Source organism: Diadema antillarum, unplaced genomic scaffold, assembly GCF_040938485.1.
Source record: "Diadema antillarum isolate AM-2024a unplaced genomic scaffold, OU_Dant_1.0 seq00000462_RagTag, whole genome shotgun sequence".
Lineage (NCBI taxonomy): Eukaryota > Metazoa > Echinodermata > Echinoidea > Diadematoida > Diadematidae > Diadema > Diadema antillarum.
Window position 1 is genome coordinate 84,970 of NW_027271433.1, and position 144,179 is coordinate 229,148.

At 38.1% G+C, this 144,179-nt stretch overlaps 4 protein-coding genes across 5 annotated transcripts in view; 3 read left to right on the plus strand and 1 right to left on the minus strand.

The window, feature by feature from the left end:
* Positions 1–47,147: 47,147 nt before the first annotated feature.
* LOC139733143 (F-box only protein 6-like) lies at positions 47,148–53,479 on the minus strand. 2 transcript variants are annotated; one of them, XM_071643985.1, is made up of 6 exons: positions 53,306–53,479; positions 52,927–53,161; positions 51,871–52,304; positions 51,034–51,286; positions 50,367–50,586; positions 47,148–47,837 (listed from the first exon to the last, which is right to left on the minus strand). In XM_071643985.1, the coding sequence occupies exons 3-6, from the start codon at positions 52,241–52,243 to the stop codon at positions 47,679–47,681; spliced, it is 1,005 nt and encodes a 334-aa protein (XP_071500086.1). In that variant the 5' UTR covers positions 52,244–52,304; positions 52,927–53,161; positions 53,306–53,479; the 3' UTR covers positions 47,148–47,678. The 2 variants fall into 2 exon arrangements, with proteins under 2 accessions (XP_071500086.1, XP_071500085.1); XM_071643984.1 differs by lacking the exon at positions 53,306–53,479 and having other exon boundaries at positions 52,927–53,286.
* Positions 53,480–60,383: 6,904 nt separating this feature from the next.
* Positions 60,384–100,892, plus strand: LOC139733170 (ubiquitin conjugation factor E4 B-like). The gene is made up of 27 exons (XM_071644012.1): positions 60,384–60,522; positions 63,239–63,413; positions 64,359–64,557; positions 65,264–65,351; positions 66,715–66,853; positions 67,938–68,057; positions 68,644–68,756; positions 70,142–70,245; positions 71,630–71,744; positions 72,419–72,502; positions 73,586–73,642; positions 74,320–74,436; positions 75,689–75,778; positions 78,068–78,181; positions 80,015–80,210; positions 82,402–82,634; positions 83,765–83,892; positions 85,384–85,476; positions 86,229–86,346; positions 87,404–87,521; positions 88,482–88,608; positions 90,330–90,477; positions 95,765–95,899; positions 96,497–96,688; positions 98,330–98,504; positions 99,520–99,666; positions 100,837–100,892. The coding sequence occupies exons 1-27, from the start codon at positions 60,499–60,501 to the stop codon at positions 100,890–100,892; spliced, it is 3,405 nt and encodes a 1,134-aa protein (XP_071500113.1). The 5' UTR covers positions 60,384–60,498.
* Positions 100,893–110,607: 9,715 nt separating this feature from the next.
* On the plus strand, positions 110,608–117,951 carry LOC139733171 (growth hormone secretagogue receptor type 1-like). The gene is made up of 6 exons (XM_071644013.1): positions 110,608–110,941; positions 112,365–112,533; positions 113,297–113,423; positions 115,392–115,611; positions 116,977–117,141; positions 117,746–117,951. The coding sequence occupies exons 1-6, from the start codon at positions 110,608–110,610 to the stop codon at positions 117,949–117,951; spliced, it is 1,221 nt and encodes a 406-aa protein (XP_071500114.1).
* A 7,894-nt stretch (positions 117,952–125,845) lies between these two features.
* LOC139733172 (adenosine receptor A3-like) overlaps positions 125,846–144,179 on the plus strand; it is a 19,666-nt gene continuing 1,332 nt past the window's right edge. The window contains exons 1-6 of the mRNA XM_071644014.1: positions 125,846–126,159; positions 130,192–130,448; positions 131,994–132,162; positions 137,914–138,040; positions 141,960–142,169; positions 143,650–143,812. Of these exons, the coding sequence (XP_071500115.1) occupies positions 125,846–126,159; positions 130,192–130,448; positions 131,994–132,162; positions 137,914–138,040; positions 141,960–142,169; positions 143,650–143,812 (1,240 nt within the window). The remainder of the gene's footprint in view (positions 126,160–130,191; positions 130,449–131,993; positions 132,163–137,913; positions 138,041–141,959; positions 142,170–143,649; positions 143,813–144,179) is intronic.

Below are 144,179 nucleotides of genomic sequence, written 5' to 3' on the forward strand. Positions count from 1 at the left end.
TATATATATATATATATAATATATGGATACATATTGAAACAAAGAAAGGAAAAATTGATCAGAAATAAATGATGAATAGTGAAAACTCTGAGCAGAGAAAATTGGTTTCTATCGAATTGAGATGGAAACCATATATATACATATATTACTATATATATATATATATATATATATATATATATATGTGTGTGTGTGTGTGTGTGTGTGTGTGTCTTTTTATATGTTGATTGAATGAAAGCAGAAACATTAATAGAAGACATCGATGAAATTTCGAAAACCGGACAACCCATTCAAAAGTTACGAATCTTCAAACTTTCTGTACAGCCATTGCTTTACAAGAAGACTACTGTATAATTTTCCTTGTCACATATGCAAATTATACGAAAAAGTAAGAAAGAGAATTCACCATAATTGCTTTTTTTTTCAATATAATGACATAGCACAGGGTTAACCTCTTTGAGAAGACAGCGGTAGGGGTTGGGAAAAACATTGTCCTAAACAAAGTATTAGTAAGAAGGGGAAGGAATGTGTGCTTTTATATCGCTGTCCATGTGTGACACCACGAATGGTTGTACTCTCTTATCTAGCGATTGCGGTACCGAAACTTTTGCAAAATCCACCTTTTGATTTAATTGTCCAAATTTCTTCAAACTTCACAGATAAGTTTTCTTCCTTTTTCCATTTAACTAAATGCACATAATTGTATTTGGGTTTTATTCTCCTTACGTAAAAATGCAGATTTTCCTAGTGACAAATTACTAGGACACCTATGTATAACAATTATCATGGAAATATATCATCATTTAAGGTATGCAGTTTTCTCTGACCTTAATAGCCAATATGAATATTTTCCTTTATTTATAGATTGCGAGAAACCGATCATGACTGGTCCGAACTTGGAAGCTTCCTATTGCACTAAGAAAGGAAGTGACAAGGCACCTATGTCCGTAGACCAATTGACACCCAAATGCCAAGACAATGTTGATGGCGCTGTGCAGGCTGCAGGAGTGCCATCTAACAGGAATTTCCCCGTTGGAGAAACGAAGATCACTGTTAAATGCACAGATAAGGCTGGCAACGAAGTGTCAAAACATTTGACAATCATTGTGAAAGGTGAGACATTGTCAGACTTTAAGATTGTAGATACCGAAAGTCTTAGAGACAGAATGATATGAAAGACTTTCATTTTTCTTTTTTAAATTGATGTCGGCGATGGGTAAATATAATTATGCGATACCGGCATGTTCTTATTTCCTATGAACGTGATAGTTTGGGAGATATCAGCCGTCGCTTTTAACGAAATAAGAGAATAGGTTTGCAAAAGTTTTGAAGGCGCTACTTATCTGTATTATATAAAAATATGCTCAACTGCCATATCAAGTTAATTATCAGTAGAACGAGTGAAACTGAATACCAAAAAGTAAAACGAATAATGATAATAAAGAGAGTCTAAAGAGCAAAATTTTCCAGATATAAAGCATTCAATAAAAATTTCCCTGAAAAATTGCATCAAAAGTAAAGGAAGCTGTTGAATTTTTAAGTAGTCAATATCTATATTGAAGAGTGGCATCAGTCTTAAGCACAAGTGTTGGCGAGATGAGGTGACGATGTCACTCCTTTACAAATCTGATATTGGTATTATACTGAACAAACCATTCTAAACAGTAGCTACTTCTCGGTACAAAGCAACCTTAATTCCCTTTACGTCATGGAACGAGAATTCAGTTACTGTAACTAATATTTGGAGTAGAGTTTAAGATGCTTAAAAAGTAAAGCAAGATAGACGCGAAGTACACAAACACAGACACATAAAGAAACCCGAGACATCTTTCTTGTAATTGAAAAACGAGGAAATGTAAGTAAACGTTGTATGAATGACAGGAAGAGACTATCTACATATTGGACAGAGAAAATGGGTAATGAAGAGGAAACTAATGATGGGTCAAACCCAAGACACGTGAGGCATGAGATGTACAGTGTAAGCTCACCAATAATATAAGTAGTATAAAGAGGAGTTGTAGGAAACTATAAACGATTGTGGTAAAAACGAGACATGAAATTAAGGCTTACAAAATCACAAGTCATTTTGAAAGAATAATAATAATCATAGTAAGAATAATGATAGTAGTAATAATAATAATAGTAATGATAATAATACGGAATGATATTGCGGTAAATGAACTCTGTAGATAAAAATGGGAGGGGTAATATTAGAAAGATAAATTTTCCAGTGTAAGTTTCATGATGATGATCGCGCAGTTTTTGATTGAGAGTTAAAAGAAGTAAAACCTCTCTCTCTCTCTTTCTCTCTCTCTCTCTCTATATATATATATATATACCATATATATATATACATATTGAAACAAAAATAGGGAAAACTGATCAGCAATAGATGATGAATAGTGAAAACTCTGAGCAGAGAAAATGGGTTTCTATCGAATTGAGATGGAAACCATATATATATACATATATTACTCTCTCTCTCTCTCTCTCTCTCTCTCTCTCTCTATATATATATATATATATATATATATATATATATATGTGTGTGTGTGTGTGTGTGTGTGTGTGTTTGTATATGTTGATTGAATGAAAGCAGAAATTAATAGAGAACATCGGTGAAATTTCGAAAATTGGACAATCCATTCAAGAGTTACGAATCTTCAAACTTTCTGTACAGCCATTGCTTTACAAGAAGACTACTGTATAATTTTCCCTGTCACACATGCAAATTATGCGAAAAAGTAAGAAAGAGAATTCACATAATTGTTTTTTTTTATAAATATAATGACATAGCTCATGGTTAACCTCTTTGAGAAGACAGCGGTGGGATTGGGAAAAACATTGTCCTAAACAAAGTATTAGTAAGAAGGGGAAGGAATGTGTGCTTTTATATCGCTGTCCATGTGTGACACCACGAATGGTTGTACTCTTCTTATCTAGCGATTGCGGTACCGAAACTTTTGCAAAATCCACATTTTGATTTAATTGTCCAAATTTCCTCAAACTTCACAGATAAGTTTTCTTCCTTTTTCCATTTAACTAAATGCACATAATTGTATTTGGGTTTTATTCTCCTTAAGTAAAAATGCAGATTTTCCTAGTGACAAATTACTAGGAGACCTATGTATAACAATTATCATGGAAATATATCATCATTTAAGGTATGCAGTTTTCTCTGACCTTAATAGCCAATATGAATATTTTCCTTTATTTATAGATTGCGAGAAACCGATCATGACTGGTCCGAACTTGGAAGCTTCCTATTGCACTAAGAAAGGAAGTGACAAGGCACCTCTGTCCGTAGACCAATTGACACCCAAATGCCAAGACAATGTTGATGGCGCTGTGCAGGCTGCAGGAGTGCCATCTAACAGGAATTTCCCCGTTGGAGAAACGAAGATCACTGTTAAATGCACAGATAAGGCTGGCAACGAAGTATCAAAAAAATTGACAATCATTGTGAAAGGTGAGACATTGTCAAACTTTAAGATAGTAGATACCGAAAGTCTTAGAAATAGAATAATATGAAAGAATTTCATTTTTCTTTTTTGAATGGAAGTCGGCGATGTGTAAATATGAGTATGCGATAGCGGTATGTTCTTATTTCCTATGAACGTGATAGGTTTGGGAGATATCAGCCGTCGCTTTTTACGAAATAAGAGAATAGGTTTGCAAAAGTTTGGAAGGCGCTACTTATAAAAGCATGCTCAACTGCCATATCAAGTTAATTTACAGTAGAACGAGTGAAATTGAATACAGAAAACGTAAAACGAATAATGATAATAAAGAGATTCTAAAGAGCAACTTTTTCCAGATATAAAGCATTCAATAATACTTTTCTTTACAAATTGCATCAAAAGTAAAGGAAGCTGCTGAATTTTCAAGTAGTCAATATCTAAAATGAAGAGTGGCATCAGTCTTAAGCACAAGTGTTGGCGAGGTTAGGTGACGATGTCACTCCTTTACATACGAGTATTTGATATTGGTATTGTACTGAACAAAACCGTTCTAAACAGTAGCTACTTCTCGGTATAATGCAACCTTAATTCCCTTTACGGAATGGGACGAGAATTCAGTTACTGTAACTAATATTTGGAGTAGAATTTAAGATGCTTAAAAAAGTAAAGGAAGATAGACGCAAAGTACACAAACACAGACACATAAAGAAACCCGAGACATCTTTCTTGTAATTGAAAAACGAGGAAAGGTAAGTAAGAGTTGTATGAATGACAGGAAGAGCCTATCTTCATATTGGACAGAGAAATGGGTAATGAAGAGGAAACTAATGATGGGTCAAACCCAAGACACGTGAGGCATGAGATGTACAGTGTAAGCTCACCAATAATATAAGTAGTATAAAGAGGAGTTGTAGGAAACGATAAACGATTGTGGTAAAAAAGGAGACTTGAAACTAAAGCTTACAAAAGTACAAGTCATTTTGAAATAATAATACTAACGATAATAATAATGATGATAATAATAATAATAATGATAATAATACGGATATATATTGCGCTAAACCCACTATGTAGAGTACTTAAAGCGCAAACATACTATTATTACCCCGGTGTGCTGGCCACATTATTGCCCGCCTGCACTGACAGTGCTCACTCTCCACTCCCTGGGGAGCATTCCGGCCAGTCGCCATTTTATAGGCGTGCACATACTGATAAACTTAACATTCTCATCCTACCGGGAAGAGAATGTGAAAAAAAGTGATCGCTTGAAAATCTATAAACAATGCCTAATAGATTCAGTTCAGATTATCAACGGAAACACTTTTTGAAAGTTATTTAGATTATATCGACAGAAACATTATTGCAAAGGATGATTTCATTGTTTTCTGAACCACGTGAGGAAATAATGTTCTTTTGATACAACAATTTGGCCTCGAACATTGAATATCGTAAGTGACGCTTAATTTGAAACTGATAAGACGGTTTGTGAATAAAGCTACTCATAACAACTAATCAATAATTGAATACCTCTCAAGTACATGTTCAATTTCTCTTTTTTGTTAGACATTTCCCTGACTTGTCAATGATAGCCAAAGTTACTCCAAAATATGATATACAATATTCTATCATACAATGATGTAAATAACTCAATAACTGCTGCCTTCTTTCACTATTACCTTATACACCTAAAGCAAGAACAAGACCGAATCTATGATTTCATGAATTTCGAGTAGATTGTCAACTTGAATATATGACAATGACAAATTTTATTCATTTTCATCACATTCCTACCTATGAATACATACGTACTGATGCACACATTTTACACTTAATCTTTGATATCCACAAACGATTATGAAATGAACGATTCAAAGACAGTTTTAGCTTGAGATAAAAATGGAATGGGTAAATATTAGAAGGATAAATTTTCCAGTGTAAGTTTCATGATGATGATCGCGCAGTTTTTGATTGAGAGTTAAAGGGAGTTAAAGGGATAGTACAGTTTTGGTCGAGATGAGAATTAGGCTTTTAAAATCTTGCAAGATACCAAGAAAACACTTATGATATTGTACAGAGCCTACCATTTTAAGAGGATTTCAAAGTTTATTTGATGAAAATCGGATGTGGAATAACTGAAACATCCAAAAACAAAGTAAAACATAGCGATTGTTACAAAGTGTGGGTCCCACACTTTACTAGACTCGTTCTTTTTTGGATATCTCAGCCATTTCAAAACCAATTTTTATCAAATAAACGTTGAATTCCTCATAAAATTCCATGCTCTTTCATATTTCAAATGAGATTTTTCATTATCTCAGCTAAAAATGTTAGAAACCTGAAATTAGGTCTCAACCAGAACTGTACGTTCCCTTTAAACCTATATATATATATATATATATATATATATATATATATATATATTTATGTATGTATACATATTGAAACAAAGAAAGGAAAAACTGACCAGAAATGAATGATGAATAGTGAAAACTTTGAGCAGAGAAAATGAGTTTATATCGAATTCAGATGGAAACCATATACATATATATATATATATATATATATATATATATATATATCTATATATGTATATATACATATATGTGTGTGTGTGTGTGTGTTTGTATATGTTGATTGAGTGAAAGCAGAAACATTAATAGAGCACATCGGTGAAGTTTCGAAAAATCGGACAATCCATTCAAAAGTTACGAATCTTCAAACTTTCTGTACAGCCATTGATGGATAAGAAGACTACTGTATGATTTTTCCTGTCACACATGCAAATTATACGAAAAAGTACGAGAGAGAATTCACCATCATTGTTATTTTTTTATATAATGACATAGCACATGGTTAACCTCTTTTAGAAGACAGCGGTGGAGGTTGGGAAAAACATTGTACTAAACAAGGTATTAGTAAGAAGGGGAAGGAATGTGTACTTTTGCATCGCTGTCCATGTGTGACACCACGAATGGTTGTACTCTTCTTATCTAGTGATTGCGGTACCGAAACTTTTGCAAAATCCACCTTTTGATTTAATTGTCCAAATTTCCTCAACCTTCACAGGTAAGTTCTCCTTGTTTTTCCATTTCACTAAATGTACATAATTATATTTGGGTTTCATTCTCTTTTAAGTAAAAATGCAGATTTTCCTAGTGACAAATTACTAGGAGACCTACAATATATATAACAATTGTCATGGAAATATGTCATCATTTAAGGTATGCAGTTTTCTCTGGACTTAATAGCCAATATGAATATTTTCCTTTATTTATAGATTGCGAGAAACCGATCATGACTGGTCCGAACTTGGAAGCTTCCTATTGCACTAAGAAAGGAAGTGACAAGGCACCTCTGTCCGCAGACCAATTGACACCCAAATGCCAAGACAATGTTGATGGCGCTGTGCAGGCTACAGGAGTGCCATCTAACAGGAATTTCCCCATTGGAGAAACGAAGATCACTGTTAAATGCACAGATAAGGCTGGCAACGAAGTGTCAAAACAATTGACAATCATTGTGAAAGGTGAGACATTGTCAGACTTTAAGATTGTAGATACCGAAAGTCTTAGAAATAGAATAATATGAAAGAATTTCATTTTTCTTTTTTAAATGGAAGTCGGCAATGGGTAAATTTGATAATGCGGCACCGGCATATTCTTATTTCTTATGAACGTGATAGGTTTAGGAGATATCAGCCTTTTGGAAGTTTGGAAGTTTTAAAATTTGGAAGGCGTTACTTATCTGTTATATAAAAACATGGTCAACTGCCATATCAAGTTAATTTTCAGTAGAACGAGTGAAATTGAATACAAAAAAGTAAAACGAATAATGATAATAAAAGAAATTCTAAAGAGCAACTTTTCACCAATATAAGCTCTCCAATATATCAGTAGTATAAAGAGGAGTTGTACGGGAAACGATAAATGATTGTGGCAAAAACGAGACTTGAAATTAAGGCTTACAAAAGTACAAATCATTTTGAAATAATAATAACAATAATAATACGGATTTATATTGCGCTAAACCCACTCTGTAGAGTGCTCAAAGCGAAAACATACTATTATTACCTCGGTGTCTGGATGCATTATTGCCCGCCATCACTGACAGTGCTCACTCTCCACTCCCTGGAGAACATTACAGCCAGTCGCCATTTTACAGGCGCTCACATACTGATAAACTTAACATTCTCATCCTACCGGGTACCCATTGATACTCCTGGGTGGAGAGGAGCAGTGTGGATAAAGTGCCTTGCTGTAGGGCAAACATGTCGAGCTTCGCACAAAATAATGCACAAATTACTTTATTTTTATTTAAAGGTAAATGTATTCAATCTTAGGGCTTCTTCTGAAATTACTATCAAGAGAATTCTAACATTTCTTACCAGGAAAACACACAGTCTTGGCTAAAATAGTCATTGGTAAAGGCAAGGGAAATTCATTGGATTGCCGGGTTGGATATGACTGGACAGTTTCGTTTTTTTGTCGAGCCCACGTCGAGATTAAGGGATTGTCTGCGCCGTCTGTCCGTCCGTCGTCCGTCCGTAACACTACAAAAACTTGAATAACTCTCTACTGAGGACTTCAATTCTAATCAAACTTTGAGGGAAGAGTGGTTAAACAAAGTTACACATTTTACCAAACATGAAGGCACCTCAAGGTCAAAGGTCACAGGAAGAGGTCAATGAAGTTTAGGGCCCAATGTTAAGTTTTTTCGGCGCGTTTCAATTATGGCTCATAACTTTTGATGTATATGTCCGTTTGTGACTTTAACTTGATTGCTAGATGTCCCTTGGGGAGTTGAAAGTCACCACAAGGTCAAAGGTCACAGACAGGGGTCAACGAACTTTTAAGGCCCAATGTTAAATTTTTACGGTGCATTTTGATTATGACTCATAACTTTTGATGTATATGTTAATTTGAGACTAAACTTGGATGGTAGATGTCCCTTGGGGAGTTGAAGGTCACCAGAAGGTCAAAGGTCATAGGTTGGTCAATGAACTTCCGGGAGTTACGAAAACATTAGTTTCTTCTACGCGAATGGGCGATACACAATTTGGCACTTGCCTTGTAATGAACATAGAGTCGAATACAAGAGGGAGAGAATTATTGTGAAGTTTGTATATAAATTGTCCCAAGTGCAATCGATACAAATTGTTAATCTTTAGATGTTATCATAGAATAAAACATCAGTATGGCATCTCCATGATTCACAACAAATAATACGAGGAGCAAAATAATGATATTCTTTCCAAGTAAGAGTTTCACCGTATATGTGTTTCCACAGGCGAGTATGCCATAATCTAAATATGGTAACAAGAAAGTAGAGTATAACGTGAAAAGAGCATTTCTGGGAAGACAAAATGTAACTTTATTTATAACGCCTGTACTTGAATTTATTGCTCATTTATACAAGTACAATAACTTTATAAGTCATTTATCACTTATTACTTAAACATATCTTAAAATGATCATTATCTCCGACATAAATGTGGTATTTTCATTGAGTGAAAAGATGAACAAAGTGCAACCTAGAAAGTTAGCGACATCATCAAAGATGAGAGAATGTGAAAAAAGGTGATTGCTTGAAAATCTATAAACAATGCCTAATAGATTCAGTTCAGAGTATCAACGAAAACACTTTTTGAAAGATTATCAACAGCAACATTATTGCAAAGGATGATTTCATTGTTTTCTGAACTACGTGAGGAAATAATGTTCTTTTGATAGAAAATTGTGACCTCGAACATTGAATATCGTAAGTGACTCTTAATTTGAAGCTGATTAGACGGTTTATGTATAAAGCTGCTCATAACAACTAATTAATCATTGATTACCTCTCAAGTACATATTCAATTTCTCTTTTTGTTAGACATTTCCCTGACTTGTCAAAGATATCCAAAGTTACTCCAAAATATGCTATACAATATTCTATCATACGATGATGTAGAGAAGTCAATAATTGCTACCCTATTTCACTATTACCTTATACACGTAAAGCAAGAACAAGACCGAACTTATGATTTCATGAATTTCGAGTAGATTGTCACCTTGAATATACGACGATGACAAATTTTATTCATTTTCATCAAATTCTTGCCCATGAATACATAAGTATACTGATGCAGAAATTATAAACTTAATCTGTGATATCTACAAACGATTATGAAATGAACGATTCGAAGACATTTGCAGCTGAAGATAAAAATGGAATGGGTAAATAGAAGCGATAACTGCAAAGCAAACCTGCAAATGAATGTATTTTTGATTTCTTTGATTTCATTGTATTTGTTCAAATACATTTGAATGTTCATGATAACTCAAGAAGGCAATGAAAAACAAACTCTGAACAATGATACAATTTTGCAAATTTAAAGAGAAATACCGAAAAAAAAGTTGTTGGAAATGAAGGGCAAGGCTGTAGGTTGCATATCCTCGTAAACAAATGTAGATGCAAAAATGGTAAAACAAGGCAAAAAAAGGTGAAATTAGTAAAATAAGACACGGACGAAGTGCACACATACAGACACATAAACAAATACGTGACAACTTTCTTGTAATTGAAGAACAGGGAAATTGTGGACAGAGAAAAGTGTAGAAATTGAATGATATGAAAGAATTTCACAAGTTTTTTTTTTTATGTAAGTCGTCGATGGGTAAATAATTATGATCATGCGATAGCGGCATGTTCTTTTTTCCTATGAACGTGATACGTTTGGGAGATATCAACCGTCGCTTTTTACGAAGTAGATAATACCATCGCTAAAATTTGGAAGGCGCTGCTCTTCTGTAATGTATAAAAGCATTCTCAACTTCGATATCAAATAAATTTTCAGTAGAACAAGTAAAAATGAACACAACAAAAGTAATACTTATAATGATAATAAAGAGATTTGAAGAGCTCCTTCTCAACAGATACAATGCATTTAATAATAATTTCCTTGAAAAGAGAGAGAGAAAGAGGAAAAATGATTTTATTTGTTTTAATAGGCAATGTCAAATGTTCGTACATGTGCTGTCTTCATCATCAAATAAAAATGATTTTATTTTTTCAATTAAATTCAATTCAAAATGATTTTATTTCCATATAAAGTAATACAAAGTAATATACATGACGCTCACATGAGTACATAATATCAAAAGGAACCTTGAATCACGTAAGTTTCAACAAAACATGAATACAATTATTATAATGCTATAAACTCTGGTTTGGATAGATAAAAAATTTAATAACAAATAAACAATTTGTTATAATAGGCAATGTAAAATGTTCGTACATGTATATAAAATTAACAAACTATTCAACTCTGACATTTGTACTTTTTCTAATTGGCCTGACATTTTATACTTGCTCCATGCAGTCCCTCAATCTAACTTTGAAGCATACAGCTCCTCAGAGTACTGCTTTTGAGCAGCTAAAATTTCTCTGAGATCAGAACTTAGCTAACTACTTTTCATTATTCATAACAAATTTTTCTTATATTGTTCCTTTGCCCCAATCTTTTTCTCTTTTCTCGTATCCAGCGACTCCATAATCCTCACAATGTGCCCTTTTTTTTCATCTATTTCAAACAATTTCTCCTAACCCTTTCAGCCTCATACATTATGCCTTCATTTCTATTTAGGCCTACAGTGAAAATTAAATAGTGACTGTTATCAAAAGAAATATCAGAATTATTGTAGCTTTAGAGTAAATAAAGTATGATTAAAACCCGTGATAGTAAACCGCTGTTTCCTTAATCTCAGTTATTTTTCAAATAGGAAAAAATCGTAACGTTTGGAAATGCTTTTTTTTGCCGGTAAAGATTGCTTCTGAAGATGTATTGATGTTCAACTACTTATAAACGCTTTATAACTGGATTGATTTTGCTCGACTTTCACAGATCGATTCCTTTCGTATTTTGTACTACCGCGTCATTATCATATTCAGTAATGTTTTATTCATCATTTGTGTTTGTGTGTGTATATATAATCTATACATATATATACATATATGTGCGTGTGTTTTAACGTGTCATGCCACTGAGAGAGCATAATGGGCAAATATCGATTTGATACAACTTATTTTCCATAATAATCGTAAATTGATGTACAAACATTTAAACAAAAGGAATAATGAAAATAAGTATCTCTGCCAGAAAAAAAAAAATCAAATCACGCTTAACGATGGAGATTTTTTTTTTTCAGAACTGGCGGAGGTCTGCGCTCTCAGAGTGCTTCTGTAGTTTGTTTGTTTGTCCGTCCATGTGCGAAATAAATAGAAAAACATGTGCAAGGTTTTGGATGAAACTTGCAGGAAAGGTTGAGAGTGACACAAGGATAACATGATTGAATTTTGGTAGTGATCCGGAAATTTCGATATCTTGCCAGGTAGGGTCAATGAACTTGGGAGTTCAGGCTGCGCATTTTTGAGGTTTTCATACGCACACTAAAGTGCGTGTTCAGCTGAGTGTTTAAGACGTAACAATTAGGAAATCGGGCGATTTTTCAGCATGCATACGTATGGTGGAAATAACTGATATCTATGGAATAGCAAGATCATCGGTGGAAAGTACCTGCTTGGCTGAGGTCTGCGCTCTCAGATTACTTTCCTAGTTTTAACTTGCTCTTGAATGAGACCAGACTTAGGGATTGTTATATGTTAAAAGACATAAGGAATTCCAAAATACTGGACCAGCGTACTCTAATATTCTTTCATGAATTGGGTAATTAGCGGAGGCAAACGATGAGAAGAAGAGATATTAAAATGATTGTCCTTTGGAGTAATAATGAGTAACTTTTTCCTGCATATGGTCTCTTTCCACAGATTGCGAAAAATGCACGTTTGCCGATACACCTGCTAGTTTGGCCTTTTCTACTGACCCCACAAAGAGTTTCAGAACAATCACCATGGACCAAGAAGACATTCCCACAGCCACAGACAACAGTGGACACGTTGACGTTGTATGCAGGGTGGGCAAGGACAGCATGACGAATGGAGGCGAAATAAAGATCTACATACCCAAGGGCGAATGTCACGTGTCTGTTGACCTAACATGTGTTGGGACGGACAAGGCCGGACTGACTTGTACCAAAAGCATCACTATTAAAGTATCAGGTTTGATATCAGAATTACTTTTACTCAGCACCGAAATCCAAATAAGCTATAATCTCATACGTATGTCTATTTCATATAATTTCGAATGTGCAATGTTTTAGAAGAAGCTAAGAAACAGCGATCATTAAATTTTCGTAATCGATAGGGTTTCATAATTATTTCCCTTGGTGGAACATGAGTGTCATAATTATTTCAAATGGTAGCCTCTTCAGTGTAGTCATTGTAATTCTCCCAGAGGACCCTCCTTTTGTGTATGTAGATGTGGAGACTAACACGAGAGAAAATGAGATATGTCTTTCCGTTCTGGTCCGTTCCGTACCAGCTCCAGCCAGTATGGATGGCTGATTATATAATAAGGTGGAGTATAATTATTATACAGTCATGGGATGAAGAGGATGTGTGGCAAAGGAAGTGAGATAAACGGGTGGTTGTGTTTGATATGAGAGGTAATGGAGCACGGTAGTGGCTAAAAGAAAAAAAAAAGACCAGAGCAGTGATGGTGAAATGGGGTCAGTCTGATGAAGCCTACAGACAGTAGGCGAAAGCTCACGCAAGGTAAATAGTTTTCTTTGGTTGTGTACAAAAAGAAATATCGCCTTAATTAGACACAATATCCGCCAATATCCTTACCCTAGCATTGCCATGCGCCCTTGTACAACTGATGTGCTAAGATGGACATTGTGGGGAGCACAGCTTGGATGACAACGACCTGACAGGATTCGAACCATGAATCTGCGCGTTTTCGAGTTCAGAGTATCAACCGATGTTTTTTTGTTTTTTTTTTAGAGTAGGACATATTAGTCTGTTTGCTCAAAGACCAAAACATATTTTACAAATCTCCTTACATCGCACTACCAATTTTTGTACTACGTAATGTAATGTAATGTAATGTAATGTAATGATATATACATATCGACCAGGAGCAGACGTATACTCTTGTGTGTATGTTCTGCTTCAGAAACGGATTTTTAATCTAACATCACATCGCATCCTGGTCGCTGATGAAGAATGCGATGACTAACCTGTTTGGTGTCTTGTTCTAAAACATGCGCTTTCCTCGCCAGGATAAAAACGTTTTAATGCCATTTTAGGTTTTAATCTCATATATACATATCGTCTGGATTGTCCTTTAAAACAGATACTGAGCCTCCACGAGCCACTGAAGTCAACAACGTCGATGCCCCAACCATCCCGGGCCGGCCTTACGCCCTCCTTGACTTAAAGCCGCCAGTCTGTCTGGATAACATGTTGGAACCCTACGACGCTACGTGCAAATACCCCCTGCAAGGACCCTTCGGCATCGGCTTCTGCCTCATCCCATGCAACTGTACAGATCTATGTGGACATACAACAGACACTCACTTCAACGTGACAGTCACCTGTGAGTGTACCCAGATCGGTCTATGACAATTCGTCATGCGGTTCCATGACATTTTCTCTTCTGCAGGCTAAGCCAAAGATAAATTCTGCCCACAGACATAATAACCTTAACCCAAATCCTAATCCTAATCCTCGCGTCAAACTATAAGACCCCAAAATCAGTGCATAGTACAAAACAGCAACCCTAAGGGTGGGATTTCACGGAGCACGCGAACGATTTGCGAATGACGCGAATGGCAAAATCCAGCATTCGCATTTTAGTCTGCAAAAGATCGCCAAACAAACGTGAGGGTTCGGAAGCGTCGTCAATTGTTCGCGAATGTCGTTTTTACTTCGGCGATAATTTCAAAAAAGTTTGAAATTTTTTGCGAACCTTTTCCGCACACTTAGTCGGGATTTGCTCGTGAATTGTTCTCGAAAGTGTCTTTAAAGCTTCGTCATATGCGCAAGACCTTCGCAAGACACGCGCGATGTTCGCAAAATGTTCGTGAAACCCCAAACAGACTCCGAAACTTTGGAGAATGTCTCGCGTATGTTACGCGAAATCTGCGAAGTTTTTCCGATCATTTTACGACGTAATCGCGAACTGTTCGCGTACCTTTTGAGACATTCTCGCGAACGTTTAGCGCACGTGTGAGGGATGTATGCCCTGTACGTTTTCTACAAATAAAAATCGTAGTATACATCTAAACATCAAACAATTAAATATTAACAACTATAGTAACGAAAGAAATTAAAGACTAGCAAAGAGAAAGAATATTTGATATACAAAAAAAAAATCGCAGAATACACTTAAAATCAATCTTAAGTATGTAAATTTCATTTGAACTATAGAGATTATGTGTTGGAGGAACTGCAAAAAAAAGAAGAACAAATGCTTTACTAGTGGAGATACGTCCTAGGGGGAAAAAAATGTAGGCAAACACACGATAGAGAAATGAGAGAAAAAGAAAGGAGAAATACAGGAAAAAAAAATCAACTCAAGAAAGCTTTTTGAGTTGATTTGTTTCTTGCTTCCACCTCTCCTTGCTACATTTTCTCCCATGATTATTGAAAATGTTTCGTTGTTCGCATTTCCGTCGCGTGTTCTTCGTGTACGTAACATGCTGTACTTTAGCAATGATACACACGACAATCGCACATACGTCGTGGGAACTTCGCACAAATTGCGCAAGAATAGTTTTCGGCTTCATTGTCGGAAAACATTCGGAGAAAAACTTTTCCGAATGTTGGATTTTGTCATTCGCGTCCTTCGCAAATCGTTCGCGTGCTCCGTGAAATCCCACCTGAACTCGAAGTCATTCGAGAAAATGAACAGACCGGAGCAATATTTACGCAGGCACAAATGGCGTAACCTACTATGTATGTAGACCATGTGTGTACATGGGAATTCTTTTGCAATTAATGCATTAATGAGACTCTTATTTAACGTCATCCTTCGTTTGTAATATATTATGTTTGTTAACCTTTCACTTCAAGTAACGGGAAACGCAAATGAACTTATAGCTATTTAAATTTTCATTGACCCTCCCCCACCCCGAAAACCCAAACAACAATCAAAACACTGATTTGATCAATCATCCCAAAATATGAGACTTCCATACTGCTTGTAAGCACAGTAACTGCTTCGTATCCCAGAGGCTATTCTATAGTTTTGCTTGGCAGATCTAGCATAGGGGGAAGACACACCATGGACGCATAAAAGGAGCCTCTATGGGAACGGGGCACATTGAGAGTTTGTATAATATCCAATAATATTTCACAACAGAAAATCTAACATATGCTTCTACGTAGACTTCAGAATAATCCTAATCCTCATGCCTAACATTGGTTTACCCCATCATAACTCAACGAAACTTCACTTTTTGTGGCTTGTTTTTGTATTATTAAAATCATGTGTTTTTTAATCGATTGTTTAGTTCAAGTGGGAACCTACGGTAGGCATAGCTTATTTATGAGTCAGAAAAATATTTAGATACAAGGATGAATTTGAATTCTCTTGAGAATAGTTAATATCTTGTCGTAGATACGACAGGGGGGGGGGGACAAAGAATTTAAGACATTAGGCCTATTATGATGCCATAGAGTTTTTGGCTCAGGGGATTCTGGGATTTCCAAGAAAACGCTGATGGTATAAAGCAACTGCTGTCGCACTAGGTGAGAATGAACTGCAGAGTTTGCAGTGAAAACAAAAATTACTATCATTGAAATTGTAAGAAAAACGATGCTATATATATTTTTTTTTTTTTGCATAAGCACAGCAGTTTGAATATACGAGTTTTATTGATTTATAAATTTGTATTCAATCTCTTTTTATTTCACCAATAAGGGATTCAAGGCGGCAGAAAAGAGGAATTTGTGAATAATGGAACAATATATTCCTGAATAAAGATAATTAAAAAAAAAAAAGATTTCGTGTAGCTGAGCAACAATTCCCTCAAATGATGCTGCAGCATACATTATCACAGCATTGAAGGAAATGATAACAGCAGTAATGACATGCCTTTTTCTTTAATCAATGTAAAGTTCCCATTTCTTTCTTTTTACGGATGTGTAAAAAATGCAATTGTGATTCCAAATTAAATTCATAGCCGATTGTAATGCTGAAGAATTAAGTGGACCTTACTTCAATAAGAGCCTACCCGCCAATGCTTACAACGTATTAACAATCTACTGCACACAAACCATTAAGAAACATATTTTGCTCGTCTGTTTTCGCAATCCAAGCGGTAAAACACTTATACTATAGCGTTTTAACTTCTTATGTATACATGTATACCGAAGTATCATGACCTATTGCAGCGAATGGTTTCGGAATATTTATAAATCCAGTCAAGTGTTCTTTGTGAAAGTGGTCAGTAATTTCATCTAATTGAGCTATAGCCCAATCGGTAAAATATTCCTTCTCAATCCAAGTTCAAACCTCAATTCATTTGAATCAAGAAAAAAAGTACGTTCGTTTATAAACAGTTCCCCATTTTTTTCATACGCTGTGCAATGTACTAGTCTATTAGTCTTTTTAAAGATTGGAACTACTTTCACTTTTCTCAGGAAGTTTGGACAAATCCCTATATACCACTATATAGAGAGAGTAAGGTTATGCATTTATGATAAAGGTTTGCTTATTCGTTTAATATAGCCCAATCGGTAAAATATTCCTTCTCAATCCAAGTTCAAAACTCAATTCATTTGAATCAAGAAAAAAAGTACGTTCGTTTATGAACAACCCCCCATTTTTTCATACGTTGTGCAATGTACTAGTCTATTAGTCTTTTTAAAGATTGGAACTACTTTCACTTTTCTCAGGAAGTTTGGACATATCCCTATATATACCACTATAAAGAGAGAGTAAGGTTATGCATTTATGATAAAGGTTTGCTTATTCGCTTAAACATCGATTTTTTTTCTACTATCAGCTATTTTCAACATTTCATCCTCATCCGTTTGCGTGAAAAAAAAAGTTTTAACGAAAATATCGGGGAAGAAATCCAAAAAGGTTTTCAGAATGTTTGGAATATCAATTTTTTATTGGGCTATCATATCAACATGGGGATTGAAAACAAAAGCCGATGAAAGTATTTGCAATTTTACCACTTTAGTGTTCTCTCGTACTATTTGATGACCCATTATGATGTTAAATTTTCTCATTTCCTAATTCTACTAAGATATTCGTCAGAATTATCAATAGAAACACAATTTCGGTTAATACTTGGATGTTTTTATAAAATCCGAGAAGGTGACATCCCTGTAGCGATGCAACGACAACTACCCCATTTTCAAAAATCTAATCATCCATTTTACTGTAATCAGTATAACTAAAAACATGGAACGAATTGCACGTTTAGACGTCTCGTAAACTAAAAATACTATAGTTCGGGCCAGTACATTATACTTGTCCACAATGGTATTAATGGTTAAGTACACATACTGGTTCATGATAATTGTATGTGCTATCATGTGTCAGGACACTTATACTGGTCCATGATATCATATTTTCTGGGTCTACATATTGATTTATGCTCCGTGCTCGTCGTTTGTGTCTATCCAATAGTTATGTATAGGCCTACATGACTATATCCCATACAGGACTACCCTTAGCCACTCACGGGAACTTCTGTAACTGAAGGAATTTAATGACGGCCTACCTCTTGAGACATCTCGTACTATAAAAAAGGGCTGTTTTACTGGTCCATCTATTATGGTATCATGGGTCTGCATATCGATTTGTGATCCCTGCTCGTCGTTTGTTGCTATCCGATAGGAAAGTATATGACTTTATCTCGTAAAGGACTAGCTGTAGTAAGTAACTAGTAACTCGATTCTACAACTGAAGGAATAATGTCCCAGCACGTATTTCCTGTCAACAGTCCAAGACCGACCGAAGTGCAACTTGCCGGATCTATTTGACAACACCGCACAGATTGTGTGGTACCAGGAGAGGTTTGGTGACAAGCTCTATGCGGGCAGCTGGTTGGTTATCGACTGTGAACCAGGCTTTGAGATGGCTGCCGATTCACAATCCCTGATTACCTGCCAGTCTAAAGGGACTGGAGTGGCGTGGGACAGAAGCCCACCTACCTGTGGTAAGGAGTAGTTTCCCTTCCCACTCCCTTCTTGGTTTTGTTTTGTTTTTTGTTTTTTTCTCTTTTTTTGGGGGGGGGGGGTGTTTCACGAAGAATTTAAGTCGAACTTAAATTTGAAGTTCAACTTAAAATAAAATTACAGAAGGCTGTGTGTGACTTCAATAATATCCTAACTTTCATATAAGAGTAACAATTTTGAAACTGTTTCATCCAAACACTAATAAGCAAAATGATTTAAGTAAGGGATAAAGGGTTTTTCTGTCAATTTTGATAACAATTTGAGGTGAATTCTGAAAACATCAGATAAGACTGAAATAAGAAACCAGTGGCATACCATAATTTTTTAGCCGATCCTAAGTTTGACTTATTCTTCGTGAAACACCCCCCTGACTTTGGGAAAATATCTTCAGATTATGCAAGTAGATAATGTGTAATGGAAACCCATATCTCCAGCAACTCATTCTTTCTTTCAAGTCTCTGCGCATCCAAGGGTGTCGGAGAAACTATGTGTTTCGGGTTATTTTGCCGTACGTCTTTAATCTTTCTTTTTTATTATAATCGCTATTGCCTAAGTCAAGGCTATGATTAGGCTTTTTTAAACCCGTAGTTCACACTTGAAGGGTTTATTGTGCATTCTTTTTTTTTACTCCTTTTTTTCTTCCTCAAACCTTAGAGGATCGTTGTCTCTGTTCCATTATAGTCCTGTCTATTTGGTTACCTCTTTGTCATGCTATTATAGTTCTGCATCCTGTCGTGTCGTCAAGTCCGTTTTTCTTTTTCTATAAGTAGTCCTGTTGCTGTCCCAGTCTTGTCTCAGTTTGTTTGTTGATGTTTTGTGTGTAACTGTTTGTCCGTTTGTCTCTCAGCAGGCTTCCAAATCTTCTATACTGCTTAGTTGCTGTTTTCAATCAATCTTTGCGTATCGATTTTTTTTTATCCAAGATGGGCCCACACTGAACAAGCTTTGTCTTTTCAGTGGGTCCCTCCGTTTCTGTTTGTTTTCACACAATGCATATTGACAATTATTTCACTTTCGTTACTTCAGCGATGTCCCCATCGCGAAAATCTAAAGCTCCCTAGTTATCCAAAAGATTTGTTTAGGCATCTTGAATCTTGAAATGATAATCCCTGTAGCAGCTCGTCGAAGCTAAACTGGGATGGGCTGTGCGATGACGACGTTGGCCGACGGTGCTTGAAGTGCTATTATGCAGATGTAACTATTTACAATAAAATGTCATGTGCGTGCAAATAAAAATCAGGCTGCCAGGCTTACAGCATTTTGGACCCTACGGGAGGCTGCAACCTTCTGATAATTGGTAGGGCAGCCTTCTGGAAGGTGTCAACAGTAGGTGCAGTGACAGCGTTGCTTGGTAGGTGGTTCCAGATCCATACAGAACGTGGATAGAAGGAATATTTGTATGGGTCAATTGAGGCATCTGGTATCATGTATTTGAGCTGGTGGTCATGTCTGCCAATGTAAGGGGCTGGAAAGATGGAGGGCGGAAGTGATATGTTGACAAGGTTGTAGTGGACTTTGTAGAACATGGTGCATTGTGCTGTGAGGCGTCGTGTGTGCAGTGTGTCCCATCCCAGTTTGGATACAAGGGATGTAGAGGAAGTACCCCATCTGTTATCCTGGTGGACGAAGCGAGCAGCTGCTTTTTGGACTCCTTCAAGGCCTTGTACAGTGTTGGTGTGGTATGGATTCCATGTCAGGCAATGTCAGGGGATCTTCTGGTAAAGGGCATGCGGGATTTTGCCAGGACATGGAACGTGATTAGGTGTGGGGTTAAATCCCTGTTATAAGTCAAAGGTTTATGAAAGTTGCTGATAAATGACATTTTTCAGCTGTTAAGTCTTCATCACGGAATGTTAGTTGGAGTTCATAGTGATGTGGTACAGTATGACAGGTAAAAATGTTTATGCAGTTTCTAACACATGAAGTGGCAAAGGTAAAAGGTCAAAGTACAGATCAAAGGTCATCGTATTACTAAAAAAATGTCATTCCACTTATTAATTCAGATAAGAATTTTGTCATATTGTGATATAGGTTGGTGGACAGGAAAGACTATGAATTGGCGATTATTTTTACAAATTTTGAGGGTTGATAATGACGAGAGGTAGCCAATAATAGGGCATATATCTCACTTCGACTGCACGTGTGCGGCAGAAAACACTTACGATAATGGTAGGAATATCATTCCCATACGAGTGATCTCAACTGGTTTCCCGCAATGTCTGGAAGCTGTTTGTTACGAAGGTGTAAGGGAGACCCCCCCCCCCCCCCCCAAAAAAAAAAAAAAAAAAAAAAAAAAAAAAAAGTGATGAAGAAGAATAAGCTTTTTCCTCACGACACATCAAAATGAATTGACATATTCGTATCGTCATTCTTGACTTTCAATGCAGTGCCGAGTGTCGATCCACCAAAAGTTTCGTGCCCAAAGAACTTCGAGGTAGTTCACTACAACAGCAGCTTCCCTTCATACTGCTACCATTTTGTGAAAGTTGGAGACACGCGTGATAAGGTTGCTGAAGAATGCAAACAGAGGGGTGGACACCTGGCCGATATCGATTCGTACCGCGAGCACATATCGGTCATCTGGTGGATGGGTAGCGCACACAATGCGCCCCAGCAGATGGCATGGATTTCCGCGAAGAGGAGCGGACCACCCGCCAACGGCGCAGTTTCGCTGGTCAACTCAAAGGGCGACTCGCAGCAACTCACGCTCTGGTGCCCGGATGCGCCGTCCCTCGGCAACGCACACGAGGATTGTACCATCACATCTTGGATGGGCTGGAACGACGTTAAGTGCAGTAACAAGCATGTTGGGCTCTGCGAAGCCGACCCCGTGGCGTAAACACATTATCACGCGGTGGTTTATTACCCAATGTTTACACAATGTTAGCCACATCTTCTATAATGTAACCCTTTTTTTCCCATAAAACATGAGGAAACAATTATTACAAAAAAAAAACCCCACAACAACAACAAAAAGGAGAGTTAAGTCCCAAAAGTGTCTAACTTGAAAAACATTGCACAATGTTAACGAATCTCGAGATTTAAAGGAATAACTGATCTGAATACGCCCAAATGACTATGGATTTGCCTCCACAACTTTGCGTTGTGGCCTTTAAGAAAAGTCTTGCTCTTTTCAGAAAATACAGTCCTAAGTGGTACTCTGAGATCTTTATAGTTATTCTATTTTTGAATTAAAGAGCTTGGATCATTCTTATTCAGATTATTTCTGCAAGCACTTCCGCTATCAATAACCTTCATGTAGAGACCTGGACGAATAAGGATATTTCATTTCTTTCCCTGATGGGTTCTTAAATATTATAACAAGAATGTTCTTTTTATGGTAAGTAACTATGATTATTTCTTTAGAAGACAAAGATACCTTTTTAAGGTTAAGTTAATTTTCTCGCGAGACAGCTTAGTATTATGGTAACTATGATTATTTCTTAACAAGACAAAGATATACCTTTTTTAGGTTAACTTAATTTTCTCTACCTGGCGACACAGCTTACTATTCAATTCATTATCAGTTTTACTATATTGCCTAAACTCCTTGTTCAACTCGATCACGTAAAAAGGTTGATATTGGAGAAACTACACTATGCGTTAATGCATATCAAATATCAGTATACAGTTGTACATTGTTTTGAATGATATATATATTCTTTTTAGTCACGAAACGTCATGCCTTTGTCGTTTCGGACATTTAAGATATCCTTGAGAAGCCGAGATAAGAAAAAAAAATTGACGCCACACTTTGGACAACTTTGACAAATACAGTCAATAAAACGACGTTTCCAACAATTATAAATCAATAATTACCTGGAAACTGCATTGAATGATGAGTTCATAAATTGCTTATTTATTATCATGTGAAACACTTTTCACTTCACTAAAATCTCGCCTTCAAGTTCATGTCTTGCCAAGAAAAGAAAAGAATAGATGTATGTCAGACGCTTTCACTTTAATAGTGGAGGTGTCGTTGCGATGTGGATAAGAGCGCTAGCATTCTGACTGACATAAGCGTTGTATGATTCGTGGGTTCCATTTTCAGCCCATGCGAAGCCACACACGTTTGCCCTTCAGAAAGGCACATGTCCATATTGCCGCTCTCCACTCAGGAGTATAAATGGGTACCCGGTAGAATGAGAACGCTTATGTTGGATGATCAGCATCATGTGTGCGCCATGTCTGCGACAGGCTGGAATGCTCCCCAGGGAGTGGAGAGTGAGCACTGTCAGTGTGCTGGTTGGAAATTATGTATCCAGTGACCGGGGAAGTAATAGTCTGTAAAGCACATTGAGATACTTAACAAAGAAGAGTATGAAATTCGCTATATAAAAAGCAGCGAACAAACTTGCTATTATGATCGTTATAATAATTACCTGTGAAAAAAAACTGATATTGTAAGTTACTTTTCCTCTCTGTCTATGTAGTTTGTTTCAATAAAATATCTATCTTTCCTGCACAAACCCGCATTTATACGATGTTTATTTTGAGGAAGTAAATAAGCGAATATATACGGCGATACACACGACATAGAAAAACCTTTAATACATGATTATAGTAATTATGTAGGCCTTATACATACATACATATGCATGTATATCTAAACATATTTTGTGTAAATGTATATACTTTTTTAGGTTGAAGATTCGCTTACATTATGATATGACAATTCACTTTGATAAGCAATAACAAATGTAGACAAACGTTTATTATGTATACATGTACATGTGTATATAATAATGTTTGTAAACATACAGTATAGCCTGTATTTATAGTATATGTGTGGGAAGATATGTGTGTGTGTGTGTGTGTGTGTGTGTGTGTGTGTGTGTGTGTTAGCAACACATAGATAAGAGGAATCTGGAACTATTATTCCATCAACACGTGCAAAAGTCACTATCTTAAAAGCGACAAAAAACATAAAAGCATGTTCATGATTATCATACTATCCATGGTGCTGTGTATAGACTATAAGTATTTACTTTTACATTGCAAACTCCGTTTTTCCACGAGACCTTGCCAAATTGTGATAGCAGAGTTTTCCCGCTAAGTTTATTTTCTGTTCTTTATTTGGAGCAACAAATTCACCCTGCTCTTGGTTTCTACACTGATATGTTGGAATAATCAACTTTTAAACCCAATCAAATTCATTATCCGATTCTGTTCGTATGCATTATCAATATAAACCAAGAAAATTCTTTTCAAGCAATGAACCTTAAAATAAATTTCCTGCGAACACCAACATTACTTAATGTCCATTATCTCCTTTTTTTAAATTACTATTACCATTTAGGCCTATTTGGTATCTTTATATAAAATACAAATTACCATGAGATCATATTACATGATATAAAGAATGTGGTGATTCTAGGTGAATGTCACTGGTTGCTAGGGGAGGAAAAGGCAAACTTAATCACTGAGGCTCGAGGTCTTCCACCCCGACCGGTGCATGCCCCCGGAATCAATGTAAAACAATCACACACAATGTCAAATAATTCATTAATGTTACACAATAGAATCATGCACTTCAAGTACAAATAAATGAATTTCGCATTCAAAAGCGCAAATATATAAGTGCATTTTATTAGATTTTTACGGATTATACGGGCTTTCAGTCTACATGTTCCATGATAACCTCTGGAAGGCATTAAGCGTCACAATCACGACATTAGTCTATGTTTTATTCTAGTTGCTATGATGGTTGACCAGTTTATACCGTTAGCTTGATCATAGAATCATCGTATAATTCTTGTATAGGGCCTATGATATCATTATTACATATTGTATATCTGTACATCAATATTTATGTATACAAAATAGGAGACGTCATGTCAGTGGATACGCCCGGAAGCGGGAAGCAAAATTCAATGATTATTATCATTTTTATTTTCATTTTTATATAATGGACACATAAATTTATGAGATATTCTTAGTCCTTCTGGGTTACAAAAGAATATTGTAATTTTTCAATACCTAGGGTCTCTTGTGTCTGGGCATGGATTTCCACGTTTGTGCATTCAAATTAGTGCGGCAGGCTCTATAAGCACTAAAAAGCATTGTCAATTTCATTGTTTAAAAAGCAAGCGAATTTCACAATTGAGCATTCAATTTCGTAATGCACGTTAACTTATAGATAGGCAAGAGTGATTACATCCAGCTAGTCATTATTTATCTGACATTTCATCATCAATGATGATCAGCATTAAATTGTTCAACATCCCGAATGTTTTCGTTTGCTTAGCATGCCATGTAAACTTCAATATAAAATCACAATTTTATCATGTCATCTCATGCCTGTCTTTATCTCTAATTTGCATGTTTATTGTCACTGACATCATCATAAATTTTTGTTTACAATCTTCATAGGACATCTTTTGATCGTCACAGCTTTCTGATCTTCATTTTTATATAGTCATTTGCATCATTATGCGTGATCCATATGTAGGCGTTTTGAACATTCACAGTAAAGGCAGGGCTCGACACTAACGGTGGCCCGGTGGCCCGGGGCCACGAAAAACGCACGTAGGGCCACCAAAAATTTCAGAAATGAAGAATTTGGTGGCCCGATCGGGCGTCAAAAAAGATCGGATGTTTGCGTTTGGGCCACCAAAAATAAAAGTTAGTGTGGAGCCCTGGATAGGTAATGTGCTTTTTAATGGACTCAGTTGAGTTTGTGCGCATCCTAGCTGCGCAGGTGTCAGTGACGTAACAAAGAGCGTAGAAGCGCACGCACGAGTGATGAGCTGAGCTAGCTGAGCTGAGCTAGCTGAGCTGAGCAGCTGCTAGAAGATCGAGCTAGAGTGTGGTATGTGTACGTACGGATACCCGACAGCTCCCCACCGCGGCCGCGCCGGGCAGCCACGCTGGGCGGCCTCGCTCGGCTTGCGTGCCGACTCTATACGCGTTACAATCTGTACATACCACGCAAAGTTCAGAACACTGATTGACGGAATCGCGAAGCTTGGAAGTGGAACAGAGCTGTTTCCATTTTCAATCCATAGATCTGTTTTGTGACATGAAGTTCATTATCCGGTCATCAACATGGTAAAGTCGAGTGCTTAGGTACCAAGGGCCTATAGGCCCTAGTCGGGGTCTAAGGCTCCCTAGTCTATACAAATAGGTGTTAAAACAACAACAACAACAACAACAACAATAAAAACAACAACAACGAAACAAGCATATGACACACATTTCATCTTTAGGTCTAGCAGCTAAAACAATCTGAGTGTCTCTGTTAAAATCTAAATTAGATCTAAACTTGTCATTACTAGTAATACAAAATATTGGGTTTTTTGTATTTTTGGTTACAAAATACAAGGTCATGAAAGTGTTATCAAACAAGACTATTCATCACTTTCACCATTCATATATTATTTTTTTATTACCAAATCTGGTGTAACAAAAGGAGAATCAATTCTATTTTTTTCGGGGGGGGGGGGTGGGGGGCAAGGTACATCTCCATAGCTTACAACACGCACTTTACCAACCACTGCAACAACCAACACACACTCCAACACATGCAATCTACAATCAACGTCATTGTATTAAGATTTGTTTTTCATTTGGAGGACCGTCAGACTAATGTCAAAACTCCCATTTCCTTATATTTATTCTTCTTCTTCCATTATCACTTTTTGTACATAGTTACAACAAGTGGGTAAAACAAACAAACAAGCGTGCATATCAATAACATGGAGTTTTCCACGCTTGCATCCACAATATCAGTATGGCTGTGGAAGGGAAATGATAACAAAAACGCACATGGACCTTTCTTTCTGAATATTTTTCACCATATCACTGCAATGGTGACATGTTTTTTTTTTGTTTCTTTGTGTTTGTGTTTTTTTAAAGAAAATGGGGTTTCGAGTGAACCGCATGAGATCCATGCATCCTATAGCAGGGTCTTATCCCTGCATTGGTTCCTGACCAGATTTGGGGGTCTTCAATGATGATTTCTGTCGCCAGGAGGCTCTGCTAGCACTAAAACGAGCACATGAACCCCCATTTTTACAATTCTTCTGCATTAAGTAACCCTTCTTCTACAATTTGATAAAGTTTCGTAAATGGGTTTTGAATGTACAGCATGACATTCACGAACCCCACCTGTAATCAGGACACCCACGAGAGGTTTATAACCTGATTTTGGGGTTCGGTGAGGTGATTTCTCTCATCTGGGGATGCTGCCAGCACAAAAATTAGGACATGAACCCCCACTTTTAATTGTTTTTCTGGAATTAGTAAGCCTTCTTCTATAATTTGGCAAAGTTTCGTGAAAATGACATGGGTTTTGAAGGAATAGCTAGTATAAGTTTTATGTACCCACTTGTCAGGGTATCCCTGCATAGGCTCTTGACCAGATTGTGGGGACTTACGATGATATATGTCGCATGGGGGCGCTGCTAGCACAAAAACGAGCACATGAACCCCAACTTTCACTTATTTTTCTGGAATAAGTAAGTCTTCTTCTACAATTTAGTGAAGTTTCGTGAAATTGACATGGGTTTTGAATGTACAGCATGAGATTTATGAACCCACCCTGTCATTGCGACCCTTAACAGTTCCTGACCAGATTTTGGGGTCGTACTATAGTATATGTCGCATGGGGGCGCTGCTAGCACAAAAACGAGCACATGAACCCCCACTTTTGATTGTTTTTTCTGGTATTAGTGAGCCTTTTTCTACAATTTGGTCAATTTTCATGAATTTGACATGAGTTTTGAAAGTACAGCACAAGTTTTATGAACCCACCCTGTCAGGGCATCCCTGCATAGGTTCCTGACCAGATTTTGGGGACTTACGATGATATATGTCGCATAGGGGCGCTGCTAGCACAAAAACGAGCGCATGAACCCCCACTTTTGATTGTTTTTCTGGAATAAGTAAGCCTCTGTCTACAATTTGGTAAAGTTTCGTGAAATTGACATGGGTTTTGAATGTACAGCATAAGTTTTATGAACGTTGTCCTTTTGCTCACCTCTAACAGAAAACGTCGATGAGAAGGATTTAAGAGATTTCGGTGTTTTTTGCCACGTGAGGGCGCTGCTTGCTGAAGAATGAGAGTGTAAACCCTAACTTTAAAACCTTTTTCTCGTTTTGGGTACCCTTTTCTGCAATTCTTGCAAATTTGGAGAAAATAACGTGGATTTTGAAAGAATTATGGGGATTTACGTTTGTCATTGCAGATTTTGTTGCCAATCGTGGTCTTGATCATTTTTTGTAACGCTATCATTTTGGTACAGGACGGCAGATTAGTCATATTCTTCAAAGTCCCGTAGAAGAAAAACAAGCACATGAACCTATGGCTTTATTTACATACTTGGGCTTCGGATGGGTCAAAGTTACGGTACGGAAAGTTTCAAGAAAATTACATGGATTTCACTTTAACTGAGGAACGTCCTTATGCTCCTTTCATGAACTTGCTTAGCCATATCCGAACTTGAATACACGAAATGAGCTGGCGTCAGGTGGAGACGAAGTTGAAAAACCATTGCCGAAAATGTATGCGCATACACTGAACTAGAAGGCGCGATCGGTTGTCAAATTTGTCAATTTGAACAAGGGAAAAAGATTTGAATGACCGTATCCTGATGCCTGAGACAATTTGATATAGGCCTAAATGAGTGCTTCTGATATGAAATTGAATGACGAAAAAATGTAAATGGCCGAAAGAAAAACCCTACAATTTGTTTGTTTCACTGGGTACAGAGTTTCAAAATTTATCCTGTTTGGGATGAGGAATAAGAATGTTTTTGCATGTTTATATCAAATCAGAGTGAAAAAGGATGATGACATGGTTGTTGTTGTTATTTTAAAGATCGAAAGAAGAGAGAGAGAGAGAGAGAAATGGGGCCCTATACAAATAATTTGCCCCAGACAGCACTTATAACATAAAACAAACATTATAGATCTTAAAGAGATATAAACAAGAATATTAAATGCATACCAAGTCTCCTCGAGGGAGCTCATAACGTCTCCACGAGGGAGCTCATGTTGTCTCCACAAAGGAGCTCATAAAGTCTCCACGAGGGAGCTCATATTGTCTCCATAAAGGAGCTCATTACGTCTCCACGAGGGAGCTCATATGATATTGATGAATACCTCATATTCTTCAGACAAACTCAAATAACTACACAATACACGCGCGCGTGTACCGCACACTAACTTATCCACGTGCATACACTCAACCACATACACACACCTCCAACCACGCACAGACACACCCATATCATGGTTCAACCCAAAATAATGTACAGTATTTAAATAGAGCACACACACAATGATGTTTTTTACGAAATAGATAAAATTACTATAACTGTATCATTGTTTCGAAAGAGAGAAGAAAAAAAAATATATATACAGTGTTTATATCAAGGAGCTCTAAGGCGTTGATACAGAAAAATATTTGCATTTACAGAAAAATATTTGCAGTGTTTATATCAAGGAGCTCTAAGGCGTTGCCATGATGACATGGCAGCTTCCCCGTAAGAATGTCTTTTATATCCTATAGTTTTCTTAATCGACAAAACATGAGAAGTATTCTTGTGTGTAGAGCTCCACATCTGAACCAAATATATCAATTACAAAATGTTTACCTTTGCCACTATTCAACAGCCAAAATGTATCAGAGCCTCTGTCAAAATTTAAGTATACATGTAAGCTTTAACAATGTACCGTACATAAAATAAACACAAATATAATTTCTCATTAAACTGACTCGTCCAAAAGGTCCTTCCAAATTTCAATTTCCAATAACAACATTTTCTCTTATATCTATTCATCTCGTCTGAGGAGATTAAAAAAATACTGGCTTCCACAATCTCAATATCCAATCTTCTGAATTTGATAAATCTATGCGTGTGTATTATTTCCAAAACTTGAAGCATTAACAAATCCGACTTTGGAAGTTTATACCGTTAAATAAATGTCGACCTAGAACTTTTGTCGTCCCCCGAGAGGGCTGATCCTACATGCATTGATTTTGTGTGATGAGATACATGTAAGGGTCAAAACTCAACATGGCACTGAATATGCCACTTTTCACATGTATACTCGCAAACTCTATTTCAAATAAACTCTTTGCTGTGAAACTTCAAATTACTTTTTCATCCCGGCCTATACAAAAAAAAAAAAAAAAAAAAAAAAACCACCCAAATACAAAACACCAATATAATGTTTCAAATACACTATTATGTGTCCATTTCAAATACACTGTTTAGCGTCCATTTCAACATTCACTGCATATTGTCTATTTCACTGAAGACATGAGCATTAGCAAGACTCGTTCGACTGTCCATTTGATTTAACTGTTCCAACAATGTTATAGTGCATATGTCACTAAAATATAGGGAAAATCAGTTTATAGAATTTAAAAACTTCCGGTTTCCTTTCAGCATAGGGTAAATCAACACATTTTTTTTTTTCGAAATCGATTCCAATAGTTTTCAATTTTCACTCCTGGCAATGGGTCGAGACAGGTAGAAATTTCCCACAAATCGGCTAAATTCGCTCACGATTTGAACTCGTCGAATCTTGTACGTTTGCGAACACGACGTCCATATCGCGTTTTGTACTCTGTTGGTTGTTGACCTACAGGTTGGGTTGATGGATTGACATTATCATACGTTGGGTTAGTGTACCGGTTGGGCTTCTGGAGCAGAGGTAGGTCCTTCTCTCGCAATCTGGAGTGGTGGTCTAGGTGGAGAATGAGACCATCTCGACGAGGCAACATCAAAACGATGTTCAGGATCTGGCTCAAACACTCCCTCATACTCTACTGGAATGCGGTCGGCTTGAGTAGAAGAAAGTTGGCCATGAAAGTGAGTTTCATACAAGGAAAGGATGGCAGCTTTCCCCACCAGTGAAACATTGCCACTTCCATTCAAGGGTATTTGGTACTGATGCTTGTTCACAAGTGGTATCGTGTGTCCCGACATTTGGAATGTGGAAGTAGAGAGGGACGCTTCATTCTTGCAGAAGAAATCCATCCAAGAATAGCTGGGTGTGTGATGTTTCTGGAGACATTGCATTTGTGCTCACATGTCATGTTTCCCAGATGTATCATTGCAAAACTGTCCCAACAATGTCGATTGTCATCGACTTAATGAGGGGACTCCTTTGGAATTTTGGAACAGACTCCAAAAAGTCACAGCTGATGATCAATGTGTGTGTTCCGGAGTCTATTAAACAAGGCCACGACGTAGGTATTGTCCAGGACAACCGGGATGTGGAGTGGTTTTGGGTCAGGCTGGTTGTGTTGAATTTTGATATGGGCCTGGATGAGTAGGCTGGACTGATGATTGACCCTTATCACCAGCTATAGGAGGTTTCCCAGCTCATCAGCGAAGTTGACTTCACGACCGTATGCTTGTTGGCGTCAATCCTCCCCTGATAAATGACTAGGTGTCCAAGTGCTATGGAACTGGCATTGGGAGGAGTCATATCTCGAAAATGTCGAATCATCGGTGGTCCACTAGGTTGGTAGGCAGCTCGCCATGGGCTGGGACAGCGATGTTGACTGTCGCTGCCTGAGCGAGCGAGGACTTGGTGAATGTCGGTGGTATAGTCGGCTCGTAGACTGGAAGATTGAGATCTTTGTTCATGTGCACTATGCAAGTAGGCCTACTCTGCCTGTGATCTCGGTGGACGATGATGCCTGTAGTCTGGTGCATAGTGTTCTGGACTTGGTGACCTGTACCTACTGCTACTCTGTCGCACTGATGGTCTCTGGTCATAGTAGTGAGAGTGTCCACGGTGTTCATTCGGACTTCGTGATCTAGAGGGTCTATGTTGGCCACCTAGCTATATAGTTTGACACTGATTAGATAGAGAATGTCCTTGTTTCGACCGCTGAGATGGAAACAGTTGGGGCTTGTTGCACATGGTTCGCTCTTTCCACATCGCATGAACTGCAATTTTGAGGGCATCTGTCGTTGTTGTATCCCCTAATTCGTGAATATTTTTCTGTAAAGCTAGCTGGATCAAATCCTGCAGTGAAACGTCTCAAGGATTCCCCTTCCTTGTCATACTTTGGGAAGGCTTCCATAAGAATTCCATAAGGGTTTCATAAGAATTCTTCAACCATCGTTATTATCGTTGCTGCATACCTTGAGGGTGACGCGCTGGCCAATTTCCTCGCGATCACGCGGTCCACGGCCAAGATCTTGGGGGAGCTGAATAAGCTCCCCCCCCCCCCTCCCCCCCCCCCCCCCCAGCCTTGCTATAGGCATCAATCAAAATAGCCCAGTTTTAGAGTGAAGGGCCAGGACTGAATAAGAAGCCATTTACAATCGTATGGCACTTTGTATTCACTTTTAAAATGCATGGTCAGACTTTTTACATACTTCGCAGGCATTTATATCAGTGTGATAAAACATACAAAGGACTCCATGCCTCCCCACCTATGTTCGCAGGTCATAGTGCTCAAGAATGCGTGAGGGGTGGACTTGCAATACTCGGTTGAGCGCGAGACTTCTTGGTTTCATATTTGTTTTTGTTTTTGTTTTTCTTTTTCTTTTAGAGCCCTTTGGAGCTTGTATTGGCACCTTCTTAAAGAGGAAATCCAGTCCAATTATAAGTTAGTCTGATAAAACAGATATAGTAAAATTTTACGAGTTCAACAGTAAAGATTTGACTGAAATCGGATGAAAAATAAGGAAGTTATTATATTTTGAAGTTTTGATAATTTACTTCTCCAAAACAGTTCTTGTACAGTGGGTATGAATATGCAAATGAGTGAGCTAACCATGTCATACCCTCACAATTTTCCATTGATCATATACAAAAAAAAATGACGAAAATTCAATGTTTCTGTCATTGAAGTCTGAAACATGACATTATTCCTGGTTGAATAACTTCAAAATAGTGATCAGTTTAAATGAGGATTTGAGCCTCAAGCATAATTGCGTTTGAATGAAAAACTGGAAATTTCAAAATTTTGTTTACTAACTATAGGGTAAGTTGTGAGGGAATGACATGCTCACTTTGTCATCTGCATATTCCTAGTGACTGTTCAAGAACTGTTCCCCCCCCCCCCAAAAAAAAAAGAATAAATAAAAATCAAATATAGTGAAACTTCAAAATAATAATAATAATAATATGAAATATTTATTTAGCGCTTAATACAACATGTTTCTAAGCGCTTTACAATGCTAAACAACCAAACATACAAATCAGCTTAGAATAACAAATAATTTACTACAAATGCATACAGGGCCTACATAATCATTAATTCTGCTCTAAAAATAAATGAGTCTTAAGTTTCTTTTTGAAGATGTCAACGGAGGTGGAGGTCTGAATGTGAGTAGGGAGAGTGTTCCAAAGAAGGGGGGCACAAACGGAAAAAGCACGGTCACCATAACGATTGTGGGTGCGAGGGCCAAGTTTAAGTTGGGTTGCAGATGATGATCTTAGGTTACTGTGTGTATCCGGTCTGGGTTTCGATGAGATCAGGTCAGTTAGATATATAGGTGAACGGTTATGGATGATGTTGTAGGTGATGAGAAGAATCTTGAACTTGATTCGTTGTGGGATTAACAGCCAGTGGAGATTGCGGATGACAGGGGTGATGCGATCATACTTTCTAGTACAGGTGATGAGACGGGCAGCAGTGTTCTGTATATGCTGAAGTGGAGCGAGATGACATGCAGGTAAGTTGATGAGCAAACTGTTGCAATAATCCAGATGCGATGTTACAAGAGCATTAACAAGTCGTTCTGTGGAGCTCTGGTTGAGGTATTTCCGGATTGTCCTGATCCTGTAGATGCCAGAAGAAGCAGCCCGGCACACCTTGCGAATGTGCTCCTTTACATCCAAGGAGTTGTCCACGATAACGCCGAGATCTCTGGCAGATTTGGACGCATTTATGACAGCTCCATCGATGGTGAGGCTAACAGACTCAATTCTTTTCCGAAATTGTGACACAATGTGGACGACTTCTGTTTTGTTTTCGTTTAACATCATGTTGTTGCCATGAGCCCAAGCCTTCATGTCCCTCACACAGTCTTCCATAGATGAAAGACCGCCAGCTAGATGATTACGTTTTATGACAACATACAACTGGGTATCATCTGCATACAGCATGTGGCTTATATGTCTGTGAGCCGCGATGACCTCACTCAGAGGGCCAGTATACAAGACAAAGGCCAATGGACCCATTACAGAGCCTTGCGGAACCCCCCACAAGAGAGGGTGTTCGTCTGATTCTGCGCCGTTAATGATGACGGTTTGCTTCCGGTTTTCGAAATATGACTTCAGCCAGGTCAGAGCAGTTCCTTCAATGCCGTAATTGTGACTGAAGCGTTGGATCATTGTATCATGGCCAATTGTGTCGAATGCTGCCGAATAATCCAACAGAACCAAAACGACTTCATGTCCATTGTCTAAGGCTAGCAAAATGTCATTGAAGACCTTGAGGAGAGCAGTTTCTGTGGAGTGACCATGACGGTATGCCGACTGCAGAGGAGGTAGTAGCTCATGTTCTTGAAGGTATGCCCGTAGTTGACTTGCAGCAAGTCGTTCCAACACTTTCCCAAGAAACATCTGATTGGCAATTGGCCTATAATTTACGAAGTTGTCCACGTCCAGCTGAGGTTTTTTCAAGATTGGAGTAACATGTGAAGACTTGAATGAAGAAGGAAAAATCCCTGAAGACAATGACATATTCAAAAGTCTGGTGATGAATGAGATGAGCACGCCAAGACATTTCTTGATGAGCCAGGTGGGAGCAGGATCTAGTCTGCATGATTTAGATGGACTTTGATTAATAACATTCATGACATCATCCTCGGATACCGGATGGAATTCTGAGAAGGTAGCAAGAATGGTCTCTCGTTGGATGGATTCAATTTCATTTTGATGGCCATCTAACTTGTCCACTATTGTCTGGATCTTATTGTAGAAGAATAGTCCGAAATCGTTGGCCAACTGTTTGTCCGACTCATGACTTGGCAGACTCAGTCTAGATGATGGTGGAGATGTCAGTTTTTGCATCCACTGAAAGAGTCCTTTATTGTCAAGTTTCTCTATCTCACCTTGTAGGTAAGAAGACTTGGAGTGTGACAAGATTTCATTATACAATCGACACTTCTCGCGGTACAATTCCTTGTTGGCTGGCGTTTCAGACTTGACCCAACGGCGTTCAGCACGTCGTTTCTCACGTTTTGCTTTCTTGACGTCCTTATCATACCATGGAGCATTGGGTCTCAAAGACAGAAGTACAGTCTTTTCCGGGGCATGTTTATCGACAAGGTCACGCACAACTTGATTGTACTGTTGGGCAAGATCTGACGGGCTGACAACATCAGGAAGATCACCAATGGTAAGTCTAAGATCCTCAATGAATTGATCCACATCGATGTCCTTCAGCTTGCGACACTTGATCAATTTCTTAGATGAAGGGGGGCGTGCAAAATTTAGAGAGCAGACAACTGCGTCATGATCAGATGGCAGTCCAGAGAGACATGATGTACTAAGAATTGGATGTCCATCCCTCCGCGTGATGACCAGGTCAAGAGTGTGTCCTGCGAGATGCGTGGACACGGTGACATGTTGAACAAGTCCCGCCGAGTAGAGTATATCAGAGAAGGTCTTGGAATCTTTATTGCTGACGTTATCCACTTGAATGTTAAAATCCCCTATCAACAACGGCTGATGACAATGGACTAGAACAGATTCAAGCAGCACAGAAAATTCATGAACGAATCCTTCGAAGGTAAGTTTGTTCTTCACGGATGGTGGTGGACGGTAGATAGCACAAAGTCTGAAAGCTATAGATGGAGAGATGCGAATAGTGAGGTCCATGTGCTCAAATGTCGTGAAGACATGAGCATCGTTCAGAGTGATCTTCAGGCTGGTGCGGTGAATGACACATATACCTCCTCCACGTGAGTGCCTATGGACATGTTGGATGTGGTAGTTAGGTAGCGTGGTGGTAATGTCAGCGAGGATATGATCATCTCGGAAATCCCCTCTTAGCCATGACTCAGTTATAATCATTAAGTCTAAGTCACTATCCAGAATGAGGTCACAGAGCACAGTTGTTTTGTTGTTCATAGAACGTGCATTCCAATGGCCAATCCTAAAATTAGAAAGTTGGCCATGACGATGTATGGAATGATTCGAAGTGCGTTGAAGACGATGAGTGGAGAGTTCAGTTGGAATCTGAATAAGTGCTCTTCGACCAGGGTGACGTTGTGAAAACTTCCTGTGTTGAGACGTGATCACAGGAATAAGATGGCCGACGTGTCTCCCTCCTCCTCTTTTCCCGCGCTTTCTCCATCGCTTCCTCTTCCCGAACTTCCAGTATCGGGAACATGGCTGCAGATGTGAAGCTTGCCACTCATCATGCACAGTACATGGTTTACGCATGAGATTGAGTGACTGGATTCTATGGCAGACATCAGTCTCAAGTTGGCATTCATTGGTACTGTAGCAGGGGCATAAACCATGAAGGAAAACAGCTGAGTACTGAATGACTCTCAGACCCAAAGTCATGGTAGTGTGGTTCCATTGAAAGGGCTCCTTAGCAGGAACAATAGCCCGGCTATTCTCAAGTCCAAAGTGGGACTCAGTCGACCGCACGGCATGAAAGGTCCCCTGTGATGAATAGGTTGGGGAGCTCTGTGCTACATCCACATGCAATGTAATGGATATCTGACAGAAATTTGTCACCAAAATCAGCCACAAAATGCAGGAAACCTGCCAAGTTTCCATGTTTCCTACATGCACAGTTTTGGTCTCTGGAACATTATAAATCAGCTGGTACCAAACTTATGCACTAAAATCAACAATACTAGGTGAAATAAAGGGAATATAAGAGAGCCTGTGAGAGCAACCACCAGGCGCTGCACAGCACTCTCAATCCAATCATAACTTCCTTATTTTTCATCCAATTTCAATCAAATTTATACTGTTGAACTCATAATACTTCACTCTTTCTATCAGACTAACTTATACAATGTATTTGAACTGGATTTCCCCTTTAAGTCACCTCATTAATGATTATTTTCTAGAGCATGTGTATTGCAACACACATTGCACTTACATACGTATGTATTACTGTTCCCGTGTTCTCTAGTATGTAATTGTCTAAACTTGACCCTTGACTTTATCACAGGCTTTCAAGGTCAAAATCTGTGAATTTCATCACATGTATCCCAAATCTTAGCCATGGGTCATTCATCACATCATTGGAAATCACACTGTTTTATGTGGGTGGATCGTCTTACCCACTGAATTTTAGTATGATTTTAGAAGTTAAGTAATCTTGCTTTAAAAAAAAATGCACATGTATATTACATACCATAATTACACAAACTGACAGACTTCCCATAAATTATATTATCATCCTGTCACATAACGAGACAATTGCACTCATTCACACACATATATGTATATATATACATAATATACATATATAGTGTATACATAATATATGTATATTATACACATCCATCCCCCACACATTAACACACACACACACACACACACATTTATATATATATATATATATATATAGGCCTACATGTATGATATGCAGCATTACATTGAATCACAGCAACAACACAACAATTAAACATAACAAAATGGTCAAAAGTCAAACTAGTACAAATTTTTACTACATAAAAATAAAATGCAAATCTATTTGTATTGCATATTACATATAAATATACATGTACCATCAAAGAGCCATGAAGCTAAAATTTCTGTATAAATTGTCTGTACACATTTCATCTCAAAACCTGTAGGTACAATCTAGACATAATTGACACGGGGTGTACAGAAACTAGAACATCTGTGACATTCCTGCTAGATCTCTACGCTCATCCCACTCCGGTTCTCTGATAATTCCAAGATTCACTACAATATGGGGCACACGTGCCTTTGGCCATGCTGCTCCCACCTTATGGAATAACTTACCTTCAGCCGTAAAAAATTGTTCTTCATCAGACTCCTTTAAAAGCAGTCTAAAAACTCACTTGTTTAAAGTCTCAATTTGATTACTCATTTACATGTATTTGATATTTGTATGTCCTTTACATCTCCTTCACTTTCTCTTCCTTCAGCGCCTAGAGCACTCTGCAGAGTGGATTTGGCGCTATATAAATCATATCAATTATTATTATCATTATTATTATCATTATTATTATTATACCAGACACAGGCATTCAGCTATGGCTAACAACATAATTTTTACACTTCTCATTGATTGGTTGAGAAGTAAGAAGCATACGAAAACAATTCTTGATTAATGTGTAATAATAATAATTCAGGAAAATATGAGAAAAAAATGAGAAGTCTTGTACCTAAATCACCACAAATTATCTTTCCACTAAATATTCAGCATGAATGTTCCAATTTCTAAACCTACTACCAAAAGACACTAGAAATGTTGCTTTGGCGCATAACACATGGTCTCCCAATTGGTCTGGAGTATGTCTTGACGATGTAAGAAAACAGTTTCACATAATTGGCCAAAAAAAAAAGAAAGAATGAAATTACATGTTCATCATGAATGTGTTGAGTGTTTACTTTCCTTGAACTAGATTTCATTTGGATTGATGACTGAATTGTTTAAGACAGCAAATATTTCAGATTTTCAGCATTTTCACTTCACCTTTGACCTCATGGCCTACAATTCTTCAAAAATCACTATTGGTAACATCCATTTTCATGATACTTTGAACTATTTCCAAAATATGGGGAAAAACTGTGACATTCTAAAATTTCACTTGACCTTTGACCCAGTGGCCAAAATCTTCCCCAACAGAATCATTGTGTCGTAATGCCCTGTGCATACCTAGTTTGGTTAAGTCTAAGCATCAAGTAATCTCCAATGCAACATACTAAGTAGTAGAATTTCAGAATTTTAATCTGATCTCTGACCCCTGACCTTTGACCCTAAATTCCCAAGAGAATCATCATGAGCCAGTATCTGCATACATTGCATGTACACAGTTTCATGATGATACCTTGAGCCATTCAAGATAGGAGAAAAGAAGAGAAATTTTTAGCATTTTCACTTAACCTTTCACCTTTGAGCCAAAGGCCATAAACTTTTCCAGGAGAATCTTTATCATGTGATATGTGTACACTAAGTTTCAAGAAAATACCTTCAGGCATTGCATATATATGGGGGAAATCGGAAAACTTCAAGAATTTTACCTTGACCTTTGACCTTCAGCATGTGCGCCCAAAAGTTGATAGGCAAAACTTTGTCCACTCATACAATTACATACCGGTACATATATGCTAAATTCCTTAGGATACCTTAAATGGTTTTGATGTTACGCTGTCCCCAAAAGTTATTAACTTGACAGAAAGATGGACAGATGGCCAACCCAATAACAATGAATACCTCTGGGGACACTTTGTTGCAGAAGCATGAAAAAGAAAAAAAGAAAGAAAAAGAAACAAAGTGTAGTGGCTTACATCTTATCTGTTTCATACAGTGTTAAATGACAGAAGCTTTAAAAAAATCTTTGTGGAATAGATTAGCAAGAATTATCAAAAAATAATGTGTGGAGATAAATGTGAAAATTCTTTACACAATTCTTGATATTACAGATTGATTTCAGACATAAATTACGACATAAAAAAGAGCTTGCAAAACACCTATATTCAGTCATTCCACAAATTCCAGAGCCTTGAATCACCAGTCTAGCACTTGACGTTGTCCATGTGCATCAAACCACGATATAAACTAGAACTATCACTCATTGTGATTAATATACCCCCACCCATAGCTGAGGAAATTAGCTCAACCAGGACTTTTTTTTTACTTTTTAATGAAAGAAAAAATACGTGGCAAAGCACTGTCCAACAGAAAATAAATGTATTGCTCACTGTTAGTCAAATGTCCCACATCTCAAGTCAAGTGCTCAAAAACTGAGTGAGCAAGATAAATAAACTGACAATTTCTATGGTTTTTATTAAAAATTGTGTAACCATGGCAACACAATGTTGTATATTAAGAAAAAAATGAAGTTTGCACAACTATAATTTATATCATAGCTGTCACATGTGCCAAATTTCAAGCCAAATGCTAACAGGATGAGGGGCTTAGTCGAATTCACAATATTAGTGTATCATTTTCATTCAAAATATACTGTTACCATGGCAACACATTTTCCACACTGACAAGAGTTTTTGCACATCTAAGTAATGTAAAGGCAACATGTGCCAAATATGATGCCAAAATGCTCTAAACAGAGAGAGTTAGGATCTAATCGAAATGTTTGTATGATTTTTCATTCAAAATGTACTGTTACCATGGCAACACATTGTTCAACAATGATTAAATACAAAGTTTGCATATCTCTGTACTACAATGGTTGCATGTGCCAAATTTCAAGCCAAATGCTCAAAGACTGAGGGAGTTACCTGAATCCACAATATTTTTATATGATTTTCATTCAAACTATGCTGTTACCATGGCAACACAATGATCAACAATGACGAAAGGTTAAGTTTGCACATCTACGTACCATAGTGGTCAGGTGTGCCAAATTTCAAGCTAAATGCTCAAAGACTGAGGGAGTTGGCGGAATCCACTTGCTTTTTGGTAAAAAAAAATTTGTTACCATGGCAACGCATTGTTCAACGATAATGACAGATAAAGTTTGAACATCTATACGCTATAGTGGTCACATGAGCCAAATTTCAAGCCAAATGCTCAAAGACTGAGGGAGTTAACTGAATCCACAATATTTTTGCATGATTTTCATTCAAAATATACTGTTACCATGGCAACACATAGATAAACAATGACCAAAGACTATGTATGCTCATCTACGTACCAAAGTGGTCACATGTGTCAAATTTCAAGCTAAATGCTGAAAGTCTGAGGTAGTTACCTGAATCCACAATATCTTTGAATGCATTTTAGTGAAAAGCTGCTGTTACCATGGCAACCCATTGTTCACCACTGACGAAAGATTAAGTTTGCACATCTATATGCTATAGTGGTTGCGTGTGCCAAATTTCAAGCCAAATGCTCAAAAAGTGAGGGAGTTAACTGAATCCACAATATTTTTGTATGATTTTCATTCAGAATATGCCGTTACCACGGCAACGCATCCATCACCACTGACGAAAGATTACCTTTGCACATCTACGTACCACAGTGGTCATGTGTGCCAAATTTCTAGCTAAATGCTCGAAGACTAAAGGAAGTTAGCTGAATCCACAATATTTTTGTATGTTTTTGGTAAACAAAAGCTGTTACCATGGCAACGCATTGCTCACCACTCACGAAAGATTAAGTTTGCACATCTACATACAATAGTGGTCACATGTGCCAATTTTTACGCCAAATGCTTGAAAACTGAAGGAGTTAGGCTAATCCACACATTTTTGCATGATTGGTAAAAAAAAATACTGTTGCCATGGCAACAGATTCATTACCACACACATCAAATGTGTTTTGCACAAATATACATTACATTAATCGCATATCCCAAATTCAAACTGAATTGCTACAAAACTAAGAGAGTAGAGCAATCCACAACATTTTGTAAGATTTTTATGAAAATCTTCCGTTGCCATGGCAACGCATTATGAAATACTCATGAAAAAGGTCTCTTGCACATCTGCCTGTGATAGCGGTCACACATGCCAAATTTGAAGTTAATTGCTCTAAAAATGAGAAAGTTGTTCGATCCACAAGTTTTTATGAAAATATGCCGTTGCCATGGCAACGCATTATGGGATACTAATGAAAAAGGTGTCTTGCACATCTACCTTTGATAGCAGTCACACATGCCAAATTTGGGGTCAATTGCTCAAAAAATGAGAGAGTTCGATCCACAACATTTTGTTAGATTTTTTAAAAATTTGCCGTTGCCATGGCAACTCATTATGCAATACTAACGAAAAAGGTGTCTTGCACATCTCCCTTTGATAGCAGTCACACATGCTAAATTTGGGGATAATTGCTCAAAAAATGAGAGTAGTTTGATCCACAAGTTCTTACAAAAATATGCCGTTACCATGGCAACGCATTATGCGATACTAACGAAAAAGGTGTCTTGCGCATCTACCTTTGGTACCGGTCACACATGCCAAATTTGGGGGCAATTGCTCAAAAAATGAGAGAGGAGTTCGACCCACAAGATTTTGCAACGGACCGACCGCCCGACCGCCCGACCGCCCGACCGCCCGCCCGCCCGCCCGACCGCCCGACCGACCGCCCGACCGACCGACCGACCGGCCACCCGACCTCAGGGTGATTCCTATATACCCCCCCCCCCCCCCCTACACACTATGTGTGGGTGGGGGTATAACTAGGTACACACACACACACACACAGGCAAAAAAACAACAACCAAAAACAACTTTACACATTAAGAAACATCACACACTGTAAGTAAACATGCTAAAAAAAAATTGGTAGCTGTAAAATAAAATCAAATTCAGTCAAGGGAAAAAAAAAAAATTAAGCTTCTTGTGTACTTAAGCTCAACTGCCTGAAGTCTAAATTGAGTAAATGAAAATACATTCTGTTTAAACAATACATAAATGCAACCAGCCTTACAAGTTCTAAGTGATTCAGCTCAGAAGTGCAGTGTGTAATGAACACGGTTATAACAAAATTCTTGTTACAATAAAGTAAAATTCAGGTTCAGTAATTATCACCAAGAAATATCTGTCTATAGGAATAGATGCATACTTTACTGTTCAGCATAACAAACATTGAGAAGAAAAAGAAAACAGCCAGTCTCGAGGGTTTTGTTATTGTGGTCGTTCACTATACAATCACTTCCCTTCACAGGATCTCTTTCCTTATACCTCTTCCAGCCAGCATCGATATAAACAAACTGCTACATCAGAAACAAAAAGCTGTCAAACTTGGTGCATTTCTGTGTGTGCAAACTTCTGCATAATTCCCCTTGACAGCTACAATATTGCAATAAGTGAGACAATAATACACCTTTGATGATGTCAACTTTTTATTTTGTCCTCTTTCTTCTCCTTACTCTCTTTAAAAGAGACCTCCGGATGATTTTTAGACTTTTACATATGAACAACTATAAATTGGTTACACTGGGTGCAGAGTGTCAGAATTTGTAGTGATTGGAATGAGGAATAACAGTTTTCAAAATTTATAATGAATCACAATGAACAAGGATGATGACATGGCAGCCTCACAACAGGTGGCATGAATTGGGGCTGAAGGAAGTAGAACAAAAGAAGGCATGCATAAATCCTACACAGGTGAACTTGTTAAGCATGTGGTATTGTAATGAAATTACAAATAATACCACATTTCTGAAATATGTGAGGCTCCTATGTCATCATCTTCGTTCAGAAAAAATTGGTTTTAGGGTTTTCAGAGTATTGATTTCTCTGCTCAAGGACCACAATTCACAAATCTATATATGGAGCTGTTGATTTATGTACTACAGGCTGTGAAATTATGAAAATCATCTGGAATGCCCCTTTAATAATGTCCATCTCTTACTTTAAAAGAGAATTTCAAACCAGTCAAAAGTTTGTCTGAAAAGAAAGAGTCAGATTTTATCAATACTATAAAAATGAAACATTGATCACAAAAGTTTCACAAACTTTTAGCAAAATAATTCTGGAAGAGTTGATGTGGATATTCAAAGGTGTGAGCTGATGCTGTCATCACCCTACAAAGTTTCATTTGTAGTGTACAAAAAAAAAAGAGAAGAAAATCAAATTTTTCTACTTTGAAAGTGTAAAACATGATGTCATCCCTGGCTGAATAATTTCAAAACAGAGATCATAAAAGGCTTGAGGCATTTGTGGTCAACTAAAACAAACAAACAAACAAACAAACAAACAAACAAACAAACAAACAAAAACAGGACATTTCAAGATTTGTGTACAAACTAGATGGACAGCTGTAAGGAGATGTCATCAACTCACTCAATTGCACATTCATATCGTCTGTTTACCAACTGCTTTGTGAAAACATGCAAAACTTAAAAAAAAATTTATTCCTTAATCTTAATCAAAATTTCATTATTTTTTCATTGCTGGGGCGTGCAAAACGTTACTCTATAAAACGTCTATCTGCCTAGCTTTTAACTGGCTAGGAATATCCCTTTGACATGATGTTGGCCTAAGTTTCATGGATGACAACAATGAACTACAGTGAAACTTTGTTATAAAGAGGTGGAATAATACAAACACATCATTTAACGAGGCAATTTTTGAGATCCCAACTTTCTGTAATTCTTTGTTTTTGTATGCTGAGTATACATTGTACTGTGGCTCTTATGCACTATACAATCTGGACAAGATGTACAGCTTCTGTGGTACTGTAAAAGTGGATATTTTCGCGCGACTAATTTTTCGCGCTTGGCCGGGCAGGAAGAGTTTCGGGTGTTTTTAATTCCGTGGAATCAAGACATCATGTACAGGAACATCATATGGCAAGCAAAAATATTTGTGTGCTTTTATTTTCGCGCTAGTTTCTGGTTGCGCGAAATGCGCGAAAATTTCAACACCGCGAAAATTTCCACTTTTACAGTATTGCATAAAAAACATGTCAGGTTGTGCAGTTCTTTGCACATAACAATGTGTCACTTTCCAAATCCAGTACCGGTACACATTGAATGTAAACTTATACACTTGTAGATAATTATCAAATATCTTTGTAGCGCTCTACATACCCAGCATGTAGCATTGCACCATGTAACCTGCCATCTAATCTGCATACTGTAAAACAAGGAATGTTTGCGAGCATTTTAATGTCGCAAATTTGGCAAGAGCCAAGATTCATGAAATTACAATGCACATGAGAGTTCTTGTCTGCACTTACACACTGAATGCCAGTGGCAAGTCGCATAAATTTCATGCTGCGAAAAATGCCGTCGGCTCCAATTCGCAAAAATTTCATGCTGCTAAAATACTGTGTTTTAGTGCAGTACTAGCTGGAATGACAATGTCATGTCACAGGTGTCAATATAACTTGTGCACAAAAAAAAAATCTGAATCTTCGATGACCCCTAACATTCTCATGCACTCAGCTTAAAGGTGCATGGTCCCGGTGTTTTAGTCGAATGCGTACGCGGGGGCACGGCGCAAGTTTCCTATAGAGACCTACGCTATCCACTTCTCTTTGGCGCTTACGCTTTGGCCCACTTTCCCCGAGTCCGAAGAAATCCGATTCACTGTAGTCAGTGGTCCAATCATAGTTCGGCTCATGATTCGGCTGAGGGGGATGACAGCTTTAGCAAACTTCTTTGTGATGTCATAATAACAAGCACATATTCACGCATCCTGGCATTATTACTACAGATTGCATGATGCGCAAAGAAGACAACGAAGGCAACGTTACTTAGCAACACCTACGCACTTTACTTTTGATGACAGCTCAACTTCGGTAATCTTCGTATCAAAGCTAACAGTGATCGGCAGTTTTATCAACAGCGCCATCTACACTACCGGGACTATGCCCCTTTAACATGCCATGCTTTTTCATCACAATTTAGTAATCCATCTATTATGAACTTGTTGTTAAGTTAGTAAGCCAACTTATGAGTGACAGTGTGCCTTGCAAGTCCAACTGGAAGGCCAGGGTGACACAACAGGAATTTGGGGGGTTGGAAAACTGCTTTTCCTTGACAAGTAGTTCCCAGACACATGTGCCAATTGGCAAAGAAAACATTCCAATAGCCGAACAAAGCACCGCAAGGCTTAAACCAGTTTCAGGATGACTGCACGACACTACCAAAAGTAAGAAGAAAAAAAATGTCATTAGAACACATTGCTTCTGAACAATAAATCTGCCAATTCCATCCCCATCCAGCTAAAATATTGTTCAGTTATTGCAACACTAAAAGTTTGATGTGCAGGATACAAATTTTTCTCTTCCTTTCTTGTTTTCATTTCAAAAAGGAAATTACAGTGTTCAGAGGAATTTGCATCATAACCTTATTTTCTTTTCATAAATGTCTAGTGCTACAGTCAATACCTTCTCAAAACATTAGAAAATGTAAAATTCTACCACTTCCTCATTGTGACACTCAATTTCTAATGAAGCCTCTACCATATTGTTTGTTCTGTCTTTCTCATTATCACAACTATCAAAACTTGCTGGAACAGGGTGTGGAATAATCCTTTGAAATTTGTGCTTGGTCAAACTTTTATTTCTTTATCATTAGGGAGCTTTAGATTTGCGTCACTGACGTTTGAAACAACTGCATTGGCCACTCTCCTTTCCTCCTGCATCGTGTTGCAAAGGAGCTTTAGAGTATGTGAGAAAGCAACCTATAAAAAACAAAATAGCCCCTCCATATGATCAGTGCATCAAATAGCTCTCTGCCTCTTAAATTGAGTGGATGCAAAAATAAACCAGAATGGACAGTGAAAACTCAGACAACGCGAGGTATAAATAGATTGACTTGAATAAACGATTTTGCGCATGAGCAGAACAGGGTTTTTCCTCTGAACATCAACATCGCAAAATTCTAAAGCTCCCTGTTGCCTGACTATAAAGTCAGTATAAACACAGGATTGTTTACTTACCACCTTAGCTCTTTCATGAAGCAAGTTTTAAACCATGAAATCTATTCTCTTCGTCATATTGTCACATTAACAAATATTCTTTCCTCGACAAATGTCATGAACAATATAATGTGGTCTATTCCTATACAAGTAAAGAGAATTTTTCCTGCAATTAAAGGGATGGTATTGTTTTGGTTAAGACGGGGGATTCAGATCTTAACTCACTGCGAGAAAATTTGAAACTACTTAATATGAAATATTACAGATCCCACAATTCTAGGAGGTATTCGAGGTTTAGTTGAGGAAAATCAGCTTTGAAATAGCTGAGATATACCACCGTATATTAGAACTTCTTTGTTTCTGAATATCTCAGCCATTTCTACACCAGTTTTCATTAAATAAACTTTGAATTCCTCTTAGAGTTGTATGTTCTTTCATCTTTCATAAGAGTTTTTCCATTATCTCACAAAAAGTTGGAAACCTGAAAACCTGAATCCCCCTCTAAACCAAAACTATACCAGCATTTTAATGTCAAAGTCACTAGAAAGACAAAGTAATATCAGGTAAATTCTTTGATATTGGAATAAAAAGTCAGTTGGTATTTCAACAACATTAGCAACAATAATGATAATAATGATAATACAAATAAATAACAGTTATATAGCATTTCATTTGAGAGTCTCTAAGCCCATTGATACAGAACAAAAAGTTTAATTTAATGTACAGAATATAATTTGAGCATTGTGATATTTACGTAGCAAATATCTAAAAAAAAAGATTGATTGAAAAAGTTAAGAGCATTGGTTTAGAATAGTCTACACTTTGAGTGTTTTGAACATGAAAGGGGAGTTTGTTCAAAAGAATTAAAGTAATGACAGAAATGTTCCATCACCGTAATTGAACTAGTGTAAAGACCATAAATTCAGCAGAGAGAAGAGCAGAGAGACCAGGTTGAAGTAGAGGAGCAGAGAGAGAAATCCAGTCTTTGATGGGACATTGTTATTTTATACCCCATGTCTTATAAACCACAAGAATAGCTTTAAGGTGACACGTTGATGTATGGGGAGGCAATGGATGGATTGGAGCAGTGGAGCAATGTGGTCAGATCTTTTAGTACAATGTGTACTTAGGCTCACAAGCCCAGCATCTGTATTTCAAATTCCTTTTACAGTGGACTCCCCTTATAACGAAGTCCTTGGGACTGGCAGTTTTCTTTTGCTATATCGAAATTTCGTTATAACCGAACAAATAGACAATAAAAATACATAACGTGGATAATGCTACTGCCCAAATTTTTACTTCGTTATAACCGGAATTTCGTTACAACCATGCTCGTTATAACGGGAGTGCACTGTAGTGGTGCAATCTTTGAAGAAGGGAGATCAGTGAGAAGGGAATTACAATAATTGACAGCACACAAATGCTGAAATGAAATGACATGTTCAGTGAAAGACTGATCGAATGATTTGCAGAGAGTCCACGGACGCTAAATAGATGTACTGGCAAGTTGCCATCACCATCATACAAAACATGTTTTTCTCAGAGATGAACTCATACTCGGCATCATTTTACAACCTGCCAGGAAAAGATACTAAGTAGAGGAGACTGTATAAAACAGACGTTCCATGTATGTTAACGCCGAAGTTGATCCACTATATTTCATGATGTCTGCTCTTCTGGTTCAGTCGTCATGAACCGCACCTCTGCTCCTGCCATTTTGCTTCCATAGTGGCCCGCCCAGAACTGAGTATCCTGGCTGTAGTCCCAAAATTGTATGAAGCGTACACCTGGCCCATAATCTTTGAACCAGTGGCAAGTCTGTGGGGGTGATAAGACACTCATTGCAGTTTTGTGTGAACTGGAATACCAATAATCCCCAAAGAACACAAATTTTGCTTTGGAGTGTGAAAGGAACCTCATATGATGCACATGATTGAAGAAAAAGTTGTAGATAAAGGTGTTAAAATGTGAAGATATAGATGTTGGATGATGATGAATGCTCTCACGACTTTCTACATGTAGCTTTTAAAATCTTGAGGTGAAAGGGACGATACAGTTTTGGTGGAGATTAGGATTGGGCTTTTAACCTTCTGTAAGATATCAAGTAGCCATTTATGAAATATTACAGAGCATACCATTCTAAGAGGGATTCAAAGTTTACTTGATGAACATTAGTTTTGGAATGGCTGAGACATCCAAAAACAAAGTAAAACAAAGTGATCGTAATAAAAGTTGGGTCCCACCTTTTATTAGGATTGCTCTCTTTTAGATATCTCAGTGATATCAAAAATAATACTCATCAAATAAATGTTGAATTCCTTTTGGAATTACATGCTCTTTCCCATTTGAAGTTAGGTCTCACCCAAAACTACACAATCCCCCTAAATCTTGTGGTATTAGAGAGAAAAACAGTGTGACATAAATATTTAACTGCTTATTAGTGGGAGCATAACACATGGCCCATGCAAAAGTGGTTAATTCATTTGTATCTGTATCTCATATGGAACATGATGTTTAACACTGAAAGACTTGGAAAAGAATAACAGAACAGATAAACCAACCCCAAAATACAATCATAAAAATTAAACAAAGCCAGTCATGAATACATAGAAAAAAAAAAAAAGGAAATCAATCTGCAGTCTGTGGATATGCCTGTATTGTGTGCGCCGTGTGTGAGGAACAGATCAACAGAGTTATCACAACGCTAGCCTTCTATCTAACTTTGCATGACTTTAAAATTGGTGCAAGCATTAGCCACTTGCTTTCAAGATGCTTTCATAAATAACAATTTTGGAAAAACACATAATGTAGTATGTGAAAAAAAAAACTGAAGAGTAGTTCTACATTCAATCAATCAACATTCTACGGTCACAGCTACTCATAAAATTGGCAGCCTATAATGGTTCTTATAACAGTGTTGTGACCTACCATAACATGGAAAACAATATAAATAAAGTATATCGAAAATTTATCAAAATTTGATTTTTTTATGGAGGGTGTTGATTCCCTCACTTTTTTACTGATACATATAAGGGGATTTTCATTCCCCTGCTTTTTGAAAGAAACAAGTCCAAAGCTCTTTCTTGTGCTAGAAAAGTGAAAGTTATGTTCATTGTTCTTCTCCACACCATTATTGTTTTCCATATGTCACGTCAAGAACTGTAGTACTGTAGGTGGTTTCTTTCACGGTGGTTTTATTTGCGCACTTTTCGTGCTTTGAGGTTGAACCGCGAATTTAATATCACGCGAAAATGCTTTGAAAAGTCATGTGAAATTAACCACGCAAGGAAATGTTTTGATCTCGCCGCTTGTTACTATGCTATTGCGCACATGCACACGCGAACATTCCGCGCATTGAGTGTATTGATGGTCAACACATATCGTGCAATGTAGGTCATCTAGGCAACAATAGTTTTACAAGAATGTTATAAAGTACTCGAGAGATGGGATTTCAGGTAAGCCTATATTTAATTTGAATTTCTATTAAATAAATAAAAGAATAATTGGATTATAGTTTGGGTTTACATGTGCAAAATAAAACACTTTTTGCCGACTGTGAATTCACAGATTTTACCGACCGCGAATTTAAACACACACGAAAAAGTCGGCATTGATGGAATCTGTGAAAGTATCTTTACGCGAAAGAAACCACTTTTACAGTAATCTTTTTAATCCAGCAATGGTGGCACAAATACTTTACAAGTTCATAACTTTTGAACAGATAGTTCGATTTTCCTCAAACTTTCACTGGTGTCTTCTATTTATCTTTATTTGACTTTCATTCCTCTTTTGGTAACAACTTCCGCGAAATTTATATCTGTTATGCACCGACATCTCTAAGCAACTGCAGTCAGCTAAATAACAATAGTGCTTTGATGCCTTAGCGCAGTTCCGGTTAAGGTACTTTTGACTGAGTTAGAAACTTGTGCTCAATAAAATGTTGGGTTTTTTTTTTTTGGTGGTGGTGGTGGTGGGACAGGTATGTTTGTATTTTTTTTTTAGTATTAGTATTAGTTTGTGTTTATTCTTCAGGGGAAAGCTCGGCAAAAAATAAATATCAAAACAAAACAAAACAACATCAATAATTGTACACTTAGAGCAACTTGAATGTTAAATATTATTTGCTAGGTTCAATAGGATGCTTCTGCCTGTTGACTTGATTACTTTTTATATCCCAAAATAGCGGTGGAACAGCTGTTAAATGTATTTGGACGACTTTCATATTGACTTTCACACTATGTTAGTGCCTCTGCGAAACACAAACAATATTGCCTACTTAACTCTATCCTAGCTAGAGAGGAACCTTGTTTGAAAGAGGTTGGACATAACATATGTGTAACATCTAACCTGTTTCCATGATCTATCTGCCCACTGCTCTGTGCGTAGGGGACCAAAGGTGAAGCAGTCAACCTCGTTATCTGACTTGTCTTGTTCCACGAGTTCATCTCGTCTCTGCCTGCGTCGATGCCTTCTATCCTTCGGGGTAACCTCATGGACCTTAGGTCTGTCTCTCAGGAGCCTTACCTTGATCTCAAGCGTGTTGCCGCAGTCAAATCTGGCAGCATACCTGGATGGTTACAAACAGGGATGAGGAAAAAAGTGAAAACTGTGGCTGTCACAATTCATTTTTTTTTCCTTTCCCTACACTGCCTCCTAGATGGAGAAAAATATATACCGGTATACTCATATAAAAATCTTCAGCACATATGTTATGACTACACATACCTTAGAAAAAAGGTTGATCTCTATCCTAACATATACATATATGTAAACCCCCTTACAACAAGGTCATTTTGCAGGTCCCAACTTAAAAGTTTATTGGTTTTTGTACCTTAATGAAGTGAGAAATAAAATATGATATGGAAATTGCCATGGTTCTCAGGCCCTTGTTATAGCGAGGGTCTTCTTTAATTGACAGTTTGGACTTGTAAAAGGGCATAAAACCAACATCTAAGCCGGAGGTGAATGTGAAATCTTACATTACATCAAATTCATCCAAAATTTTATTTCTCACCATTCTGACACAAATATCGGAGGCTGAAGTTCATCCAACATCTTCTCGGTGAAACCCTCTGCCAGAAGGTCAATGACCTGCTCCCTGGCGCACTGGCCAAAGGATGTTGCAAAGCTCTTTGGGTCGCCATTACTAAGGCTCAGGAGCTCCTCTGGCATTGCACCAGATCCCGGACACTTGGTTTCAATGAGCCAATGATCTCCACCATCGCTCAACACTGTCCAACTTGCCATGTCTCTGTCATTTCCACTATCTGTGATGAAAATAAACATGAGTCACACAAAACCATTTCAGTCTACAAACTAAAAAGGTGTTGTTTATACAGTACACAGTGCACGAGTTGAAAATCTCTCGACTAGAGATAGTGCTTCGACACAGGTGATAGTCAACCCTCTTTTCAATTCTGCTTTTCAACAAATGTTTAGGTAAGTTGCTGCAATGTTCACTTCACCTGGATTTAGTCCATGAATTGTCTACATAATAAAGTTGAAGGCAAGAGACTATAAAGCAGAGGGGTGAAGATACGAGGTATGAGTTTTCATCAATGGTCTGCCCTCTGTACAAATATAATTTTTAAGATCGCAACTGCTGATTTACATTTTTAACAAACATGTCAGAAAAAGGTACCAGTGGGAATTGAACCTTTCATCTACTGCTTTCCAGGCAGTGGCACTACCACCAGGCTATCCCTAAGTACTGGTGGTGACACATTTGGAAATGTGCGATCAATGTTAGTAGATCACTCTTACAAAATGTCTAACACGGTAACCAATTAAAAACTGGGATGCGGAGGATCCTGTTAATTCTCTTCAATACCTAAAATTTGAAAAGTTTTACCTTGGCCACTGCAGTTTTTGATGAGGTTTCTCCCAAATGGCCGTTTGAAGTAAAATTCACGCCAGTCATCAGGTGGGTAGGGTGCCACGTACTCCACGACGTACGGGTCCAGATAAAGGCACTTCGTCTTCCAGAAGGTGGGCTCAGTGATGGCTTTACACCACACAGACGAGACTGTCAAGCATTCCATCAGGTCGCATTCGGGCACAAACAGCAGGATTCTCTGCAAGACCTCAAAGGGTAGGGCATCGATCCATCCTTCCATTGTCCCCTCTCGGTCAGTGTCCACTCCGTGACTCTTCACAGCCTCGTCCACTTGCGATCCCGCAGCACTGCCCTCCTGTCTCCCATCTTGATTCTTAGTCCGAAACATTTTACGGATTGCTGCACGCAACGCTGCCACTTTCTTTATTTTTCCCTGTCCAGCAACAGGCCTGTGCAGAGTAAGGAAGTAAGGAAGTATGATTTCACAAGTTGCAAATGGATCATCATGCTGCTATCGTGCTGTTATCTCCAAAACTCCATAATTAGATCAAAGTGCCAGCAAGTTTAGTGCCCTGGACGTCTAAACACAGCTTAAATTCATCTCCACATCATCTCCACACAACGTCTATGGATTTATTGGAAGGAGTTTGGGCTCTATGTGATGGGGGTTGTGCAGCTAGACTTTTCAGTGGAACATCCTATGCAGGAACAGGCCAAAGCCTTTGGACTGGCCCATAACTGTTGCCCTTCCCCCTTTTTGTGCACCATACAAAGGAATACATAAGGTGTCATCAGAATTTGGGCCCCCCACTTTTTTTAACCCGCAAGTACATGCGTGGCACAAAGATGAGTTGAAGACCTTTTTTTTTCTCTTTCTTATGCTTGTCTGCTGAAGAAACCCGGAAGTGGCTAGGAGAAAGATCAGCTGAACACTTTTTTTTTTTTGCTTGTCTATGAAACCCGGAAGTGCCCCCCTTCTTCCCCCCCCCCCCCCCCCCCCAATTTTGAAAAGTAGGTCCGCCGGCCCCGAGTGGTATATAATATAGTACAAAACTACAACCCTATACTTACCAGCTAAAAAAAGTCAAAAGTTCCTTTTCGAAACTTCTCTCCCCTGACGTGACGTGACCGGCCCCGGCCCGGCTGACTCCGAGCTGTGTGACTGTATAAGTGTATGTAGTGTGGACAGACGTCAAACGTTACGTCAACTTTTTGTCGTTGTAACTAAACGGTTGTGTAGGTTCACATTCACAAATTCCGCTTCCGTGGTTGTTCCGCTGGGCCAGGCCGTGTAACGTTAGATCCCCTACACATCATGACCATATATATAGACAGTAATTAACCAGTTACTCAACAGTCTAATCATTGTTTACAGGTTGCTAAATAAATGTAACGACGACGTACCGCGCCTGCTAGTATTAAATGCTAAATGATGATAGGGGACTTTCACCAGCGTCAGATCAGATTGGTGGTGCAGTAGCTCGATGACCGGCCTTCACTTTACCCGGACCCTCGCCCAGCTCCCTAGCCGCTAGCCAGCCCCCGGCTCCCGTGACTGTGATCGGAGGGATCGGGAGGGCGTGACGGATTGCCTGACTGAAGTAGCTGGGACTGCGTCCCGGCGCGGCTCTCCTTGCCCTTGAACACAGTTCGGGCTGGTCGCAATTAGGACTGTGTAAGGTTGAAAACTAACGGTGCTAACGTTACAGTGCCCTAGTTAAGTAGTATTACTAACATTATTAAATACTAAATATTGTACTCCTGCATTGGTCATGATACAGACAGTTTCAATTCTTTATCGTGTATTTCCGAATATATAGAAAAGAGACGTTGAGGGCACTCTTCACGGAATCCCCTCCTGATCCTACTCTCATGTTCACCGAATCTCATTCCTCCGGACATGCGTGGGGTTGGGGTGCATGCTCACAGCTTCAGAGCCCTCCCTCCCCCTCTCTCAGCCTTTCTCTTTTGCTTTGTTCTCTCTCCCCTTTGCCCTTCTCCTACAGCCCAGAGGATAGTCCATCATTCATATTTTGGAGTCGTCTGCTGTTTTTGTTGGTTTTATTCACAATGTACAGTCTCATAATAATTTTCCTTAGCAACCAACAGTTTCAGTTTCACTTTCAGTAAGTTTTATTTCTCCACTTGTAGGCCTATATGAAAGAAAAATAAGTATGACAATACCAAACATTATTCACAAGTCATGAAAATATAATCAATAATTCACATTTCAAGTATATAATCATGAGAAATAATACATATACCTCATGGCAAATCTTAAAATACAGGTGGAGGAGATGGTTATCAATAAGCAAATACTTTGACTTGGACAACGGCCTCTAAACTTTAAAAAACCAGTCCAAATATAAATTGTGGGAATAACAAAGAGTACAATATTACGACTTCAACAGTAAAATTTTGATTGAAATCGGATGAAAAATAAGGAAGTTATGACATTTTGAAGTTTTGCTAATTTTTGAGGAAACAGTTCTTGAACAGTCATTACGGATATGCAAATGGCAAAATGAGCATGTCATCTCCTCTCAACCTGCATGCATACAGTTTGTAGGCCCTACATAAAGTTTTGAAATTTGAGTCCAGTTTTTCATTCAAACGCAATTATGCCCGAGGCTAATATCCTGATATATCTAACTGATCACTATTCTGAAGTTATTCAGCCAGGAATAACATTTGTTCAGACTTCAGTGACAAAAAAAATGCATTTTCGCCATTTTTGGTACATGATCAATGGAAAATTGCGAGGTTATGACATGGTCAGCTCACTCATTTCGATATTCATATCCATGGACTGTACAAGAACTGTTTTGCAGAAATTAGCAAAAACTTCAAAATGTATTGTTATAATATTTTTATTTTTCATCTGATTTCAGTCAAAGTTTTACCGTTGAACTCATAAGATTTTACTCCTTTTTATCAGGAGACAAGAGAGGGGAAGGGAAGAAAAGCGATAGCAAAGCAGAAATCATTGTAGGTGACAAATAACTATTATTATTACTTTTTTTTAATCTTATTTTTTTCGGGGGGGGGGGCACTGCCGGGAATGTATAACTCTTGATCCGCGTGAGTCTTATCATAAACGTGGAATTCTATAGCTGCAAAATGAAGTCAAAATTATGCGTTTTTGCACAATGTATACCACAAAAAAGAAATATATATATATATATATATATATATATATATATATATATGTATAATTATATATATATATATATATAATTATATATATATACATATATATATAATTATATATATATATATTTTTTTTTGAAACAAGGAAGTTTGCGCTATATATAATGTGGGACTACACAGACGTTGATGATGACTCACAATATTATGCAGATATCTCAGCAGTGAATAAAAATAGATTTCTGATTTTTTTTTTTATTGGCTTCATAAAATATCAATTTACAAAACTGGGTAGAAATTTGGAAAACCATCAAAGAGAGTTTGATAAATATTATAGATTTTCAGATATTTACAAAAATTTTATTTTTCAATATGAAAATTTGTGTTTGGCGAAGAATATGAAATTGATATTTGAAATTCATCGAAAGAAATGTTTTCGTTAAAATGTTCAAGCTTTACTTTTTAAATGAGGTTTAACATTACATAAACACAAGAAATGTAATGTTTTTAAATAAAATATTTGTGTCGTCCAAAATCTAGGAATGCTGAAAATACCCTCAGCAGTTAACGGGATTGATTAAAACGGAGGAAATGAAAGGAGGTAGAATTTACTCCGACAGATCACGTAATGCCCTTGATAAACCAGCTGTTTGCTTCCTAAAATGGCCACTGTTGCGCTTCTAATCTTTGGTACCGTGGACCCTTTATACTAGGGTCCATGTGTTATATACAGGCTCCATACATGAGATTTGTGGACACCATAGAGTAACGCTGAGTTTGTGACTATGAAGCACATCGATCCGTTTCTGATCAGAATGTTTCTTAGTATAGTCAAGATACTATGCCAGTGTCTGATCAAGAGGTGCATGGTATATTAAATAAGCTATGAATTGTATCGATATTAGCCTCAATTCAATGTATATGTCTACACTGTCAAGTGACGGCAGTGTTTAATATTTACCCTTCAAAAGGGAGGTCAGTGGACTGCGGCATCCCTGAGGGACACCACTTGGCGATTTCCCAAAGGAAAAAAAAAATGAACTCCTCAGAAAACCGTTACCTCCTGGGATATAGCTATACTCCTAAGATTTGTTCATGTACCTTTTTCTTCGAGGCTGGGAGATTGTTATGACTCGCAATTCAAGACATGTTTCAAAACAAAGTTCAAGCAATCTAAAGTTTAATTCATCATGCTGATTTTAAGTCATTTAAACTGATCTCAGCCTTTACGTGTGTAGCTATATACTCTGCAGGTCCACCGGGAAAGTGAAGGTCAACTTCTAGGTACGTTGAAAAGTCTCGTTCCTGTAGATATTCTCCTTATAGATCCACACTCTATAAAAGTAAATAATAAGATTATCAAAACATGTCTAACATTCATAGTCTTTTGTACTCATAGTGTATCAATAACAAAGTAGACAACTTACTTCTCTCCAATCCTGAAATTGCGAGGGGAATTAAGAGGTATCTTCTCGAAGGCAGCTCAGATGTTTTACCGCTCAACAAAATGATTTAATGGCGTGATGTTTTCGTTGACACTATATACATCGAAACAAAATGTAGTCTATGTAAAAGAAGCCATAATCCAAATAAGGTGTATTTCGTAAATAGATTCACCCTTATCTGTTTTCATACCTAATTGATTTGTAATGGGTTCGTACTTCGTATGACTTGTATCGTCTATTCTTTTTCCAGATTTATTTTAGTATCTAAGTTGGTAAGAAAAGTGATGAGGTTTGGGCTGGTATGAAAAATCAACCATGTGTATTTCTTGAATTTTTCCCCTTTTTATCTTCTCTTCATTTTCTTTTTATTTCTTATTTGCGTTGCGTCCAAGTCTATATAGTCAGTTTCATCATTCCCCATAATAATGCAGTCATTTTTTGTTCTTCCCTTATTATGTTAGTTAGGTAACCTAATTCTTTGTTTTCTTTCATCTTCTCTCTCGTTTTCTACGAGTCTCTAATTTTGCTTCTATCATCTCGTCCTTAAGGGATTTCTAGTACTGATCAATGTGAATCAGTGGGAATATTAGTGCACTTTACTTGAATATGAGACCATTTTAAAGCAAACAATATTATTTTCACACAACAATAGATATAATGTACTCTTAAATGAATCCCACAAGGATTGCAACAATCATCCCCCAGCATTCCCGCTGATTCACACTGATCAGTTACTAGCCATCCCCTTTAAGTAACCTAATTCTTTGTTTCTTTCATCTTCTCTCTCGTTTTCTACGAGTCTCTAATTTTGCTTCGATCATCTCTTCCTTAATGTGTTTGTTCATGTTTAATTCTTTCACATTCCATTTTTATTCTAACGAACTGGTTATCATTTTCCCAATCTTTCCTTTTATTGTTCATATCTTTATCCTATCATTATCATGCCTTCTCTACGTTAACACAAGGATGGGGACGCTGTGGCATAGTGGATACGACTCCTGACTCCCAATTGGAGATGTTTTACCCACCAGCGCTCCCCGATCAGGAAGATCCGAATATTCGGTTGTGCATGAGCCTTTCTGGTTCCCTCCTCCCCAAACTTTCCGCCGTTAATGTCTTGAACGAATACTGACGTTACACAATTTGGAAACATGATTATAGAAACTCATCTACATCTTTCAGAGTATAAGGAACCATGCAATAATCACTGCTGGTGTGACATTATGCTGTTGAGCTGATGTGACGATATATGCGCGAGAAATCTGCTGTGACATTATGCATCATGAGATGCTTTGCGTGCATGTTGGATAATACGGATAGTCAACGCATAATATTTGCAGCAATTTAGAAGAAACGTATGGAGAGGGTATGATGATTTTGAGGTTGATGCAAGACATGCTTCTTGTGCAGGATGTTTGTCGGGGAAGGCGTTGGCATGGTAACCACAATTTTACCAAAACATTGTGGAGCGAACTACTTCCACAGTACGTATCTATTTCAAGTTTGGTATGTATAATGATCTAAGGTATAGTTATGCAAGACACTCTTTGTGTTTGTACCTGACAAGGCGTTGCCATGGCAACTGAATATTTTCTTGAAAATCTTGTGGAGTGAATTACTTCCACAATTGTGACGCAAATTGAAATCAAATTTAGTGGAAATTATGGCATTGTGGTATAAATTTGGGGACTTGATTTTTTGTGTTTGCCAGACAAATCGTTGCCATGGTAACCACAAGTTTACAAACACCTTGTAACATTTTGGGATCCCTACATAAACTTGGGATGTACAAGAAAGAGCACGGCTGATCAAACTCACAAGGTACTCACAAGGTACCACACACACAAACACACACACTGACACACACATACATACACACACACATACACACACACACACGCTCACACACACACACACACACACACACACACAAATAACCTTTTATCAAACCCTAGTTCAAGTTTTTTTCATAGGACTCTGGGCTCAACTGCTGAAGCGGGGTTATTAATCACCTTCATTGATAGTTCTGGTTAAAATAGATGTTTCGTTTCGTTTATTTCATTTTCAACAAAGAGTGACAATGTACAAACATATCACGAGAAAATAACATTAATATGGAAATAAAAATACATATTCTAAATACGTCAAAATATCATATAGGCCTACCCGATGAATTAAGGAAGAAATAAAAAAACGCGTATAATGATTAATTAGGCCTACTGTGTAATGTTGTGTGGAGAAAATGCTAAAAAACAGAGCTTGTAAAATATGCTTTTCCCTCAAAACCAATGTTAACAAAGTACGAAAATGTAACCGTGTATGGGTAGACACTAGACAGAAGTCAAAAGTGACTAAAACACATCGAACACTAACAGCAGAACTAAAACCTCACAAAGCCCTTCACAAGGTCTCCTTCTTGCAGCAAAGAATGGGGTTGGGAAGGAATCACAGTGAACTACTTCAAAACAGATCGTTTTGAAGTATTACACGACAAGAAATTGGAGATGAGAGGTAACACATTCTCTCAAAAGAAAAAAGACGAAACCCACTAAAAATTCAGAGAGAGCCAGAATGAACCCATTGCATAGCGTCAGAATTTTATACTTTAAACGAATTATATATGACAAATTAATAACAAAACAAATGATAGGTGTAGCCCTGGAGTGTTGAACCAATCATTCATTGATTAAAGGGGATGGCTAGTAACCGATCAGTGGGAATCAGTGGGAATGCTGAGGGATGATTGTTCCAATCCTTGTGGGATTCATTTAAGAGTACATTATATATCTACTGTTGTGTGAAAACTATTTGCTTCAGAACGGTCTCATATTCAAGTAATGTGCAGATTAATGCCCCGTCACTGACCAGGGACGCTAACCTGGAAACATTAAACTGCACATTACTTGAATATGAGACCATTCTGAAGCAAATAATTTTCACACAAGAATAGATATATAATGTACTCTTAAATGAATCCCACAAGGATTGGAACAATCATCCCTCAGCATTCCCACTGATTCCCACTGATCAGTTACTAGCCATCCCCTTTAATGTAAGCAACCGATGAATTATCGAATAACAATTTGATGTGATATAACCAGGGCCCCATTTCATAAAAAGTTGATATGATAGCAACTTTTGCTGGAATGGCAATTGTCATACTAACGACAAAAATCCAGCTTCCCGATTGGCTGTTGCCATTGGAAGTTGTCATTCCAGCAAGAGTTGCCATCGTAACATCTTTTATGAAATGGGGCCCAGATGTAATGATTAATTGTATACATACATATCATTTACGACAATATAGTGAATGATGGTCATTGACCTCGAGAAGCACAACTTTGGTTTCATTAACACATGTCACTTAAATTCATAAAAAAGACGAACAACACAAACACTGAGGAGGCAATAGAATGTAGGCACTGGGTCTATTCTTTTGGTAATCAAAGAAATGAGATTCCCACAAGTTTATAGCAGATTTGCCTACTAAAAAATCCCTTTTGGAAGACTTTTTACACTTTGATAATGCAAGTTCCACAAGACTTCGGTGAAGTAGGCCCTAGTATAGTTGTTGTCTTATCAAGAACCAGACTTTTTAGACTTTTACCCAGATCACAAACATTATCATTTTTTATGTTTGTTGTGTATTTTCCCTTTTGTTCGAAGTGCCAAGACTATCATTCATTAGTTATACTGTGAGTAAAATACTTCAATGAGTTTTTGCGCCTGAAAGCAAGAAAGACAAATTGCTTGTAATACTGAGTGTATGATACACGTCATTAAAACCAAAACAACAACAATTTACCTCTATGTCCGTAGAACTACCAGTACACTGTATGTACAATGTACCAGCTGTTATATGCCTGCATTGTTCGATTGCGCGTGCGCAAAGTAGGTCGTCCGGCTTCGTCTCACGAAAATAATAAAGATGGCTGAAAAGTGGTAACGTACGAAGGAATGAATGGAGTGATTCTTTAACATTTCATCGTTTCTGCTTGCTCTCTTCAAAGCATTCTCCAGTGCAAATCCTTTCCAAATTCTGCAATCTACAATGAGTGAACTCACGCCCGATGAGGTATGATGACTTGGTCCTTATTTCTCATAAACTTTTTGTTTACTTTTTGTGCCGTCATCATGGATTCATAGGTGACGGCGCTTTTTTGAAGGACCGAACAATAACGAAGTCCCACTGCTTAATAACCGCGTATGGTGAACAGCTCATAGTGAATGAGTATGAAGGATTCGTCGCTTTGTCTTGATCGGCTTGGTAATTGGCATGTGATAGTGTAATTACAGAATTTCTAGAGACTCCCACATTTTACGTCACCAGATTTTCGGTAATTTACCTAAATAGAGGTCTAAATCTTTTTTTAAAGGCCCACGCCCAGACAGTACACACGCACAACTCATTCACACTGTGCCTGTGGCACTGGAGCTTCACTAATCCTATGTTATGATGCTACAAATGTGCACTGAAGACTGTAAGAATGATGAGGCCTGCACTCTGCAGCCTGACAGTCTGAGCTGCGTCTGCATGCGTGCTGAGGCGAGTAGGCCGGAGCGGATATGTAAAAATCGGTGTTGTCAATCAAAATCATGCGTATTAGATCCTCTCCTGACCTTGTCAATGGGTCTCTGCCTGGTGGTGCTACATGTATTTACTATAATTTAGTGTACTTTTGCTTTCACACCACACTACAGCACTAGCGGCAGCGCTTGGGTCTCTAGTCATTGCTACACTACAGGCCTACATAATTGTAGTTGAGACACCCAAACATAATGAATTTACTTTTATGCTTTAGGACCTACTGTACTCTACATCCTCTATAAAACTAAAAGTGGATATTTTCGTGCAACTAATTTTTCGCGTTTGGGCGAGTAATAAAAGTTTTGCATGTTTTTAATTCCGCGGAATCAAGACATCACTCACAGGAACATATGGCAAGCAAAAATAATCTTGGATTTTTATTTGAGCGCTAGTTTCTGGTTATGCGGAATGTGTGAAAGTTTCAACGCCGTGAAAAATTTCCACTTTACAGTACTCTCTAGGCTACACCAGGGCTCACCACTGGACACTGCTTGTCAGGTTAATTACAATTGTAAATTTAGGGCCTAACCTCTTGCAGTTTTGACGGTACTGTCGGGGCATTCTCAACTTTGTACTTGCTCAAGTTTAGTGTTAATGCCACAACAAGCCCTAAAACTAAAGCCTACTAAAGTACAATGTACATGTGACCTAATTCTAGGATTTAAGGATTTATGCTTGTTGTGCAAATACATTGTATGTACTGTATGTGTAACATTGATAATTTACATGCATGTTAGTTTTTTAGCTGCACAAAGAAAATTATAGAGGATTTTTACCTGCACACTGTACACCCAGCACTTGACAAGCACAAGGTAACGCCAGCGGCGAACTGCATCAGACTGGAAGAAGAAGCATGCAGTATGGTGTTTGTTTGCTACAGTAGTGGCATACTGTAAAATGGTAAATGTTTGCATGCATTTTAATTTCGCGAATTTCACGAGCACCAAGATTTGCAAAATTAAAATGCACACAGAAGTTCTAGTCTACACTATATGCATTGAATGACAGTGGCAGTTTGCGAAATTTTTTTTGAAAAAGGCCATCGGCTCCAATTCGCAAAAATTTCATGCCGCGAATACAAATGTATAGCATGTTTTACAGTAGACCTGTGTTGAACACACCTGTGGTGAGCATCCTGTCCCAAATGAATATTTATGAGTATGATTCATTGCAGTGGTTTGTACAAAATGCAGTAGAACCAGGTTTATTTCAATGTTCATTTTTTTTTTTTTAATTCATTGCTGGAAGTTGGGGAATGACAGCTATACAAAACCTTGTGAATACAATGATGTACAGTAAGTGTAAACTTCTTCAAGAGTCATCAACCTTTATACTTATTGTGTTTTGATGAAATTGCAATTTGTGAATGTCCAAGTGTGTTTGTGTGTTAGATATTGTGGTGCTACTTGTATTGTTCTACACAATTAAATTGCACAAAGATCTTAGGATAGTATACTCTGTAGCTTTATTTCTGATCATTGTAAATTTGACCCAAATCAGTCATCCACAAGCATTAACATAGACATTGACTTTCATGTTATTGCTCAAAGCAACTTGCTGTACGCTAACAATTGTGGTGTACGCTGCCTACACTTGTGCATGATCTGAAGCTGAAGTTGGCCATCTACTCTGAACACTATGCAACGACTCTTTCAAGTAACTGGAGCAAAAAATGATGTTCAATGTACATGATGATTTCTAATCATTTAAGGGAAGTTGAATGAAGTCTGATGAGACATGCAGTTCCTACATTGCACAAGACGGCACAATCAGACACTCTCTGAATTGTCAGAGAGTGCGTGCACCGAAGACGTTGCCCCTCGTTTCGAGCTGTGTTAAATTGTACGATTTAGGGGAGTCACTTGGTTAGATTGATAAATGTATGATTTCATGTATAATTTCTCAATATGTTTATTGTAAACACAGGATTATTTGTGAAGTACTGTAATTTTTATCTATATACTGTACAGCTGTACATGTACTTTGTAAACTAAATGTACTTCAGCCTCTGGGCTGCCAATTTCAGGAACAATAAACCTCATCAATTAAAAAAAACACAGACACACTGACACCGACGCATGACCCAGGTCTTCAATGTAGATTTGTAGTGTCTTTCTACCTCAATCTTTCCATCTCTTTCTGCTTTGAAAATTGGAGATATTGAAAAATGTTAATAATTCAAATTCTCTTCATGTACATGTAGATCCGCCGCCGCCGTCTGGCGCGACTAGACAGAAACCCTGGGCTCAGCCCACTGACTTCACCGGGCCAAGAGTCCAGAACATCTAAATCAAGCACACCTGCCTCTCCCACTTCACCCAGTGGGAGTTTGAGCCCCAGCCACACTGCCAGGACTACACCGAGTAGAGATTTTTCAGGTGAGAAACACAATGCATGGCAAATAAGACTGTACAGGTAGATCTATTTGTCAATAATACACATGTAGTATGTACACCATGTACGGTTGTATCATGTGGCATGTTTGTGCTATGAGTACCATGTACAAAATTGGTTTGTAAAAGATTTTTTATTTAGGCTGGAAGAAGTGGCATGCCAAGTCAGCCAGATTCTTTCAGAAACATTTCATTGTTTTCTTTTCTGATTTCTAGTTGTCATTTAAAAGCAATACCACATTATTACAATGTATAACAAAAATTTCCTTAATGAAAATTCGGTGTTCGTGGAGTATCACAAATAATTAGATTATTCACTTTGGCATACACTACATGTATAAATATATTTTGTACAAGGTTACAATTTAAGATGATTGTTTGAATACTGCAATGCCATTCTTGAAATCTGATAAACTTACACAGGTGTGTAACAAACCTTGCTGTGAAGTAATCTTTTATCCACGGATGATTCATGGTTATTGATTGCATGATTGATACATTCAAGTGCATAATGGTATTATACACCATATTGCAATGTTTCTTTTGAAAGAACAAGCAAAATGTGATAGGCAGGCAAATAAGTGAACTAAAAAGTTGGAACCTGTCCCAAGTTTCTGGAAATATATACAGTACATACATGTATTGTATGCAATGGTCAGTAGAGACATACATACAACGTAGGAACTTGCTGTCAGGTACAGTGTAAGTGATATACAGTGTACGTACAGTAGGAGGGCACTGGGCATTTGCTCGTTTGCCAATTTGGGGAAGTTGTAAACAGACTATTTCACTTAAATCTCCTGTCATGCCCATAAGTGATGTACAATGTGCATTTCTGTGTATGTGTACAAGTGTACATGTGTGTGTGTGAGAGAGTGAGAGAACGGAAACAGCACTATGGCTGTACTCCTTTTTGAAATGCCTGCCCAGATTCTGCTGGTACGTCGTCCCGGGATCTAGGCAGGGCTACCTCAGCGGAAGGAGGAGAGCATGGCCCCACTGCCCACTGTCAGTCCCCAGTGACTGAAGAGCCCGGTATGCCCAGTCAGGCCAGTAGCGGTGTGGGAAGCTTGGACTCTGAGGCCCCGCAGAGCATGGAGGTGGACTTCCAGTCCACCTGTGACTCAGGGTAAGTGCATGGGATCAGTGGGAGTGTACATGTGTGTGTTTGTGTGTGTGTGTGTGTGTGTGTGTGTGTGTGTGTGTGTGTGTGTGTGTGTTTTATCCTATAGGGATTTTTGGTGTTGTTGTTGTTGGGTTTTTTTTTTTCTAAGAGATATCATTCATATATGTTTGCTTGTGCATGTGTATACAGTGGACTCCCCTTATAATGAAGTCCTTGGGAGTGGCAGTTTTCTTTCGTTATATCAAAATTTTGTTAAAACCGAACAATTTAACAATAAAAATACATAACACTGGATAACGTTGTGGCCAGAATTTCTACTTCCTTGTTACTGTACTGTGTTCGTTATAATGGGTGTGCACTGTATGTGTCAAATTTGTGTAGCACTTTGACCGAGGACATATCTTACTGAAAGAGAAATTCTGGTGACTCTGACTAGAGTTGGTGTGTCTGTGTGTATGTGTGTGTGTGTGTGTGTGTGTGTGTAATTGCGACCAGGGACAAACATATGTACTTAAAAAACAACAATTAGCTAACCTTAGTTAATCTTATTTTCACTCTTGGCCATAAATACCAAAATGCCTTCCCTGAGAGTAATTGAAAAGGCACAGTTTGACTCTGAATGGTATGAAATACAATATGTACATCAGTTGTTGTATCGATGTGAAACTGTATTTTCCTAAGACCTTTCAAAATGTTCTGACATCTGCAGATCACTGTCACAGATGGACGTTGATTCTGGAATTGAGACCACAGAAGTAGAAGAGGTTCCAGCCAACAAGAAAAAGTCACCTCCTCGCGTGAGTTTATGACACATTGTCATTAAGAATTAATGTCCATATTTGTTTATTAATTCATTTAATTATTCATAATATTTTTTTCTTCTTGTTCATTTTTTTTTTTTTGGGGGGGGGGGGGGTGGCAGAGTCCCAACTACATGTATATATTGGTGCCAGACTAGATTTATGTAGCATGATCTGGGTTTAAATCTGTGCATGCATCATAATTTCTCATTTCCATTGTAACTGAAGCACTTGAAAAGCCCACTCAAACATGTGAGTGGCATGCAATGGCTTTGGTCTTGTTTTAAGATACAATTGCATTTGTAGCCTACCACTTACTTCATAATTGATGGTCATCTCAGCATTATTAGTAACAATTTAGAATCCATCTTAGATAAAGGTCATGAGGGTGAGGTGCAGGGATACATAAGGTCTAATGCTGCAATTACCATTTCACAAAATACAAATATGTATTCAGGAATCAACATGTTGGGAAGCACTGTACACTGACTCTAAAACTTCAAACAAGTACAATGTATGAAGCGCATGCCTGACTTGTCATGCATTTCTGTCTAACTTTCATTGAAAAACATATGACTGCAGTGATATACTACCCAGTACAGTGACCTACTGCAGTTCCTACACTAGAAGTTCACAAGGGTATTTAAATGGGCATTTATGTTGCTCATTGCTGCGCTGCAAGTTAAGAATCCTCTCTCATATGACTCGATAAAGAGTAGGCAGACAAAAAAGTGGTGTCAGCTCTGAACACTCAACATATTCCCACATAAAATACATTGTATGTGATGCTCTTTCTTCGTTGGTGAGATATTCTTCCTCGTTTTGTCTTTCCTACACATCTGTGTCATGGCATTACCACAAATCAATACTCAGACCCGTCTTGACAAAAGGCTGCCTTTAAATGTTGCATGTTGACCAAACTATAGACAAAAGGCTGCCTTTAGATATTGTACACCAACCAAAATATTAACATGGAAAAGTGGATACTGGTGAATTGTCATTATCATTGAAAACCAGAGTAGGGCAAATGCTTTCCAATGTCTTTAAGAGATAACACTTGTTTTAGTTCGTAGTGCGTGACATGGATTATGATTAGTATTTAAAGAAGAAGAAAGAAGAAGAGTGTTTATAGGAGGGCAGTACTTTTAAAAGGAAATTGCAATGTTGTTTATGTTGTGCAACTTTGACCTTTTACACTGAATAGATGTGTGGAAGCACATTCAATCAATGATTCAGCATTAGATGATATACATTATGTGCAAACCAGTCAAGACCTAGTAATGTACATGTAGCAGTGATATTAAAGTAGCATGTAATTTAGTACACTCTCTTTCTGCTGAACTATGTTTGTTTGTTACAGCTGCTGCTATGTGGTGTTAGTGAGCACACCCTACTTACAGTTATATCCAAAGTTTTTCATGTGTCATGGAAGGAACAAGGTCCTAATGTCGTCTACCTCAAAGAACTCGCCACTGAATTCGCAGAGGATCCAAGCAAAGGTATGATCATATCTCTAATACACTACCCCTTTCATGCCTGAGGAAATTTCATGGGAGATTTCCTGGAAACTCGTGGGTGATGTTGTAGCTTGAAAGACATTGTGGGTAAACTCTCGGGTGAAAACCAAAGGTCAGCATACCAACAAACATCTTTCAGGTTGTTTTGTGGTTATGCCATAACATGTACTTGCACTGCAGATGAGCAGGCAAGAGAAATTCAACAGGGAGCTCATTCGCTAGTATGACAGAAATTTCTTGTGAGTGTTCCCAGTTTGATTCCCATCGCATCTCCCAGGTGATGACCCGAGTGATAAGCTAAAGGGTGTACTGTATAGGCTGTTATTTTTGCGTACAGATATTTTCGTGAATGAGAAAGTCACGGCTGTTTTCGTGAGATGTTGTTTTCGCGATTTGACACCAAGACTATTGTAAAGTGAACTATCGCCGTAGCATATGACATTTTTGCGTGTTGTTAAATTCATGGCCCAACCGTGATTTGTGAAATATGTGAAAATGTAAACCTCACAAAAGTAACAGCGTATGCAGTAGTGTTAACTCTGTAAAGAAAGTTGTTTCGAGTGATGAAATTGAACAAGGGATACGACCTACTGTTGTAGTGAGACTCGAGAAAGATTGAGAATGTACTGACCAGGAGGAGGTTAGTAAGTTAACATTGATGTACATATCAGGGTAGCTGCTGTGGTTGCATGACATGTTCATGTACTAAATATTCAAGGCATTAAATTTGTGGTACTTTCCACCTATAAGTAAGTTACTGTACCTTCAATCTGATGTGGTATTTCTGCATAGCATGTCTTCAAACAGATTATTTTCATGAGTGCAAGCAGTCTTAGAATTCTGTTTAAGGGCAAATTAATGACTGAAGGGACCACAAAGACTGAAAGATTAAAATTTGCTCTTTCCTCTTTTGCCATATTCCATGTGACTGATTGTTCCTGTTTGTGAGTTTATTTCTAACTTCATTTTGTACAGGGAACTTTACTTACTGCTGTTTTTTCCTCTCCCCACCATCAAGTTATTATACGTGTCATCTCTTACAATATCTCTTTGTCTGTTGCCAAAGTGTTTGGGAGTATGGAGGACCTGGTGTGCCTGATTCTCATGGAAATTTTATCACTGCATGCATCAAGTGGCAACCCATACTCCAATCTCTCTGGGTCTCAGCAACAAGGCACGTCAAGCGGTGCAAGGTAACAGTCAATGCCCTTTCGCTGTTTGGTGGTATGGTTACATTCTGTAAGAATGAGAATCATAGGACATCAGACAATAAAAAAAGGGAATTGCAGACAGGTGGTCTTTACACATAGGTCCAGCTTCATATAATGTCATAAGAAGGCAATAGGCTTATGATGTTGTGGTCTTTTTACCCAGATGGTCCCTCTTTGCAAGTTGGCTCTTAAATGTTAAATTAAATACTTCCTCGTCACTGCATTCGGCTTGATGCACTGTGTAACACACTAGATTAATTTCCTCCTTACTCAAGTTTAGCAGTGATGCATAATATACATGCTTACTCAGATGAAGCAATAGTCCCACAGGAAGGTCATTGTGTTATATTGGGGATTAATAAGATTGCATAACATCTATTCACTGAAGCTGAGTTCAAGGACACAGTCTATGCTGAAGAAAGCTCTCAAGTGGATGGAAGGATTAACTGATAAAGCCAAGGGAAGAGTGAGTTGAAGTCAATACCAAAAGGACAAGCCGATGTTTGGTACAACCGCTAATCTCACAGTTCCTTCTTTCCTCGCACAGCCCCTCCACGGTAGCGGCACCAGCAGCTGGCTCACAGCAGTCTAACAGCCAGCTGGAATCTGAGATGCTGGCCTACGTCGTGCAGTGCTTTCAACGAGTCACTGCTGAGGAGAGGTCATCGTCCGAGGTGTGTTCACATTTGTGACTCTTCACAAAAACCAACATCAAGTCGCCAGACGTGGATTTTTTTAGCTAAGAGCAGATTCGGAAAGAGTAAACTTTAAGCTTTGATATGATGTTTAACTGTCAAATAGACTCTCCTACTCTATCTAGCTATTCTATTAAAAGAAAACACACAAACTGGAAAAGTGGGTACTGAGAAAAGAGGCTCTGAAGTACAGGGTCTAACCAAGTGCTTTATAATCTTACTGAGCCATACTCTGTGCAGTGAATGCAATGCAAGGATCATCTATCTACGTGATAAAGTACATTTGGGAATCCATGATATGCATGCAGGGGCGGATTGTGGGATCAATATCTAAATGACTCACATCTTTGCAGCGCACGTAGTAGCTGGCTAGCTAGCTAGCATCACGTAAAAGCGGTGCTGGTGCGAAGCACATAAATCTGTGTTGCAATGGCGTGTGTGGTATGATGATAGGTGCATGATCAATGCAGTTCAGCTCAGTAGACAAAATGGCTGCTTCAAATAATGGAGGAAATTTGTAAACTACAGCAGAGGTTTAGGGATCATTTCAGGAGGTTTAGGTATCATTCAGGAAACTAAACCGATTTGATGATGATCTGGATAACGAAACCCTTTTTAGGCCTACCAGTCCTAGGTCTACCAGTCCTACGTAGACCACCTTCTCTTGAAGTTTTACAGCTACATGCTGGAGCTTGGAGACATGGTGAATTGCGTGTACGATGTTAACTACAGAGGCCTGTTACATTCATACACAGCCCTGTCGCCTGCTTCATGCGCTGCGTTGGCACGGCCGAGAACTAATGTTCCACGTTTCCAAGAAAGACCCTTGTTCTCAATTCATTCCTCTACTCATGTTTCTTTAAATAGTAAAATGCTTGTGGGGGGATATACAAATACAATATAAACAAATACAATCTTCTATTTTCTTTAAGGTCACAGATGAAACTGTGTGCCCTCAGTGATTTTTCAACAGTACCATGCCCCTTGTCTTCGTCTCAGGGTATAGGACTGTAGAAAATTCCATTCAACTTGTTTAAATGGACACAGAGAAATGTGGATCGCTAAAAAAAAGCGTGTCATGAGTCCGTTTCTTCAAAGTTCAGCACTTGGCTGCTCTTGGAACTGTGAACACAATGGACAAAACTTGGAGTGAAGGGATTCATGACATGCTCTACAAAGATCCTCATTTCTCTTTGACCACCGAGGCAAGTCAGACAATGTTTTCTGTAAGATGTAGGTAATAAATAACATATTTTATTCCTTGAAATGGCATTTAGATTGATTCTCTATTTTTAAAGTTATTGTTGCAAAAGGTCTGATTATAATGTTGTTGGGGGACTTTTGGTATCTGTGTTGCGTTTCAGATGTACCGCCAGCATCCGGCCCTACGGGAACTCCTTCAGGCGGCGCGTCACCAGTGTGTCTGCCACGCTGCTCTCATCTTAGAGGGTCTCTTCACACGACCCAGGTGAGTATCCCCAGAAGTGTCGGCCAGTTTGCCGCAAAACCGTGGCCAAGTCTAGTGTAAGCGCTGGATTTTCCAGGTGATTTTGTTTTCTTGAATTTCGCAAATAGACTTCCAGTTGTGAAAATGACAGTGCTCAAACATAATATTAACAAAATGAAAACAGAGATTTGCCCCTCACATGACACTTGCTATGGCAAGTTTAGTAATACTCTGGCATACTCAGTATTACATGTATGTGCATGCTACTAATGTTGCTGCTTTCACTCAATCCACACTGCTCTTTGGGTTTCGGTTTCCTTTAATGTTGGCAGCATTGAATGTGTTGTATTTCCAGATCATATCTCTCAAGTATTCTTCCAGAGACACTTAGTAGTGATTGGAGGTCATTTCATTTCATATTCATGGACCCTCTATAATGCTATTTGAAGATTGCAAGATGCTACTCATTCTCCACACAGCGCGCTACTCACTAGCTGGCAGAGCAAAGACAAATCATTATCCGCATTGTTGAATCGCTTAAATTGCATTTAACTGCTTGTATGCCTACACAGTGGTTACATTGGTCAAAAGCAAAAAACACTTTGGTCAAGAACAGAAAAACACTTAAATGTGTACAGGTTGGATTGTGCTTTATTGATTGTGTCCACATACCTTTTTTGTATGGCTTTCATCACCTGTAAATGCACAAAAATATCCTTTCCGTAAGACTTCATTTTTATATGAAAAGTCAGATGCTACAGCGCTTCTTGTTGCATCAAAGTAGTACATTGTAAATGCATTGTCTGAGTGCATGGGCAATATTGACCTTATCAATTTTCTGTGTTTCTGGCAAGTGAGTATAGCATCTACCTAAATTCTTGTAAATTTGCGATAGTTGATGACAAATGATATTTTAAAAGCATTCATGAATTGATTTTAGATTAAACTGCGATGCAGAATGGTTGTGGAAAAATTGGAAATGTTCCCTGAAGTTCTGTTGTTTTCTGCAAAATATTTGGATTATATTCCATTTCCTGGCAGTGTGGTTGAGTCTGCCCAGTAACACAAGTCATCTCAATTCTTTTTTCAAATTCAAATTCAAATGGATTTATTAGGATTTTTTTACATTGAATATATATAACAAATGAAATACAGTCATTTCTTTTTGTTAACAAGACAATAGAACATACAGTATGCTCATCCGAATATAAAACTGAGATACGTTTACAGATTGAAGAAAAGAATAAGAAAACATGTCAATTGGGAACCACCCAGGATAAAGTGAATCAAATGATATGACTGAATTATTCAACATGTATTGGGAGTGTGAATGCAGTAGACTGTTGTCAAATATGAGGCATATAGCTTGAAGATACAACAGCCTTGATTGGTCTTCTTTTCACAGCAATCAAACAGATCCCTCAGCCCTTCTTCCCATGATCAGAGAACTCAGCTTACCCCCAAGCTTTCTCCAGGATCTGGTCATCCAGAGTCGCCACAACCCAGCTGGTTTCAAAGCTGTGAGTAGCCAAACAGTTTTGATCGTGTCTAGGGCAATTAGCCCCTGGGCAATTACCCCCGGACCCTTCCCCTGGCCCTGATCCTAATCCTAATCCTGAACCTAATCCTAACCCTAACTCAAACTCCTAACCATAAACCTAACACTAACCCTAATCTTTATTCTAACCTTACCACTGACCAGTATTTAGCCGGGGGGTAATTCTCCTCTGAGGGTAATTGCCTGAATACGGTAGTGATCAAATCTAGTATAGTGCTGTATAGGGCATATATTTCACAAGTTTTTTATTTTCGCTAATTTGTGAGTAGAGTGCTATGCACAAACTTAACAACATGCAAAATTATCAACTCTAATCTCGACATGAATGTGATGGTACACTTTCATTTTTCTCTTCATTATCACGCTCCATTATTACGAATTTGACCACTCTCGAAATTGTCAAGAAGTCTTGACTCACGAAAAATCACTCACTAAAAAGATATGGCGTGCACAGTTGCCTCTGCATAATCAGATACCTCTGACAGTTTCTGTATTAAGTATCCCACATGATTGCTAAACACTAGTAATAGTAGTAGTAGTAGTAGTAGTAGTAGTAGTAGTGGTATTGCTGTTGTTGTTCTTGATGTTACTGCCAATGTTGATACATATTTTTGAATTTTCCCCCTTCAAATCCAGATATTTCTCCCAGTGATCATGGGTCTAGTGCAAAGCCTCCAACGATGCTCCTTATCAACGGATGACTTCAGGACTCCGCTGGTGGTGAGAGATTAGTGATACAAGTAATCATAGAAGTGATGGCAGTGATATTAAAAGGTAGTAATAAATGTATCACTGATAGCAGGACTAATAGGGATGGCGGCACTTTAATTTCAGTAATAGTAAAATGTGTAGTAGTAGTAGTAGTAGTAGTAGTAGTAGTAGTAGTAGTAGTAGTAGTAGTAGTAGTAGTAGTAGTAGAAGTAGTAGTAATAGTAGTAGTAGTAGTTGTAGTAGTAGTAGTAGTAGGGCTTATACTAGTAATGATGTAAAGAATACTAATAACAGTAAACATAGTTATTCAAGTGTAATAATAATAGCAACAGTGTAACTTTTTAGGAATTACACATTTATCTCATTGTCATTATTACTATTTTTATTCTGTTTATTATTAGTATTTGGTGTAGAAGTACTGGCAATAGCAATATTAACAGTAGTGGGTACAAACTGTTGCAGTAGAAGTGGTAGTATTTGCAGCAGTAGTAGAATTCATAGAAGTTGCATTGAGTGATGTAGTTGCATTTTTGATAGTAGTACTACTTTTGCTACTAGTGGTGATAAGAGAAATTAGTAGTAATGGTAATAATCACATTAATTGTAATAAAGATATAACTTACATAAGTCAAATCAACATTGTAGGAATAGCTGTAGTAGTTCCCAGTACTAATAGCAGCAATAGCAGAAACTAGTTAATGGTGCATTAGGAATTGTAGTAACAGTTGGTATGTTACACTCATTGTGGGTTTACCTTATCACAAGAGAGAATAGGAATGATTTTGGTTGTCTTTGTACTGCAAGAAGTGTGCAGTTTGAGATTAGAATGCCCGTAAGTTTAGTTATATCATTAGTGATTGTATTTATTTTGAGTTAAACCGGTAATAGAAATGGTAATACTAGTATATGTCAGCAAGTATTTTCAATTTTTTTTTTTTTTTACTCATGAAGCTGTAGCTGATAATATTAACGATGCTCATATAACCACAGGTCAAAATACCAATAGGTTTATCTGTTTCACATTCTGGTAACCTGCAGATTTCCAGATTCATTAAGATTATGTGATTTCTCTTTTACATCTTGTCCTGGCAGATTTTGAGTGAGCTCTGTAGGATTAAGGATGGCTCATCAAGACCTATATGCAATCTGGTGAGTGTCCTTTCAGGTCTTAAGTCTTCAGATGCACTTTTTAAAAGGAAAAAAAAAAGTACTTGAATTGATGTTATGTCGTCAAAATTGGATGTTCCAACCTAGTTAAAATATATGACAGGAAATGGAATGGTGCATACTGTAATAGTAGAAATTAAGTGGTATGGAATTTTTGTTTTCATTTCTTGCGACAAGAAACTAGTGCGAAATATGGCACATGAATTTCTTTGGGCATTACATGTAACACTGCTTTTAAGTTTTGATTCTGCAGAATTAAACATTATTTGTGCAAAATTTTCCTCTTTTACAGTACTTATAAGGGTACAATAACCTACATGATGTGCATGATTACTTCACAGTAACAATGCTCGTGCTGACTGATTTTAGATGTTTTCTCAGACCTGTCGTGTGCACTTTAAAGTGTATCTGTACACAGCAATTTACTTTTCTGACATTGTAGGTTATTGTACTGGTAATATCCCTATGAAATATAAGAGTGCAACGTTACTTACATACAGAGATATGGCAATATATAAAGAGACATCTCAAGCAATCTCTAAAAGGCCAAAAATTGCATGCCCCTTGATCTAAGAGTAGTCGTCTGGCGTTATCGACTGCATTCGATTGCGCAGTTCGATAATATTCTCTATCTCATTGCTGCCCCTACCCACCCCCAGCTTTCCAAGTCCCCTCTGTGGCTACCAGAGCAAGTCAGCAGTGCAGCGGGCCGGGAACTGGAACAACTCTCACTCCTAGGGGCTTGCCTCAGACTATCAGTCTTTGCTGAAGATGATGTGAGTATTACATGTTTTATGTATCAAAATCGATTATCTCTCTGCGAAAATCAAGAGCAAATTCATCTCACCTGTGTAGATGGTACTTTAAAGGGACTGTAGTACTGGTTGAGGTGGGGATTCAGGTTTATAACATTCCTAAGTGTGCTAATGAGAAACCTCGTATGGAATATGAAAGAGCGTGTAATTTTAAGAAGGATTCAACATTCATTTGATGAAAATTGGTTTCCATATGGCTGAGCTATCCCAAAAAGTGACAATAATAAAAGGCGACAGGCCACGCCTTTTATTAGGATCTCTTTGTTTCACCTTGTTTTGGGATATCTCCGCCATTTTAAAACCAATTTTCATCAAATAAACTTTTGATAATCCTTAGAATCGCATGCTCTTTGACATCTCATAGAGTGGTTTCTGAATATCTCGTACAACATTAAAAGCTAAATCCTCATCTCAACCAGAGCTGTACACTTAATAGATCTTAACTACATTTCAACTGAGATTTGAAGCCAATGACAGTGAGAGATTTTCCCTGGACTTTTTTTTTTTGTCAAGAATAGTTATGTGCACTTCATGTTGTTGCCTTGTGTAGTCATGTGTATATATGCTATAATTCTTGTAGTTGTTTTTGTTTTGTTTTGTTTAATCAGCAATGGAAAAAAAAAGATAACATGAGGAATATTGGGGTTTAAATAGAGAGCATCAGTTCTCCAAGTAAATATTGATGATTTTAGTGTACAAGTTATAAAAGACAATATTTGCTTGAGTATTGCAGTTTTGGAATATATCTCGCACCGCTTGCTTGATTTCAATTTGTAATATTTCATGACAGTTTGATATATAATATTTGATTAGATAGTTTCTGAAGACTTCAAGCCGCCTGACAGTTGAGGACAAAACCCATCTGTGAAAAAAAAAAAATATATATATATATTTGATGAAATTAGTTGTACCATGCCTGTTTCAGAAGCTTGAGATGAAGTGCAGTTTTGTATTCTAACCAATGTTCAATGCATTGTCTGCATTTACTTTTCCTCTCTTGGGAAGTTGCACTTCTAATTATATGCTTGTAAACAGCCAACAACTATAAAAGATAGAATAAGAACCCCCCCCAAAAAAGGAGACCAACACTCACTTCAATGTGGTATTTCATGATAGATGAATGGCATTCTTTAAAAAAAAAAATGTCAGGACATGTAGTGATATTGATCAGAGAAGAATTTTATCCACTTGTTTGATCATATTCCTACCTTAGCAAAGAGTTGCTGATAAATACTTTGGCGCGTCAGTAGAAAACCCGAGGCTAGCAATCGAGAATCTCCAGAGAATGCTGGATCAAGTCCAGGTGAGTTTATCACTGATCTGTCTGTCTGTGTGCGTGTCTATTGTCTGTCTTTTTCTCACTTTGTCTCTAGGCATGTTAACCCTGTAATTACTAGAGTTGTACTTTCCTGTAGAGTTACATGTATACACAGTGCACCCAGATCCTATAGCAGGACTCCACTCTGACCCATTTTTTTCTACTGGTCCAACCTTTTCCTGTCGGATCAGTAGATACAAAATTTTACTATACATTTTACTAGTGTGAACCTAAAATTTACTGGTCCTGTCTTTTTTTTTCTTTACGATTGGCCCCGACAATGTTATTTTCTTTTCACAGATCATGTTGCACCAATAAAATTGTTGCCATTCTTGAAAAGTTACTGGCCCAGCAGTGATTTTTACTGTCTGGGAATGCGGACCGGCGCCAGTGATAAACGTTTCATAGAGACAAAGAGATAATTATACCCCCGCCAAACGAAATTTGAAGGGGGTATATAGGAATCAGCGGACGGTCGGGCGGTCGGGCGGTCGGTCCGTTGCAAATCTTGCGTGCGAACTACTTCCTCAGTTTTCAACCGATTCCCATAAAACTCGGCACAGATGTGTGCCTTGGGTTGTAGATGTGCAAGACGTATTTTTTGACAGTACCCAAAAGTACGTTGCCATGGTAACGGCATATTATGGGCAAAAATGGGTACAAATATTGCGTCGCGAACTCCTCCCACAGTTTTTGATCAATTTTTATGAAATGAGGTACAGATGTTCATCTGAATATGTTAATGTGCAAGACACATATTTCCGCCGTGGCAAAAAGTGCGTTGCCATGGTAACGGCATGTTATTGGTAAAATATAGGGCAAAATGCTTCATGGCAAAACTGCTTCATCAGTGTTCTTCCAATTCTCATGGAATTCATATTGAATGTTTGTCTTAGGATATAGGTCAGCATGACACATTTCTTGACAGTGACAAAAAGTATGTTGCCATGGTAACAGCTCACATATTATGAGCCAAAATGATGGAAAATTTTGTGTTGCAAACTACTTCCTCAGTTTTTGCCCAATTTCCATGAAACTTGGTACAGATGTGTGCCTTTGGTTGTAGATGTGCAAGACGCATTTTTTGACAGTACCCGAAAGTACGTTGCCATGGTAACGGCATATTAATGGCAGAAGATCAAGGAAAGATCTTGCGGATTTAACTACTTCCTCAGTTTTTTGACCAAAGCTTATGAAATGTGGCACACACCTTGATCTTGGTGGGAAGATGTAGAAGACATATTTTTCGGACGTGTCGGAAGCTGCGTTGCCATGGTAACGGCATATAAATGGCAGAAGATCAAGGAAAGATCTTGCGGATTGAACTACTTCCTCTGTATTCGACTGAAGCTCATGAAATGTGGCACACACATTGGTCTTGGTGGGAAGATGTGCAAGACATATTTTTTGGACGTGTCGGAAGCTGCGTTGCCATGGTAACGGCATATCAATGGCGGAAGATTAAGGAAAGATCTTGTGGATTGAACTACTTCCTCAGTTTTTGACAAAAGCTTATGAAATGTGGCACACACAATAGTCTTGGTGGGAAGATGTGCAAGACATATTTTTCGGACGTGTCGGAAGCTGCGTTGCCATGGTAACGGCATTTAAATGGCAGAAGATCAAGGAAAGATCATTCCTTGGGTAAGACTGTCGTCACGGGGCGGGGGTATTAATCACCTTAAGTGATATTTCTAGTTGTTTCTGTCATTTTTAAAGTTTCTATAGTGTTGGGTAGTTTTATCGTTTAGGAGCTGCCCTATATGACAGTGTGATGGTGATATGTCTGCCACATATCCTGACTATCTTGCAGAATCCATAGTTGCACAATACTGTAGAACCAGAAATATTCGCAGCATGACATTTGTGCAGATTGGAACCGACAACTTTTGTTATGGCATGAAATCTTCGCTAATTGCCGTGACATTCAATGTATTGTGTAGGCGGGAACTTTTGTGTGCATTTTAATTTCGTGAGCCTTGGCTCCTTGCAAAATTCGCGAAAATTTGTGCACAATCAGGATTCAGAACAGGGGTGACTTCATCTGTATGAACAAAGTGAATTAGGTAAACAATCAGGTCTTCGAATTGTTGACTAAAAAAACTTTATATGCATTTTGTGTTTAAACTTTGTTTTAATGGGAAGTCGCCTGCATGTTCTAATAAATAAGAAGTATCATTTATAAATGCTCATTACTAATGTTTCTAAGGGCTAAGTGTCTCGTAATGAAGAAATGATGATAAATTGTGTTTTTTGTGACCATACTCTTTACAGGCACACCAGCATCATATAATTCACAGTGTGCTGGTGAATAGTGACACACGAGAGGCTATGATGTCATTCCTTGCCAGTGTGCTCTCCAGGAACAACAAGCGTGCCCAAATTCAGGCAAGTCCAGCTCACAGAGACTAGCTCTGTTCTGAACCATGGGGTTTGCTACTCAAAGAATTTAAATTGATTTTGAAAGTTAAAGTGAACAGTCGAAAGAAAATTACCGTTTGAAACAAATTTGCATGCTCTGTTTCTACTAGGATCTTGGAAAGGGCAAAATGTATGTAAGACTTTTCCTCATTGCCCAATGGGAAATGCAACAAAAGCAAAGAGAAAATTCATACGATGTCTGTGGAAATACAAGCACTTTGGATGAATTCAGGAAAATTTGGTGAAAGTTTTACAGACCAAACAATGGACTAATCTAACAGCAGGAGTAGATGTGTCACAGCTAAAACACAAATCATAAGTGCATTCATTGCTACTGAAGAAGAGGTTAAATTCCATTGAATTACGCTAATCATGATATTCTTCAACAGAAAAGGTGACACACAATGCTACTATAGAAGCCATCACTAGATAGGCATATTAAAGATTTTATAATGAAAGGCCCATCACATTTTTGAGTTTGAAAGCCTATCTTACAATGGTGAATGTAAATGAACAGCAAACCACCTGGCACGGCAGTGCGGCCCAATGCATGACTCACAGTAGCAAGGCCAAGCGAATGCTGACATTGACTTTTGCCAAAGTGTTTGGGGCAGGCAAGTGCATGGGAGACATGGAATTTTACCTTTTATTTGAAAGATTGTCGTTCTTGTTGATGTTTTTGAAGTAGATCATTCAAATGACACAGAGAAGCAAAGGGAATATGATTCAGACAAAACAGAATGACTTTAATTTACCAGTGTTGACAAACCGTGACATGAGTATATTGAATCAAGGAGTCAAATACAACAACATTTTGAGATTCAGTGAGTGGATAGGCATTGAATTGAATTGAATTGAAGTGACTCAGAGCCAATTAGTTGGTTTAGGGGAACCTTGTTGTAATGAGCTGCAAAGGACCTCTGATATTTTCTCGCTAGATCGGGTATCTTGTTATATCAGGGATGAAAACGTTAGAATATAAAAGGAAGAGGACCTGCAAAATTACCTTGCTATATCAGATATCTGGCAATAGCCAACTTGGTTATAATGAGGTTAGCTCAGTCGGTAGCGCATCTGCCTTACGATCTAAATGACTCTGGTTCGATTCCCTGGTCCCAATGAGAACTGTTGTGTGTAATCATACTGTCCCCTCCAGTAAGACGTAAAACATTCTGTCCCACGGATAGGACATAAATGGTGGCCCCGTGTGTGAATGAGTCACAACTCATGCACGTAAAATATCCGGCTTCATTTATTCATCGCAAGGAGCAGGGTGTTTAACCCGACGGAGTAGTCCCACTTTACATCCAACTGGACCCCATGGAAGACCAGCTATTGCAACTGAATTCTATGGGCTATACAGCCAACTTCTCAGATGGAGATAAACCAACCAAACAAACAAAAACAAACAGGGCCCTGTTTCATAAAGCTGTTTGTAAAAGTTACAAACAGCTTACGAGTGACTGATAATCAGTTCTGATGTGCTATACTTATCAGAATTTCAATAATTCAACACAAGAACTGATCACCAGTGGCTCGTAAGTTGTTCGTAACTTTACGAACAGCTTTACGAAACTTTACGAACAACTTAAGAACGACTGGTGATCAGTTCTTGTGCTGAATCATGGAAATTTTGATAAGTATAGCACATCAGAACTAATCACAAGTCGTTCTTAAGTTGTTCGTAACTTTACAAACAGCTTTATGAAGCAGAGCCCTCTGGTTTCATGGTAATTTGCATTGAATGTTAGAGGGACCACTGTATCATCTTGCCTCCCCGACCCTCCTTCTGCCCAACAGGTTGACGAGAGTCAGGTGGCCGGGGACGGCTTCATGCTCAACCTGCTGGTGGTCTTCCACCGCCTCAGCCAGAAGATCCAGCTGGCCAAGGTGGACGTCCTGTACCCACACCACTCCAAGGCCAGGGTGGACGTCTCGCAGGAGACCCGCATGAACATGACGGAGCACGAGGCCCAGGAGTGGCTGAAAAGTCTCAGTAAGTGGTACCTGTTAAAGGGGACCTTCGGAGGATTTCCAGACGCTTACATTTGAACAACTATTAAGATTAGTTATACAGAGTACAAAGTTTCAGAATTTAAAGGTCCAGTTTACCTTTGGGAGCAGTTATTTTAAAAGCGTTCAAGATATCTCATTTAATGCAAATTGTAGGTCTGTAGTTGTATCACAAAACACCCTACCCTGTAAGATTTTGAAAATAAAGCCTAAAATATAAGGAGATATCAGTATTTTTCTCAATAAACCATAAGTATAGATGATTTAATCTGGATGCATTCTTATTAAAACTATTGTTCACATTCTGTGTATTTAACAATATTTAGCATGGATTATATGGATTCAAATTTTTACAGTGGTTGTTTCTATCCCTAACTCACATTCTAGAAGTCTTTTAAAGCACTAATGCTGGAGTTTTGTTTCATCTGCAAATGGTAAATTATGCTTTTAAAGTGATTGGGATGAGGAATAAGAATGTTTTCAAAATTTATAAAGAATTGCAATGAACAAGGATGATGACATTGCAGCCTCACTATAAAGGCCACCGCACACTACACGATCAGACTGGTCTTAAAGTCTTAAGCCAAGCTGGGTCTTAAAACCAGTCGTACGACCGGACACCGCACGCTATACGACCCGACTGTAAAGCGCGCGCAGTTCGCACTGCGTGCGTTTGCATTTTGCTGCATTGTGAATGGCTGAAAGCTCACGACTGGTCGTAGAGATTCAACATGTCAAATCTCTACGACTGGCGCTAAGACCCAGTCGTACGACTAGAAAATGGCAAGACTGTGACGTCACACTTCTAGTCTTAAGGTCTTAAGACCGGTGAATCGGGGCAAAATCGTGTAGTGTGCGGCGGGCTTAAGAATGCATGAGTTTGGGCTCAAGGAAGCAGAACAAAAGAAGAAGGCATGCATAGATTCTACACAGGTGAGCAAGTGGTATTGTAATGGAATTACACTGCTACATTTCTGAAATATGTGAGACTCCTACGTCATCAACACCGTTCGGTGTAATTTGTTTACAATTTTCAGATTATTGGTTTCTCTGCTCAAGGACCACAATGCATTCCACAAATCTTTACATCTATTTTTTTTTTTTTTGTACTACATGATGTGAAAGTGTAAAAATCGTCTGGAATGCTCCTTAAACCAATTGCAGACTAGTCCCGAGTATGCTTGGATAGGTGTATATTGGAAATGCATGTTAAAGCAAAATCAGCTCCTCCTCAGCAGGTTAAACCTGCCCATAAAGACCAGTCAAGGTCACACAAGAAGTGGCCTTTACATACAGGGATAATCAATGCACATATCCCATCACATGCTAATGGCAGTAGGATGGAGTTGGCTACAATCTTTTCCAATTTTATGAGTCATTATTCCTAGGTTATTACAACAACCTAGAAAAAGATTGTTGCAATGGACAGAAATTATCCCTTTCATTTCAAACAAACATAAAAGAATAGATATCTAATGAAGATTTGTGTTTGAGTAAATGGGAGGCTTGTTAAGCTACAACATTTTGTATCCTAATCTAAATTGCATGTGTGGTTTGCTGCACATATTATTCATGGAAACATTTGAGTTGAAATGATATCATTATTTATGGACACGTTTTGAGTTGAATTCCAGGACTGTCTTGTTTTACATCCAATTTTAATGAAAATATTGACTAATTCTGTCTGTTGGATTTTATTACATTTGCTGTTAAAGTAAACTTTAATATATAGTGTGGCACTGCCCCTTTAAAGGTCCCATTTACCTTTGGGAACAGTGATTTAAAAATTTTTCAAGATATGACATTTAATGCATATGTGTAGGTCTGTTGTACCACAAAACATCCTATCATGTAAAATTTTTGCGATAAAGCCTAAAATATAAGGAGATATCTGTATTTTTCTCAATAAACTGTAACTGAAGAGGGTTTAATCTGGAAACTTTTTTGTAGTAACTATTGTTCTTATTTTGTATATTTAACAATACTTAACATTGATTTTACCAATTCAAATTCCTACAGCGGTTGTTTCTATCCCCAACTCACATTTTATAACTATTGTAAAGCACTAATGCTGGGTTTTTGGTTCATCTGTGTATGGTAAATTATGCCTTTAAGCTCAGATAAAAAGTATGGACATTCATCGTCTTGTCGCCCTTCCGCTTCCCCTCCACCAGAGTCCAGCACGTGGGTGGAGCCCAAGTTCCCCACGGAGTGCTACTTCATGACCCTCCACTGCCAGCACCTGGCCCTGCTACCGGCCTGCCGGCACTACTCGCAGCGGATCCGCACCCTGCGGGAGCTGGCGCGGCTGACTGAGGACCTCCAGGGCCAGGAGTCCCAGTGGAAAGGCACGCCCCTGGAGCGCCGCAACCGCCAGCTCATCGAGAGATGGAAATCACAGAGCAAGGTGAGTGGCATCCTGCTGTGAATAGTTCAGCAAATCCCCATATTGCTCGTGGCATCTAGCATGCTTGTGGTTTTTCAAGGTTAGCAATTCACACTGGTTCCATACTGCAAAAAATTCAATTTGCAAAAGTTTCATGAATAGTTCAACAAATCCCTGTAATACTCGTAACATCTATCATACTCATAGTTTTTCAAGGTTAGCAATTCACACTGGTTCCATGCTGCCAAAAAAAAAGAAGAAGAAAAAAAAAGCCATTGACTTCAATTCACAAAAGTTACATGCCGCAACTGTTTGTGGTGTTACAGTATATAAATTATTGCTTGAATCTTTTTTTATGACATGGCAGTCCTGTCATAGGGAGAGAGAAAGACTTGAAGGAACTTTGAAATATGAGGCTATGAATTGGTTCAGGTTGGGACTGTTTGACTTGAACGATTATTTGACACAAGTGTTGCTGAATTGTAAAGAGTTATTACTTCTAAATGTCCATGAATGTCCATAATGATACTGACTCCAAAGTCTTGTGAAGAGTCTAGCAGCATGGCTGATCATAAATGCATCTCATTCATTTTGCAATGTTTTCACTTTGTTTATTTGTGATGTACTTACAAATTGCTTGCTTGTGATGATAAGCAGTACCTTGTGGTAGTGATGATACCACAGTTCTCTGTGATCATTGTGACCAGCTAACCCCCAAAGAATTGATTTGGCTTTGTTTCTAGCCAGGTTATGCAACATCTAAATGTATTCATTGATTCATAGCTTCTGGTCAAATCCATTGTCAAGTAGTGTAAAACATGCTATATTCATGGCATGAAATTTTTGTGAATTGGGGCTGATGGCCTTTTTCGCGGCATGAAATTTTTGCAACATGAAATTTTCGCAACTAGTGTAGACAACTTTCGTGTGCATTTTAATTTCACAAATCTTGGCTCTCGTGAAATTCGTGAAATCAAAATGCATGCGAACATTCCTTGTTTTACAGTATTCAGATATTTGTTTGTGTAATTCTCCATGTACACCGTATCTTCCCAATTCAGACTTCATGAAAATTATTTAAATTAATTGAAGATTGAAGCATTAGTTTCTCTGAGTGTAATTGTAAGATTGATCTTCATTGCTGTGGACAGAAAATCGAGAAGGCCAAGGTGTGTGCAGATGCAGGCCTTCTACACGAAAGCCTTCTGCGAGGCTGCTTCCAGTTCTATGGCACGGTCATGTCTCTCCTAGTGGAGCTGGTCAGTCCCAAGGGAGCAGCGTAAGTTACAGCAAACATACTGCCAATTTTACCACATGTCATCTTATATTATCTCTCTGTCTTATTTTGCCTTATGGATTTAGAAAGAGAAATATGAAGAACAACAACATAAGGGAATGCAGCAAACCTGCAATACTAGCTGCAGTATTGTAGAAGTAGTACTGAACATGATTTTGGTATTCATAAAACGAATAGATGCATTATCAGTGAGTAATTATAACCATCATTAGGATGCAGTCTTATTTACTTGAGATAGAACTATATAAGTGTTAGAATTGTTAGTTAAAGTACAAACATGGTGGTAATAGAAACAGTTGTACTGTTACATATAGAAGTGCTGTCATTATAGCATCGGTTTGTGCTTTGCCAGCAGCTAAAAATACCTGTAAGATATTCAAATTGATGAAATTCTTGGGTCGAGTTGTTTTTATTGCAACTGAGGGACAAATTGCCCTACATCAACGTAAATAAGCACTGAATTGATCAGTGTTTGAGTGGAAGCCTCAACAAAAGAAATCATAGGCATACATACTGATCCTGATCACCAGACAGGTGTCTTATCCACTAGACCACTGAGCTTCCACCCAACAGCTAGTACTGGTTCTAATCCTTATACATGTAGCGTGCAGCGGATACTGCATAAGTATTCAAATCAATAAAATTCTTGCATCAAGTTGTTTTTACTGCAACTGATTGACAAATTGCGCGACATCGACGTAAAAGGGACTGTGCAGTACTGGTTGAGGTGAGGATTCAGGTTTATAACATTTTTTGGTGAGATAATGAGAAACCTCTCGTGAAATATAAAAGAGCATGTAATTTCAAGGATTCAACATGTCATTTATTTGATGAAAATTGACCTTGAAATGGCAGAGATATCCAAAAAAGCGAGATATTGAAATAAAATATTAATAAAATTGACAGGACCAACTTTTATGAGGATCTCTTTGTTTTTCCTTTATTCTTTCTTAGCAAATGTAAGAGAAAAAAAACTGTGCCATCATATAAAATTTCTGAAGTATTTTATTGTTTTTTGAATTTCTTATGTATTTCCTTGTTTTTCGACTTTATGTTTTTCATTGTTTTTTCGATGAAATTTGTCCGCGACATTGTTCCGAACAAGAAAATATGTTATTAATTGATTTTTATCGATAAAACCCCAAACTAATCATGCTTTTATGAAATTTGCCTGTAAGCACAGTTTGCATTGAAATTGTACACAAATTCACGTTTTTGAGCAATTTTTGGTCTGACATGCACGTGCATATCTATGCGCAACTTCGGAACCGCGTGCCTGGGCATTGCAAATTTGGTGTCAAAAGATGCAGGAGACTCGAAAGAAAAAAGTTGTGAAACGTCGCGGCGATAGCTTTTTGCGATAGCGATACATCGCGTGGAACGTCGAGGGGGGCACCCCCCCTGCCTACATAGGGTTAAAAGCACTAAATAGTTTGATGTTAGTCTTCCCTTCTCTCTATCTCTCCTTCCCAGACTTCCTCTTCCTCCAGACATTCCACCAGCCTTTGCTGCTCTCCCAGAGTATTACATTGAAGACATCGCAGAGTTCCTTTTATTCGTCATCCAGTGAGTGTTTCCAAACAGCTTTTTTTGTGTGTGTTTACAGGAAAACTCATTTTCTTATCCCATTGAAGACTAGTCCAAAGTATACTCAGGCAGGTGTCTATGGGACATGCTTGTTGTAGCGAAATCAGCTCGTCCTCAACGGATTAAGTCAAGCTGACTGTGTTGAACTGTAGTAACAGGAAATGGCTTGGTGAAAGTTTTCTTTGAATCATGTAAGAAATTTGAGGAATTTAATTGTTTAAGGTTTTTTCAATGATATCATTGATACTGTTCACAATTTCTTTGGGTGTGTTTGAGCACTCTATTAAAGGAAAGTGAACCTTACCTTGTTGTACCGTACCATACCCAGTCTGTGTCAGACCGGTTTGCACTGGGAGTGTTCAAGCGCTCTGTAGAGATAGTGTACTTGGAGTACTCAAACACATCCTTATTCGTCGTCCAATGAGTGCTTCAAAAACTGTCTTTTATGATTATGGGGAAACCCTAAATTTAGAAAATGAGTCAATTGAAACGAAGAATTATGGCAGCTTTACTTGAAATGAACAAGAAGAAAGAAACCTAGAACATATCAGTGTTGATTTTTCCTCTTCCGATTTTTTAATGATAATATTGATATTCTTTACTATCATGCCAGTCTTCACTTTCTGATCTGGAGTTATCCTCTTTTGATTTTTAATGATAATGTGGATATTCTTTGCGATCATGCCGATCATGATGTTTCTGGTCATAATTTTTCTTCTTCCACCCCCTAGACACACCCCCCAGATCCTGGAGGACACAGCACAGCACGACATGATTCCCTTCCTCCTCATCTTTATGTGCTCCAGCCAGTATCTCAAGAATCCCTACCTGGTGGCTAAGCTTGTTGAGGTATAAAGCTATGAATGTATCCACCCATCTTTCCATCTATCAATCAATCTGTCTATCTATCTATCCATCTATCTATCCATCTGTTTGTTCATCTAGATATTCATCTATCTATCCACCCATCTATCTATCTATCCAGCTATTTATCTATCCATCCATCTATCTTTCTATCTCTCTGACTATATATCTATCTACTGTAAAACGAGAAATGTTCGCGTGCATTTTAATTTCGCGAATTTCGCGAGCGCCAAGATTCGCGAAATTAAAATGCACGCGAAATTTCTTATCTACACTATTTGCATTGAACGCAAGAGGCAATTCGCGAAAATTTCTTGCCACGAAAAAGGCCGTCGCCTCCAATTCACGAAAATTTCGTGCCGCGAATATATCATGTTTTACAGTATCTTTCTATCTATCTATCTATCTATCTATCTATCTCTCTATCTATCTATCTGTGTATCTATCTATCTATCTATCTATCTATCTGTCTATCTATCTATCTATCTATCTATCTATCTATCTATCTATCTATCTATCACACAGTGCTCATCTGATTTTATTACTTGCTTCTTCCTTAAATCATATTTTCATTTGTGCCACAAAATATTGTTTACTCATTTTGTAAGCATTATGGAATACATTTATTCTATCTATGGTGCTGAAAAAGTTTGTCGTTCTGTCGTTTGGTATCAAATGCCGCTAGTAAACACACACACACACACAAATGTTTCCTCTTGGGAGAACATCTCAGAATGTTTTACTGTGGGCGAACATTACACAAGGTCCAATATCACATGATCCAGTCTATCCAATCATCGGCCAGTATCTGGTAAATTTGTAGATGTTTTGTTGTGATGTTTACATTCATGTTTAAGAATAGTTATAGCTCTGTACCGAGAAACTAAATTTTTAAAAGAATTTAATTGATTTTAATTAAATTCTAAATTGTTTTGTTCTTCATTCTCTTCCTGTTCAATCGTTAATTGTCACTCATATTTGATGCAGACTAACATACATGTACACACAACTGACCATTTCTCTGTGCTCTCTGTCCGGTCAGGTCTTCTTTGTCCTGAGCCCTGCTGTCCAGCCGAAGACTGCCAAGTTGTTTGAGGCCATTGAACTCCACTCCCTGGCCATTCCTCACCTTGTTCCTGCCCTCATGAAATTTTACACAGGTCAGTCGTAATCTTTTTTTCTGCTTTGTTACCTCGGCCAAGGCAGGAGGTTATGTTTTCTTCAGTGTTGATTTGTTTGTTTGTCTGTTTGCAAAATAACTCAAAAAGTTATGAACGGATTGGAATGAAACTTGCAGGAAAGGTTGAGAATGACACAAGGAACAGATGATTAAATTTTGGTAGTGAAATTTTTGTTTGGAATTTTTATGAATTTTTGAAGAATTTTTAAATCTTTTGGCAGATAAGTTCAATGAACTTGTGAGTTCATGCAGGGCATATTATTATTGCACACACATACTCTTCTCTGGACACTACACAAGTGTAAGCTAATAAAGTAACAAAAGGCTTCTATATTAGGGTATTGGGCAATTTTCAGCATGAGTGTATGAGTGGAAATCACTAATCTCTATGAAAAAACAAGATCAGTGATGGAAATGAGCTGCTTGTGTTTTTCTCGTTTGTTTTGTTTTGTTTTGTTTCATTTGGTTTGTGTGTGTGTGTGTGTGTGTGTGTGTGTGTGTGTGTGTGTGTGTGTGTGTGTGTGTGTAGGGGCTGGTTACCCAATGCCCATGGTATAGTGTGGAGCTGGATGGGGACTGCTTAGCTTAATGACGGATCTCTTTGGAATGCAGCTTTAAGATATTTTCATGTTACAAAAGAAAGCCCTCAGAATTTCAGCATAATCACACTTTGATCTTAGTTTTACTTCAGGTAATCTCAAATTACCCTTTTTAAATCAGTGGTTTGCTTTTTCTTGCCCCAAACCCCACCTGTCAAAAACAAACAAACAAACAGTCAAACTTTGAAGTGTCATCAGGGGCTTTTCTATTTTGAGTATTTGGCTCTGGAGTGATTGATTTGTTTTGCTTGTTGATGACATATTAGTGTACGTTCTGTTTTTTGGCACCATGACATTCAATCATTAAGCAAATTTAACCTTTGTTTTTGTTACGTTTGCAGACATAGAGACGACTGGTGCCAGCAGCGAGTTTTACGACAAGTTCAGCATCCGTTATCACATCAGTATCATCTTCAAAGCCCTGTGGAAGATCCCTCTCCACCAAGATGTCTTTGTACAGACCAGCGAGTAAGTTTATCTGGGGGGCGTTTCATCAACGAGTTCATCGGAGGTTTTCACCGACAAATTTGCTATCAGCCAATGAGACGCAAGGATTTCAGTAGCTTTTAACGGTTGTCAGTGTAAATCACTGACAAAAAGTTTCATGAAACGGTCCCCAGGACTATTAGGCAAACAGAAACCCTGCCAATAATGTCATCTATGCCTTGGATAAATGCAGTGCACATCTGTTTTACATCCCAAGTAAAATGAAGTGAAATTTTGTAGTAGTCAGTCTTGGTCGCACTAGCCAGTCCAGACACCAAGTGCTGCCATAGATGTCTGCTTTGTAATCACATGAAATGGAAGCCAAGCATTTACAGTGCATTTAGTGTACATGTACAAATTGGTTACATACCAAATGAGGGCAGTTTGAGCACCAATTGACTGTAGGCAATTGTTGAATTTTAAACCCGAATCAGAATCGAGGATTCGTCGAATAAGTTATGTACATTATCTTTGATAGTATCACCTGGGCACATTGTGCCACACAAAAGTATGTGGTAGTCACTACCAAAATGCCATGCATTATGATTGTGGGGCTGTGTTTCTATTAAGTAAGTCTGTATACAACCTTTTCTCTGATGCTAACCCTGTCAGGCTAAATATAAGATAGGGTAATCAGAACTTATGAATGAAAAGAATGCCGACAGAATGTTTCATCTGCAATGTACTAGACTTCTTACAGTTGCAGTAAAGATGCATGTAGATCTATTTCGGGATAATGTGGGCATTGTCAGCATTATTTTGGAGAGATTGAGTGCAGGTTATTACAGTTGTTTTAACCTCATGCATGCTCACAGAGCTTCATCGGAGTAGATTTTGCTTAACCCCTTCTGTGCTAGGGACTTTGGACAGTGTGTACAAAGCTGTGGGAGGCTTTCTGTGCTAATCTGCACTCAGAGCAAACAAAGAGTTAAAGGCATAATTGACCATTTGCAGATGAAAACAAAAAAAAACAATAACCCAACATTAGTGCTTTAACCCTAAAAAGACTAGGGGAGGGGGTTTGGGGCCCCCCCCTCGACATTTTTCAAGATAATTCTGTAATGTAATAATCTCGCGCCATGACGTTTCATGGCTTTTTTCTTTTAAGTCTTGCGCAACTTTTGAGGCCAAATTTGCGACGCCCGGTTACGCGGTTCTGAAGTTACGCAATATTTTGTAAGTGCATGTCAGACACGAAATTGCTCAAAAACGTGATTTCATGTACAAATCCAATGCAAATTCTGTTTCTGACCAAAATCCATAAATGTATCATTATTTTTACTTTTACTGATTGAAATCAATTAATTTCATGGTGTTTATGATCGGAATAGTGTCGGCAATGATTTCCATCGAAAAATTCTGAAATGTGAGTTAGGGATAGAAACAACCACTGTGAAAATTGGAATCAGTAAAATTAGTGTTAAGTATTGTTGAATATACAAAATGTGAACAATAGTTATAATAAAAATATTTCCTGACTAAACCGTTTACAGTTATGGTTTATTGAGAAAAATACTGACATCTTATATTTTAGGCTTTATTGCAAACATTTTATATGGGAGGGTGTTTTGTGGTACAACAGACCTACACATATGCATGAAAGGTGATATCTTGAACATTTTTAAAATCACTGCTCCCAAAGGTAAACTGGACCTTTAACAAGGATGACACTCCACTCTCTACCCCCTTCGTGTGTCTTGCAGATTACAGGATGCCAACTTTGTGCGCTTCATCAACATGCTGATGAACGACACCACGTTCCTGCTGGATGAGAGCATCGGATGCCTCAAGCGGATCCACGAGGTGCAGGAAAACATGAAGGACAAGGCGCGCTGGAGGGAGCTCTCCCAGGTAAGGGTCATTGTACTCTTTGTTGCCATGGTGCCTGGATCGCATAGAAATTATATCGCAAGGTGTCACCAACAAAGGGGTATAAAGGCTCAATCTGTATTGCGGTTGAGACCTTAAAACGAATCATTTTTCTTTTTAATAGCCATTCAAGTGTATTGTTTTGGCGGTGTAATGCTGAGCAGTGAAAGAATTGGATAATGTGTGCCCGAATTGATGCAGCAAGCTAGTGTGCGTACACATCATGCGTACATGGCAGCAATACAGCAGCCCATGCGCTCACATTGGTGGCAAATTTATGTGATGATGGCTAAGCGGGGTGTAGTAATTATAACATTTTATTGGGCATTGTGGCACTGACAGAAATTTTGTGCAAACTACTAGTAGTCCAAGAGTATTAGTTTTAACCTGGACATTTTTGGTAACAAGCTGATTTTTTCAGGATAAGTCCAGAAAAATGTCTAGAATAACATACTAAAAGTCCTCATAAATCCTCCTTGAGCGTTTTCCGCAATCCAAGATGGCGTCCAAAATGGCCGCCATTTCCAGAAATTCTTGTAACTTTTCAACCAGAGAACCCAAATACAAAATTTAAATGTCTAAATATATGTTTTAAAGCATGAAGAACTCAATAAAGTACATATCAAGAGATGTTGATGCACGCAAGTACCGAAATCCAAGATGGCGTCCAAAATGGCTGCCATTTTCTGAAATTCTTATAACTTTTCAGCCAGGTAGCCTAAATACAAAATTTAAATGTCTACATATATGTTTTGAAGGATGAAGAACTCAATAAAGTACATATTAAGAGTTGTTGAAGCTCACAAGTACCGTAATCCAAGATAGCGTCCAAAATGGCCACCATTTCCTGATTTTTTTTTTCATAATTTTGCAAGTAGATTTCAACTGTACACACTTGGAATGTCGAAATATACGTTTTGAGTCTCAAGGAACCAAATATAATACTTATTCAGAGATTTTGAAACACAAATAAAGCACTTGAGCACTTTCAGAAATCCAAAATGGTGTCCAAAATGGCTGCCATTTCCTGTTTTTCTCATAACCCTCCAACTACGTAATCGCGATACGCATTTAAATGTATAAATATATATTTTAAGACATAAGAAACCCAACGAAATACTTATTTAGAGATCATGAAGCACATAAGTACAAATAAAACCACGTGAGTTCTTCCCGAAAACCAAATGTTGCCCAAAATGGCTGCCGTTTGTTTATCAAAAATTGCTGTTTTTAGCCAGTTTCAAGAGACAAAGAAATTCAACATAATCTTCGAGATTCAACAACTCAGAAGGTCCAGTGGAAAACGGGTATAGGTTGGGTTGGATGCATCCCCCCCCCCCCCCCCCCCCTCTTCCTTGGGGAAGGTGGTGGCCTGTACAATCATTATTTTCCAAATATTCAACCTTAAGTATTTGCACTTTGTCATTCAGTTGCAATCATAAAAATGCAAAACGTCCCTCGCTCGGCCCCTTTCCATAGACTTTGTACACTTTTGAGATTAACAAATTTCCGAATCTGTCATCAAAAAGTATGCACTAGATCTTTCACTTACAAAATGCAAAAGTTAGTTCCCTCATATTGAAGGGTAATTTGCCCTAACTCTTCAACCGCTCACTTCCCCCAATATATATATAATTCCCCTTTTGATTAACAATTCCCAAATATTCCATCAAATGTGTGTAAATGATATAAATTATTTCATTTCTATTCAAGTGTAAAAGCTCCCTCGTTTCGGTGGGGGATGGGGATATTGAGACTATTATTATCTACTCTTCGAGGATGGATAATTTTCTCTATATAACACCATGGGTGCATTAGGCCGTTTAATGACGATCATCGAAATGCAAAACTCCCTCCAATCGAAAGTGACCCCCCCCCCCATCATCTACTAGCTCATTGCCTCGAATATAGTAGTCTTTATTCTACTTACACTTTTTAATAGAAAAAAAATGTAGTATTTCATCAACAGAGCGCACCATAAAACTCGTAATCTGAAAAAAAAAAATATCCATTTTTTGGGAAGGTACATCACCTCATACACCTCCCCCGCATATTTCCATAAGTACATATGAAGAGTTTGTTTGCAAAAACCGATAAGTCCATTTTTGAAGATTTTGAAGTACGGTCTCTGTAATAAAGTACAAAATTATACCTTTTAAATGATATATTGGTGACTACATATAAAGGTACATTTTTTAAGTTATGGTAAAAAGAAGCAAAAATTTTCTCATTATTCTCTTTATTTTTCTTGACCTTTAATCACAAATATCTCCATTTGGCAAATATAGACTTATCGGTTTTTGCGAACAAACTCTTCATATTTTCTTACTTTTAGGACAAAAACAAATCTCAGATATTTCACCAAAGAGTGCGCTAAATCTCTGAATTTCAAATTGGAAAATCCAAAAATTTCCGAGGTAAGGGAAGGAGTATTCTCCTCTCACACTTCTCCCTCCCCGACACTTTCCTGAATATATATTCTTCCTAACGTTTTCATATAGAAAACAAATATCGGGCATTTCACCAAATGGATGCAACAGCTCTTTGAATTTCTAATCCGAAAATACGAAATTTTCCCTCATGTGGGAGCAGGCAACCCTATAACCGTGCACTTCCATGATTGTATATCTTTTTGTTCCTTTTTTGATGGAAACAAAAATCTAATATTTCACCAATAGGGTGCATCAGATGTCTGAATATCAGGTCTGAAAATGCAAAATCTCATTCATGTGGGGGGGGGGGGGGAGGGGACCCCTCCCCCTCCCCCCTCCACACCCTTCCATTATCATATTGCCCATTTCCCTGAATACTACTTTATATCCAATTTCCTACTCTTTGATGCAAATAATTCAATATCTTACCAAACGTTTGCACTATGTATTTCACTTTCGAGTAAAAATAAGAAAGAAAAAAGGTCCCTCGTGTGGTAGAGGAGTATCCCTCCTCCATGTACCAATAACTTTACTTTTCAAAGAATTGCTTTTACTTCTCAAGTGATAACTGACAGTTTCAACTGGAACTCACCTCATGGTAGACATCAAATGCATTGGTAATAAAAAGGGGCTAGCACTAAATTTTCATCTCATGTGCTTAAGGTGACGAAAATAGACCATGTGGTAAACAGATATTGCCTTCTAGTAGGCTTTCTGTTTAGCAACAAATCTGTTGGTGAAATATTTCTCTCGTAACAAGGACACACTCCTTGAGGTTAGCATGCAAATGCTTTTATTTGTATACTTCACAATAAGAACTATATTTTGAAGTTTCTTATAAAATATATTGACATTTATTTACATAATTGTGAGATAAAATTGTGACATTTTGCACCCCATTTTCCATATTAGGAAGAGCTCGAGCGTTAAAATCAGTTCATGCGTGCGTCTAAATCTCTTAATATGTATTTTATTGAGTTATTCATGTTTCGAAACTTGTAAAGACACTTAAATTGTGTATTGGGTTCTCTAGTTGAAAGGTTATAAAAATTTCAGGAAATGGCGGCCATTTTGGTTGCCATTTTGGATTACGGTACTTGTGTGCGTCAACATCTCTTAATATGTATTTTATTGAGTTCTTCATCCTTCAAAACATATATCTAGACACTTAAATTTTGTATTTAGGTTACCTGGCTGAAAAGCTATAACAATTTCAGAAAATGGCGGCCATTTTGGACGCCATCTTGGATTTCGGTACTTGCGTGCATCAACATCTCTTAATATGTATTTTATTGAGTTCTTCATCCTTCAAAACATATATCTAGACACTTAAATTTTGTATTTAGGTTACCTGGCTGAAAAGCTATAACAATTTCAGAAAATGGCGGCCATTTTGGACGCCATCTTGGATTTCGGTATTTGCGTGCATCAAAATCTCTTGATATGTGTTTCAATGAGTTCTTCATGCTTCAAAACATATATTTAGACATTTAAATTTCGTATTTGGGTTAGCTGTGTGAAAAGCTATAAGAATTTCAGAAAATGGCGGCCATTTTGGACGCCATCTTGGATTTCGGTACTTGCGTGCATCAACATCTCTTGATATGTGTTTTATTGAGTTCTTCATGCTTCAAAACATATATTTAGACATTTAGATTGTGTATTTGGGTTCTCTGGTTGAAAAGTTATAAGAATTTCTGGAAATGGCGGCCATTTTGGACGCCATCTTGGATTGCGGAAAACGCTCAAGGAGGATTCATGAGGACTTTTAGTATGTTATTCTAGACATTTTTCTGGACCTATCCTGAAAAAATCAGCTTGTTACCAAAAATGTCCAGGTTTAGGCCTTTTTTGACCTAATGCTCTTGGACTATAGTGTGCGTGTAATTTTCCTGTGTATCATGGCTTCTTTGTTTATGATGTTATGTTGACTCTGCCTGCTGTTACTACTGGTGGGAACTTTGCTGTGTATAGTGACAATGGCATTTCAAAATAATTGTGTCTGCAAGAGATTATTTCAAAATGCTCACAAAACATTGCAGATTTACTAGGTTGCTTTATTGCTCCCCGTAAATTGCATATTTTGTTCTGCATTTTTTAAAGATTTGTCATGAGAAAGTAAAGTATATTGTATTGAAATAGTTTGAAAGGATATTTAGCTAACATATATGATGGAATATCTAATTTTGAAGTCATATTTTTCTGTAATACTATGTAAATTGTATGCAAAAGATTTGCCATTGAGACGTGTGGAAAATGTGAAGATGAGAAGTGATGTTAGTTTACCTCATTATGTCCCTTTGCCTTGTTGTCAAACAGCAGTTCAACTATTTGAGATGTAGTCTTCACAGAATTGTCATCCCTCTTAATTTTGATCTCCAAAAACAACAGAAGTGAAGTAGTAAAAAGAAGTGATTCAAATTGCTGGTCATTTTCATCCATGTAAGTAATCGATCAGTCAAAGATGTATCTTTATGAGGGTTAGTCTTAATACAACAGCAATATTCTTCTATCCTATTCCTGGTATAGAAAAAAAAAACAGAGAGGAAAACAAAAAAGAACCAAACTGAAATCGTAAAGATAAGTGATATGAATAATTACATTGTTTTATTTTGGGTGTAAATCCTCTCAGTAATATTGAGATTGGTTTACGTGGGATGCAATCATAATATGTATGATATCTGAATCATCTCCCCCCCCCCCCCCCCCCCCCCCCGACCCTCCTAAAAAAAGAAATACCCAGAAAACAAGCCAAAAAAGAAATTAACGGGTACAATTTGAAAGAGAAGGTATGGAGGAGTAATATCCAACGAGTGCTAACCTTGTGTCCCCTACAGGAAGAGCAGCAGTCGCGGTCCCGCCAGCTGTCCTCTGACCAGCGCCAGTGCCGATCCTACCTCACTCTGGCCAACGAAACGCTGGAGATGTTCAACTACCTGACCGTTCACATCAAGAAACCATTCCTCAGACCCGTGAGTGGACGAATCTCATTCATTCACGTTCACATCTCTACCTCCCCCCTCCCCCCCCCCACTCAGACAATGAGTATGATGATTACATGAATTCAATATGCTGTGCTACATTAAATATATAGCAGGAATATGGGTTCTTATTGTCATTTCTTTGTTTGTTGTTGTTATGGAAGCAGTTGCAGCACAAAACTTTCCTTTAAGCCTAAAAAAAGGGGTTCAGGATTTTTTTTTTTGAAATGCAAAAAGATCATGTGATGCCCCTTATAGTCTTTTCTCTTTAGAGTCCATTACAACCTTTTGTACCAAATTTTTGTGATGACAGATTACATTGAAAATTCACATATCACTACAATTTTGCATATTTTCTGTTTATTTTTGTACAAAAGATATTGGTGAATTGGAAGAACTTGATATATTGCTTTTGAAAATTGCAAAATTTTTCTTCTCCACTAAGATGAGCCAAAATATGATAGAAGTGACTTATATAAATCATATACCCTATAATGAAATTACTTAAATTAAGTTAGAGCTGAATTGGCTGATTAAAAGAGTACAGTGAGATTTAATGGCACTTTTTTTTGGTTAATCCCCATCCAGGAGCTGTGCAGCCGTCTTGCCGTCATGCTGAACTCCAACCTCCAGCAGCTGTGCGGGCCGCGCTGCAATGACCTGCGGGTGGAGAATCGGGAGAAGTACGGCTTTGAGCCACGCAAGATGCTTGACCAGCTGACCACCATATACCTCAATCTGGACAGCCAGGAGCTGGCTGAGGGGATAGCCTCGGATGAGGTGAGAACGTAGAAATTTCTACTTTCAGGTTGTAGTGATGGCTCTGATGGTGACGATGAGGAGGATGATGATGACGACGACAACGATGATTATCAAGACAATGATAATGATAGTAATAATGATAACTATAGCGATAGGGATCACAATAACAGTGATATCAACAATAGTAGTAGTAATGGTAATAGTGTATATAGTGATTACATATAGTAATAGTGATAATGCAAACAATGATGATAGTAATAACAATCATAATTGTAGTGATAAGAATCACAGTGACAATGACATCAATAATAGTAGTAGTAATGGTAATAGTATATAGTGATTACATATAGTAATTGTGATTATGCAAATAATAATGATAATAATAACAATCATAACTATAGCGATAAGAATCACAATAACAATGATATCAATGATAATAGAAATAATGGTAATAGTATCTCGTCAGTGGAGTTACAAGACAGTGTATCTCAGATTTTGGTAAAAATGACTTTTTTGGATTAATGGTCGATAATCAGCTGTCTTACCCCAAAAATGAAGCCACCATGGCATGTCAAAGGAACGGCTGTCCCATTTAATATAGTTCTTTGACTGCTGTGTTTATTTGCTCTCATGAACATTTGACATTTTGTAGATACAAGGTCTTGTCACCCCAGCGACAATATAGTGATTACGTATAGTGATAGTGATAATGCAAACAATAATGATAGCAATAACAATCATAATTATAGTGATAAGAATCACAATAACAATGATCGATAATGATAATAGTAATGGTATTGGTATATAGTGATTACATATAGTAATAGTGATAATGCAAACAACAATGATAATAATAACAATAACAAGAAGAGCAGTGATAGTGATAATGATAAGTAGCTACTAAATGACTGGTCATTGCTCATGGGATGACAGGATTTTTGTTTGGTTATTTATTCATTCATTTTTTTCCCCATCACAATAACAAATAAGTGATGACTAGGGACCTTCTTCTCATTTGTAACTTATGAGTAACTGTCCACTATCTTGTCAATTTGCCAATTGATTTTTACTGTCCTATTGTGTCACCTCACCTTGCTTTCGACTCTTTATGTGCCACGTTCACGTGCCCGACTCAGTCGACGGCGTGCCAACTTCGCATATTCTGCTCAAACGCACAAATCCGTCCAAATCAATCGATAAATCACCAAATGCCACAGCACAATGAAAGCATTTCTCGCCATTCCGTTCCCCTCACATTTAGCTTGCATTTTATGTGGCGAATTACTTGCAATCGGTGTTCCCTACTGGATTTGCATGTAAATTCTAAGTTTCTGCCACTGTTGTGTGTGCAAAAGTCATGCCTTTACAGTAATGTAGCTACTGGTCATTTGAAGGAAAAACAATCATACATTTGACATACAATTTACATCAAAGGAAAGCTTGGCATTTTCTCTGCAACTTTGCTCACTATACATGTTCAGCTCAACAGAAATCTGTAAAAGTTACATAGATTTGAAAAACAGAATGTTTTCTCAAAGTATGACTACGTTGGTGTCTCTGAATAATGTGGCACACAGGGGTTTCCACCATGGCACATAAAGAGTTAATGGGAAAGTGTTCTTTGATCAAGAAGTGCGAAATTTGTGCTTGCCTACGCAGCGATCGTTCTGCCAGGACATCTTTGCGGAGGCGATCCGCATCATGAACCGCAGCAAGATCAAGAGCTCCAGCCAGATCCAGCAATTCGCCAATCTCTCCCAGAGGGCGCAGAAGATTTCAGAGCTCAACCGGCAAAAGGACATTGACCTCGAGGATGCCCCGGATGAGTTCAAAGGTCAGTGCTCTATTTCCTGCCATTCAATATCCACAAGTATATATACAGTAGATAACAGAAACGTAACATGCAAACGCACAAGGAAGTCTAATACGAAAGCCCCTTCGATACTTAATGCTGCCAGAAACCATTTCATGTGTTGAAACATTTGCAGGTGCTTTTGTGCTTCAGATAATTCAATTTGATGCAATTCTTTTCTGAAACCTACATCACCACTAAGAAATATAATTGTGCAGGGTTCACACTGACAAGATAACATTACACAATGGTGTTTCTTTCTTCAATATAATATTTCTCAAATTGGGAATGCACTAAGTTTTGTAAATGGTTGAATTTGCAATGCAGACCCGCATTGTGTGAATTAAAACGGAGTATGATCAGTATTTGAGACAGAAGTTATCACTGTTATGAAACTCCACATAGATAATAAATAATGCATTTATGTGAATACAGGAGGCAGTATATTTTGCTAGTTGTAAATTTCCCAAATATCCAGCAACTTGCAAAATTCTCCACATTAAAAACATCGCGAAATATAGTGTGAATGTAGTATAGAGTGTATTGGAAGAAAATTCCACCTACTCTACAGCAACCGTGAAATATTAAAGTGATGATGATATTTGTTGGGGTTTGTCTGAAAGGTCCTGTTTACTTTGGGGAGCAGTGATTTAAAAAAATTTGGAGATATCACATTTGATACATATGTGTAGGTCTGTTGTATCACAAAACATCCTACCGTATGAAATTTTTGCAAGAAAGCCTAAAATATAAGGAGATATCAGTATTTTCTAATAAACCATGACTGTCGATGGTTTAGTCAGGAAACACTTTTAATACCTATTGTTCACATTTTGTGTATTTAACAATACTTAGATCGATTATACGGATTCAAATCTTTACATTGGTTGTTTCTATCCCTAATTCTCAGGTTAGAACTATTTTAAAGCACTAATGCTGGGTTTTTATTTCATCTGCAAATGGTAAATTATGCCTTAATCGTGTCCTCACTTCCCAGATCCCCTCATGGCCACGCTGATGTCAGATCCGGTGATGCTGCCCTCAGGCAACGTGATGGACCGTGCTATTATAGAGCGCCACCTCCTCAACTCCCAGACGGACCCCTTCAATCGGCGGCCGCTCAGCAGCGATATGCTGCAGCCAGGTACTCCACCCAAATCTCTTCTTTCACATCTCATTCACTGACTCTCTCTCTCTCCGTCCTTCTTTCATCTTGTTGTTGATCTCCTTTGTTTCTCCATCCAATTTTCAGTGTACATGATCACGTAAATGCAAATCTGAACACTGGGCTGTCATAGTCTTCTCTATGTTCGTCCTGTGTTGCTGAGGTGTTTTGAATTTGTGTGCAATGCTCAAATGCCTAATCTCTTACTTGCTTGGCTGCATCGAAAACTCAAAAGCTGATTTTCTCAGAAGTCGGTGCTGTATTGTGACTGCCTTTCCTGCAGATTGCTTACTTTGAAAGTAGTTTTGGACAGGCTGTATACATACTGTCACCTGAAAGCTAAAAATCCTTAAAATTCCAACATACCATTCTAAGGTTTTATCTGACTTTGTAGGTGACAGTCGCATATGGCACTAGTTAATTGCCCTCCCGGCCCTCTGCCTATACCTGTGAACAGTGTATGAGAGGTTGTTTTCGTCTGTGTAAAGCAGTCAAAGTGTTAGTCATGTTGTCGCCCCTGACGACCAAAGTAGAGTCTCGGATTTCTTCTGAAGTTGAAGTTGAAGTTTATTGACTCAACGACCCTCATGGGGTATGGGAGTACAATGCCAATTGCAAATTGTTACGTACAAAATAGAATAATTTCAAATAGAATTTAACATATACATGTATAACAAAAATTTATACAAGATATCAGCATATCAAATACAATTTGCATGAAAGTGTCTAATGAATAATCTACATACAAATGTAAATCTACTGTATCTCTATAAAATTACGAACAATGCAGCCACTGCCTGATGCAAATAATCATACAAAAGATACATAGAATATACTAAAACACAAAAAAAATAATAAAGTGTACAGTAACTAATGAAAAAAGGGAATTATTTCTTTACGAAACCTTGAGATATTCCACAAAGTCTTTTTCTTAGTGGAATTAAACACTTGATCGTATTTAAATGTGCTGGGATATTTCCTATAATACTTCTTGAGAAATGTTTTTCGCTTTGTCTTTAAGAAGGGACGTACAAACAAATAATGGAATTCATTGCCAATATCGTTTTTAGAGCAGTGAGTACACAGAAGTTCAATTCAGTTCTCATAATTTGTTGAATTTTTTCTCCGTCTTCTCCGTCTCTCACACAGCCACAGAGCTGAAGAAGAGGATAGAGGACTGGATTCTATCCAAGAAGCAGAAATGATGGCACCGTGGGGCGGGGCCCGGGTCTCAACGACACTTCCGCCATCTTTGGAAGCCGCAGCCTTGGGCGCCAGTCTTCATTTCAGACCCGTTCAATTTTTGAAAGTGCTGGAGACACGGCCATCTCTATGCAGTAGTGCAATTTGACTTGTCGCCAAAACCATGCAGAGTAGTTATCGAGAGCTGTAGGTAGACACAATGTACTTGTAACCTGCTTTTAAATGCAAAGCGACATAATATGATCTGAATTTATATCTACTAGTATATATCTACAATGTGTGTTCCTTATATCCTGTATGTATTTAAAAAGAGAGAGCGGAGACTTTCTGGAGTTGCTGAAAGAAAGCTGCATTTTTATGACCTGCCATGGCTATCAATCAAGCTTAGAAGAGAATTCGAGATGCTGTGGTTTTCAGCTCTCCTCTGGGCTTGACTGTAAAGAAATAGATGGAAAAAGTAGATAAAGTTGTCTGTGGTTTCATTCACATGCATGGTACTGTGTAATCACTAAAGGCACTGTCTTGTTGTTGAGTAACTCTGTGTGGGGTATTAAGGATTTCCATTAATTCAGTCAGCCACATGTGAGTCAAAAACTTTGCTGTTGAGAAGAGTGCATCACCCAACGGGAAATTGGAGTCTTTTACTATCCACTTGTCGTCGGTTTGTAGAATTTTTGTCTGCATTTCAGGGAAAGAGTGGGACATGTATTTACTGAAACTATCCATATCATTAATTTTACACCACCAAATATTCCCCTTCTGAGTGAAGTAGTGTAATGTGAGAACAAGTAACTATCCTTATTACAACTGTAACAGTGGAAATTTTCATGCAGGTGATTTTTTGGCACTCAGCTGGGTAAGATAGATTTTGCATGTTTGCAATTCGGCTCAAAAAGTATTACATACAAAGAGCAAAAAATTTTTATGTCTTTTTTTTTTCATGATGCGCAAAATGAGCAAAAGCTTACATCTCTACAGCTTTGCCCAGGAAAAGGAATCAAATAGATAAACAAAGAAATTCTTTGCTGGATATTCTTTTAGGATTGAAACTGTCTGATAATATACCAGGTTTATGGCTCTGTATGACAAGCCAGTGTTCTCTCCAATTTCGTTTGATAGTTATACCCTTCCATGTTCAAATTAGACTTTAGGTCAGCATGTCCTTGGGTTCTGTCTGTTAAAGTAGGCGAATGTACCTCACAACTTCTCTCTCAGCTGAGAAGTAGAATTCATATGTTTTGCCGCTGCAAGTTTTTTAGTAGTTCTGGCTCAGAATGAAAAGACCAGAAGACACAAATGAGGTAACGACTGTCCGTCAGAGTTTTCACAGTGATCAGATAATGATGATGAGAGTTGTGAGGAATGTCCCTTGCAAATAAAACCCTTGGCAGTGATTGTTACTGCCTTTTAAGCACAGACTTGTCCTACTGCACCACTTAATACCCATCCCTTACTACCCTCGCCTGTTCCCATTGTACTCCCCTCCTGCTCCCCCTCCCTCCATGTGACACACACACAGAGTGGATTGCTTTTATGTATACTACAGAAACTCACCTGTAATGAGGGTGATTATGAAGGAGGTGTGATGACCAACTTTGGTGTCTGTTTATGATCCGTACATGTTTCATCAACCACTGCCTACGTGTTGAATGAGGAGGATGTTTCGCTGAAGATGTGATGGTTGCAGTCTAGATGTACCGTAGGAAGGTAGCATGCTCAAAAGCACAGGCAAACAAGCAAAGCTGCAACAAGAAGGCATTTATCATGAAGTCGGAACAGTATTTTGATATTTATTTGTATAATTCTATAATGATGCATTGCCCAGGTTGCTCATGTTTTGTACAGATGTTTATTCGTACATAGAGTACGAGAATTTCTTGCTAGTGGTCCGAGTTCTTTTGTCTGAGGAGGGTGAAATTGCCCCTCTGCAAAGACTAGCAGTGTTTCTCACTCTATACTGAGCTGAGAATCGAGTTCTGCTGCCATGCAGCACTCTTCCAACCCCAGATTGTGGAACATTCAAACGATGGTGAGTAAGATACAGACGCACTTGCTCAAGTCTGCAGCCATTCTTTGCTTTTTGGACGACACCGGGCTCTTCAGACATAGACTGTATGCCACCAAGACGACACGATTCCAGCCGTGAGGATCCTAGACGGAGCAAGCATGCGTTGCAGACAAAATTATGTTAATGAGAGTAATGTAATTTCTCCTGGGATGACCTGTAATCAACTCTCCACATCAGGATCGTTGTTGGACCTCCTCAAACAACCAATAACAAACGAACAAACTTTGTAGAATCCTGCAAATCTATTAACCAGGTGTTAGTTGTTGATAATCTCTTAGATGGCATTTGTCAGATCAAAAATGACTGACGTTGTGTGTTGTACAGTTATTAAAGAATATGGTTGTCTTGCGTTACAATATGCAATAGTGTATTTGTCGATGTTTATATGATACACAACTGTTTAGTTTGAACAGCAGAGCTAAACTATTCTTTGTGAAGATATGGTGCAAAAGCGGATCATCATTATAGTATTTATAGTGTCGCCACTTTGTTCAGTGTGTGTCGCTTGTGGCCAGCCTTGATGTAGTTCAGCAAAGAGCACGTTTTGCCCGAATGAGCAGCGATAATGATATAATGTTGATATTTCTTAGCGGTGGCCGTCTGGCTGCCATATATTGTGCACCTGCTTCAGAGTTGATCCTTGCATGACTTAAGCCGATGGGAGCAACTCTACAAATTTTGATTGATCCATTTGTTTAATATTTGGATCATAAGCATGCAAGCAAGTATTGTGAACTGCCATGGGAAGTTTATAAGGCTTTATTAGCCTTGTCATTGTTTTCAAAATTGGATCATTATCGACATCTCTCCTGTGCATACCCTGCAATTTAGAATTTTGCATCCAGATGGAAGAAGTGTTCGGGCAAAGGGAGATTACGACGTGGCCGATGCAATATTCACACGCACGCACACACACCAAAAAAAAAAAAATGTGATAAAAGTGCATGGATGTGTTTAATGAAGACTTTGTTCATGCACTGCACCTGGAATTAACAGACTCGTGTTCTTGGTGTAATATTAAATGAAGGGCAGTGCTCTGATCTAAGTCTTCTTTGCCAGCTGGCCAGTTACAGTGTGCAGGTACCATCTGTGCAAAGTGTTCCCCAATAAGCCTCAAGTTTGTTTATTTGTTGTTGTTTTTTTTTGTCATGGATACCCCTCTCTCCTTTTGTCAATGGGATGGGGGGATCCCCACTTGCAAGGTACACCAGAAATATTGGACACATGTTTTGGATTTTTTTTTTGCAAGTATTTAAAGCTGTATAGGGGCATTCTGGTATGCCGGTGAGATTCAAAAACATATTATCCTTTAGATAATATGTATTCTTGTTGTGGATGAACAGATACATGTATCATGGTGCAACAGGGTTGGAACCAAATGACGGTATAGATTACTGCGGTCGTAGAAATTGATTTTAATGTTTTGTTGTAAGTAATTTGCATGTTTTTAGCCTTTTGGATCAGCTTTAATATGCCTCTGTTGCCTAGTTAGATTGATATTTCTAATCTTACTCTCATGAAGTAATATTTTATGGTCTTGAAGAATATGAGCCATGTTCAGAGGACAAATATGTTGATAATGTGAGTTTGTTTGTGAGTACATCCATGCCAGTGAAAGTGGGCATCTGTGAGGCTACACCCTCATACTGACTGCAGACAGACCCAAATTCTGGACGCTGTCTGGTCAGCTGAGAGTCAGAAGGGCACTAATACCCAGAGTTTCTGTCCTTCTGGTACTCAACCAACACAATGTCCTTAAGTCAGTTTTGGGTAATGCGAACCATGCCAACATGCGCTGAATTCTAAGCCCTGGCTGGAAGAAAGGGAAGTAGTGTGGGGTGGGGGTTGGAGTTCACAGTCTGGCAGGAATAATTGTATTTTGTGCGTAAAGTCTCATGTGCCATTATAACATTTCTGGCTGTTCGTGCATCCTGAGTTGAGCATCAAAATTTGTATACTAAGGTAAAGTCCACATTTGAAGACCCTTTTAAGTGTAGTTAGTTTATGTCTTTGCATGTATGTGTGTGTGTGTGTTTGCATGTTGATGGTGTTATATGGGGGAAGGGGGGGGGGGGGGGGAGAGATTCCATGTGGCTGAAGTACAGACTTGATGCCTGTACAGAAGTTAAGTAACGAAAGTCACTCAGACAATTCCAGATTGCCAGCTGATGGTGAATTTTAAGCAGCAAGAGATTACCTTTGATTGCCAACCAAGAATTGATCCAAACTGATCCAAATGAACAGACGTACTGGCCGCTCCATAGGCTTGAGACAGCCATAATGCTCATGAGAAAAGATCAAGTTTATATATATATATATATATATATATATGTAGCTTGCTCTAAGTGTGAGCTCCATGCCCATGCCAGTGCGGACCAAAACAAAATGAAATATTCAATAAATGAGGGCAAGGTTTTTATGATTATTGAGTTTGCAATTGAAAATCCCAACGCAATGAGGTTTGTTGTTAACTGCATTCTTAAAGTTTGGGAAGACTTATCCTGGAGTGGTGGATATACATGGGGTTTTATTCAATGGCAGAGTAATTTGATACTGTGTAATTCATGTCTATATTTTATATATTACTCCAAACACACAACATATTACAGAGCATGAGCCAGTTCTGCCAGTGGTATATTTGAATAGACTACCGAGGCTTTTTCGTGTCTTGTTATGTTTGGAGTCCAAAGTAAAGATTGTGTATTCTGCCAATTTGATAAAAGCATAGGACCTTATTCAGATATTACATCTATTTGTTTGTGTAAGTGTTTTTTATTTATTTGTGGGGGATAGCTTCATCTGTTACAGGATATTAGAGTAATAGCTACAGGCTCCAAGGATGTTAACGTTGTTGAGAAGAAAATATGCTCCTTTGTTACTCAGAAAACGGCTCTCCTGTAATCAGTGTGCCGAGTTCCATACCCTTAATTTGCCATGAAGTACAGTATATGTAACAGTTTTATCTCACAAAAAGTCATTTGTAGTTAGATATGGAGATTACAATTAGCATTATTTTAGTGATTATGAAATCCCGATACCGTGACTGTATTGTGTAAATCTGTGTATATACGAAAGTAAACAAACGTGGGATGTGTGCGCGCATCAAGAGATTATCGACAACAGTGTATGCGTGTAAACGGAAGATAGAGGGGCGTTTTGAAGTGTAAAAATAAAACACTTCATGGAACATACATGGATGTGTCGAGGTCTTGTCATTGAAATGGGAAGTATGACATCAGTGGCAGATCCAGGGGGGGGGGGGGGGAGGGCCACCAGGCGGTGCTGCCCTTTAATTTTTTTATTGTTTATGAAATCAAAAGGAAAAAAATGAAAGGGGGTGTGTGCGCCCCCCTTTAATTTTTTAAAGTAACCATCTTTGTTAGCCGATTGTAGTGACACCAGAAAATTGCTTTGAAGCCTTTTTTTGTGTGCTTGTCAGCTGATTAAACCCTTGAAGTGGTGCCAGAAATATTTTTACCCCCCTCCCCCCTTTACGGAATTCCTGGATCTGCCCCTGTGACATGCTTACTGTGTTTCTATAAATATAAGGTAAATGGATGCATATGATATGAATACAGAGTTATGTCACCTACCGACACATACACATAAAATATAAATATTACATCCATTCACTAGTCTGTATGTGTGTATATATGTATGTATGTGTGTATGTATGCATGTATGTATGTATGTATGTATCTATCTATCTATCTATCTATCTATCTGTCTATCTATCTATCTATCTACAATCTGTCTGTCTGTGTAGAGAAGTCGAGGAGACTATTTTGCAATCGTATTAGTTCTGCTATCGTTGAGCTTCCCCATTGGGATTTTTCTTTTCTTTTCTCTTCCTTTCTCTTATGAGCTCCTCTATTGAGACATAATATATTATGAGCTCCCTCGTGGAGACATAATGAGCATAGGTTTATAGTATATAGTATCGTTTGATCTGTATATTGATATCAACCCCATCGATTTTTGTTTTGTTTGTTTTTCCTTAACAACAGCAACACAAATTTACTATCATCATTTATCTATTAGCCTATCAATTCTATCTTTCGAGTCAGTCACTTTTTAATTCATTTCATTTTTATCGCCATGTAATATAAGCCTACATGTATATAACGACTGATGAAATACACTTTCCACGTATTAGAGATTTGGACAGCAGTTATTGAAGATAAACATAATTATTGTTTTCTTTTGCTTTCACCAAACTTAACCTTCATAACGATACTTTTCAGCTTATCACCTGTTCGTTGTACATATCCGACTTTTGTAGAGTATCGTTACATCGGGTCTATGACTGTGTGTGCATGTGCGTGTGTGTGTGTGTGTGTGTGGGTGGGTGGACGTGTGTGTAGGTGTGTGTGCGTGTGTGACATGCTTTTATTTTCACAACACAAATATCACTAATTACAAGCGACAAGAGGGGGGACAAGACGCAATCTTGGCTGCACTTGTAAACGCGCTCGAGCTATCATACTCATCAAAGTGATACACTTTCATCATCAGAAGCCGCGGCGACGTGAGATACAGAAACGAATCTAGGCCTTACTTCTCCGTGCTTCCGATGTTTCTTTCTGTCATTAAAGGCGGGGGCGTCTCGCACGTTGATTGGGTAATTATTGGACTCTGTGGATGTTGCGCAACGTTAACAAGCGTATTTATGTCTGTGTGTCTGTCAGTTAAAGAATTATTTTGATGACGCACAAGGGTAGGAGAAATGGAGTCACGCGACAGAGTAAAATGTGAAGGAAGGAAGAAAAATAAGAGATAAAGAACGGGGAAAAAATAGATAATTTGTCTCTCCAGAGACGTACCACGCCGTCAGGACATACACGCTGTTTGCGTGTTCTGTCGTTGTTTAATTGATTCAATTTTAAACAGCCGATTGCGCTCGAGTAAGGAAACAAACAGAAAGAAAAGGGGGGGGGGATATAATTATACACGTGTATATAATCTATTAATCGTTATCTCAGTATAATGCCGAAAGGTTCTTGACCTGTGGGATAGACAGAATTGAGATGTGTGATCTGATTTCGCCATTCGTTATCAAATCAATGTTTGTCCCCCTTCCATTACGCAAAGATGTCATAAACTCACGAAGTACGCTAACAGCAGAAGGACAGAGGAACGAGTCTTCTGTGTTTCTTCTGTGCTTACGTTTTAATGCTACAACATAGTACTAAGAAAGATTCGAAATTCTATCATCCACCATTTGGAATTTGCTTTCAATAAACATTGTATAGAAAGGGTCTACCAAGAAAGTTGTCTGGCTGACGCAGTTTGCCAGCCTGATGAGTTGTTTTTGAAGTACTTTGAGATCAAAAGTAGAAATAAGTAAATTGGTAGTTGCATACACGACTCTTATTCCTGAACGCGGCCTCCCCGTTCAGCAGTGGGCTGGGACAAAATGTTGCTACGGTATTATTGTGATACGTAATCATCGAATCGTGCCCTAGCAGTAGTAGTGAATCGCATGTAGCTAACAAGCTGCTGCATGCGATTCACTCTTGCGCAATAGATACTGCTATGCCCGATATGTAATCGATGTGATCGATGTATACAACATCACGTATAGCAACCGCGATCGGGCATGCTCGGAGATTGCAATACTTCCGGCGTACCCTCTTGGGCAATATTTCGCATTTTCATCGTTACCCAGCTGAAATCGTGTTACCACAATGTTATTTCAAACAACATTTACATACATCATTATATCTCCATTTTACAGTAAAACCCCAACAGTTTATCCTGGTGTGAAGTATGTTTTGTCTTTAAAATGTCTTCAGGAGTGCATTTCTTCCAGTGTCATATATAAGTGGGCTATCAAATTGAATAATCAGGAATGGAATTAAACAGATGCTTGAAGGAACACCACTTACGCGACATTAATATTGTTTATCAATATCTGTGTATTTTATCGATCTAAAAAATGGTGCATCTATTCTAGACGCGCGCTTATTGCTCATTCTTTAAAACATCCACGAGAGCGATCAGTGCAAAATATATCAAATCGATTTCTGTTAGATGGAAATTTCCCTAACGTTGCGTCTAATAGCTGACGAATGAGCGCGGACACGTGGTGCTCTCTGTGTGTGCAGGTGACCACATCTTGTATGCAAAATAGAGAAAAGAAATAAGTTTACATCCGAATGCAAGTCTTTTAATCCTCACTCTGGTATCCTTAAGGGTATTTTGTTTGCTCTATTTGTTCTAATTCCTTTCTTTTGTTTTATTTGTTAAAAACTCTTTGTTGACTTTGTTTCACTTCGTGTATGAAACGACATTGATATTTACTACGGTAATGAAAAGTGTTAATTATGAATTATTATTGTTAATATTGATCTACTGCTAGTTAATGATTGACTCAAAATTAATTTCTGCTGTAACATACATCATAAGGAGTATTGCTAATTAGAATTTATCTCAAACTTATCCCGGTGAAATAATGGCCATCGTTGTATTGGAGTAAAAATATGTCGAAACTCCAATCGTTGTATGGACATAACATATTTTTTGTCCCTGAAAGGAAGTGTTTGTGAGGAGAGAGAGTGAGAGGGAGAGAGAGCAAGATGTTTGTATTGAACCGAAGAACACAATGCGAATTCGATGTTGTTGAACTATGATGTAACCACTGCACAACTTTTTAGCATCTTAAGAAACGAAAAAGAAGCTGGAAACGAGATGCGAAATTTTTTTTTTTTCCGGTGACTTTTGCTACTATTTCGCATTCTCGTAAATGTTTGCTCAAAATATAGTCAATGAACTTTGGCAAGTTTGGGTACACCGATGCCCCTACTTTCTCTCAAACGGTTTACTTATATGAATTTACCACGGGTTATACGGAACAACAACGAAAAGAGTCGAAATCTCCATGATTTAATTATGATATAATGGCGTTTAGATGATATACAATTTCGGTCGCTTGAAAACATTCATTACAGACGGTTCTCCTTCTTACCCACTTCTAAAGAGATATAAAAATAATTGTTTGGTCCTCGGTAGACTTACTTTGCATGAGAAAACATCAAGAAGACAGAAGACAAACGTACAATAGACATCTATTGGACTCACTTTCGGAAAAAAAAAATGATGAAGTCATGCTTTGAACTTGCCGCACGCATAACGATTGTTTAAAGATCTTTATAATAGTTGTTTATGGCGACTTTGTTTTTATTAATCACACATATTTCATGGGATATGTGATACAGAATCATACTAGGAACAATGATAACTATACACCGGCTATCTTATTCTATTCCCTTGTTCAAAACGTTGAAAGTATCACGTTCTCAAAGTACTGAATGATAACTATTAACTATAATGATTGTAGCGTCCCTCATAACACGCGTTCACTCATGAGACGGTTTTGTCGGTAGACAAAAGTAACAAGTCTCTTGGGTAACTTGCAGGTTCTCAAGATTACGTAACAGGAGGGCTAAGTTGAAATTACAACGTCACCACATTTGATTTCGTTTCTTCCCGAATAAGCTAAGGTTAGAGCGAACTTGAAGGACTGCCGCTCTGTTAATGAGATTTCTGGTCTGTATAAAAGCAGTTTCAATTCAAACTGCTGTCAAAGTAATGCAAGAGCACAGTTGACAACAACAACAATAACGAAATTCTGGCTCTCTTTGATGAAAATGGACGCCGCGATTACACCCCTCTTTGCCGATGGTGAAACGGGCGCAGTGTTCGACGGCGAAGGCTCTCACGAGATCAACAACGGAACGGACGTCGCAATTACAGAGTTATACCGGACCGTTCTGCAAGAGTTCGCGCAGACGACAGCTACCCTCCTCGGGACCGAGGACACCAGCGGCCTGGTTGTGGTGGGAAGGCAGTCCTTTGAGGTTCCTTTTCTCGCCTGCGTCATCATTCTCGGAGTCATCGGAAACTTGCTGGTCGTCGCCGTCTACAGTCAAAAAGACCTTCGCGTGACCAACGCCGGCCTGCATATACTGAACCTAGCAGCAGGTGTGTACTAAACAACATTTCACACAAATAAAATGAAATAATCATCCTGGTTGAATTAAGTTATTAATTTTTACTGTTAAGATCATATCATAAAAGACTAATATCATTTTATTATTTTACTTATTTTTATTATTCTTTATCATTATCATTATCATCATTATTTGATCTTAAGTTCCCATCACCGTTTTTGAACCGTAGAAAACTCTCCCCAGAAACAGATTGATTAGGTTCTTCCTTTCAAGATATAACTACTTAGCTCTCAATACATGTATTCCAATACAACGACAATGTACATTGTGTACTTGAAAAACTTTTCTATTTTGACGCCAGATGAAAAGACGGATTCAGTGCAAATCTCTCCATGCTTGAAGTTGATATTAGTGATCACACTCAAGCGCAACAAACGCTGACATTTTCACGAAGATTCGATAGAAAAGAGAAAGTTATGGCTATTTGAATTGCTCAGTATCATACAATTCTAAGAACATTGGGTTAGGTCAATGTCACATGAAATGCATGCAAGGCAAGTACAGAGGTGACGCGACATTTGCTCCTGCGACAATTGTTCCTGTCTTATTCTAATTCTCCAATAAGGACATAGGGTAAGGGTTAGGATAAGGTTTGACGTGAGGATTAGGATTAGGATTAGGATTAGGGATACGTTTTTGGGTAGAATTCATGTTTGGCTTGTTTGTGCAAACATTTCTTGGGAGCAATTATCGCAGGAGCAAATGTGATAGAACCAGTTACAGTAGGCTCCTACTAATGTACGTATCACGCTCTCACAAGTCATCTATCTTGCACGCAAATCTTTTTCTGATATTTTTTTTCCGGACATATTATTTTAGAAGATACATTACAATCGTTTCCTTTACATCAGATTGTCAATAAGTTGCAAGGACTCAGCAATGTTGACGCTTCATAATGTCGTCTTGAACGAGGCGGGATGAACGGCTAAATCATAATGAACAAATCAATACCACTCTCATGTTTGTCACTCGGTCATATGAAGATATGCAGTGCACGACGGACTTTGACAATGACAATAATAATCTATAGGTCGGGGTCATCCCACTAGACCGTCACCCACGAGTCATACAGCCCACGAGTTCGACAATGGAAACAGGTCCATGAGTCATACAGCTCACGAGTCATACAGCCCATGAGTTTGACACTAGGTAAAAACAGCCCACGAGTTCGACAGATACAACACGGGGCTTAATGTGTCAGTCTCGTGGGCCTTGTTAGCGTAGTGTCGAACTAATGGGCTGTATGACTCGTGAGCTGTATAACTTATGGGCTGTATGACTTGTGAGCTGTATGACTCATGGGCTGTCGATACCCTTGTCCTGCACGCCGGTATGAAATAATGGAAACCATTCAAGAATGACTGGGAAGGCGACTCTTTGTTCACTTCATACAGGCGATGTGTTTCTTCTGGTAATTGTCGGTGGATTTCACATCACCGAGTTCTACTACAGCACCTGGGCCATACTTTGGAGAACAGATATCCAATGCGTCCTCCATCGATTCGCCCGGTATGTCGGCTTCAACATCACCATTTTCGAGATGATGGCCATGGCAGTCGACAGGCAAGTACATCACGCATCCCTACTGCATATCTATTTTGAACCTAGACAGGGGTAAGGGGGGGGGGGGAGAGAAAGAGCCAAAACAAAGAATGGAAGAAAGAAAGAAACAAACAAACAAACAAAAGAATTGAGAATGACGGGGAGAGAGGGGCAAATTAAATTCTAGATTTAAAAAAAAAATATTCTTGACAGGAAGAACGTTGCTACTCCAAAATGTCACATTGTGACTATTCCTACAGCTGTAAATTAATCTTTGGCACTACTGTCCTGTTTTCGTGACACAGGTCAAAATACCAAAGGTAAAGAAGTCAGAAATCACGTAACAATGTCAGAGGAACAACATTCATGGGATATCAAATGGCTGTATAAATCCAAATGCTGTACATTATAATATCATTTAATCGTCTTAAATTACGTAAACAGTCTGAGTGTAGTGGTGAAGTTTAGCCCTATAAAAATGTCTTTTAAATTGTATCGCCTATATACATAACTATATGTAAATGTGTATATATATATATATATATATGCATATATACATATGAATAAAAATATATATACATCTATGTTTATATGCATATTCCACGAAATGAAATTTTCACGTTGAAAAGAGACAATTTTCCAGAGGTAGAAATGTCGGATTAAATATTAACTATATATATGTATATATATATGCTTTATATCACCAATAGATGATCTCACCTTACTCCCTCGTTATTCTCTTTTTCATCATTCTTCCCCCCCTTTTTTTTTTGTATACTTGAAGGTACATCGCCATCTGCCATCCCTTGAAGTTCAGGATTTACTGCACGACCAGACGAACGAAGATGAAAATGATTGCAACATGGGTTGGCGCGTTTCTAGCTGCGATACCAATTCCGCTTAACATCGGGGTAAGAGATCCGAGATGTGCATGTGGTACTACAGTAATTTAATCTCAAGAGAATAATGTTCCCCCACACGCACCTTTCCCTGAAACGAGGACAGCATCACATGACAAGATGTCTATCTAATCTGAAAAATGAAATAAGCTTTGTTACTGTCTCGAGTGGAGTGACAGACGCTCTCTTCCACTAAGGTAAATTTGCATGGGATTTGTAAATGAGCACTTAAGTATGATAGAATGGATGCAAACTGGTTAACATGTCAGGAGAAGAAATTCCAGACCGCTTTTGCTAAAGCCAAGGTATTGCTATGTGTGACAAGAAACTTCAGTACGATATCAGGCCGTGAAGGGGACATCGCGCTGTGGTGCTGTCTCCGTGACACACTGTGTATGCAAAAACTTTAAAGCCAAATCCTCAGCTCCACCAAAACTGTACAATCCCTTTAAGAGCCAGAAAGCCAATGAGCAGGGATAATTCATGTTCGTTTTTTTCCTTTTGTAAATTGCTGTAAAACCAAAAGTCATAGTTATAGACAATTAAAACAATTGAATTTATTGAATGCACATTGTTTCCTCCGTTTCGTCTTGTATGAGTTACAGCCAGCCAACAGTTCTCAGAGGTTATATTCTTGTTCCGTTTTATTTCCATTATAAAGGATGGAAATGGGGCAAATTTTGTGACAGTTATTCCGAAGGTTCGTCATTTTGAAAGGCACAAATTCTGTATACCTAGATGTTCGTTAATTTGAAAATGAAGAAGGAAAAAGTTCGATGACCCGAACATTTGTTGCGTTGATTCGGAGGTTCGTTATTCCAGAGGTTCGTAATTTTCTAATATGATACGAGATCTGTTGTTTTGAAGGTTCTTTGTTAATTCGAAAATAAAATAAGGCTCATCATTTCCAAGGTTCGTTAATCCCAACGTGAAAAGAAGATGCATTCTAGCGAAACCTCTCGAATTATAAGCCCTTCGGCAGGGCTCGACACTAACGGTGGCCCGGTGGCCCGGGGCCACCAAAAATGAAAGTCGGGCCACCAAATTTCAAAAAAAGGCAAATTTGGTGGCCCGCCTCGGGCCACCAAATTTTTTTGAAAAAGTGTCATTTATCTATGTTAAGATGTTACAACCCATGTGCCTGTCAATGAATATTTATACTTAGTCTTGCCATTCAGCAGTAAAATTAAAAAGGACTGAATGAGTGCCCGAGAGTGGGTGTTGCGAGTTTGTTGAGGTTTATTTATGAGTAGATATGTCCAGCTTCCAATTCTTACTATGATAAAACTTAAATATTCGACTCATCAAAAAAAAGCAGGAATTTTAATGTTTTTTTATCGTTTTTGGGGGGCCACCAAGAATTTGAAATTGATGATTTTGGTGGCCCCATCGGGCCACCAAATAAAAAAGTTAGCGTGGAGCCCTGCCTTCGGAATGACAATACTTATTTAATTTCGGATCATTGAACCTGCGGAGTGATGAACTTTTCCTATTTTTTTTTCATTTCCGGAATAAGGAACCTTCGGAATAACAAAGTGTAGCTGAAATTGCGATGTTTTTTCTCTCTCTCCCTGAGCTGTAATAAAGCAGAAGAAATGAATTGAGATACGGAGGATGATAAGTTCAGTTTCTGAGTTTTGTTCATGCAGCCTATAGCTGTGGTTAACCCACGTAATATCTCAGATAATTCGATGTGCGTATACGTAAGTGTGCCTGTGTGTGTTTACGTCACTGGTCTATGTGTGTTCACAGGGCGAATACCGGTATTTTGCTGTGATCTTCAAAACACGACATCAGAAGCAGGTTTAACTAACTATTGTTTGATTACTTTTTGGAAACAAATTATACTTTACCTCGGCAACTATGTGATATTCATCTGAGGAAACAGTAGCTGCAGCAACAGAAGCTAATGCGAGACTGTATTTCTTTTATTTTGTTCCATCTCTCTCTACCAATATCTCTTAACCTGCTCCTGATCAGACTAAGTTTGGTGAGTCGGCGATTAGCGCGGAGTACAGAGGAAAGACTCCCTTTGCCTGTCGAGGGTTACCCGGCTTCCCCCATTGGTACGTGGTGGCAAAGTTGATCGACGTCAGTCTCGTTCTCTTCGTACTCCCAATTACCCTCACCGCGATCATCTACACCGTCATGGTCTTCTACGTTCGCCGGAACAACCTCAAGTTTGTCAAGGTGACCAGCAACATTCGACCTCCCGTTTATATAGTTTGGCACGTTTTCACGACAGATCTTCCACAAACCTTTGATCCTGTCGCCTTTACAGACAATTTCTTACGATTAGCTGATTTTTCCCGATTGTAATGATTTATCAAATAATGCATGACGTAAACTTACTGTGGTCCTCATTGAACTTACACATTTTTTTTTTTCTAATTCATTTGTCCTTTTTGTTGCTCTGGAAGTCGCCAGGTGTTCTAGGTTGAGAGTAAGGTTATCGCCCTCCATTATACCCAGTTTGATGGGACTTTCTTTAGGCTGAAAGGGTGATGATAAGGATTATGATAATAATTGTGCTATATGCGGTGTAAGTGATTAAAACAGTGACATGGTAGTTATAATATCAATCAAGATGATGATGATAATAGTAATAAGATGACGAAGAAGAAGCAAAATGATAAGAATGAGCAGATGAGGGATACATTGAGGACTTATAAAGACCAAATGGAGGTATGTCTATGTTGGAATCATGAAAGAATGCACCCTCAAAGTCAGATCGATACCAGAAACAAAGTAAACAGTTGAATTGTGTTCCCAATACAGGCACAAGTGTTCTAGATTACAGAATGATGGTATTACAACATGAAACAGCCAGGTCATTTTAAGAGGAAATCCACCCCTAAAATGAATAGATTTTAAAAGAAAGAGAAAAATATGCCCTACAGAACGATACAAACATGACAAAAATCTGACAAGAAATAAGGAAGATCGGTGACATTTTGAAATTTCACATTTTTTTTTTATGGGGGGGGGGGGGAGGGCGACACTTCTTTACCAGTCGTAATGAATATTCAAATCAGCAAGTTGATTATGTCATACTATCACAATTTCTTATTCATTTGGTATACAGAAATGGCCAAAAAAATCTCATATATTAGGTGTATAAATATAGAACTTGCTTTAAAACCACCCAATACAAGAAAAACAGATGTTAAATTGGAACATGCTTTTACTTGAACATGTATTAGCTGAAAATACCAAGTTTGACATATTTCATATAATCCTAGTATACATGAAAAATTGTAAGGAAATGTCATCATCAACTCGCTCATTTGAATATTCATAAGGACTACTGAAGACATGTGAAATCTCAAAATGTCATATCTTCCTTATCTATTATCCGAGATTCGTAATTTTCACTCCTTTTGTAGGGATTTTTTTTACTCTTTCTTTTGAAGTTCATTTATTTTGAGGGTGGATTTCCTGTTTAAGGGGATTTTAAGGACTTCACCATAATAATGATTCTCTCTGAAGTGAAATTGATACCCACCTGTATGAACAGAAAATGAATGTAAAGAACATGATGATGACCCATTTTCCCGCCAGATGTCGAACCAAGAAAATAAACTCCGATCACACTGGAAGACAGCCCGCGTGTTGCTCATCATCTTCGTGGCTTACACTGCTTGCTATGTCTTCTCGGCCGCTCACATCCTGGTCCAACTGTTCGACCCTTCCAACAGATCAACCATCCTCGTACTCGTCAAGAACATAGGTGAGTAATTATCTCATAAGAAGCTCGAAACCCACTCATGGTTGGGGTAGTTTTTGTTTCATTTTGTATTGTATTGTTTTGTTTTGTTCTTTTTATTTCTTTAGTACCTTTTTACTTTCAATACTATCAATAAAATTTGGGGGAAAACACTAAAAGAATAAACTCCTTTCTTAGCAATGCTTAGTTTACGCATAATCTGTCAATCAGCAATGTCTGGTAATTCCAATCTTACATTCTTCTTTGAACAGCTCGGTGCATGATTTAACACAGGTCACATAACTAATTATTAATACCATTCAAGGTGGTGATTATCTTTTGTTTGTTTATTTGTTTTTTGTAATGACATGATAGATTCATATCTTTATTCAAGACTTCCTGTCTCACTAGCTTTACTTAGCCGTACAGTATTACGAATATTAACAGCGTATTTCTCAATGAAATGTAGGTAGTTTGAAATAGTTATTAACAAGTACATTATGGAGCTCGTCAACCGCGGTAGAAATTTTCTGTGTAGTTCTGCGCTCAACAGACGTAATTTTTGTTCTTCCTATTATTGTCATGAGGGTAGTTATAAATGTTATATTTTTTTGTTTGTTTCTTACAGGTCTGTTGTCCCCGTTCACCAATAGCTTTATGAACCCTGTCATTTATTTCATCATCAACCCCCGCTTCCGGGTAGGTCTTCGCAACCTCTTCGGGCTGAGCCCGAGCAAGGAGCAGAAGAAATCTCAAGAAAAAAATAAACCAAACACCGACGAATCGACAAGTAACAAGACGGATTCGACCGCTGTCCCGTCGAAAGTTATCTGAAGACGCGCTTCTTCTCTTTGTGGTGTAAAAACTGTATTAAAGATGGACTTGTGATCTTATGTGCACACACATACACACATACACATTCGTAGTATGCTAATCACAGGGCCGGCGCAGCGTTTTCAAAAGTGTGGGGGCCCACTTCCGGGTTTCATGAGCTAACAAGCAAAAAAAAAAAAAGCAAAAAAAAAAAAAAAGGTCCTCAGCTCATCTCTCCCCGTCCCCGTCCACTTCCGGGTTTCTTCAGCTGACAAGCAAGCAAAAAGAAAAAAAAAAAAGGTCCTCAGCTCATCTCTTCCCGTCCCCGTCCACTTCCGGGTTTCTTCAGCTGACAAGCAAGCAAAAAAAAAAAAAAAAAAAAGGTCTTCAGCTCATCTCTCCCCGTTCGCTTCCGGGTTTCTTCAGCTGACAAGCAAAAAAAAAAAAAGGTCTTCAGAGAAAACACTTAACCTTACCGCCGCCATACTTCAAGATCTCTATCTATTTCTATTTTAGTGCTACTTACGTACTTCCGGGTTTAAAAAAGTGTGGGGGCCCAAAGTTATGACACCTTATGTATTCCTTTGTATGGTGCACAAAAAGTGTGGGGGCCCGAGCCCCCACGGCTGCGCCGCCCCTGTCATGTATTGTGAATTGTCTATCTCGATCTCCCATCTCGATGCTCGGGGTAACAGTTACTCAGTTAGGCCCTCCTTGGCTTGATTGACAAACCACTGATCCAAACCAAACGTAGTACTATATCTGTATCACACATACCAGTACATATATGTAAAGTACGTAAATTACATTATCGCTTGCATTTTTGTATTAATTAACTCGTAACTAACATAGAACCTACAAACTAACGATAGGGTACAGGTTTATACAGATAGTAGTAGATTCTAGATGTTTGTCTTGCCTTGTCTTTGATCTAAAGCGGGGACGACAAGTGTAAGAGCTCCATTATATTCACCGTATGATTATGAACAGGCATCAATTCTAGCACGTTAGAAATGTCACTTTTGCTCTATACAAAAAAGGTAAAATTATTGTCCAATCTCGCCAAGTTTGTTAAAATTATCCTGCTCAAGTTAGGTAGCTATTAAGTCTAATTGGAACATGCTCATTTTTGTACTGGGGTTGTGGTACTTCTTCTATCTCTATGGCACGTCTTTACATTGTAACTATTTTGGAATGGTGCATTAACTATTCAATTCCTCACTTTTGGTATTCATCTGAAAATTCTCATTTTCCACTTACCATATACTGTATATATGCCCAAATACTTTATCCATGTATTTTGAAAATGGAATGATATCTTTGTAGCTGTCAAATGATTAGCTGAATTTTGAAAGCTAGTAACAGATCTATAGCCTAATTACTATAACCCTAGAACTCACCACCTTCTCTTTTTTACACGACTTTAAAGATATGGTACACTACAGAACTACAGTGGTACTGTAGTTTGTTACAGCGAGGTCTTCTGGACCTGGATTTTTTTTTTTGTATGTGTGTAGGATGTCCAGTAAGAGATGCTGTCGAACTGGGGTTTAATTTATACAATAATGTGGCGTGTGTATGTTTAGTTTGAAAACACTTATATCCTTATTGTCATAGATATACCTGTCCTCGGTGTGTTAGGTGGTCACCGAGAACATCCAAAATTTCCCAATTTTATTGAGACCGAAACTGGGTAAGGAAATTCTAAAGAATGAAAGTGAACAATTATTATGTTCAATAATTCTATAATTGTGAAATTGGTTATATTGTACTGACAAAGCATTTAGTTAAAATTGTATATGTGAATTGCATTGAAACTATGCAATTACTAAAAATAAAAGTTAACTTTTAGTATTTTTCAATGTTGATCATCAATTGCAAACTTAGTTTTCTCTAAGATAGGAATAAAAGTCATATTACACTCGTATTGAAACAAACTTGGCCATTGGCCATAGAGGGCAGCAGACAGTAAGGCACACACACGTAATACTTGTATGTACAATGTATAAGTGAATGCCAGTGTGTCCAGTATGTCTATCATGGGTGAGCTGCGATAGTTAGAGTTCAATTTATCGAAGAGGTTTCTCCGCGCTTGCCTGCTTTAATTTGATTCTTACCGACGTAGAACATGGGTTCGAACCCGCTCACTTTATCGAACGATTAAAAGCTGCTAGCTGACCAATTTTTATTCCTTTGTATGGTGCACAAAAAATGTGGGGGCCCGAGCCCCCACGGCCCCCACGGCTGCGCCGACCCTGAATCAAACTTTTTGGCATCGATACACTTGTAAGGGTTTTGACCCTCTTTGGATGGGGTGATATTAAAAAAAAAGGAATTGAGGATGGTTGAGATATTTAAAGCCATTGTTTACAATTTGAAGAAGAAACATAAAAAAACACCAGATTTAGAGCTTCAAAATAGTTCTGAAATGTGAGTTAGGGATAGAAACAACCAATGTAAAGATTTGAATCAGTATAATCAATGTCAAGTATTATTAAATATATAAAATGTGAACAATCATTACGAAAAAAAAATTCTAGAATAGACCGCCGGCAGTTATGGTTTAGTGAGAAAAATAATGATATAATGATATAAATACTTATAATTTAGGCTTTACTGCAACGAAATTTTCAACAGGTAGGATTTTTGTGATGCAACTGACCTACATTATTATATGCATCAAATGTGACAGTTTGAACATTTTTTTACATCACTGCTCCCAATGGTAAACAGTATCTTTAATCACCGTGAACATGGATGAACATTTGTACGAAAAAATGAGGAAAACGGACCTGTAGTGACACGATATATTATATGATCTGAATGATAAATTACAATTTACAGGCATATTTGATCTCCCAATCATTTTCTCTTTTTAATCACCAGCTGGTTAGAATCATCTCCATGAGATTCGCTTGCATTTGGATGACAATCCAGTCATCCTCTCAGATAAAACAAACAAACAAACAAACAAGTAAACAAGCTTCGTCTTTCACGTCAGGGAGGAAGGAAGAGATAGAAGGGGTAGAGAGAGAGAGAGGGGGGGGGGGGAGGGATAGAGGGAGGGAGAAGAAGACGACGAAGAATTAAGTGCGTTACCATGAGCTGATGATAATGCTTCACTGATTTGTATCAACTTGTAATGAAGGAAGCCCGAGATCCAGGTTTAGATTAAGAGTTCAAATTGGAAAGCGAATAATCGTCATTTAACCGGAACAGAATCTTATAAGTGAATTGCAAAAGGTGAAATAATGTTTTGCGTTTTTTTTTAATTTGTTTTTGTATGTTTGTGTGTGTGTTTTTTTAGTGCCTTAGTCTGGTCTTGTCGCTGCATATTTCCCCATCTCTTTACCTATTGAAAGTATTTCTTTTTCGTTCAAATTTACAGTTTAGGAGAGTATTTCGTGTTTAACCTGCTTCAATTCTAATCCTATTTCGTTACAAGTCTTTTATGTTTTTAATCAGTATGCAATCATATTGCGCTTAATTTCCCCAGAAAACATTACATAACAGCTATTGTGTATTCCAGCGTTTCAATAGGCCTAAGTTTCACGCAGAAAATGAACTAAACAGACGAGGGTTAAGTAACTAAAAAGCTAAATATATTATGTACAACGAACTGTTGTCTTTGCAGGTGGGAGGATTATTCTGAATATCACGCAGTTCTCATTTTGAATGTTTGTCTCTTTGCAATAAGAAGAACGTTTTTACTTGTTTCCTTAAACGTTTTGCTGTAGTTGCATGCACTTATCAACCGGGTATACCTTTTCAAATTTTGAATGGTAAGGAAGGAACGAGACCGATCAAATATGCACTTACATAATAGTGCTTATATTGATACAAAGCATGAACTGTTAGAGACAAGTGTGCACCTTGATTTTAACATCGTAATCTGGAAACATGTATTTACATGCAATGTTTGCATTCAATAAAATAAAAAAACAATCACTGCACTTACTCATGCATTCTAACGGTGAAGCTGCCATGTCATCATCCTTGTTGACTGTGATTTCTCATGAATTTTGAAAACATTCATATTCCTCATCCCAATCACTAAACTAACAAACAAACTAACACTGTGTACCCAGCATAACCAATTCATAGATGTTCACAAACAATGCAAAAGTCTGAAAATCATCCGTAAGACTCCTTTAGGGGTTCAGATAATCACAAAAGCAAACGCCTGTTAATAGGTAAGACAAAGCCCTCCCGCACAAACAGACGTCCTATCAAAGAAAGCATAATTATCATAAATATTCATGTGATCTGGGTATTACGTCCCAATCTGAGATGGAAGCGGGAAAAATCATCCTCACGCTGTGCTTGGTTTGTTCTTTGTTCATTCTGCAACATGAAGTGTTTTAAAACGGCTTGAAGAGAGGAAAGGAAATGGCAGCGAGAATAATCCGAGGAACATATTCCTTCCGGCAGAATAAATTCAAAGGTTGCTTGCTCTACTATACATGCATGTGATTGGTTGTTTGTGTATTTGAATGTGTGTGTGGGCGCCGCAGGATTTGATGCCCCTTCCCCTTGACGGATTGCTAAAACATTAGGATATTCAAACGGGAAAAAAGTGCAAGATGCTTAATTCTATTACAGGCTGCTGAATCTGTATTCACCAATGGAATGTAAACTCATTCTCTTACTGTTCAATGATATTAATTTTCTCTTATTTGTATATGTTTGTATGACATTGCATTTCTGCAAACTCTGTTTGTAAAGTTATTTCATTTGTATACCTTTTTTATGACGGAAAATAAAACCAAACCAAACCAAACATACGCAAATAGCTCTTGCTGATATTATGAATATTATCTTAATACACACAATGTTGAATGAACCTCTATTAAAAGGAACTTGTTCCTATGGGAAACTAAATGACCTATAATCAGTATAATGGATAATTATAATTAGACCCAGGACCGCCATTGGAGTGTCGTGCCTGGAATATGTTGTGGTTGTTGTTTTTTTTTTCATTATTCTATCTTTCTCTCTTATCTGTTCTGCTCGTAAAGACCTCGTCTCTTCTTCTTCTTCTTCTTTCTTTCTCTCTCTCTCTCTCTCTATAAATGTATATATATATATATATATATATATATATATATATATTTACGCGTACATATATGTATATTCTAGTATATCAATGTGTCCGTGTGTGTGTGCGTGTGTGTGTCTGTGTGTGTGTGTCATACAAACAGAAAAACAATTTCTACAACAGTAGGCGTTTTCACATCAGCCCGAAGTTTCGAAATAGCGCGCTATTTTCTGACTTGGGGAAATTGGAAAATATCTCGAGCCTGGATTTTTATCGGGCTGATGTGAAAACGCCTAATTATATTCAAAATAGCGATGGATTAACATGAACATTTTTCACATTTCAGATCTGTATACAGGGAATTTTGAGAATCTGCGTGTAGTGTGTGAATGTAGGCCTATATGTGTACATTTTTTAAATATATAATGCGCTCCTGTTACAATTAACACAGTAACAGCGAATTTTCTTTGGAACGATCAGGAAGTGTAACTTCGGGTCCCAAAATTATCATCATCGAAGTCTATGGTGCAAAATTCGCTTGCATAATAAAAAGAACATAGTTATAGCGAAATTTTCGATATATCGAAGTCATTTCTGAGAACAATTAACAAAGGAAAACAGTTGTGCAAAGAAATGTGCTCCATTATGATAATAAAATGCGGATCGCTTACGAAATTTGTAAATCGTCTCTGCGTGGGCGAGGGTTTCACATTTCAGCTCACTTGTGAAAATCACGGAGAGAACAGTTCGGTGATTCGGTGAATTCCTTGACGTACAAACAATAAAGGCAGTAATCATTACTGCGCCCATTTACATTAATATCGAGACAGGTCAAATATAGGCCTAGTTGAATTAGAGTTTATTATCAGGTTTTTGTTGCGCTTACAATGTTGATTTGAACAAGATGAATGAAACTAAGGCATAAAAAATGATTGAAACAACAGATTCACAAATGTGTATAGAAATAGTCACATAATTTGCTTAACTTCTTGGAGGTTCGAGTTCCGGGTTCGAGTTCCCGTAAGCCGCGCAGCTAGTGCTGACGTCGTTGCCAGCCAGTGCCCAGGCCGTAGCTGCACTCCAGATCGCTCGGCTTGTTGTTTGGTAGACCACGTAGACTTGACCCTCAGCTAGACATTCACCGTATCGGCAGCCGCTCCAGCCCCCGTAGAATTAGACCCCTTCCGACACCAAAACGCAACCCAAAGACGAGTAGGCAGGTCAACATTTTCAGTAGAGTACCTCGCCAACATCGAGTGAAGCCTCGTGGAAAAGGGATGACTGGAAAATGGATGACTGGAAACTGTAACGAGCTTCGACGGAGATCGATTTATACGACGTGCTAGCTAAAAATAAAATGTTTGCTCAAAATGTTTGTTTGTTTGTTTGTTTGTGCAAACTCTGACTTTGGCATCCAGACTGTTGCGTTGATATCCTGATTTTGTTGTCTGGATAGGAAAATGCATGAATGGTCGTGGAAGTGATTTTTTATTAACCCTTTTTGCGCTTTGAATGAAGATTTTCAAAGACAATCCCATGGCCTTGTACACACTGTCAAAAGTCCTTGACACAGAAAGGGTTAATCAGTTGTAGAAGAATATAAAATGTTTTTATCATTACGTGTATTTGAGAGGAAGGCACAGTGAATGTATGAAAAGCGAACTATCGAGTGATATGTGTCTGCTTATTGGGACCACATATTTGTTCAGGATTGTGCTGGTGGTAGTGGTATGTGGTTGCTTGTCACGCTTTGGCAGTTTAGCTGTCTTCATCTCATGCCTCTTGGTTTTGTTCAGGATTGTGATGATGGTATTGGTTACTTGGAGTGAGTGTGCATTTGGTGGAGGTGATGGTTGTTGGGATTTGATAAGCTGTTTGGCCGCGTTTCTCTTCAGCACGAACCCGGTTTTGTTGGGGATCGTGGAGCTGGTGCTGGTGCTGGTGCTGGTGCTGGTGCTGGTGCTGGTGCTGGTGCTGGTGCTGGTGCTGGTGCTGGTGCTAGTGCTGGTGCTGGTGCTGGTGCTGATGTGTGGCTGCTGGGAGTGGGTGGTGGTGATGGGGATGGTTTCGGTGGTGGTGTCGTGTGTTGGTGTGTGTGTCCGCGGTTGGTGACCACCAGGGAGAATTTCGCCCAACCATCCGGGGGTTGCATCTCTTTTACTGATTCTGGGTGTTCTGATTCCTTAATAACCTAGAATTTTCTGGCCAGCCGTTTTCACTAAAATCTAGAGAGGACAATGTTCAGCGCCTCCAGCAGCCTAGTCTTTTCTTGCCAGTCGCTTTCCTTGAAATATAGAGAGGACAGTGGTCAATAGCATAAGCACATTATTCAGTGTGATGTGAAGAAAACAAACAAACAAACAAACAAACAAACTTGGGTGTGAAGACCAAACCCTTTATTGTCAAGATCAAGTGCCCACGATGTATATCTACAAAGAAGTAACTCCGTCAAAGCCAAAATCCCACAGTTCCAGTGATTCTGTATAGAATAGGTTGTAAATAGTGGTGGCAGTTTCAATACACCTGTTGGTAGACCTTACCCGTCGTTGAAAAGAAACTGTGGACACCTTTGATAGTACTTTTCTTCAAGTATGGTGCAAGTTTGAGTGAAGTTCAAAAGATTGGAGTGGGCAATAAGTAACACAAGCCGGCTTTTCGATACGGACTGTGTAAGAATATCACGGTTTGTCGTCGAGGCTTTCTGCTGTATTATTTATACAGCGCCCTCAGGCCTGGTGACAACAAGTACTCGTTTTCGTGCTCTTTCGACCAGTATTTTACCCCGAAATTACTTGTTCTTTTGTCATCATAAGTTGATTTAACTGGTCTCTGCTACTGGCAATGAATATTGGAAACTACAGTTGTCATCAAACCATCATGCCGAACCGTAAATCTGCGACAGCACAGAAGGGGAAATTTCGAGCTACCGACGAGGAAACTCACGTCGAACAGTCCTTGACTGCTTGGCCTAAAACATCGGGATGGGCAACAGCCAGCAATGGGAGTATGAAATATGGTAGCCCTGCTGGTCAATCATCCGATGACCTACAAAGAGATTCCCTCCAAACATCGGATCTAGAGTCACCTGACCCGGTTCTGATGCATACCATCCGAGAACAAGTCGACACAGCTCTGAATGAGACCGACACGCATGACGGACTGGTGGAATCTATTGTTGCAGCAACCAGGGAGCAAGTGACACAGGATGTCTATAAAGCCATTGAACTTGACTTTTATCGACAAAAAAAAAGCAGGTTGCGTGGACTCACTGACCGACACTTAGTCCATGGGCCAAGACCCGAAAAATAGGTTATGGTACCACATGAGGTGGCAAAACCTTTTTGGTGTCATTTTGTTTGTCGGACATAGATATGCTCATCAAGTTTTGATAGCATTTCCAAATGAGTAGCTTAGTCATAATAAATGAATTCTTAACCAATTTGGTCTCGTTTTTATATCCCTAAACTTCTGAATCCACTAGAATTACACCTAATAGCAGAACATGTATTGATTTGATTAAATATAAACGAGAAAAAAGTGTTATATTGCTTGGAAAAAGTGATCATTCTCTTGTGTAAATCTGAAAGATCCTACAGTTCGTAAAAAGACGTTTGTTGGCAAATGTCGATCATTTCGACATTTTTGTACTACTCTTTTAAGACAATCAAACTGGCAATTGTACAAAGGAGGCAATAATAAACGTATCTTATTATGTATAAATTGATAAATGATATGGTACCAGTGTATTTAAAAGAAATAATCATTTTCCGTAATGTTAATTTCGCGAACTCGATATACACTCTCTTGCCCTCTAAAAATCAATACACTCCGTACGGATTATCATAAGAGATCTTAGCATTATCAAGGGTCAAACCTTTGGAACGACTTACCTCATAGTATGCAAGTTTTGTCATCCTTCTCTATATTTTAAAAGCAGAGTAGAATTTTATCTCTCAAGTTTTTAACCTGATTAAGATTTTTTATTTTTTTAGGATAGACAGAGTGCAATGTGTTTATTTTTGTGACACCGGGAACTGACACAACACTCACTTATTATATTTCTCTTGGTTTCTTTCTTTCTTATTCCTGCTGTATTTTTATCATAGTATATTCTTGTTAAATATCCCCCTTTTTTGCTATCTGGTTGATATGTATACGTTTGTTTCGATTATAAAGTTGTGTATTTGAATAAATGTACGTTGTATCTTTTTATTGTGCAGGGCCCCTTGGTAGAGCAGTGTTTTTAACTGAAAGGGCTACCCTGTTGAAATAATACGGAAATAAATAAATTTGAGATAAATGCAAGAATACAAGTCACGCCCTGTCCATACACTAAAAAAATACAAAGCAAGGCTTAAACTGCTTGAAATTTGAGATCGCACGCTTTACATAGACACTGTTTACAGGATGGGTTCTTTTTTTAGCTATAGCTATAGCTATAGGCTATGGGTATATATATATATATATATATATATATATATATATATATATATATATTGGAACAAGTTCACTCGGTTGACAGCAGGTTCATCCGTGTATATTTATTGCTACTCGGAGTGTCATGTCACCTCCATGAGGCGCAATCATCATGATTGCGCCTCATGGAGGTGACATAAAACTCCGAGTAGCAATAGATATATACGGATGAACCTGCTGGCAACCGAGTGAACTTGTTCCAATACTTCTGTCTAAAGCTCTTCCTTTGAGGATATCGAGCACTCTTCATAGAAGGATAGAATCACCAAGTAAGTATGTATTATGGAAACGTCCTTGTAGATATCAGGGCAGTTGAAATGATAATTATTTTTAGCTAACTTATTTATAACTGTAGCCATGTTTTATTATCACAGTTGGAAGAGAATGTGTAGTTATATGAACATGCTATGGGGTTGTGACGAAATGTTTTGAGTCATTTCAAAGGTCTTCTTCAACTCCCTTAATTCCTTCATTCCTGATAACTTTAAAAAGTTTTCACTTTGAATTTTTGTTTGCTTGCTTGTCTTTTATCCAGCGAATCTGAGTCGATCGACAAAAAGTGGATCAATGACACTTTAGCTGGTTAATTGACAGTTTGATATAATCTTATATTATCTTTGAGTTTTTGATTTTTTCTTATGTTTTCGAAAATTTCATCCGTTTTATGAAAATTCCACCTCACGTATAATAGGCGTAGGTGCTGATTATCAGTTACATTCTCCCCTCGCTGGGTCTCGGGTGTATCCGCCCAGCTAATCTTCCAGCTGACCCCAACATCTCAATCATCGGTCTGTTTGAAATGGCCTAACAAGTCTTAATCGTCGCGGTATCCGAAACTTGGCCATGGGTCCTTCCGGGAATGTTTGTCGGTGTCGCTCGCTTTACTAATTGACCTGTCCCGATTTTCTTGAGCGTCAATGTAGGTGAAACATTCGTCTATATCCCAGCGAGCTTGACTTCCTATGACGTAAAGACACGCGGATTATCAACGCATCGATGCCAATTATTATTCCCCTCCAGGGAGCGACATTCGCGGATGAATTCCAGTGGTGGTATCGTTAGGTCACGTGGTTTCTCCGAGACCAAGCGGAAGCCACAATTTCAGGCTTACTCTATGGAGGACAATATCAGACAGCCGGGCCTGTCTGACATTTAACCCCCTGCATGCCACACTAATTTATTGTCCATATGTATGTATGTGAAATTTGTGCACATTTTACTCATTGGCACGGAAAAAGGTAACGAAGTTCTTCTCAGAGCAGATGATGCATTCCACTGAGAAAATCGCCTATTCTGTCTCCCCCTAGATGTAAAGAGTTTTATTGCAAAATTAGCTAAGCGCCATTTTTAAGAATTTCACAGTAAGTCCGTCATCAGATAGAGCAAAATTTAAACCTTTCCAGTAATACCTCACTTGTAACATAACAAGGGTCTTTCTAGAAGCTATGATTAAAAATATCCTGTATTTTCTTATTATTTTCTTTGTTTTTTAGAAGCTTGAATCACAAATATCTCAATTTAACAAGAATGGAATTTAGCTTGTTTTGCCATAAAACTCTTATGTCTAGACGTACATGATGTTTGTGTGGTCTGTATGTAAGCCTGTACATAGGCCTAATGGTTGTTGATATTAAATAATGGTTGATATTTTTTACATAATGCCGTCTCAAATAAACACAAACGCGCTGGGTAAGCATTGGAGTACAAAAAACAACAAAAAACAAACAACACACAAAATACCAGACATTGAGTAAACCTTATAGATACACTAACCCTATGTATGCTTCGAGTGCCGACATGCACAGAAAATCCCAGTGTTGGAGACACTGTATTATTAAAGTCTCCTACACAGAAAGGGTTAACGAATATTGACGTCTGTTTTGAAATTTGGATAGAGGACTTTAAAATATTTTACTTGGTTGAGTAGAGACGTTTTCTAGCGACGTCTTACTTTATCAGGTGATTACTGAGCTATATACAATTAGCCTACATTGATTCTGGGCTGTGGTAAGATATATTCCATGTTCTTTCTTTGGAATGTAGGCAGTTTGTGTGTTCAAGCAGGATTCTTGGTCTAATGATATAAATCCTATTGAATTATGACTTAATAGCTATGTTTTTATACATGGTTGCAGATCTTTTGATAATTTCGCGTTATTTACATAAATCTGCATGCTTTTTGTTTTTGTTTTGCAAACGTTCGAATTTCATTCGCTCAAGCTGCAACGAATGGAGTAGGCCTACTAGTTGTATTCTTATCTTCTGCGTGTGTTGTGTGTATGTGTGTGGTTGTGTGTGTTTGCTTTTCTGTGAATGCGATTTTAGTATCATTCAACAGTATTTAAACAAATATGAAAAGAATAAGGTGAATCACGCGACAGACATGAAAACTGAAGTGATATCAAGATGGGTAAGTGATTTTCTTTGTTTTTCTTCTGATCCGAATACAGCAACTACAAAGACGGGTTGCAATTTACATTAGACCAAACAGCGAGTTCCATCGAATAGTGTGGAGTTGAACTAATTGCATGATTGTAGTGCACAATTACATGATTTTCTAACCATTTGGGAGTTAGTAAATTCCCTATTTTCCCTGTAGGATAAGGCTTATGAAAGGCAGATTTTCAAAGCGCCCTCTATAGACCGGATGGGCGAATTCTTCTCCCCCCCCCTTCAGTTTCTAGACAAAACCTTCGCTTACAGGTAAACACTTCCTCGTTTCTGACTTGCCGCATTTATATCTCTAGCAAAGCTATCAAGAACACCTCAGTGATGGAGAAGTCAATGCTTAACTCGACGATCGAATTCATCGAAGGGGAAAATGATTCCAGCATCGTCGAAGAGAAGACGATCACGCCGGCTGGGAAGGCCTCGTTCGAAGTCCCCTTCTTCATCACGATGCTCCTCTTCGGAGGGGTCGGTAACCTAATCGTCGTCGCTGTGTACGGTCAGAAGAAATTTAGGAACTCGAACGCAGCTCTTCACATCTTGAGTCTTGCTGCTGGTGAGTGAAAATCTTAACCCGATCCATACTGAATTCTAAAGTAACCATAAACTTAATACACAGACCACCAAATTCCCGTAGGGAATGGGTTAATTTTTACGTGGTAATGTAATTTGACAAGTGAGTGTGTGTGTGTGTGTGTTTTACTATACTAAAGGTTATCCAATAAGCATAGTTTATCAAATAAGGGCACAAACTGCCACTAGAAGGCAAACTTCGTATGAGTTTATGATTGCACAATGAAACGATGCACTGCCCAATGAACTACAGTCTCATAAATTCAAAATGGAACTGTCGGCGAGCTTATTCGTCACCCACGGTTTAAGATGGCCAAAATTATATCACTCAAACAAAAGCCTGAGTGATAAACATTCCGACGTTGTTTGTTTCTTTTTAGTCCTTGATGATAGAACAAATATAACTGCAACGGTGTTTGTGACCAGTTTTGATTAATTTTCTTTGTCTTCCTCAAATGTTCATAAATTCTGTGGTTGCGAGATTGCATGCAGTTATATTTCATAAATGCAATTCGACGTCGAGTTCAAGTTGAATGTAATGAAGAGAGTGAAATTAGACAAATAGAACGGCAAGCCTCATGGTTTCATTAAATCGGGTCTGAAATGGAAAAATGCCCATAGAATATTGAAATTTCACAACAACCACTGTAAGCACAAAATGGAAAACGCCATCACCGCACAAGAATTCTTCTCTTACCATTTCCTCTATTTTGACAAAGAATTGATAAGAATAAGCTGTATCATGCATTGGATTATTGTTATCTGATAATAACACTAGCAACTTAGGAGCAGGAGGTTGCCGAGTTGCTAAATGTATTTAGCCAAAACACGATTTTTACAACATTACCCGTCCAAAGAAATTGGAGGCTTGTTAACACTAATTTTTTCCTTAACCTGATATCATGTGTAGCTATTCCAGAAATTGCTCATCTTTTGAAAGAAATTTCCATGTGAAATAAAACCACCTCAACTTTTTTTACAAGTCAGATGAATGTAAAACATTCTATTGCAAATCACTGTTTTTGTAGCGATTCTTCTCTTTGTTATTTCAACAAAATCACTCGAAATAAATTTGGTTCACTCTCAAGACCGCGTGGCAAGAGGTTACGATTTTTATTTTCCCATCGGTGTATAATAGAGAGACGTCTGGGCAATATTTTCTTAAAATCTCACGCATCCATCACACTTTAAGAGCTTGATAGCAAACGAGTTACGCACCATTTAAATGAAGACCATTAACAGATACAGCAAAATGAAACCTTTCCTGCGATATCTCACATGTTACGTAACAAGGGATATTGTCGAAAATAATACACCATGTATTGGTAAAAATATATTACATACTATTTTATCATTTCTATATTTTTAGCAACTTTAATCGTAAATATCAACACCATGTATTGGTAAAGATATGTTACATACTTTCTTATTATTTCTTTGTTTATTTAGCAGCTTTAATCGTAAATATCTCAAATTAAGCGAAAAATGGAGTTAACTCAATTTGCAAGCAAATTCTTCATTTCATCAGGTGATATCTTTCTGCTCGTCTTCGTTGTTGGCCTACACATCTCCGAGTACTACCGGGTCACGTGGTTCATCCTTTGGCGCACTGATGCCCAGTGCATCCTACACAGATTCGCTCGCTTTATCGGCTTCAACGTCACCATTTTTGAGATGATGGCCATAGCAATTGACAGGTGAATTTTACTTATGATTATCAGTTTGAACCCCTTCATATACGGGACGTTTGTGGGTAAACACAAAGAGAGGTGTATGATGATGATGCGCTAATGAGTTATATAGTTCACTTGTCTAACTCTTTTTGAAGACCTTTGGTAATATTCCAGTTTAACGAAGATAAAGACAGACTGGCCGCCAATCTGTAAAACTATGTCCCCTCATTGTAGCATTTCACTCAAACATTCATAATCATATTGGTGTTCAAAGCTGCGAACCTACAGCAACTATTCTTTGATACGTTCTTGTGTTAAACGCTAGGGAAATAGTAACAATGTTTCTAATAGCTGCCAAATAAATGGAAATCAGTACTCTACTGCGAGCATGTAAGCATGGCGAGTAAAATGACGGTTATCAAAAAACTCGGAATCATTTCAGTGCAGCACATATAGGCCTAATGCATGAACACCAACAGGCACAAACTGAGAAGAATGAAATTAGATAATTTGTGTGAGTGTGGTTCTAATGTAAGAGAATGATTAGATAACGATTTATAGCAAACGGCACTGGAAAGTACTAACGGAAAGATAACGGCATCAGAAGTTTTTGTAATAAAATTTGTTTCGCAAAAAATCTGTTTCGGCAATCTCAAAATTATTCTGTGACAGCGGATGCAATACATGTAAACAGGAAAAAAATGATTCAACTTGGAATATTGATTTAGTATACGCTCTGTTCTAATACAAGAGAGTTCCTGAATAACAAAGTCACAAAAGATATTGAAAAGTGCCCAGCACAGAAAGAAGAACTCATAAAATTGCATCGTAAAAAAAAGAATATACAAATTCCTTTAACAAATTCCTTTAACAAATTGAACATTTCTATGTGGCTGCGCTTATACAATACTAGTGCGTGAACACAGGTACAAAGAATAATTATTCAACGCATAATGTTTCCAATTTGTATCGTAAAAGACTTCTTCCAGCAAACACTGTGTGACAACGGATAGTCATACATGAACACAGGTACTAAACAAGGAATACTGCTTTAACGTACAACACTGATGTCCGTTAATTTGATATGCGCTGTTCTCACGTACGAGAGTTATTGAATATCGAAAGATGTGGAAAGAAAAAAGTATAGTGTTGTAAGAATGATACTGGAAACGAAGCAAAAGAATTTCTTTTGATATTGGATCGTGAAACTTCCTGTTAAAAACTCAAAATTAACACGCGGCAGCGAAGGAACATAGGCACAAGCAAAGTGAAATGATTCAAAATCTGAAGCGATGTCAGTTAATTGATTGGGTACAAGCTTGTTCCATATTTATATACGACAGTACTACTAGTATTTCTCAAATTATACGCAGTAATGCACATCACCAAATGTCATTTGGCGGACATTATTATGAAACGCACACCTAGCCAATGAAGGAAAGTGCAATGTGCCAAACTTCTCTTTTAGAGTATTTTGTTCAGTCATAATCTTTACCAAAAAAAAAAAAAGCAATAGAATTCAAATGAGAATACCATGTAAGTTTAGACCACATAGAACTTTTACCTGTAGCTGTATAACCTCGACGGTAGTATAACCCTAGCTGAGTTGGTTGTTTGGTTGGTTGTTCATTTCCATCTGTGAAGATGGCTGGATAGCCCATATTCAGCTACACTAAGCTGGTCTTCCATGGGGTCCCGTTGCATGTGGGGTGGGACCACTTCACCGGGTTAGACACCCTGCTCTTTGCGATGAATGAATGAAGCGGGATCTTTTACGTGCATGAGGTGTGACTCTCTCACACAAGGGACCTCCATTTTATGTCCTATCCGAGGAACAGAGTGTTTTGCCTCTTGCTAGAGGGGACGGTATGCTTACACACAACATTGCTCAGTCCAGACTCGGGTTCGAACCCGAGCCGCGTGATAGTGAGGCAGACGCGCTACCGACTGAGCCAACTCACCGCCCTTAAACTTCGAATCATGGATCGCATGAGCTATGACATCTCCCGTGACAATTAAAGAGGAAATCCAGTCTAAATAAAAGTTCATCTGATAAAAAGAATAAAATTTTACGAGTTTAATGGTAAAAATTTGACAAAAATCAGTTGAAAAATAAGGAAGTCATGAAATTTTGAAGTTTTGATAAATTTCTCGTAGATAACTTCTTGTAGAGTGGGGATGAATATGCAAATGAGTGAGCTAACCATGTCATACCCACACAAATTTCCATTGATCATGTACAAAAGAATGAAGATAATTCAATGTTTCTGTCTGTCAGGTCTGAAACATGACGTTGTTCCTGGTTGGATAACTTTAGAATATTGATCAGTTAGATATACACTCAGCCAAAAAAAAAAAAGAGAAAAAAGAAGAAGAAAGTAAACACTTTTTCGAGTTTATAATTTTCATAGAAGATTTTGATGAAAATCAGTGTATTATATACCATATTAAAGGTAATCTAATTATCTATCAACCTAGTAGATCAACATAAAGCGAAATTTTACGCATGAGTGAACACTTTCGTTTTTGTCCTCCAAGGCACAAAAGTAAAACTTCAAGATAGCAATTATCACAAAACCAGTTCAACACAATGGGAGACATGAATGAAATCATCTCTTCATCTCTTTATAACCTCAAACAAAATCAAAGTGGGAGACTTAAGGGGGAAATCAGAATTTTTCTGACAACTGAAACTTCAAATGACATAGGGAGTAAGGGCACAAAGATGATTAAATGAACAGAATATCTTTATTTTGTTCATTCAATTTATTTATCTAAGACTTCACTAGACAAATTCACGAAATAAATATAATTTACAATATTTCTAATTTGAGAAATCAATTCAAAATTCTACCATTTTTGTCAATATTGCTTCTCTCAATTCATTTGGATTTGGATTTAACAGAAAATTCTTCATTTTCCTCCGTAACTTTTAGCCTTGTTGATATTTTGGGATTCAAAGGTATTATAGAGATCATGGGTATATTTTTTTGCAACTGAATTCATGTATCTTATTGTGTTGCCTCGATGACACACAAGTCTTTGATTTTATCATCGAGTGTCGTTTAGTATGATAGTTACAATGAACGAATTCGTAGTCAGAGAGCGATTACACTAATCATCGACGGTAAGTTAACTCTGTGAATATGGTCACATCAAAATCCCACGTGCACATTGTTATCAATAACTTTTTTTTTCAGATAATTATGTATGGTGTCACCCAACGGCGATGAAGAAGTGCATGGCGTAGAAAGACATGTAGTTTTTACTGACGATTTTTGTAATTTTGTTGCGGATACTCTATTTAAACTCACCATGAAATGACTGCACAAAACTTGGTATGTATATGACTTTTTATCAACGGCGCTATGTTGATGTCTTGCGTGTATTAGTGTTGTTTTCTCAATAAAGCCTAACGAGAATTCCATATAATAAGAGATTCGTATTTAAGTTTGAAAATGAATTAATCAAAAATAAGGAATGGATGTATTCATCCATATAATAAAACACTAATTTTTCACTTGTTCTTTGCATATTCCGTGTTTGTTTTTTGTTTTTTGCTTATAAATAAACAGGAGCAAAATAATTGCTCCACTCCCCTCTCTCTTTCTCTGTAAGTTCGACTGATGTTGGCCTTTCTTAATAAGCCACGCGCAAAATCACCTGATATTTGATAGAATGGGTTTTACTAGAATAAAATAATGCTGTCACAACTAATTACTGCGGAATCGTTCCACAGTGCATAACAACCTACACATATCTGGGCATGATATTTCATCACAAAGTAGACACAACCATGCTGAAACCTTCATAGAAACTGGAAATGTCCTTACTGATATGACTCCGCCATAATGCATGGTTCTCCTAGTAGGTCTACAATGTCTTGACAAGGTGAAATGACAGTTTCACATAAAATGACAGGTATGTCACAAATGTGTTGAATGTTGACTTTCCTTAAACTAAGTTTGTTATAGGTATTGTCTAAAAGTGCAGGTATACATGTATTTGGGAATTCCAGGGTTTTAACTCGACTTTTTACTCTTTTTTATGTTTATGCGTTGCGTAACTTTCAAGGTATGAAGAATAAGTTTAATATCAGTATAAGATATGTTTTTTGGATTCTATCCTGGCCTTTGACCCTTGACCTTTAACACTACGACCCTAAAATTTCAACGAGAATCACTGTCAGGTCGAACATGCATGAATATGTACTAAGCTTCATAACACCTTGAGTCACTTTCAAGATTTTTAGGGAAAGGTGAAATATAGCACTTTCACTAGAGCTTTGACATTTTGACCTTTCACCTTTTGGCAGGAAATTTTCCAGAGAATCTCCATTAGGTATTACATGTATATATCAAGTTTTGGAAGAAAAATTATGCAAGCATTGCATAGATATGAGTGAAACAGTGCAACTTTGAGGTGTGGACTTGACATTTGACCCCTAACCTTTGACCCATGACCCCTAAATTCCCAAGATAATCCCTGCCAGCCATTACATGTATATGTACCAAGTTCCATGAAGATATCTTGAACTATTTGCGAGATATGGACAAAAAAGTGAAATTCTAACATTTTTACCTGACCTTTAACCTTTTGACCATTGACCTCATGACCTGAATCTCTCTCTAGAGAATTTTCATTTGGTAAGTGTATCTATACACTAAGTGTAATGAAAATGCCTTCTGGCATTACATCGATATGGGGGAAATATTTGAGCATTGAAAATTTGAGCATTTGACCTGACATTTTGACCTTTGACCTCTTGCCGATTTCACTCAAAACCTACCTTATCAATTGCCCTATCATACGTCATTCTTCGACCAAGTTTGGTGAAATTTGCTTCATCCAGTCTCGAGTTATAGCATAAACGGATAAATTTCAGATTTAACCTTGACCTTTGACCTTTACCTCTGGCTGATTTCACTAAAAAACTAATCAAGTAATTGCCCCAAAATGTGCCCATCATATGTCATCCTTGGACAAAGTTTGGTGAAATTTGCTTAAAATGTCTTGAGTTATCGTGTAAACGGATACAATTTCATGATTTGACTGTGATCTTGACCTCTGGCCGATTTCATCCAAAATCTAATCAAGTACTAACTTGCCTCTATCACACTTCATACTTGGACCAAGTTTGGTAAAATTCCACTCAATATTACTCAAGTTATCGCGTTAACAAATGGGGACGGACATACGTACGGACGTACCGGCAACCCTAAAACTTAATACCTCCGGCACCCTTCGGGCGGAAGAAGCATTAAAACGCTGTGATATGTAAAATGCAAAAGGTGGTAATTCCTTTCCATGAAAACAAAAGTCGATGGTTTATACAACTTGCAAAATAAATGTACCTGCCAACTCACAAGGAGCCAGTTTCTTTGTCCTCCTGTCTCCATAAAACCTATCAGTCAACTTGTTTTCTGTGGTTTTTTTTTTTCTTTTAGATTGACTGTTTGCTTAGCAAGGATAACAATCCAAAGTAGATAAAAGATTTTCAGTACTTATTGTATGGCAAACTCCATTCCCCGGGTGATAGCACACAGCCTGTCTGAGGTATGAGTGAGACGGTGGAGGAGAGATTATCATATTCTACTCATAAAGACGCCAAGTGTAAGAACCAAACATTATCCTCAATTCTTAGTGAGCAAAACAACTAAAAGGATGGCAAATGTAGGAGCACACAAAGAATGCATGTAAAGACGAGCGTGATTTTCCAAGGGCGTAAGTATACGTGACATGATTATTTGCTTTTCGTCTTTTTTTTTAATGCAGATATCTGGCTGTCTGCTTCCCGCTCAAGTTCAAAGTTCACTGCTCTCCTGAGAAGACGAAGGTCAAAATCGTTATTCTCTGGATCCTCGCTCTAATCGCTGCCATCCCCGTTGTTCCAAACTTTGCGGTAAGCCTCGCGATTAGTTTTCATGCATCTTATGTTATCTGAATGCATTTGGTTCAGCAAAAACCCTACCCAGTATCTATCCATGATTATTTGAAGATGTCTTGCGGAAACATTCGCAACACACCCGAATATTGCATGATAAAATGCCGAGATAACATCTCGATTTCTTGAATATCATGGATAAACTTGGCTATGTTTTGTGACAAAGAATATAATGCTGTTTGACGCCAGGAGATAATTACGTTACAGAGAACTCAAAGTTGTGTTTGTAAAAAGAGAATTCAAAAATGTGCTGACGATTGATTTTAAGTGTAGACGGCCTTAAATCTAAAGTGTAACTTTTCTTATTTCGTGATTCGAAAGCTCTGCGACAAACTGGAATGTTGCTTCGACAGAGCCCTTTTGCTTCAAATATTATTGCCTCTTTCCAGAAAAAAAGGAAATACTCATGATGACATGGTAGGATTTCATCGCCGCGATCGGTGTATAACTGGAAAACAATCACCATGGAACATAATTACGTAGGATAGAATATCGCATTTATTGCACGTATTTGATATACTGATATAATTTTGACTGATAGAGATTGTGACCTAATAAAGTATAGGGGTTTAAATCCAGGTAGACCCAAGGTAAAAGACGGCTAAATGACTGTTTCCTTAACCAACGGCGTAGCCAGGATTTCATCTTAGGGGGGGGGGGGCGGTTAGTCTGCGAGGGAGCGAAGCGACCGAGCCCGAGCGAGCGGAGCGAGCGAGGGGGGGGGGAGGGTGTGGGAGGGGGGTGTCCCCCCTCCCACGGTAAGAACCTTTTGCATTTTGATGTTGTAAATGGTGCAATTTGATGCATGTTTTTGCGCGTTATATCGACGTGAAACAGTCCCACTTGTTTAAGGTAGCAGTTTATTTTGATGTAGATTATTATTGAACAATTTGCCTATAAAATGCTATAAGTTAAATACACTTCTTGTATTAATTTTTTTTCACTGAATATCATGGACGCGACTGAACCCGAGCAAGCTGAGCGAGTGAAGGGGGAGGGGAGGGTGTGGGAAGGGGGGTGTCCCCCTCCCACGGTGAGAACTGTTTGCATTTTGATGTTGTAAATGGTGCAATTTGATGCATGTTTTTGCGCGTTATATCGACGTGAAACAGTCCCACTTGTTTAACGTAGCAGTTTATTTTGATGTAGATTATTATTGAACAATTTGCCTATAAAATGCTATAAGTTAAATACACTTCTTGTATTAATTCTTTTCACTGAACATCATGGACGCGACTGAACCCGAGCGAGCGGAGCGAGTGAAGGGGGAGGGGAGGGTGTGGGAGGGGGGTGTCCCCCTCCCACGGTGAGAACTTTTTGCATTTTGATGTAGCAAATGGTGCAATTTGATGCATGTTTTTGCGTGTTTTAACGAGTTGAAACAGTCCCACTTGTTTAAGGTTGCAGTATATTTTGATGTAGATTATCATTGAATAATTTGCCTATAATATGGTATAATTTAAATACACTTCTTGAATTACTTCTTTTCACTGAATATCATGAACGCGACTGAACCCGAGCGAGCGGAGCGAGCGAGGGGGGAGGGGAGGGTGTGGGAGGGGGTGTCCCCCTCCCACGGTAAGAACTTTTTGCATTTTGGTGTTGTAAATGGTGCAATTAGATGCATGTTTTTGCGCGTTTTATCGACGTGAAATAGTCCCACTTGTTTAACGTAGCAGTATATTTTAGTGTAGATTATTATTGAACAATTTGCCTATAAAATGGTATACGTTAAATACCCTTCTTGTATTAATTCTTTTCACTGAATATCATGAACGCGACTGAACCCGAGCGAGTGGAGCGAGTGAAGGGGGAGGGGAGGGTGTGGGAGGGGGGTGTCCCCCCTCCCACGGTGAGAATTTTTGCATTTTGATGTTGCAAATGGTGCAATTTGATGCATGTTTTTGCGTGTTTTAACGAGTTGAAACAGTCCCACTTGTTTAAGGTTGCAGTATATTTTGATGTAGATTATCATTGAACAATTTGCCTATATAATGGTATAATTTAAATACACTTCTTGTATTAATTCTTTTCACTGAATATCATGAACGCGACTGAACCCGAGCGAGCAGAGCGAGCGAGGGGGAGGGGAGGGGGTGTCCCCCCTCCCACGGTGAGAACTTTTTGCATTTTGATGTTGCAAATGGTGCAATTTGATGCATGTTTTTGCGCGTTTTATTGACGTGAAACAGTCCCACTTGTTTAAGGTTGCAGTATATTTTGATGTAGATTATCATTGAACAATTTGCCTATAAAATGCTATCATTTAAATACGCTTCTTGTATTACTTCTTTTCACTGAATATCATGAACGCGACTGAACCCGAGAGAGCGGAGAGAGCGAGGGGGGAGGGGAGGGTGTGGGAGGGGGTGTACCCCCTCCCACGGTGAGAACTTTTTGCATTTTGATGTTGCAAATGGTGCAATTTGATGCATGTTTTTGCGTGTTTTAACGAGATGAAACAGTCCCACTTGTTTAAAGTTGCAGTATAATTTAGTGTAGATTATTATTGAACAATTTGCCTATAAAATGGTATCATTTAAATAATCTTCTTGTATTAATTCTTACACTGAATATCATGAACACTGTCTGTTCAGCAGTCAAACAGAGAAAGCATGCACACGAGGGTGTAGAAGGGGGCATATCCCCTCCCACACGAAGGTGATTTTGCGTTTTCAGACCTGAAATTCAGCGATCTGTTGCAAATTTTTGGTGTAATACTTTTTCATCGAAGTGATAAAATCACGGAATGTAGCTCTTATTCCGAATGTGCACCATCTGTGTGTATGTATAAAGTCTAGTGAGGTATATATAGAGGAAGGGGGATTCCTCCTCCTGCTCGCGGAGCTTTTGCGTTTTTAGAATTGAAATAAAGCGATCTGGGTATAGCCACAGTCTATACTTCTATGCATGGTGGAAGGGGGGGGGAGGGGCGGGGGAGCAGGGAGAAGGCGTGGACGAGTGTTATCCCCACCCTTCCCTTCCGATCGAGCTTTTGCCTTTTTAAGGTTGAAATTGAGATATCTCATCTACGCATTTTTGATGGAATCAACATTTGGGAAATCACACACACACGTACACACACACACACACACACACACACACAAAACTGATTGGGGGGGGGCTGAGGGAGGAAAGGGTCGATTAAAAGGGGAAATTCCCCTTATACATGAGGGAACCTTGAGTTTTCGGAATATAAGTGATAAGTCTTGTGCACTCAGAATTATTCATAATTTTTTGTAAATCTAAAAAGTGTACTAAGCTAGGGAAAGAGGCACAGAGGGGGAGGGTTTGGGAGGGGGTATCCCCCTCCCAAGCACGAGAGATTTTGCATATTTTGAATTGAAATTCAACGATCTGGTTCACACTTTGAGTGAAATATTCAAAAAATATCTTATTTGATGAAAGGTTGCAAAGGAGACCCGCTTCATGTGCATGCATATACAGTATACCCGCATTTTTTTTTCCGCCTCCCAAATCCCCGGTCCAAATCTTAGGGGGGGGGGGCGATCGCCCCCATCGCCCCCCCCCCCCCCCCCCCCCCCTGGCTACGCCAGTGTCCTTAACGATGTTCTAGTACAGGAACTAAATGAATGGATTCTTAGGAATCATTTTGTTTGATTCATGTTTTGCAACGGTTATTCCGAAGGTTCGTTGATCCGAAAATGTAGTAAGGTTCATAATTTAGAAGTCTTGTCAGCACGCACTGTCTTTACAATTTCGGATCAACGAATCTTCAGAGTAACGGTTCATGTTTCATTTTCGGATTAACGAACCTTCAGAATAACAAACCTTTTTTTCGGATTAACGAAACACAAAGCACATTGATTTTGCGTGTTTCGGAATAACGAACATCAACCCTTTTGACCTTCCACAGACGAAGTACAGCGTGTCATCGTTTGATGTGAACTTTGCCGGCAAGACGCCCTTCGCCTGTCGCGTCATCTTGGACTTTCCTGATTGGTACCTCGACTTCAAGATCATCTACGTCAGCACCGTCCTCTTTTACGTCCCCATCATCATCACCGCCATCATTTACGTCATCATTGTCGTCTACGTGCGCCGAAACAACCAGAAATTTGCAAAGGTTGATTGTTGATAGGGAGTTATGTGAAGTATCACATAACGCATACAGTTTTAAGCATAATATGTGGACCACGTGTTGGAGGTTGATCGCCATTGCAAATTACGAGCTGATGACCATTGTTTTTAGCATATATTTTCTCCATTTGTATTTATTTATGTATTTTTTTTATTTATCTATTTACTTACTTATTCATCTATTTCGTGTTATTTTATATAAGTTTTGGGGTTTTTACGTTCACTCACAAACAATTTATATTGATATGGTATTAGTTTTAGTAATTTGCTGCACATCAGAATTGTTGATATTGTATACAGATGTATAGAAGACAAACATGTGACACAAAGAATAAACCAGAATTAACTCAATCAGGTATATATACCCAAACATTAAATTAACAAAATTGTATTTCATCGCATGCACAGCTCAGCACAGCACAGCACAGCACAGCACAGCACAGCACAGCACAGCACAGCACTCACCTCAGCACAGTATTATGGTAAAGAATGCCTATTGATAACAAATAAACAAAAATTATTTTGAATGTCCCCTTTTTTTTTAATTTGATAAACTACTATGATATTTTTGATTTGACTATTGATTCTATTTTGTAGACACGTCCGTCATACAGATATGTAAATCGATTTCAAGTCTCGAATTTTACCCCGAGGTCTCGATCCATGTCAAGCTGCTGCTTATATCCTGCTTATGATCGCGGTCTCCTGCTTTTCTGTTCTTATAATAACCAAAAATTTTTGATTTTAAAAATTAATTTATACAAATCCCCCTCTGTTACACATTTTTTTTCTAAAATTCGTTTATTGAAACGACATGATACACTCTGAATGAGTAATCAATTGTTATCTACTTAGTCTACAACTGTTGATTCAATTAACATTTTTTTGTGTGTGAATAATTCGTGACACATCTTATACATCGAATACTGTCATGTTCATTGTGTGTGTGTATACATGTACTTTGAATTAATTTGCAAGACAGTATATGCTTGCTTATTATGTCGTGTAATGTTAATTTCTCAATAATTATGTGTATTCTTTTGTTATGTGTGATTTGGAAAAAGGCAGAAATGAAATCAAATCAAATCGATATACAGGATGGCCCCTTCAGGAATCAAGTAATGTTTTCCAGAGGGCCATGTGAACCCTGTTTTATGCTATCGATGTACCATTTTGAAATCATGAAACTATGGGTTAATTTGACCGAAAAGTAGTTTACACTATCCAATTTAATACCAACACACCAGCAGGACATGTAAAATTTCTTCCTTCTTTAAACAAGCAATGATTGATGTATAAAGATGAAGTATTGAAATTGGTCATGTAAATCACAGAACTTAGCAGTAGAAGGCAATAATATGAGTTCATTAATTGCTTATTTGCTCAATAAAGATACTTGCGTATTCATCCATTTGATTTCCTGTGTAGTCTTGACTTTAAAGATGCATTGATCGGTTTATTCTCAGATATCCAACAAGGACGTGAATCGGCTGCGAAGTCACTGGAAGACGGCTCGCACGCTGCTTGCTGCGTTCGCCCTCTACGCTGGTTGCTATGTTCTCCTCGCCACTTACTCGCTCGTCCAAACCTACTCACCCGCTGCCGTCACTCCTACTATCAAAAATTTAGGTAAGTTGGAGGGGGGGGGGGGTGGATTTTATCAAGTGATTTTATCAGTGATTCTCACGGACATACTTGTTTTATTTTATTTCTGAGTTTTTTCCCACGGAAATTATACATGAAAATGACAACATGTGTAACTGATAACGACAGAATAAAAAAAACCCCAAAACATTAATAGTATGATAATTACAATAATCATTTAAGTAATACTAAGATGTCAATAAGTTAACGATACACTGATTTCCAGGTAAATAGGGAAAAATACAGGAGCCTGCCAATCAAGTGCTTGATAGAGCGTCACAGAGAGAGAATGAAAAAAAAAAACATGTAGGGCCTACATGATTGTACATAAAATGGGCAATTTGACATTGAA

Coding starts and splice junctions, on each gene's coding strand:
- LOC139733143 (XM_071643985.1), bottom strand. CDS start 52,243: ATGTTTCGGACTAAGAATCAAGATGGGAGACAGGAGGGCAGTGCTGCG. Junction 51,287..51,870: donor CAAAAACTGCAGTGGCCAAG/GTAAAACTTTTC, acceptor TTTTCATCACAG/ATAGTGGAAATGACAGAGAC. Junction 50,587..51,033: donor CCGATATTTGTGTCAGAATG/GTGAGAAATAAA, acceptor GTAACCATCCAG/GTATGCTGCCAGATTTGACT.
- LOC139733170 (XM_071644012.1), top strand. CDS start 60,499: ATGAGTGAACTCACGCCCGATGAG. Junction 71,745..72,418: donor ACCCAGCTGGTTTCAAAGCT/GTGAGTAGCCAA, acceptor CTTCAAATCCAG/ATATTTCTCCCAGTGATCAT. Junction 73,643..74,319: donor CAAGACCTATATGCAATCTG/GTGAGTGTCCTT, acceptor ACCCACCCCCAG/CTTTCCAAGTCCCCTCTGTG.
- LOC139733171 (XM_071644013.1), top strand. CDS start 110,608: ATGGACGCCGCGATTACACCCCTCTTTGCCGATGGTGAAACGGGCGCA. Junction 112,534..113,296: donor ATGGCCATGGCAGTCGACAG/GCAAGTACATCA, acceptor GTATACTTGAAG/GTACATCGCCATCTGCCATC. Junction 115,612..116,976: donor GTTTGTCAAGGTGACCAGCA/ACATTCGACCTC, acceptor CCCGCCAGATGT/CGAACCAAGAAAATAAACTC.